The sequence below is a fragment of the Quercus suber genome, unplaced genomic scaffold (genome assembly GCF_002906115.3).
Source record: "Quercus suber isolate HL8 unplaced genomic scaffold, Cork oak 2.0 scaffold_810, whole genome shotgun sequence".
Taxonomy (NCBI): domain Eukaryota; kingdom Viridiplantae; phylum Streptophyta; class Magnoliopsida; order Fagales; family Fagaceae; genus Quercus; species Quercus suber.
This window is the reverse complement of record NW_027070243.1, coordinates 148,095-269,052: the sequence shown is the minus strand read 5'-3', so window position 1 is coordinate 269,052 and position 120,958 is coordinate 148,095. Positions and strand designations below refer to the sequence as shown.

The 120,958-nt window shown below is 35.4% G+C and overlaps 13 protein-coding genes and 1 pseudogene across 13 annotated transcripts; 4 read left to right on the top strand and 10 right to left on the bottom strand.

Annotated features, from left to right (window-relative positions):
- LOC112001749 (probable cyclic nucleotide-gated ion channel 10) lies at positions 1-4,287 on the bottom strand (the record flags this gene model as incomplete). The annotated part of the gene is given in 4 exon segments (XM_024033927.2): positions 1-297; positions 2,289-2,564; positions 3,445-3,573; positions 3,817-4,287. Coding segments are annotated over 2 exon segments (573 nt in total), but the record flags the coding sequence as incomplete, so codon positions are not given.
- A 3,528-nt stretch (positions 4,288-7,815) lies between these two features.
- LOC112040042 (cyclic nucleotide-gated ion channel 1) lies at positions 7,816-11,291 on the bottom strand. The gene is made up of 3 exons (XM_065767477.1): positions 11,161-11,291; positions 8,706-9,150; positions 7,816-8,049 (listed from the first exon to the last, which is right to left on the bottom strand). Exons 1-3 carry the CDS (start codon positions 11,196-11,198, stop codon positions 7,816-7,818), a joined length of 717 nt encoding a protein of 238 aa, XP_065623549.1. The 5' UTR covers positions 11,199-11,291.
- An 18,437-nt stretch (positions 11,292-29,728) lies between these two features.
- Positions 29,729-31,207, bottom strand: LOC136064959 (uncharacterized). Its single transcript, XM_065767476.1, has one exon. It carries the CDS (start codon positions 31,205-31,207, stop codon positions 29,729-29,731), a length of 1,479 nt encoding a protein of 492 aa, XP_065623548.1.
- Positions 31,208-31,288: 81 nt separating this feature from the next.
- Positions 31,289-32,149, bottom strand: LOC136064958 (uncharacterized). The gene has a single exon (XM_065767475.1). The coding sequence runs from the start codon at positions 32,147-32,149 to the stop codon at positions 31,289-31,291; it is 861 nt and encodes a 286-aa protein (XP_065623547.1).
- A 3,583-nt stretch (positions 32,150-35,732) lies between these two features.
- On the top strand, positions 35,733-36,899 carry LOC112038533 (RNA polymerase II C-terminal domain phosphatase-like 4). Its single transcript, XM_024071353.1, has one exon. It carries the CDS (start codon positions 35,733-35,735, stop codon positions 36,897-36,899), a length of 1,167 nt encoding a protein of 388 aa, XP_023927121.1.
- A 2,788-nt stretch (positions 36,900-39,687) lies between these two features.
- LOC136064957 (RNA polymerase II C-terminal domain phosphatase-like 4) lies at positions 39,688-40,215 on the top strand. The gene has a single exon (XM_065767474.1). It carries the CDS (start codon positions 39,688-39,690, stop codon positions 40,213-40,215), a length of 528 nt encoding a protein of 175 aa, XP_065623546.1.
- Positions 40,216-43,346: 3,131 nt separating this feature from the next.
- Positions 43,347-44,495, top strand: LOC111991959 (RNA polymerase II C-terminal domain phosphatase-like 4). Its single transcript, XM_024023766.2, has one exon. It carries the CDS (start codon positions 43,347-43,349, stop codon positions 44,493-44,495), a length of 1,149 nt encoding a protein of 382 aa, XP_023879534.1.
- Positions 44,496-49,130: 4,635 nt separating this feature from the next.
- On the top strand, positions 49,131-50,255 carry LOC111991958 (RNA polymerase II C-terminal domain phosphatase-like 4). The gene has a single exon (XM_024023765.1). It carries the CDS (start codon positions 49,131-49,133, stop codon positions 50,253-50,255), a length of 1,125 nt encoding a protein of 374 aa, XP_023879533.1.
- Positions 50,256-60,974: 10,719 nt separating this feature from the next.
- Positions 60,975-61,763, bottom strand: LOC111991955 ((+)-cis,trans-nepetalactol synthase NEPS1). Its single transcript, XM_024023763.1, has one exon. The coding sequence runs from the start codon at positions 61,761-61,763 to the stop codon at positions 60,975-60,977; it is 789 nt and encodes a 262-aa protein (XP_023879531.1).
- Positions 61,764-66,598: 4,835 nt separating this feature from the next.
- LOC112021188 ((+)-cis,trans-nepetalactol synthase NEPS1-like) lies at positions 66,599-74,468 on the bottom strand (annotated as a pseudogene).
- A 4,767-nt stretch (positions 74,469-79,235) lies between these two features.
- LOC111991968 ((+)-cis,trans-nepetalactol synthase NEPS1) lies at positions 79,236-80,120 on the bottom strand (the record flags this gene model as incomplete). Its single annotated transcript, XM_024023776.2, has 1 exon — positions 79,236-80,120. A coding segment is annotated over one exon (681 nt), but the record flags the coding sequence as incomplete, so codon positions are not given.
- Positions 80,121-81,864: 1,744 nt separating this feature from the next.
- Positions 81,865-94,812, bottom strand: LOC112026746 ((+)-cis,trans-nepetalactol synthase NEPS1). Its single transcript, XM_065767472.1, has 3 exons — positions 94,413-94,812; positions 84,866-84,993; positions 81,865-83,202 (listed from the first exon to the last, which is right to left on the bottom strand). The coding sequence occupies exons 1-3, from the start codon at positions 94,810-94,812 to the stop codon at positions 82,483-82,485; spliced, it is 1,248 nt and encodes a 415-aa protein (XP_065623544.1). The 3' UTR covers positions 81,865-82,482.
- An 18,280-nt stretch (positions 94,813-113,092) lies between these two features.
- LOC111991954 ((+)-cis,trans-nepetalactol synthase NEPS1) lies at positions 113,093-114,175 on the bottom strand. The gene has a single exon (XM_024023761.2). It carries the CDS (start codon positions 114,151-114,153, stop codon positions 113,356-113,358), a length of 798 nt encoding a protein of 265 aa, XP_023879529.1. The 5' UTR covers positions 114,154-114,175; the 3' UTR covers positions 113,093-113,355.
- A 1,981-nt stretch (positions 114,176-116,156) lies between these two features.
- Positions 116,157-116,802, bottom strand: LOC112002231 ((+)-cis,trans-nepetalactol synthase NEPS1). The gene has a single exon (XM_024034385.2). It carries the CDS (start codon positions 116,778-116,780, stop codon positions 116,157-116,159), a length of 624 nt encoding a protein of 207 aa, XP_023890153.2. The 5' UTR covers positions 116,781-116,802.
- Positions 116,803-120,958: the final 4,156 nt, after the last annotated feature.

Sequence of the window (120,958 nt, the reverse complement as noted above, 5' to 3'; positions counted from 1 at the left end):
GAGTTTTGATAGGTTGTACATGTCGTCAGAGGTAGGTGTCAAAACCCATTCAAGAAGTTTTCCTCCAAAGTACTGACCTTTTTCAAGACGCTCAGCATGTCGAGGGCCAGATCCTTCACCATTGTTGCTTGTACAAGTCCATACAATCCCTTCTGTAATCAAGAATACTGCATCAATTGGGTCTCCCTCCTTAACAATGTAGTGGTGCTCATTGAAGAACACTGGTTTTAGAGAGTCGCAGATTTTAAGCAATAGTGGTTCATGCTTAGCCAATCCACTGTCTTTCATGATAGTCAGCTGATCAAGAAAAACAAATATAAGTTGAAGTACAAATGTAGTTCATAACCATAAAAAGAGATGCTCAAGTTGAAAATACCATAAAACTAATTAACCTTTAATCATATTAGACTAGCAATATAAGCATTTAATGCATTAATTAATTAAAGAAACATATGTATATTAATTTAATAAATGATTTGAGTAATATAATATAATTCAAATATTAATTAAAGAAACATATGTAAATTAATTAAAGAAATGATTTTTTAATAAATAGTTTGATAGTTATAAGTTATAACGGGGGAGAATGAATTCAAATCCTTGATGTCTCTGTTGGAAGCATCAGGGATTAAAGAAATGATTTTTTAATAAATAGTTTGATAGTTATAAGTTATAACGGGGGAGAATGAATTCAAATCCTTGATGTCTCTGTTGGAAGCATCATGAGTTAAGTTACAAATCTCTTAACAATTAAAGAAATGTTTTAAATAATATCATTGATCTTAAAAAAAAAAATAGACAAGTACTTTTTTAGATTGCATGCGGAAACACATTATGTAACATCAAGTAATTTTTTTTAGGCATGTAACTAACTATATATCGATACCTACGATTACGGTAAATTAAAAATAAAAATAAAAAAAATAAAAAACTTTCTTCTAAGTTTCGTAGGAATTTTGGTAATAAAATTTTAGCTAGAGTATTATTTTAAACTTCTAGGTAAGTACTTTGGTAATACAGTTTCATGTACAGCAAATTATCTTAATAATTTTACTACATTTATAATAAATTACAAGATAAAAGCTTCTCATATGTAATATTTATATCCATTTGACATAAGCACAGTGTTTAAGACCCGAGTTTTATTATATTAGCTTAAACTTGTATTGTATCTATATATATAACAGAACTCACAAGCCATAGCCACCCACTGCCGTCTATGCTGCAAGCCCACTTTGTGGAAAATTGTTTGTACATAAATCTATAAATTTTTAAGAAATTGTGGATAATTGTAGAGAAATCATAGAAATTATGAAAATTTATAAAGATTTTAGGGAAATTGCTGCGTATATATATTTTTGTTCTGGTATTTGTACAAATAATCAAATTAAAAAAATATTTTTTTTTCATAGATCTAATTATATCGTCTTTAGTGTTTAACTTTTTTTTTTTTTTTGGGTTATTATTTACTAAAATTATTAGTTGTAGAATATTTTAATAATAAATTATTATTTGATGAAAAGTATATTCCCAAAAACATAATCGAATGCAATTCCAATCGGCATAATTATTTTTTCATAAAAATTCAACATAATTGAAAATTATATATCTCTAAACAATGTATTTTGCCAAAATTCATTTTGTTAGAATCTCTACTAGAATTCTATTTTCCAATAGTCTGACCACACGTAGCCACGACCGTTCTCATGTACACTTAATAAATTCTAAAATCTATCTATTTAACATTTTTATTTAATTCTCAAATGATATTTTATTACTCATTAGATGGATATATTAGTTTTTATTATTAATTTTATAAATATTTCATTCTATGAATAATACATTAAAGCTAATAAATACTTGTTTCCAACTGTTATTCAAGAATATATTTAATTACATAACAAGCATACAAATAACAAATTACATAAATAGTTGTATTGGGTATACATGCCTCTGTTTGTAAAGTCAAACATTAAATAATAAAGACAATAGTGAGTGTTTAATATAATTGGGCTTGAGCTTTCGTTTTGGGTTAAGTAATATTCTTTGTATATTATATTAACTAATTAATTAAAGCCTCTTCAAAATGTTTTCTATTTCATTCTAAAAAAGAAAAAGAAAAAAGAAGTATTCTCTATCTCAACAAGTTGGGTATTATTTACTACTCTTTTTTTTTTTTTTTCCTTTTTTTTTTAATGAAATTTAAAGTACATTTCTTAGTCATTAATTATGCATTGGAAAAAAAGTTACTTACCAAATTTATAAATTATAAAGGTAATGAAACTCACATTCTTTAGTAGATCTAAGCAGATATGGCGCTTGACCTCGCTTTGAAGTTCAGAAGGAAGATCAGGGATAAGGGTCTCGACATAAACGTCTTCGTCTGCTTCATATCTTTGACCTATGTAGTTATTAATATTGTCCTTTGTTGTACCACGAAATTCATGTTTGGATATCCACGACTTAAGGTTTTTTTGTTGCTTTTGTCGTTTACTCGACTTCATCTTCATGCGTTTCTTTTCCCAATTTTTTATTGATTTTGATGTTGTCCACTGCATGTACATCTGTCCCACTTCTACTCGTTAGTTCAACTCACCAAATCTTACCATCTATAGGCATTAAGATTAAGAGTTCGAATTCGGTAAGGGTAAGGTGTAAAATTTATATTTTACACCATTTAATAAGAAATGACATAATAACATCTCAATAAATTTACAGTTAAGTTAGATTCACTACAAAAAAAACGTCCTATGGCTGCAGTTCAAAAACATGGCTATAGGTCAAAAAAACGTGGCCATAGCCCCATTTGGCCTATAGCCGCGGTTTTTTTGGCCGCGTTTCTAAACATAGCCTAAAAGCCGTGACTATAGGCCCCAGAGGGTATGTGGCCGCGTTTTTAAACGCGGCCTAAGCTTTGGTCCTTAGGCTGCGTTTAAAACACGGCCTAAGGTCCAACCCTTAGGCTGCGTTGTAAACGCGGCCTAAAGACCAACCCTTAGGCTGCGTTTAAAACGCAGCCATAGGGCCTACCCTTAGGCCACGTTCTAAATGCGGCCCCAGGGCAGTTCCTTAGGCCGCGTTTTAAACACAGCCAAACACCTCCCTCCCAAAAAAAAAAATGGAAGGAAAGGATTAGACAATAAATCAGATAAGCAATTACTACATTTCAAATCAATGGATACAGATTCTAAGAAAAAAATTCATGTACGTTTAGCCTAATTGCCTAACCAAGCAATTAACTTTATAAAAAATACTAATAATAATTTGAATTATCCAGAAACTATCTGCATGGCAAGAGAATAACCAACACCTGGTCATTTCAATTACGTACACACCAAATCTCATGTTTATAGACAGAGACAGATGTTTGTAATTTCCATCTCCTCATATAATAATTCAAGTCTTTGGTTTTTATGTAAAACAGTAAAAGTTCTGCAGTGATACCTTCCAGGTAGCAACTTTGCTATTTCAGCCCACTTGTTTCCATACATTTGGTGGGCGTTAATGAGAATCGACTCCTCTTCTTTGGTCCATGCAGTCTTTTTTATATTCGGATTTAAATGGTTGTGCCACCTGAACAAAGAAAGAAAAAATAGTAGTTCACTTAGATTTATTTATATACTCTTTCCATAGTAAAGGGAAATATAAAGGGGTTTCCTTTCAATAGAAAAAAATAAAATAACCATAGGTGACGCCAAAGCTGTTACTGCAAATAAACACATGGGGTTTGCTATTAAATCCTAATAGTAAATGAATAGATAAAAGCAATCAAAGAGAAAATGGATAATTAGTACTTATTGACCAGATTGCACTTACCTTTCTCTACATTGCTTGCCTATCCGGCCTAGCAAGGATTTTGATATTTCACACCATTTCTTTTTCCCCTGCTTTGCTACCAGCTCACAAATAAGATCATCTTCCTGGAAATCCCAAATAAAAGTTATTAGAATCAAAGAAAACAAACACAAATAAGACACTCACATTGAATATGACTAGTAGGCACCACCTCAACATCATTAAATAAGAGGACTTGATGTCACCAACTTGAGTACAAGATTTAAAACAGAAAATGCAAGTAATTACATCTTCTAAACTCTCAATAAAGCAACTAAACTTAGAGATACCCATACCATAAAGAATGGAAGTGACAAAAAACTAAACAATGCTATAATTATTTAATCTTTGAAGTAATCAGAGATTTAGAATAGAAAATGCTTACCAATAATGAAGGTGAACCCCAGAGATTCATAAGAAATTTTTATTTAAACAAAAAAAGGAAAAGTAACCTAGAAATTTTTTATTTAAATTGAGTACTCAATTTGGTTCTTATATTTTGGTAGCTATTAATTTGATCCCTATTATTTTCAATTTGGAATCAATTTTAACTCTATCATTAACTTACTAACGAAAAATGTTTACATGACAAATGTGCGCGAACTTAGGTTCTGTTTAGGATCCACTTATTTTGTTGAATTTGAAAATTTTTTGTTGAAAGTATTGTTGATAAAAATAAAAGTTAGCTGAAATAGTACAATGAGACCATGAATAGTACCAAAAAGTGCAGTGGAATCCATAAATAGTAGCAAAAATAAGTTGAAAAGTAAAATAAGGGTGTGCTTGGATACCGCTTATTTTGCTGAAATTGAAAAATTATTGTTAAAAGTATTGTAGATAAAAGTAAAAGTTGGTTGAAATAGTACAATAGGGTTTATGAATAGTGCCAAAAAGTGCACTAGAACTCATGAATAATAACAAAAATAAGTTAAATAGTGAAATAATTTTAATTTTTCATCTATACCCAAACGCATACTAAGTTGGCAAAATTAATCATACCAAATGGACACTTAGTGCGCATTTGGCTCTAAATTAAAAAGCTAGTGTTTTACTATTCAACTTATTTTTGCTACTATTTATGCACTTTACTACACTTTTTGGTACTATTTATGGGTCTCACTTTACTATTTTAGCTAACTTTTACATTTATGATACTTTTATCAAAAGTTTTCAATTTTAACAAAATAAGCGGATCTCAAATAGACCTTTAGCACAACTGAGGCTAACGTTAATAATAAAATAATAATAAAAAACGCCACTGCATGTTCTTGTCAGCCAAACATTACAAACCCAAAAACGCAAACTTAGACGCAGCCCAAAAAATTCTCCATAACCAAATTCTATTTCAATTTCAAGCCGTGGATCTCTTATTAGACCCAACACCACTCCTCGAGTTTTTTTTTTTTTTTTAAGAATACTAAATATTTTTAACACACACATAGGAAAATGAGAGAATATTTTAGAGAATATTTTAAAGAAACTTACAGTAGTGTATATCCAAAAGGGCCTAACTCTAGCATATACAACACAAACTTTAAATCTTTTTAACTCACACTCATTTTCTAATGTGAGATTTACCCACTGTTCTTCTTCCTTCTTCTTGTGTGTGTTATAAATATTTAGTATAAAAACTAAGAGAAAATCTTTGTCCTAAAACAACCAGCTCATAGCATAGCAGAGAAAAACTAAGAGAGAGAAACAGTGACCAAAAGCAAATATAAAACGAAAAATAAGGTACGGAGCCACCAATATATATGAGAAAAACTTAATTTCTCCTCCACCAAAGGTGTGGTCCACATCCGCCAGGTCATTGCTGCAAAACCTTGTGGCTTGGGACGGAGCCACCAGGCTCTAATTCTGTGCCTCCATCGATCTCTTCAGATCTGCTACAAATGGGTGAAATTTTTTGGGTTTAGTTTAAGTTTGTATTTCTGGGCTGCTTGTGTTTGGCTGACAAGAAAATGCAAGAAAGCTGGGGAATTTCTTTTCAACTTATCACTCAAATTTTTTGTTTTATTTGTCTGATGTGGTGTTTTTTTTTTCTTTTTTTTAATTCTTAAAATTGCCGACTTGGTTTTCTCAAATAGCAATTAAATAATTTGTTTAGTGTGCTAATTATACACACCATTTACCATGTACGCATTTTTTGATAGTTAAATTGATTCTAAGTTGAAAATAACAAAGGCCATTACCAAATTGTAAAAATTATGACTCCAAAATGTAGGGACCGAAATTATATTTTTGCCTAATAGATATTCTAAACATTTTTAATAAAGGAAAAAAAATGACACTTCCTAGTATTTATAGCGAAAACATTCGATATTTAAATCTCCCACCTCATCAAAAGAAACAAAAAATTACTAATAAATTCATGAGTCATAGCTAAAGCATTTGCAGTGGCTAATGTAAAATAGCATAGAACTCAAAAAAAAAAAGAAAAAAAAAAGCTAATTAATTCCAAAAATCACTCACATCAAATTATGAACCAATTATGCAAAATGAGAATTTGCTATAGTACTTGTGCAAATATACAAGTCATTGTAACTTATGCAAAATATTTATTTATTTTTATTTATTTCTTTGAGTTTCCTGAAGGCTCAAAAAGAGAGTGAATAGTGGTTATTGTGTGTAAAGAGAGAGAAATAATTTTTAAAAATTGATATTTTGATGAAATAAAATATAGAATAAATAATAAAATATGAATATTTTGAAAAATTAATGGTTAGCTATAATAGAAAAATTAGGTCCTTATTCTAAAATAGATAAAAATTTTGCATGCTCTTAACTTAACTAAAAATAATTTTATTTTCAATTAAGGGACTTAAATTCAAATACGGCTTACTCCAAAATAAAATGTTATATTTTTATGAACCTATCGTATCTACTGTCTATCACTAAAAAAGGTTATTGTTTATAAATTCATCCTTTAATTCAGTTCATATCAAGTTTGGGACTTTGGAAAAAGAAAAGGAACTTTCATTTATTCAATTATGATAATGCTATTTTAAGGGAATCCAAGAGCTAGTGTGAAATTCCTACAATGAGGAAAAAAAAAAGAACAAAGAAAGGAAAACAAGCTCGTATGAAATTGATCAAACATGAGACTAGGTGGCCAACATGTTCCCCATTCCTTCACCATGTATTAAATTACCATGAAGGACTCACGTAATGTTCTAGTCAATGCTGACAACATCATGCTTAAATTACCACACATATTGCGTAGAAAAAATTGATAACTATCTTGAAAATAATTTTACTTTGTAGCTTGATAAACTGTCCTAGTTTTATTTTCCAAAAGAAAAAAGCACAACTCTTCAAGTACACCATACACCTCTTAAAAAAATTAAAAAAGCCACACCACATTCTCTCACACGCTCATTTGGGACATGAGTTTAAACATATGTTTTTAATTTTTAAACAATATTACACGTATTTTTACATACTTTTTTACATATACATATTTTCAAAAAAATTGAAAATTGTTGTTTAAACACATGTACCAAACGATATGTCCATAAATTTTTTCAATGATTTTATTTTTTAGTGTTTGTGTTGCTTCATATTCCCAAAAGATTTTGTAAACTTTTTAGATGAAAGTGTGAAACAAGCCGTAAAACACAAATTCACACATAGGGGTGTCCAATAGTCGGCCTGAGTCAAGTTTATGCCTAACTCGCGACTAACCCGTTGACATTGGGTTTCTAGTTGAAAGAGCTGCCGTTGACCATTAAAACCCACTGGTCGAGTTGGATCGAACTTGGTTGGACAACAGTCTGGTTGGTCGAAGCTGATGAAGACATTGGCGGAAGTTGTTCTTGTTGAAGATCTATATATTTGTTTTTTGCCAGATTTGAGTTAAAAACATCGAATCTTCTCTAGATTTGAGCAAAAACGACCGGATCTTAGCAGAAACCACCAAATCTTCACCGATTCGAGCGAAANACATCAAAACTTGCCAATATAAGTTTAATGATTACGAAGTTACTCCTTAACCAAACTTACATGACCAGCAAGGATGTATAGTATGAAATTCAATGACGCTTTGACCAGTATGATTCTATCAAACTTCTTGTCATTTCTTGTTAGTTTCTTCCAGGATAGGTAGATTTGAGATACCCTTGGTACATATTGGAAAAGAACAATAGTGTTCAAGAGTTTCATTTTATTTGAAGTTTTCGTGCTTCTCATTTCTGAAAAAATAGTCGGAATTACCACCTGCACAAATGATTAAAAGAAATTTCGTGTTAATTGGAAAAAAGTCCATGTGTATAGTACAATGATAATTTAAAGAAAATAGTGGTAATGGGTGTCTAGGAGTTACTTTATATCTTTTTTTGTTGCAAACCTACTTTTGACAATTTTTTGGTTATAAAGTCAAATATTATACTTGACTTTCTCTTAATATAAAAATAAAATAAATGTTACATGTTTATTACTTCATTTTACGTGCAATATTATGTTAACTAGAAAATTAATTAATGTTGCCCAAAAAAAAAAAGTTTATACATACAAAATGTTGGGGAGACTTAAAAATTCAAATTCTCCAATATATAAGAACACTATAAGCTTATGGGATTGGACTTAACTATATTGTATTAACTACTTTGATTTTGTCATTATTATTTAATATAAGACTTCACTCACATGTTTATACTCAACACAAAATTTTGAAACTACTCATCTTTAGCCGCATAGTATTATGTTCTATACTATATCCAACTTTCCTCTAGAGTATTGCCAAGTCTTTTTTTTTTTTTTTCAAAAAGAAAAAAAGCAAACGAATCATTAGATGGAGTCATGGAGCAAGACAATCGCATGCACAAAATCCAAAAAACAAGATTTAATTAACAATAAGCTAAGGTCTCCCTTACCTGTGGGATGGGAAGAATAGCTAGAATGTCGAATATTAAGCGTGGCCACAAATACTTCTTAGCTATTTTCCTAGCATTTGTATTTAACTCAGGTTTTCCACTTTTCAGAAGCTTTTTGTCTATAAAACCAGTGCGAAATTGCAAAATAATATGCACTAGATAAATGAAATCGAAGAAGGATCGCAAAACTAGAACTGTGATCCACAATCTATTGTCGAACCAAATGCACTTCTTGTCTTGAATGATCACAGGAAGGTAAAAGAACAATGGATCCAGTGCTACTGCAGTCACGCATGACAACACAAATACTACATTCCACCCTTGAAGGAACTTCTCCCTTGGGTCAAGAATATATGTCTTCGATGTTGTTGTTGTTGCTGCTTCTTGCACTGCTGCAACACCTCCACCATTCTTGGGTAATTGCCACTCGATGTCATGATTATTGCTGAATAAAACATAGCAAACATAAAATCAGTTATTGACTCTTAATCCTATGTAGGGTGCGAGTAAAACACAAAAAAAATGCAACCAACAGAACTACATAGTATCACACTCCCAAAATGTCATTCAAACATCAAATTATAAAGTTTTGCGTGAATAGGAAAGTTTATTATTTGATGTTTGGCTAATAGAGGAAATCAAAGGGAAATGTAAATTTGGATTAGTGTTGATTTTCGTGCTGACGTGGCTTATTGTAGCACAAAAATGGGTGACATGTCAGGAGAACAATCGACACTGATTAACTGGGTGACATGTTAGGGCCTATTTTGTACTTAATGGTGAGACTAATAATAGAGAATAGAGATTGACCATTTTGAAAATGGAACCAAACCTTAAGTGCCAAAATGAAACCCTTTTTTTTTTTTTTTTTTTGAGGAGGCCAAAATGAAACTTTTAAAACATCAAGGACCAAAATAAAAATAATCTGGTCTCAATACCTCAATAGTTTCATTTTTGCATTCAATACGTTAAAATAATATAAACAACATAATAAAATAAGGATCCAACTTCTGTCCAGTGAATTTCACTGGACACGTTCGGATTTGGACAAGTGTCCAAGAGTGGACACATGTCCATCATCTAACGTGTCCAGTGAAAACTTTCGCTAGACACTGCTCCCATAAAATAATACACCCAATACAATAAATATCAGCCACAATTGCCACCACCACTTCCACAGCCACAACCACTACCACACATAACAACCACTGCCACAGCCATGTAAACCACCGCACATCCACAACCACAACCAAAGCCACCTCCACCCACAATCGCAGCACCCAACTATCACAATCCCTCCAAACTGCAACCCATCAAACACAAAAAGACCACCACTGCCACCCACAAGGGCCACAACCCCTACAAATCAGAAACCCCACCACCGCAAATCAAATCACAAACCCACCAAAACCCAGCCACACCTGCCGGAACCCATCCACACTTGCCAAACCCCATCCACATCCACCGAACCGTTGCGAGACCCACAAATTGAGCTACCCACTCTATCGCCGATCTCAACCTCCACGACATGCCCACGTTGTCACTGATCTCAGCCGTCTTGATTTTGAGTTAGAGGAGTTAGGCAAGAGAGGAGAGAGAGAAAAAAAAAAAAAAAAAAGAAGAAGAAAGGGAGAGACGTGGAGATGTTGAACAGAAAAAGAGAGGCAAGAGAGGAGAGAAAAAAAGAGAAGAAAGGGAGACACGGACATACTGAAAAGAAAAAGAGGGGAAAAAAAATTAAAGGGAAGCGGAGAGAGGATGAAATAAATAATATTATATATATATATATATATATATTTTTTTTTATAATTTTGGAGCTATAGTAAAGTGCAAAAAATGGCCTTTTACTATTGCTGGATGTTAAAATTTTTAGCTTTAACACCATTAACATAGCTTCTTTTTTTATGGTTTCTAAAATAACTTTTAGTACTATCAATGTAAATGCTTTTATAGGCCAAAATTGAAATTTTGAAAAGTTAACCCTAAATATAAAGGGCCAAAAATATGTTAAATGAGAGAGAGAGAGAGAAAAAAAAAGAGAAGAAAGGGAGACACGGACATGCTGAAAAGAAAAAGAGAGGAAAAAAAAATTAAAGGGAAGAGGAGAGAGGATGAAATAAATAAATAAAATATATATTTTATAATTTTGGAGCTATAGTAAAGTGCAAAAAATGGCCTTTTACCTGGATGTTAAAATTTTGGAGCTATGGTAAAATTTTTAGTTTTAACACCATTAATGTAGCTTCTTTTTTTATGGTTGCTAAAATAACTTTTAGCACTATTTACATATGCTCTTATAGGCCAAAATAGAAATTTTGAAAAGTTAACCCTAAATAGAAAGGGCCAAAAATATATTAAATGAGAGAGAGAGAGAGAGAGAGAGAGAGAGAGTGAGTGAGTGTGTGTGTGTGTGTGTGTGTTAAATTAAATTATGTCAAGAGCAAAAGAAACCAACCTTGAACCATTCCCTTGTGGATGCTGAAGGTAACTCATAACTGAAGTTTATCAATGATACAACGTCTAGAAGAATGAATCAACCTCTAAATATGTATAGAGCCCACGAACAGTACCACAAAGTTTTGACTTTGGATCCCTGAAAAAAAGGGAAAAGAAATTAGTGAGTTACAACCTATTACCTAGCCACTATTGACACTATGCTTATAAGGGGAAGAGTCTCATTCGAGCTAGACATGAAAAGTAAGCAAATATCATTACATATAACATAATTTAATTTTAGCTGTTTAGAAATGTAAATATTAAAGCAAACTATAAGTAGTTTAAAATATGTATATATCTTAGAGAGACATGAATGTGTATTTACCAGAAGTAAATTGAACCTGCTTAACTCAATTAGGAAGCATTTTACAAGCCGGAGGCAAAGCAAAGAGAGGCAGAAATTGGCTTTGTCATAGGATTCTAAGAGTGCATAGATGCAAATGAAGATGCACATCCAACTATCCAAGTAATAAGCATAGCTAGCTCCATGGGCACTAGTCCACCTTAAGTCTTTCTTTAAATTTATCTTTCTAACCAACCACATGATAAAGTTTCAATTTAATTCAAATTCAACTCAGCCAACTAACCAAGTACTCTGGTAGTGTAAACATAAGAAAAAACAATTCAACCTCGCCACTTCCAAGCAAAATAAAATGATAAACAAATGAATAAAATAAGCTTATATTTGCAATTTGCACTTTAACTATAAGCTTAAAATTGCAATTCTACATGTGGTAGTACTGTAGAAAAAACAGTCCAACTTGGCGTCTTCCTAGCAATTAAAAATTGGTAAACAAATGATAAAAAAATAAGCTTAAATTTTCAGATTTCTAATTGACTACAAAGTAAAGACTAATCGTTCGTTTGGATTGAGAGGAAGGAATGGGGAGTAGATGAGAGTTGATTGAAAATTAGCCTATTTTTGGCCAACTCTACTCTACTTTTCCTCTCTCCCTCCTTAATCCAAACAGACCAAAGGAATATACTCTTAGAGAGACATGAATGTGTATTTACCAAAAGTAAATTGAACCTGCTTAACTCAATTAGGAAGCATTTTACAAGCCGGAGGCAAAGCAAAGAGAGGCAGAAATTGGCTTTGTCATAGGATTCTAAGAGCATTAGCATTGGAAAATTCCAATGCTACTCTATTTTACAATTCTTAAAAGTCACTTTATCATTATACCATACCATTTTACAATACTTCCACATCCCAAACTTCTACCTCCCTTTTTTACTCATTAAAATAATATATCTACATAATAAAATAATATATCTCAAAATTATATCTTTTCTCTCCCATCTCTCTCCTCTCTCTACATAATAAAATATTATTATTTTTTTACAATACTTGCTACAGTGCAATTCTATGTTTAGAATTGCATTGTAGCAGTATTACAAAAACATTTGCAATACTGCTGTTTAGCATTCTCCAATGCAGATAGTTTTAGGGCTTAAAATTTCAAATTTTCCTTAGATTTGGCATTAGCATTCTCCAATGCTAATGCTCTAAGAGTGCATAGATGCAAATAAAGATGCACATCCAACTATCCAAGTAATAAGCATAGCTAGCTCCATGGGCACTAGTCCACCTTAAGTCTTTCTTTAAATTTATCTTTCTAACTAACCACATGATAAAGTTTCAATTTAATACAAATTCAACTCAGCCAACTAACCAAGTACTCTGGTAGTGTAAACATAAGAAAAAACAATTCAACCTAGCCACTTCCAAGCAAAATAAAATGATAAACAAATGAATAAAATAAGCTTATATTTGCAATTTTCACTTTAACTATAAGCTTAAAATTGCAATTCTACATGTGGTAGTACTGTAGAAAAAACAGTCCAACTTGGCGTCTTCCTAGCAATTAAAAATTGGTAAACAAATGATAAAAAAAAATAAGCTTAAATTTTCAGATTGCTAATTGACTACAAAGTAAAGGCTAATGGTTAGTTTGGATTGAGAGGAAGGAACAGGGAGTAGATGAGAGTTGATTGAAAATTAGCCTATTTTTGACCAACTCTACTCTACTTTTCCTCTCTCCCTCTTTAATCCAAACAGAACAAAGGAATATATTCTTTTGCACCAATTCACATCTACTATTTATGAAAATACTGTGAAAATATTGTGAACATGACATTTTTTTTGTCCACAATTGAGGTGAAAGTGTTCACATGCTAACACATAAAAATAAATGCGAAATAGTGGAGTGTGAAAATCAAAACCCTAATCCTGGACTAAAACCTTGAATTAGCAATCGCATGCGGTAGTCTAAACAAAATATAGAAGAATTTATTATGAAAATACTGTGAAAATATTGTGAACATGACATTTCTCTATCCACAATTGTGGTGAAAATGTTCACATGTTAACACATAAAAATAAATGTTAAAGAGTGGAGTGTGAAAATCAAAACCCTAATCCTAGACTAAAACCTTGAATTAGCAATCGCATGCGGTAGTCTAAACAAAATATAGAAGAGTTCAAAGGAATATATTCTTTTGCACCAATTCACATCTACTATTTCATATACACATCCACAATATGAAATAATATGCTTACAACATTTACACAATAAATCATAGGTGATAAGTTGCTATTACTTTTAATTTGAATCCACAATTTAAATTATTTTCTTGCTCACTCATAACAATTAATAATAACCTACTATTTAGAATTTATTATGAAAATATTGTGAACATGACATTTCTCTGTCTATAATTGAGGTGAAAATGTTCACATGTTAACACATAAAAATAAATGTGAAATAGTGGAGTGTGAAAATCAAAACCCTAATTCTGGACTAAAACCTTGAATTAGCAATCGCAAGCGGTAGTCTAAACAAAATATAGAAGAGTTCAAATTACGTTGGGGAATTGACATTTCAGTATCTAACATCGAAATTTTTACATTAGATATAACTTGAACATATGTACGTGGGTTTTAGTTAACTTAACTAGTAAAGTCTCTTATGGTTAAATAAGATATCCGAAGTTCAATTCTTGCCTACACCAAAACCTATTGGTGTCTTGATCTAATGATAAAAAGTTATCATTATGAGCGGACGTCATAGTTTGAAACTCTCTTTAAAAAAAAATTAAAAAAAAAAAAAAAACTTGAGGAAAATGAACGAGTAGATCTTGTAGGATTCTCAAGAAATTCTTCAATTTCTTCCATCTTCCAACTTTTTAAAGAAAAAACCATTTAATACATTATCTCTTGAATAAAAATTTACAAGTTTGCACCTATGATCAAACTTATAAATTTTTATCCAAAAGATAATGTACAATTGCCCTCTCATGAGAGGGCAATTTTACCCCTAGACTTTTGGCTCCACCGTTGTTGAATGTCCAAAAGTGTTCTAGCATTTTTCATATATTATTTGGCTTTACAAAATTTAGCATGTAAGTGAATAAGTCCAAGCGGCCTCCGTTGCTCGTTTGGTGGCATGAGAGATCACGTCTGATCTTCTTAGGAAATGTTACTGCTTGAACAGTCCCAACAATGGCATCCTGCTAAAAAGATGAAAGCAGTTGGTCTTCATGCACTTGTTGCGCTTTGAACCACTTGCTGCACTCAAAGGAACACAAGGAAAAACGACAAGTAGCATAACCTCGCTTTTCAAATAAATAAAAAAAACCTTATTCCAAAATTCTCAATTAAATCCATGTTCAGAATATGATTAGAAGTGTATAATAAGATGAACCAATTGTTAATGCATCCAAACTCGAGTGGAAATTCTATATCTTTTTCGGTTCATATGCACAATTAATTTAAGTAATTTAACATGCAAATCAAAATGAGCTCAAATTCTGGACCAAAAAAAAAAAAATCATCAAAAATTATTAAACAGAAAAGCATAATCTAAACAAATCAAACAACTCAACGGAAATTCGAACCACATTGTTAATGAACCTCTCGAAACCATCTATTAAATAGTAATGCATAATGGGCTGGCTTAAGGCCTAGGCCTAAGGCTTTCTTTGCCCCCAAACATTTTGAATAAGTTCTTAAGCCCCCCCATTACATATGAAAAAGCCCGCCAAAATCGTATAACAATGCCCCCCCCCCCCCAAAAAAAAAAGATAATTGAATATTTTTAAAAAGAGAATAATATAGGTGGGTTTTGTATTCTTCCCCCACCTCCAAGTAGACATTCAAAATATTGAGTTAATAGAAATCCAACCCAATTAAAATGTCAAAGAATTTCACTAAAAAATGTTATTAGTCTGCCAAAGAAGTACAATATTTCTTTCTTTCTTTTTTAATAGTTTTTTGGCTCAACTTCATTTTTTATCCTGTTTTTGTTGTAATTTATACCTTTTTTTAATAGATTTTTTAACATGTATTTTATTTTTTTCACTCGATACGATACATATCATACAATATGAATTAACCCTCATTGTGCCAAATAAGGTGTGTCTGAGTTGCTAGCTGTGGTTCGCGCCATTGATGTAGCGAGTGAAAGACATTATGGTATATAAGATTGTTTTTAAAGGAACTCTTGCAGCTGGACTGCGACTTATGAACACCACCAATCCTATATTTTTATCTTCTGGTAAGGTATGGTTCTTGAAGACGCTACAGGCAAGTGCACAAAACATGCAAACTTGCAAAGTGAGTGGAGCTTTGTTAGTGTCCCATCTATTATAAAGCAAGTTGAAAGGGCTCTTGCCCATTATGCATGTAAATGTAATATTTATTCCACGCTTGAGTGGAATGGATCGATGTGGTCCATCCCTCTTATTGGAAGCGATCAATATAATCAAGATTTATACTCAAAGGATATAGTTTTATTATCAATAAAAATNATAAGTTCTTAAGCCCCCCCATTACATATGAAAAAGCCCGCCAAAATCGTATAACAATGCCCCCCCCCCCCCAAAAAAAAAAGATAATTGAATATTTTTAAAAAGAGAATAATATAGGTGGGTTTTGTATTCTTCCCCCACCTCCAAGTAGACATTCAAAATATTGAGTTAATAGAAATCCAACCCAATTAAAATGTCAAAGAATTTCACTAAAAAATGTTATTAGTCTGCCAAAGAAGTACAATATTTCTTTCTTTCTTTTTTAATAGTTTTTTGGCTCAACTTCATTTTTTATCCTGTTTTTGTTGTAATTTATACCTTTTTTTAATAGATTTTTTAACATGTATTTTATTTTTTTCACTCGATACGATACATATCATACAATATGAATTAACCCTCATTGTGCCAAATAAGGTGTGTCTGAGTTGCTAGCTGTGGTTCGCGCCATTGATGTAGCGAGTGAAAGACATTATGGTATATAAGATTGTTTTTAAAGGAACTCTTGCAGCTGGACTGCGACTTATGAACACCACCAATCCTATATTTTTATCTTCTGGTAAGGTATGGTTCTTGAAGACGCTACAGGCAAGTGCACAAAACATGCAAACTTGCAAAGTGAGTGGAGCTTTGTTAGTGTCCATCTATTATAAAGCAAGTTGAAAGGGCTCTTGCCCATTATGCATGTAAATGTAATATTTATTCCACGCTTGAGTGGAATGGATCGATGTGGTCCATCCCTCTTATTGGAAGCGATCAATATAATCAAGATTTATACTCAAAGGATATAGTTTTATTATCAATAAAAATTTCTACCATTTTTTTAAGCATTATTCAAAAAAAAAAAAAAAAAAAAAAAAAAAAAAAAAAGAAAACGTTACACCCAAATTCTGTGCATCCCATGAGTTACAAGCTATGTACTATAATTAAAAGAAATTCTTCTTTTACGGATCGGTTGAGATCCGCTTATTTTGCTGAAACTGAAAACTTTTTACATAAAGTACTGTAAATAAAAGTAGCTGAAATAGTAAAGTGATACCCATTAAAAGTATCAAAAAGTGCAGTGGAACCCATAAATAGTATTAAAAATAAACTAAATAGTAAAATAAGTTAGAAAAAAATAATCTTTACCAAACGGACATTACATAATACAGTATAGTACAAGACAATATAAATTCATACTATATACAAGTAAAAAGTAGTAAATATAATACATATTTACAAAAAGTGGTAAATATTGTACACTTTTTGCAAATTTGTACAACATTTGCTACATTTTGTGTAGAAGGGTAAACATATAGTTTGGCATCAAAACACTTTATCATTTCACATGCATATTCATCTTTTCCCGTTTCTCAAAAAAAAAAAAAAATTCATCTTTTCCTAATTTTACTATAATCACTTTGATTAAAAAAATTTACTATAATCACTCAAGTTTCTTATTTCACACTAACATTATTCTTTTCAAAATAAACTATTTCTTTCTTAATTCAAAAAAAAAAAAAAAAAAAAAAAAAAAAAAAAAAAAACCTATTGCTTTGCAACAACATTGTCAGGCGCTTCTGGAGCTATGATCAGTCTATGGATTAGCGGTAAGCCGGTAACAAGGTGGTAGTAAAATAGAAGCTGCCTTCTTGGATTTAACAACAGCATTACTCTGAAGTTTTGTTGAACCACCAACGCTATCCTCAGTCTTCGGGTGCTTGCGGCGCCAGATTCTTTGTACAACAGAAGCTGCCGCCGATGGCAATTGCTCAGGCCCAAACTAGACAACTTAGAATGCAATATTTGCTTCAAGTCCTGTGCCATTAGAGCAAAAACTTCCACTTTTGTGTGGGCTTTGAGAGTTCTTGATGAAACTGGGAGTTTGGATAGGCTGTTCCTGGAGGCTGTGGATTTCTGAAACCATTCCAAAAGTTCTTCTCCAAAGTACTCACCTTCTACAAGACGCTCAGCCTGTGTGAGGACAGTTCCTTCGCCATTATTATTGCTGGCTGTATTTGTATAGGTCCATGCAATGCCATCCGTAATGAAGAATATCGCGTCGATTGGGTCTCTCTCCCGAATAATATAGCTGTGCTCGCTGTGGAACATTGGTTTCAGACTGTGACACATCGTACGCAACATTTGCTCTTCCATTCCTCGAAGCACTTCTACCTAAATAATTTAGATGAATTTATTAAGGAGTTTGAATAGGTTTGTAACAATTAGTACTGATCGAATAAAAATGCTTATTAAAATTTACATTTTTGCTCACAGTATTATTCTACATGTATCAAATAGGACACACGATCGCACACTTGTCAAACACCTCTCAGATTAAATTATATATATTAATTTCAATACACGAGAGTATAGATTTAGATTACATAGAACTTTCTTGAATTTTCTTACATGATATAGAAAAGTTATTGTTTTACACTCCCTAATTTACACCAACTTCACACAATATCCTCAGTATTTGAAATTTGATATCCAAAATTTTCAAGAATGTCTGCGTGTATTTTTATACATGATATAAAATTGTGTGGACATTACTAAATTTAAAACAATCAAAACCTCAAAATATACATCTTAATATTACATACAAAACTCACATGTCACTATTTCGAAGGAACCTGAGACAAACTATTGTTTTACACTACCTTATGCCTAGAATAAAGCCGTAGGAGCTGCTTTTTTTATATGATAAAACCATTATTATATTAATCATGTTTACCTTTATTAATGTTTGGGATGAAATTTGTAATACCATTCCTTGTTATCATGTTAATAGGGCAATCAATTACATAAATATTTTTTATAATTCAATAGTTGGAGAATGAAGATTTGATTCTTAGATGTTTAATGGAAACACAAAAAAATATTAATTGTGTTATAGGCTCTTGATAGTTATATACCATATTTATAGAGGCAAAGAAACTCACAGTTTTTAGTCGCTTTAAGCCAATATGCTCCTTTACAATATTTTGAAGTTCCCCAGGAAGATTAGGAAGAAGGTTCTCCAAGTAAACATCTTCATCTTCTTTAAATCTCTGATTCATGTCATCTATAATCGGCTTTCTCATTTCACGGGGAGATGGTGTTTGGAAATCCACAATTCTATTTGTTCCTTTTGTTTTGTTCTTCTTTTCGATTCCATCTTCATGCGTACCTGTTCTGATCTTGAAGTTTCCAACTGCATATACATCTGCCAATTCTACTCGTAAGCTCAATTTGCCAAATAACAGAATGTAGCCATTTAGAGGAAAAAAAATTATAGCTTCTCATTGTACCAATAAATTATTGACCTAAAGTTGAGAAACATCTAAGATCAACCTTCAAGTTAAGTAATACTTCTCCCTTTTCGGAATGTAAAAAACAATAGCATTGGGACTTGGTTTGTGAACGATAATAGACAGTTGTATTGTAGTATCTATAAACTAACAAGCAAAAAAGCGCGTGAAATTCAATGGTGAGACTTGGAGGATGTGGAAAAAAATCTTCTACCACAAAAAAAAAAAAAAAAAAAACACCCACACACATTTTGTCATAACATTGTAATTAGTGGATAAAAAGTGGTGAGCTCATGTAAAAAAAAAAAAAAAAAAAAAAAAAAAAAAAAACATTTGCATGTACTTCTTGTCACTCTCGATAAATCAGCGTTGTTGTGATGAAATATGAATCAAATTGTGGTAGCTAGAAAGTTATTACACAGGAAGAATTTTAATCGATGGAAGTCTAGATCAACGTCTAGATGAAGGAAGAATATTAATTGTATGGAGTTTTTTTAATATTATAAGATGAGACATCATCAGTTTTTTTGTAAGATCAAAGATCAATAACTATATAATTAATTAAATTTTTGTAGTCTATAATTATGTATGCAATAAAAAATAATTTTATATTGAATATTAAATAACATTCAATTAGTTCGAAATTTGACATACATTTCAAGATAATAAAGAATAAACAATCCAATTGTTAAATTTTCAAAATATATAATCATATTAATTTTTTTTACTAAGAGATATAATCATTACAGGTGAATTTAAGCGAATATAAAGAACATACAATGGGTGTGAATTTGTGTGAATGCTCTTTTGGTAGCCTAATTACAACAAGAGGTGAAAATAATAATTCTCTATATAAATATTATAGTTAAACAGAAGTATACCTGTGGGATGGGAAGAATAACTAGAAGGTCTAACAGGAAGTACGGCCACAAATACCTCTGAGCTATTTTCCAAGAATCTGTAATTAACGCAGGTCTTCCAAGTTTCTGAAGTTTCTTGTCTATAAAACCAGTACGAAATTGTAATATGATATGCATTAGGTAAATCATATCGTTGAATGATCGCAAAAAGAGAGCTCTGGTCCACAACTTTTTGTCCAACTCAATGCACTTTTTGTCTCCATTGATCACGGGAAGGTAAAAGAACAAGGGATCCAATAATATTGCGATCACACACGACAATACAAATATTATATTCCACCTTTGTAAGAATTTTCCATGTGGGTCAATAATTGTCTTTGTCCTCGTTCTTTTTGACGCTGAATCACCACCACCATCCTTGACCTTGTGAGGTTGCCTCTCGATATCGTAATTACTGAACAAATACATGGCAAACATAAAATTTGGTCAGTGAAAGACCAAACTCAAAATGTTCTCAAACCTTCCCATTATCGAAATAATCCTTCTTCTTTTTTTTTGAACTCATTATCGAAATAATCTTTAATCCCATTATCAAAATAATCTTTAAACTTTCAAAATGATTAAAACACACTCAAAACCGACATTATGACTTAAATTCCAAGAGTTGGACATTATTTAAAATCTAAGGATTTTGGGTTTTAAATCCTTTGGTGGATTTGGCTCAAATCCAATCGTTACCTTCTCAAACTATGCAAATAGGTACCAGATTTAAACTGTTATACAAACATATCGATGACTTCATAATAGTAGTAACTAATTTAGAAGTAACTGAATAGTTTAAAATTCTGGCCAAAAAATTTAAAAAGGAAAAATTTAATTGTCAAGTGTCAACGCATAAACACAACCACACAAAAATGTTAAAGGTTCAAATTCCCCTCCCATTGTTGTAACCATAGTTTTGAATTCCATGTTGTTCTACGGCCGTTCCAGCTGGAACTTTTTGTTCCAGTGGGTGGGTAGATCGATCATCTGAAATTTGGGGTACGTCTCACTTCAAATTCCGACCTGCACCAGCTTGAACTGGTGTGCTAGCCGAAGTACTAGTTCCAGGTCGAAATAAAGAGATGGCCTTATTAGCTCGGCTCCTCTGTACTTGATCTTAGTTGATCATGGGAATGAGTAGGTATGGAGGTGATATGTTGCTTAGCCCTTGACTTGGAGAGAGAGATTTTGCTGTAGGGGAAAATCCTAATCCCCTCTATGTTTACGTGTGAATTAAAATTAATAACTATTAAGCAATAACAATATTATTGAAACAACCACATAAACACAACTATACAAAAATACTAAATTTTACGGGAAAAACCCTCTCATGTAGAGGAAAAAATCACGAGGCAACTCTAAAAAATATCCACTATAAAATAAAAATTACAACTATCAAATTTATACTAAACTGAAATACACAATAAATTAGATATACAATAAATAAATCTCAATGAGTAAATACAATCTCACCACAAAACTAGTAGCAAAATTTTCCTCTGAATACTCCAACTCTCCATAGTTGTAACACTCAAAATCTCAAAAAGTCTATAGTCAAACTAAAAAGATGGAGTGTGAGTTCTCTGTGCGAGAAAGGTCCCGTGAGGAGGATGTGGAACTTCAGCAGAGTACTAAGAAAGTTAAGGAATCCGCTACGGCGTTTGCTTCTAAACCACCTCTTTCCTATAAGGACAAGCTGGTGGGTGAGATCCCGGGGGCTTTTGCTCAGGCCTTTAATCTGGATCCTGGTGTTAAGGTGCTCCCTGGACCAGAGAAAGTTATTCGGGAACTTAGCAAAGGGCTGATGACTGTCAACTTGACACCGGAGACAAGGGACATTATTCGCGCCAAATGGGTACATGCCTTGATAGTTAAAGTTCATGGGAGATCAGTGGGGTTCCAGTTCCTTCATTCAAAGCTTATGAGCATGTGGAAACCAGCTGGTAGAATGGATTGTGTGGATTTAGAAAAGGATTTTTACCTTATAAGGTTTGGGTTGGTCGAAGACTATGATAATGTCCTCAAGGGAGGGCCCTGGTTTGTGGGTGGGCATTTTCTCAACATCAGAGTGTGGGAGCCAAACTTCAAGCCTTCAACGGCGGTATGCAATATGGTTGCTGTTTGGATTAGGTTTCCAGAGCTTCCCATTGAGTTCTATGCCTTGTGTGTCCTCAAGGAAATTGGAAATGCAATTGGTCCAGTTTTGCGGATTGACTCCCATACTGCCGCTGGAGCAAGGGGCTGTTATGCTAGGATTTGTGTCCAAATTGATCTCAACAAACCACTTGTTCGACAAATCCTCCTGGAGGGGCAAATTCAAGACATCCAGTATGAAGGGATTAATTCTCTCTGCTTCTCTTGTGGGCGAGTGGGCCATCGGCGAGAAAGTTGTCCTTACACGGTGAAGGTGGTCACATCTGAGACAAAAGCTGATGAGGTTGATATGTCAGTAGGTGAGGAGGAGCTAGAAACTAGAGAACCCTGTTCTCAAGAGGCGGGAAACACGGACGTTGATGTGAAGGAGGAGTATGGTGCATGGATGTTGGTTCGGCACAGGAAAGCAGGTGCAAATGTTAAGGGCGCTCGTGATCCTAGCCGTAGAGTAGGAAATGCGCTTGCTTCATGTCCCACTGTTTATTCGGAAGCCCATGAGCCTCGAGCCCAACACTCCCTTGAGAGGACTGATGGCAAGTCAAATCGTGGGTCAGCGGATGGTAAAAGGAAGACTGAGCTACAGGATGTCTCAGGAGTTGACGTGCATGCAGACGAAGTTATCTTGGAAAAGGGCGATTTTTTGAATCCCATCACGGCTTCCAGCTCACGAACCCAGACGCGGACTACCCTTAGTTCCCACATTTTGAACCCCCCTCCCAGGGAGTCTACTAGTGCAGTAACCCAAGTCTCTCCTCCGGTTAATAGGAAAATCTCAGGCAAAGGGCGTAAGGGCGCTGGCAGTGCTGGGTTAGTCACGCCCACCGTGTCTGGCAAAGCTCAAGGTAACACGCATGGAAGCAAGCAACGTTCAGCAGTGGGCAATACTGCGCAAAGGAAAAATTCTAGCTCTGTCAAAGGGAATGTTGGCACAGATAAAGTCCAGTCCCACGATGATTTGGGGATGGTTCGACAAAGACGAAATGAAGGCGTGGAGTCATATTTTTCCTTTAACGCCGAAGAGTCAGAAGTTGGGCTGTCTACCTCTGGCCAATCCAGCTTGGATGGAATGGGGAAACCCCTGGTGGATCTTCCCATCGGACTTACCAACAATAGCAGAGGCCCGAATCCTCAACTGGAGGGCTTTATCGCCGCGATTGTTGGAGCAAAGCTTGAGCGAATTAGGCCAGGAGGAAGAAATCGTGGAAAGGAAAATACTGAACTCCGAGGTAGCTGCGGTATGGTGCAAGCGGAATCGGATAACAATGAAACTAGTCTCGGTATGCGCCCCTCTCCCTTGCTTCAATCTGCTCATCTGTTCAAGCGAGAGAATGTTGGGGGTGTTGGATCATGCAATCTTTTGTGTGAAAGGGGAAAAGGTCCCCAGGGAGGCGTTGATGATGATGGGATGGAGGACACTGAGCAGGCTGGAAGCTCAGACCACCATTGATTGACCCTTGCCCTACCCTCAATCCCCATCGATGAATATCTTATTTTGGAACTGCAGAGGGGCTCTGAACCCCCGCTTTCGAAGTGTATTGGCTGACCTGATCAATGCCCACTCCCCGTCTATTGTCATCATTACTGAGACTAGGATTGGTGGAGCTAGAGCTAAGGAAATTACAGACAGGCTCCCATTTGATGGAGCAATCCACTCTGATACTATTGGCTACTCTGGTGGTATTTGGGTGCTATGGAATTCTGATGGTGTTGAGCTTACGCTTTTGGCAAAAACTGAACAGGAAGTGCATGTGGTTGTCAAGGTACGCTCTTCAAACTCTACCTGGCTTCTCTCTTCTATTTATGCAAGTCCTAGGCTAGAAGAAAGAAAATTACTTTGGAATAATTTATTGCTTCTCTTCATCAACTACCCTGGCTTATGGTGGGTGATTTTAATGAGCTTCTTTCCAGCTATGATAAACTTGGTGGAAACCCCCTTAATCATAGGAGAGTCCAATTATTTAAGGAGTGTCTAGATTCCTGTAGTATGGTTGATCTAGGGTTTCATGGGCCTAAGTATACCTGGGTTAACAAAAGAGAATTGGGTCAGTTTATTCAAGAGAGGCTGGACAAGGGCTTTGCCAACCCCCTTTGGAGAGACCTCTACCCGGAAGCTGCTATCCATCATTTAGCCCGTACTCATTCGGACCACTGTCCTGTCTTGTTGAAGCTTGAGAATACCCCTGACTCTAAGCTGACCAGACCTTTTAGATTTCAACCTATGTGGATGTCCCACCCCCTTTTCTCTGGTGTTGTGAGGGATTCATGGGCTGATAACCTTCGCCTTAAACCAAATGTGGAAAGTTTTACAGCGGATGTCAAGATATGGAACAAGGAAGTCTTTGGTAACCTTTTTCATAGGAAGAAGAGGGTGGAAGCAAGGTTGAGGGGTGTTCAAACTAGTTTAGCCACCTGTCCTAGTGATCATCTCCTGCTTCTTGAAGCCCAGTTAAGGAAGGAATATTTTGAGATTCTCCAACAGGAAGAAGAATTTTGGTCTGTGAAGGCTAGGTATAATTGGCTTATCCAAGGGGATAGGAACACCAAATTCTTCCATACGTCTGCAGTAATCAGAAGGAAGCGAAACCGGATTTCTTGCCTAATGGATAGCCTTGGTAATTGGGTGCATGGTGAAGAGGATATTGCTACCTTGATCAGAACCGGGTATCAGGATCTTTTTTCATCCAGTTCCATGAGTGCTCCTAGAGCAGTGTGGGATATCCCCACTTGGCCACGGTGTGTTCCACTTGATGCCAGAGAGCAGCTGGCATCTGAAATCAACATCCTCGAAGTGAAAGAGGCTCTTTGGAGTATGAAGCCTTTCAAAGCCCCTGGGCCCGATGGGCTCCATGCGGGCTTTTTCCAATCCTACTGGAGTATTGTGGGTGATACCGTATTTGGTGAAGTTAAGGAGATCTTTGAGAATCTTTCTATGCCCTCCCACCTCAATGAAACTCTCATTAACCTCATTCCTAAATGCCCAGGAGCTGATTCCCTGGGTTTGTTCAGGCCTATAAGCCTCTACAATACTGTTTATAAGGTGGTCACCAAAATGATCGTAAAAAGGTTTAGACCACTACTGCCTCAGCTGATTTCTCCCCTTCAAACTGCCTTCGTCCCTGGTAGATTAGGGGTTGATAATATGATTATTGCTCAGGAAATTATCCATACTATGAGCCTCAAAAGGGGCAAGGTAGGTTACATGGCAATTAAAATAGACTTGGAGAAAGCCTATGATAGGCTTGAGTGGCACTTCATCCGAGATATTCTACACATGTACAAATTTCCTCCTTCGCTTATCAAACTCATCATGAGTTGTGTGTCCTCCTCTTCCATTTCTGTGCTGTTTAACGGAGGAAAATTAGAGCCTTTCTTGCCCTCTCGTGGAATTAGGCAAGGAAACCCGATGTCTCCTTATCTCTTTATCTTATGTATGGAGATGTTGAGTGTTCTTATTTGGGAAAAATGTGAGGCTAAGCTTTGGGACCCAGTTAAAGCCTCAAGAAATGGCCCGGCCTTTTCTCACTTGTTCTTCGCGGACGATCTAGTTTTTTTTTTGCCAAAGCTGACTCTAAGAACTGCTGCCATATTAGAGAAGCACTTGACTCCTTTTGCGAACTGTCTGGGCAGAAAGTAAGTCTTCACAAGTCAAAGGTTTACTTCTCCCCAAATGTCAGCCAAGAATCTAGGGCCGAATTTTGTGAGGTCTTGGGTTTTAGCTCTACGCCTAACTTAGGGAAGTACTTGGGTTTCCCCTTAAAGCGTCCGGGTTCTTCTTCTCGTGATTTCAATTTCATTATTGAAAGGGTCCAGGCTAAACTACAAGGTTGAAAAGCCAACATGCTGTCAATGGCCAGGAGAGTCATATTGTCTCAATCAGTCATTTCGACTATCCCCTCTTATGTTATGCAAGGCTGTGTCTTACCAAGTAGGGTACTCAACCACCTTGATAAAATCAATAGAGACTTCTTATGGGGTGCAAGTGAAGTGGGGAAGAAAATGCACATGGTGAGCTGGTCTAAGATTGCTAAACCTAAGGATTGAGGTGGCTTGGGCGTTCAGGATGCCAAGGGAAGGAACCTTACTCTTGCAGCCAAACTGTACTGGAGAATGAATAGGTGCAAGGATGCTGGCTGGGCTAAAGTCCTTCACAAGAAGTATCAGTGTAGGAGGCAAACCAAGAGTAGCAGGCAGTCCCGTGTGTGGGCTGCTGTGGAAAAGGGCAAGGTTATTTGCGACAAAGGAGCTAAATGGATTATTGGTAGCCATAGTAGTCTCAGATTCTGGCATGATAAATGGCTTAATATAGGTACTTTGAGATCCTTAGTTGAAGGTCCCCTGACCAGTGGTGAGGACAACTTAATGATCACGGATGTTACTGCAAATGGTAGTTGGGATTTGCATTTGCTCTCTGTCCCGCTTAGTCCTTTTATCTTGAATGCTATTCATGCAACCACGCTTAGAAGATTCTCGGTGAAGGAGGACCAACTGAGTTGGATTTCGAGCACCAATGGTGATTTTAATTCTAGAAATGCCTATCTGTTGGCTAGTGGAGAAGACCTGACTGCTAGTGTCCTTTTCGGGAAGTGGGTTTGGAAGGTCAAGACTCTGCCTAAAATCCAAGTCTTTCTTTGGAAATGCATCCATAATAGCCTTCCTGTAAAAAGCATCCTTGCGCATAGAGGCATTGTGGGGTTAGGAGGTTGTGTTTTTTGCTCAGACAATGATGAAAGTATTTTGCATGTGTTAAGGGAGTGCCCAGTTGCACAGGAGTTTTGGCGCTTGGCTGGGTGCCCTCCTCAAGTTCAAGCTTCTTTCTCTGGTGGTCTCGTGGATTGGCTTCAGGTGAATGCCCATAGCCCACTTCGGGCTGTTCACAAGGACTATCCGTGGAAGTGTTTTTTTCTATTTGGGGTCTGGAATCTCTGGCTGCAATGCAACCGCAAGGCCTTTAAACAGCAAGAAGCTAGCCTCAATCTTGTTCAGGCGGTGGAGATGCAAGTAAGAGAGTTCTTTTACTGTGTGGCTAACCAGGATGAGATAAGGAACAAGGAAATCTTGCATGTGAGGTGGTCCAAACCAGGTGATGGGTGGCTCAAGCTAAATACGGATGGTTCCTTTGGGGGTGAAGGTGTCAATTCCGGATGTGGGGGTCTCATTAGGGACAGTAATGGGCTGTGGATTAGGGGTTTTGCAAAAACTATGGTGGTTAATTCGAGTCTTGCTTCTGAGATGTGGGCGTTGAGGGAGGGGCTCACCCTCTGTTTGGACCTGCAGCCACAGGCAGTGGAGATCGAACTTGATGCAACAGCAGCAATTTCTATTCTCTCTGGGAATAGCAATACTAATGGGGACCTCTCTGGCCTTGTTGATGATTGCAGGGACCTATTGCTGCAGTTGCCTCAAGTTAGGATGCTGCATTGCTACCGCGAGGCCAACTCTTGCGCTGACGCCTTGGCACGTTTGGGAGCTGCTGGCGATGGTGGAGATAGTTATTTTGTTACCCCTCCCCATAGTGTTATCCCCCTTTTAAATTTTGATTTTCTGGGCAAGCACCGAAGTAGGCTTGGCTCCCCTGTTTGTGAAACTTCTGTTGTTTATTAATGCAATTGCTCCCTCTTTACCAAAAAAAAAAACACTCAAAATCTCCATAAACTCTACCAATTTATCTTTCTTGTATGTAACTTGAGCAAAAAAAAAAATCTCATTTTTCTTTTTCCCTCTCTCACACTCTCACTGTGTTTCTCCCTATCTTCGGACTGCACCTCTCAGCTGAAACTCTCTCTTTTCTATGATTTGCTCTCTCTATAACTCACACACAAAATGGCCGAATTGCTCTGTGTTTCTGATTCAGCTCTGCTCACAAGGCCGAATGACCTTTTCTTCTTTCTTTTCTTTTTCTTTTCCTTCAGCGTGTCCAACACGCTTAAGCCACTGCCCAAGGAATGGCAGTCTGACCTTCCCATGCATGCTCAGCTTTGCATTAAACCAAAAAACTGATTTTGTGGGCTTAGGAGAACAAGCTCATTAATGAGCTTTGACAAGCTGGACCCACACGGTGCTTTGCACCCAACATTTGCTAGATGTGGCGAGAAGGTCAAAGAGGGCTAAACTAAAGAAGGTGAGAAAGATGAGAACGGAGAGTGCGAAAGGGTTCTGTGATAAGCTGATAATGAAATACTAATAAAAAGGGAAAAAATCTAGAATCACAAATTATTATACAACTTTTTGCTTCGTAAATTATAATAAAAGTGGTGGTATATATGTAAATGATAAACAATTATTTATAATTTGTTACATCAAAGTTAAAAATAAAAAAATAAAAAAATTTATCATACTAGAACCCTTAAATAAAAAGAAGACACAGAAGATAAGGTGCCTAGAAAATGAACAATCAACAAAGATAATTGAGAAAAGAAAAATGATAGTCACGAGAGTGGGAAGGGTCAATTTTTGAATAGTATTTAAGTTGAAAGGAAGTTTCTTGGAAGGTGGATGCTTGCTTATTTACAAGAGTACCAGCCTACCAAGTTTTATTTTTTATTTTTATATTTTCACTTTACAACTAACCATTTTGTCTTCTCAAAGAATGAGACATGGCTTCCGTACGTAGTTCAAGAATGTTAGGAGTATTTTATAACCAACAATTTTGTGACGGCAACGTTTACCACGTTTTTCTGCAACTATCCTACCTAGCTAATTGTAAACAGTGAAAAAGAAATTATGATTAACTAATTTGAAACGATTCAAAGGCTCAAATTGGCGACACAAAAGCTGAGCAAAAGAGACGAACCTTACACCTTTCCGAAGTTGACTCCAAAGGTTATGAATAACAAGTGATACAGTGGCGACAACCTTCCTACAATCCATACTTGTAGGGGCGTAGCCAGGAATAAATACATGGGGAGGCAGAGTTGTAACATAAATATACTAAATATAATTCTTAAGTCTATTGGATACAAAATTATCAACTTTCAAATATCATCATATACTTGAACATGTTGGGAATTCAACCGAAATTCCAAACCTGTGAAAAACAAAAAAATAGAGAAAACAAAATGCCAAAAGAAAAACAATCACACGCACAAGACAGTATTTACGTGGTTCGGCAATTTGCCTACGTCCACGGAGTTGCAGGGATTTCACTATTATAAAAAAAAATTACAATGTGCGGCTACATGGTTTTTCTTTCTCAAAAACAACAACAAGACAAAACCCTAATCAGAAAAAAAGGCTTTTATATCCTGCGCACAGGATTCACAATGGGCTACAAAACGGGCCAAAAAAATTTTGTCTGCCCAAGCCTCCGCTCCATGGACTAAGCCTCAGTAAATCTCCCATTAAAAACCACGCAACATTATTCAAGTCAGGTCGGGTCATCAACAGAATCAAATCATGCCTGACGACGATTTTTCATGGAATAAAATTCATCCATTATCATCTCCATAGTGAAATTCCTTGCAATTTCCTTCTCTATATAAACTATCATATTATCTGCCAAAAACTCATCCTCCATTCTATTGCGAAGTCTTGTTTTTAATAACTTCATAGCTGAGAAAGCTCGTTCTGTAGTTGTTGTAGAAACTGGAAGGGTCAACACAAGACGAATAAGTCTATCAATCAAAAAATAGATATTAGACTTTCCTGAAATTTTTAATCCCCTACATAGCTCGGAAATTGTACTCATATTCTGAAAATCTGGATGTTTTATCACATCAAGCTCATAATGTTGCAATTGAGACTCCAAAAGTTCTTGTTCATGTTCAGTAAAATCTTGAGGATAATATTTCTTAACTAAATTGCATATATGAACAATTTTGAATAATCTAAAAGCATCCTTGGGATTTAAAGCTGAACTAAGAATGACAAGTTCCGTTGTTAGCTCACAAAATCTACTTTTCAATTCTTGCAATTGCAAGTCTATTGCAACTGTAAATATGCAAATTTTAAAATGATGTTCTATTGTTACATCTTCATCTTGATGACGATATCTACCTCGACCTTTAGTGCAACGAGCATTTATATCAGGAATATTAATTTCATGTTGCTCACAAAATGCTATAACACTAGCAAGTAAAGGCTCCCATCCATCATCTCTCAACTTTTGAATAAGTGATTTTGTAGTTGAAACTAAATGCATGGCATTTAAAAGGTCTTGAGAACGTTGTTGCAAAGCTTGATGAAGAACATTAGTAATTCCCATTATCTCTTTCATCAAATGCAAGATTAAAATAAATCTAAATGATGTTAATACCTGATAAGCTCCCTCGGCATCATCGCGTTGTTTATAGTTAGCCCCTTCCTCAGAGATAGTGTTGATAACTTTGCAAGTAGCATCAAACATGTTAATCAAAATACAAATAGATTGAAAATGAGATCCCCACCTAGTATCTCCAGCTCGTTGCAAAGTACCAATTTGGTTTGCACCTCTTCCAGTCTCAATTTCATTAGAAGCAATCATATTCTCAACTTGTTCTGCTTGAGCATGTTGCAATTCATCATTACGCTTACTAGAACCAACAACAATATTGATAATATTAACCAAATGATCAAAGAACTGATGAACATCTTTTACTTCTCTAGATGCTGTAACTAGAGCTAATTGTAACCTATGAGCCATACAGTGTACATAATAAGCATATGGCCACTCTTTAAGAAAAAGAGCTTGTAATCCATTCCATTCACCACGCATGTTACTAGCCCCATCATATCCTTGGCCTCGAATATTTTCAATGTAGAGGTTGTAATGAGAAAGGACAACACATATCTCATTCTTTAAAGTTAACGCAGTAGTGTTTCTAATATGCACAACATGAAAGAAACGCTCTTTAATGAAACCTTCTTTATCAACAAACCTCAAAATGATGGCCATTTTTTCTCTTTTCGACTCATCCCGAGCTTCATCAACAAGAATGCAAAATTTTGCATTTCCAATTTCTTCACGAATAGCATTTCACACATTACTAGCAAGAATATGCAAAATCTCCTTTTGAATTGTGGGTGATGTATATTTGGCATTTCCTGGTGCATTTTCTAAGACAACACTAGCTACTTTGTCATTGAAAGTTGATGTGAATTTTATCAATTCAATAAAATTACCTCTATTTTTTGAATCAAGACTTTCATCATGACCTCTAAAAGCACAAGCTTGGAATGCTAGCCATCGAGCACACTCTACTGAGGTTTTGAGCCGCAACTGATTATTCTCTAATTCTTTTGACGTTTGTTTCTCAATCAGCTTGTCAATATGCCGTGAATGATTCTTTAAATCCTTGCAACATTTCATAGCAATTTTATGTGGGGAGTTTGGTTCTTTCCATTCATGACGAATTAAAGGACAATTCATTCCATCTTTCACATTTTTCCAATTATTAAAACCTCGTGAAATGAATACATCTGATCCGGGACGACCTATTGGTTTCTTACTAAAAAGGTAGCAAGGTAGACAATATATCGCATCCATTGAAGGTGAGTATTCCAACCAATCCTTATGTGAACCAAACCATGAAGGTTGAAATCGACGATGATGAGTATCATCATTGTATGGATAGTCTATATTTTCAAGTTGATATGGACCTTCTTTGAGATAAGCTCGTCGGATTTCATCTTGTTGGTTTATAGAAAATTCACATATTTGTTTACGTGATCCTGGATCATGATCTATCTCTTCAAATTGAAGTTTTGGACATTTGGAGGGGTATTCATCAGGTATTGAAGTATTAAGATTTGTTTCTACAGCCACAGGTGTCCTAATTTCTGAACTGCTAGCATCTTTTTTCTTAAAGAATGCATCAATTTTTTTTCGTTTGCTCATAATTCTTTTAGCTTTAAGAATATGACTCAAAAAATTAACCTGAAAAGAATTTTTTTAAAAAAAAAATTTAATTAGAAATTTTTACTTAATTATATGAATGTTATTCATACTTAAGAAAAAAACAAAATTTTCACTATAATTTAAATAGTCAGCCCATTTTTAATACAACTTTAATTAATAATAACCCCTAAAAAAATGATTTAATTAATTTGTCTTTTATGAATGATTTAATTAATTTGTCTTTTATAAAATTAATTCTATACATTAATTACACGCTCTTAATCAAACTTATATTCACGGGATAAGAAAATAAAAGAAAATTCTATTATTCTAGCCATATTATTTTTTATTTTTATGGGTTAAAAATTTCATAGTTTATTTTTGTTATAAATAAGTACTTTCTTTTTCTTTTTCAGAGGACATCTGGGCACTAATATTTTTTAAGAGAATCAATTTAAAATTTTGCAATAAGGTGACTTTGCGCCGGTTCCCTTTCTCTTTTCAATCTATGTACATATTCTTTTGAAACATCTTATTTTATTTGCTGGTGTTTTGGTTACTTTATAAACAAAAATAATAATATTCACCAAATACCAACACTGAGTCACTGACCAACAAAAAAAAAAAGAAGACAAAGCCACATTTAGAAAGACAAAAACAGAAAAAGAGAGTCACTGACCGGATAAGATAAAGCCACATTTAAAAAGATAAAAAATGGAAAAAAAAAAAAAAAAACCTAGCCAATGAGAGAGTCACAGTTCAAAAGAGAGAGAGGGACTTACCGAGATGTGGATCAGGCTATTAAAGACAAAGAGTAAAGAGCCTCCTTCAGCCTTCATAAAATTCATTTCATTTTTTTTTATTCAATGAGAGTGAGATAAAGAGAGAGTCAGAGAGAGACTGAGATGAGAGAGAGTCAAAGAGAAACCTTGAGGGCCGGACTGCCGGAGCGGAGGGAGCAACTGCCAACTATGACGACTCGATGACTCGATGAGGCGATCTGCTGGAGCGAAGGGATCTCCGATGACTCAATAAGGCGATCTGCCGGAGCGGAGGGCTCTCTGATGACTCGATGAGGCGATCTGCGATCTGCGGTGAGGGGCGACCGGGCGAGCATGACGACGACGACGAGCGAGCCATGGCAACGTGACTGTGGGTTACTGGGTTAGTGGGTTTGGTTTGCTGGGGTTCCGGGTTTGGTTTTGGTTTGTGTATTGGAGTTTTTTTTTTTTTTTTTTTGATAAACACTCTGTGTTTGGTTTGCTGAAGTTTGTGTTTGCTGGAGTTTGTGTGTGGTTTGCTGGAGTTTGATGTGCTTTAGTATTGGGGTTTGATTTCTCTGCCTTTGCCAGACTGCCAGCGACGTGATAGGTTTCAACTCTCTGCTAGCGACGTGATGGGTTCGTTTCTGATTTTCTATATTTTTTTTAGTTGAGAATCTGTGGGCTTGCTGTGAGCGAGCTTGGGCTCGCCGTGGGCTCTGTTACCATTTTTTTTTTTTTGCTTGAAAGTAGAACAGATATATATATATATATATATATTTTTTTTTTAATTTGAGGTGTTCCTAATTTTTGATTGAAGGCTGGGAAAATGGGTAGGGGGGGCCGACTGTGTGATGTTGGGGGGGCCTAGTTATTTTTTCTTCCTAGTCTAATGGGAAATTTTTTTTTTTTGCAAGGGCCACGGCCCCCCCAAGCCACTATGTGGCTCCGCCCCTGGTGATGAACATGCATGATTGGACCAAATTGGAATGGAATGGAATAATCCATGATTGCGCGCGCGGTATGCAAAGTACTTTCAAGACAAACATGATAATATGACGAACATGATTCTTGTTTATGAATGTTGAAGCTCTTTTTAATGATATGTTTGCGTAATGATGGCATAAAATAAATTGTATGTTTATTAGATCATTGCATGCTATGACCATTAAATTCTAGAAGTTTGACCTTCGGAAAAGGCAAAATGAGTGCGTAAACCATTCACATCTTGTAACCTAGGCTATAAGATTAGATTTTGGGTTATAGATTAGTGATTTTCCAAAGTAAATTTATGTTCTTAAAAATGAGTAAAAAAATTTTTTTTCTTTAAGTTAAAATTTATAAATAGGAAAATAAGCCATATACTTATTTGTTTTTATGTATTTTCATGAAAGACAATGTAGTTTTTACTCTTATTCAAATAAAATTGTATTTTTATTAATCTTCTTTTTTATTAAAATATTCCTTAAATAATCAAGTGGCAACTCCAAATATAAAATTCTTAATCTGGGGGGTAAAGTTTCTCACAATGATATGGAATTTTTTATAGAGTACAAGGAAGACCATTATTTACATTTGGAAATTAGCATTGCATAGAATTGTGTTTGTGAGTAGTTATTGGGCTTTGAAATATAAATCTTGTAGCCTCTATGAGATTTTTATACGTGATAGAACTAATGAATAAAACTTATGTACAGATTCTTAAGTTTTATACCTTAGATTTCTTAATTAAATCCAAACATATAATTCCTTTGAAACTAGTTCTACGTGAGAAAGATAATACAATTTATGTAGTATTGGTTTAAATTGTAGCCTATACACAAAAAGTTGAGCAAGGTCAACAGTTTAATTAAAAATGTTATTTACTATTGGGGAATTTTTTTTTTTTTTTTTCACTCTAATACATATTGACTATTATATTTCACATACATATTCATAATTGGTGTAGAAATGTCCACATTTTAACATATAGAAGTGGATTTGAAAAATAGAAGATGTGAAATGTCCACAATTGTGTACCCATACACTGTAAATCTAACCAACGGAAAGAATAACTAACTAATAACTCTGGGTCCGTTTGGATTGAGCTTATTGTTGCTGAAACTGAAAACTGAAAACTGAAAACACTGTAACAAAATAATTTTAAAATGTGTGAATAGTACCGTGGGACCCATTTTTAATGAAAAAGTTGATAAAAATTGAGAATTGTGAGACCCGTAAACAGTGCTCAGTGCACTGTTCCTGGCTGAAAAGTCAAATAACGCGGCTACTGTTCAATGAACAGTAGCCACACTACACCTGAAATGCTTGAAAACCAAAAAAAAAAAAAAAAAAAAAAGAAAGAAGAAACGCTCATTCATCAAATCACACTACACCTGAAATGCTTGAAAACCAAAAAAAAAAAAAAAAAAAAAGAAAGAAGAAACGCTCATTCATCAAAACGCAAACGCTGGACGCCGAATCCAAACGGCCTCAGAATTAATTAGATGGCTAACCTATAAGATGACTACAGCTAGACTAATCACCCACGTGCACTGCACGAGTCACAACAAACTTTGCTAACCAATATTACATAGGAAATACGACAAGTAGCACAAGTACACGGACTAACTAAATGATTGCAGCTTATGCAGTATAATTCAAACCGCATCTATATATGTTGATCTGTGTGTGCTTCCTTTAGCTTGTTTTTCTGAGAGAGCGTTCCCAAACAAAAGTGAACCCATTTTTCAGTTATTATTCGTTATACACAAGAGAGAGACAGAGAGAGAGAGAGGTCGTCTTGTCACGATCTTTTGCTAAAGAAACTTCCAAGATTCACCATGAAGATAATTTCCGAGAAAGATTTTCCACAAGATTCATCCATCAGCATGGAAGTCGATGACGACTATGATGATACACCAGAAGAAAATACAGGGGAGAATTGTGCACATCTACGTGTTTTTAGAGGAAAGTGTGTCAGCTGTAAGAGGCTGGCATTCAAGTACGTTCATGAGGGTATGCGGTTGTTGTGGGTTACCAAAGATGAAATGGAACGGATTCGGAAGGTAGAGTCTGCGAAATTGTTACAAGATAAGAAGATGGTCTTGGTTCTTGATCTAGATCAAACTCTGATTCATTCAACAACAAAAGAAAGATATCTGAGAACCCCTCAAGAACTCTTGCAAAATAACTTAAAGCATAGCCTATTCCGTCTGAGTCAACCTTGGGAAATGATAATGGTCAAGTTGAGACCTTCCGTTCACACTTTTCTGAAAGAAGCAAGTACTATGTTTGATATTTACATGTGTACAATGAGTACACGAAGTTATGCGTTGCAAGTTGCTGAGCTTCTTGACCCTGAAAGCGTTTACTTCAAGTCAATCATTACACGTGAAGATTTACTTGAAACAAGCGAAAAGAATCTTGATCATGTGCTAAGGGAGGAACGCATGGTTCTTATTATTGATGATACCATAAGCGTGTGGAGTGAGCATGAATTAAACTTGATTCATATTAAGAAGTATCATTACTTTGATTCAGATCATGACTGGAGTGTTGTATCTCTTTCTGCATTGGGCACTGATGAAGGTGAGACCACTGGTAAGCTCACCACCGTTCTTCAACAACTTAAACTAATACACACACTGTTTTTCAACCCAAAATTTGAAGGTGGACTACAGGATAGAGATGTTAGAGACATACTTGATCGCCTTAGTGTTCTCCAAGGGTGTACATTATCCTTCAAACATATTTTCCCTTCTGATTTTAGGCCCGAAAATTCACGTCTGTGGTTGATGGCAGAGGAGTTAGGGGCCAAAGTTTCTATGGATAATTTGATAAACCCCATCACACATGTGGTCACTTGGTTTGCCACCGCGGAGGAGTTTCAGGGGGCAGAGAGGGAAGAAATTATTTTAGTCCATCCAAAGTGGTTACGTGCTTGCTACATTGCATCAGAAAGGGTATCTGAAAAAAAGTATCTGATTAATCCGAAAGATTCAAGTTGAGATGATCTTTGTTCACTTCTATTAACAGAACAGGTATAATTCTGTTGGAAATTTAGACCCCTTAAACACACAGATAGCGTAGCCTAGATTAATTAGCCAAGTTGTTACTTAGTCAAATTATGCAATTCTAGGTTAAAGCAATCAAATAATCATATCAAGATATAAAGCAGCGGAATAATAAATAACACAAGATATGATCACCCAGGAAACCACTCGGTAAAAACCTGGGGAGGATTTGACCCACCGATCCTCAAGGCATAACAGAATTCACTATGAAAGAATTGAAGTTCTTACAGAAGGACTACAAGCTCCCCGCTCGACTTCCTTTCTAGGTTAAAGCAATCAAATAATCATATCAAGATATAAAGCAGCGGAATAATAAATAACACAAGATATGATCACCCAGGAAACCACTCGGTAAAAACCTGGGGAGGATTTGACCCACCGATCCTCAAGGCATAACAGAATTCACTATGAAAGAATTGAAGTTCTTACAGAAGGACTACAAGCTCCCCGCTCGACTTCCTAATGCTACCCACCAATAAAACTTCCTGACACGACCACGCGCAGGCTCCGAATCCACGGACTACTTCTTTCTTGAATTCTTCAATCAGCTATAAGCTCCCCGCTTGCTTTTTTTTTAAGTTCCAATGGTTGCAACTATAATGATCTTCAAGATGTTGAAATCATCTCTACGTTGAAAACCCTAAGTTTTGTGTAAAGGAAGTCTCCTCAAAGATCTCACACGAGATTCACACAAAACAGCAATATATGAGCAACAAAGCAATATGGACAACCCTCAAAAACGTGGCTAGGGTTTAGTTTATATACCTATGGTAAAAACACAAAACCCTAAACGTTTAATGAAGTAGGGCTGAATTGGAAAATCTGCAGAATATTCAACCTATGCGATTTTCGATCGATCGAGTCTATTCTTCGATCGATCGAGCCAGGCCGAAAGTCCCAAGTACTTCTGCAGCCATTCGATTCCAACTTTATAATATTAAACCAACTTTGAGCAATTCTAAATAAGACTAAATACACTATTTTGATCATGGTTTGCCAACATTACAAATTAGAGTTCTAAATACAAAAACTCCTAAGACCTTAGAACCTAACAAATTCCATTTTTTTTTTGGGTTAAAAGTTCTTTGCAGTTAGTGAAATAGGGTTTTTTTTTTTTAATTTTTTTTTTTATCCTAGACAAAGAAATTCAGGGTTCTTTAGTATTAATTTTTATAGCCTCATTCTAAGTCGTTAATGCTACGTGAGGAATTGAATTCTTCCTCAATTGTGATGAGGAGACATAGTTACAGTGATTTATCTCCTTGTTGATGTCTACAATTTCTTATGTGAATGTGGCCTTGGAAATTGAAACGATTCTGAATATATCCAAATTATGCTATTGTTACTATTTGTTAGATGAAAACTTATTTTGTATCTGCAATTACGTGAATTGTAGGAGCGGAAGAATATTTATCTATGTTAATCTAACATTAGGAGGTAAAACTGATCGATCTTGAATACTAAATGTGGCTCATAAAGCTTTTCAACTTGCTCGGCATCCATCGATCCAAAGCGCATGGCATGTCATAGACTTAGTAATCACATAATTAAGGTGATATGTAGTTCACTCTAATCCCATGCACCCCAACCCAAATTACTTGCTTGTTAATTGAACCAGCCCAAGCACTGTGTGCACACAAATTAATCCTAACGTGCCCTTTAACCATGGCACTCTCTGCATGCCCTACTCAATCTGATGTTGCTACAAGTGGATATCTATTTTCAGATGTTAGTTAACAACTTGCAAAATAATTTTTGCATAACCGGATTTCATACGCTTTGTGTAAAGTTGATGCTACAGTAACATTTAAAAATAGATAAAAGTACATTTTGCATTCTTTAAGTAGGAATGCTTAGCACTTCACGGACTTGAACTTGTGAGTGGTTAACGCCTTATTGGGCTTCCATGTATTTCTTAGGCTTTATGAGATTTTTTATGTAGCCAGGGGTGTAGGAATTACTTCGTAGCTCCCACGATGTCCTGTATACAAGGAGTTGTCCTCGGGCTGCTCAAAGGTAGCTAGGGTTACAATTCAGCCAAAAGGAGAGGGCGGGGGGTTATATAACATTAGTTCAAAAGATAAAAAGATCAATTTTGGCTTAATTGTAGTACTACATTATATACTTCAATTGAATTCAATAATTTTGTTGTCGATTCCAGTCAGCTCAATTGTTAAAATCTTTAATGGTTGAATAAGAGATTTGATGTTTAATTTCTGCTTATATAAAAAACTAATTGGTATTTTCAGCCATTTTATTTTTATACCTTATAAATCATAAACCTTTTTTCATAGTATAAAAAATTTATAATAATAAATAGGTCCATAAAACGTAATCCATAGGTCCTGCCAATTCCCAGTTAAAAAAAAAAAAAAAAAAAAAAAAAAAAAAAAAAAAAAAAAAAAAAAAAAAAGAAGAAGAAGAAAGAAAAGAAAAGAAAAATGGGTCACAATCATAATTACAAGATACAATCTGATTATCATTAACAATTTAACTTATCACTAATTAGGGTTAAGAATAGACTTCAACAAACATGAAACATATAGGATTTCTATTTGATGTGGCTGCCGGATATGTCCTTATCTCTATCTGTTTGTATTTGAATTCAAACTAGTTAGATGAATGCCATCAAGTGGAATGGCCCCAATTCTTGAGAGAGAGAGAGAGAGGGAGAGAGAGAGAGAGTCACAAGCTTGGGCTAAAGTAACTTAGAAGATTCACAATGAAGATCATTTCCGAGATGAGCTTCCTACAGGATTCATCAGATGACCCGGATTCCAGTTCATTTAGCAACATGGGTGTCCATGCTTGTATGGTTTGTGAGAGTCAAGCATTCAAGTGCATTGATAAGGATTTGTGGCTTAGCCATGATGAAATTGCTGGGATACGGACGGTAGACTCAGAGAAATTGTTGAATGATGAAAAGATTGTTTTAGTTCTTAATCTTGATAATACGTTGCTTCATGCAACGAAAGAAAATAGACATCTGAAAACCACTGAAGAAGTTATGAAACATACTAATAAGTACAATGATAGCCTAACCTCTCTGAAAAGTTTGGGGATGATGACCAAGTTGAGGCCTTACGTTCACACTTTTCTTGAAGAAGCAAGTACCATGTTTGAGATGTACATATACACAACAGGTGATCGACGTTATGCATCGATAATGGCTCAGTTTCTTGACCCTAAAGAAGTTTACTTCAAGTCGAGAATCATTGCACGTGACGATCTAGTTGACCAGAAAAAATGAGTCTTGATCTTGTGCTAAGGCACAAACGCCTGGTTCTTATTCTCGATGATAACGAGAATGTATGGAGATATGATGATGATGATGATAAATCAAACGTGTTTCATGTTCAGAAGTATCATTACTTTGATTCTAGACGTGATAGGAGTATTGTATCTTTTCAGCATTGAATAGTGATGAACGTGAGATCAATGGGTTCTTGCCACCCTTCTCAAGGACTCAAACGAATACACACAATGTTTTTTAACCCAAATTTGAAGCTGGTCTTGAGTATAGAGATGTTAGATTCATACTAGCTCGATCGTAGTAGGGTACTCCAAGGGTGTAAATTATCCTTCAAACATATATTCCCTCAAGATTTTAGGCCCGAAAATTCACGTCTCTGGTTGATGGCAGAGGAGTTAGGGGCAAATGTTCTACGGATATGTTAATAATCCCTTCACACGTGGTCACTTTGTTTGCCACAGCAGAGGAGTCTCAGGAAGCAGAGCTGGAAGAAATTATTTTGGTCCATCCAAAGTGGTTACATGTTTGCTACAATTCATTACAAAGGCTATCTGAAAAAGATTTTCCGTTTGAGCTGAAAAATTAGAAGTTGAGATCATCTTATTTCAATTTATATTAACAACAAAGGTAAAATTTCCAATTTTTTGTTGTTATGTGTTTTTGGCAAATCAATGAACTAGATATTAGGTTTTAACTTCTATGTTTTAGAGCTTGATTTCAAGTAGTTAATTGCTATGTCTAGGTATTGAATTCTTCCGCACTTGTGATGAGGAGAAATGATTACTATGGTTTTCGAAAATCTGATTCATATATCCTTTTTTTTTTTTTTTTGACGTCCACAAATATATATATTTTTTTCTGTAAATATGGCCATGGAAATCAAAATCAGTCTACCCTGTTAAATATATCCAATTTTGCCATTGTTAGATAGAAAACTTATTGTATTACAATTCAGCCCCCCCAAAAAAAAAAAAGTTACAATACCTTAGATCTATCAATTATAACACCTCAATTATAACATGTTGTACATATTATAAAGAAAAGGTAAGTTAAAAATATATATATTTTTGAGATATTAAAAATTATTTTAGTAGTTTCATTGCACATTTGTAACCTCTCAAGTTAATCTTACTTTAAAAAAAAAAAAAATGAAACGAAAAATAAGTACAAAAAAATAACAGGACTATGAAAATCAACTAATTTGTGTTTTTTTCATAGATTACATATTATGAAATGAAAGTATGCCCAACTCTCTCACCGTCTTCCACTCATTGACAATGCAACATTAAAATATGATGTGGGCAAATATGTATGTATGTGTCTAATAGATGATTGAAAATTATGGTAGAATATGACTTTACATTGCGCACTAAATATTTTCTCTACATATATACCTAAAATAAAAACTATTTAACCAAACTACATAAACCTAAATCATATTTAAGCCCCTAATTAAAAAAAAAAAATACTTAGGGATTCAACAGCTTGATGGGAGGCCAATGTGATAGAGGTGATGACCCCTCAGATTTTTCTGTCTTTCTTACAAATATTTTGTCAATCTTAGGTAATTTATTTTGGTAATAGTGAAAAAATGCGTTTCATTTAATAATTTTTAACATTTTTGGATCTCTCTATCTCTCCTCAAGCCTTATCTGGTTAGTTATTACTATTAATCTTTAATTATTATTGTGGGGGGAGAAAAACCCAACCCAACTTATTGGGCCCAAAGCCCTGAATGAGGAACACTCTTCGGCGAGGAGGTGTGACCTTCATCAGAGGCCCACGTCAAAAGGGGATGCCTTGAGACAAGCCCGCATACCATCCGAGGAGATACTCATATGTCCGATAGTCCTGCATCTTCGGATCCGAAGAGGCCAGACCCAACACGAGTATGGCAGGTTCAAGCGATTTATTTGCCAAGTGTCAAGAGGGAGAGGAACCTCGGACACACATAAAGATAACGGGAGCAGAGAAATACCAAGGAGGCATACTTCAACCACCACATTTAATGCACTGCACCTACCATCTTGGCCGCATTTATGTGGATAGGACCTCTGAACGTGCTTTCGCAGCTACCGCCACTCACATAAGGTTAAAAGTGGGGTGATGGGACTGGATGATAAACAAGTGGACGGAGGAGATGTAAGAAGACAATGCTATATAAGGGAAGGGTGCCTCTGATAGGGGGGGATCGGAAAGGAGGAGAGAAAAAGAGAGATATTTGATTATTGTAGCTCCAGGAATTGTAACCCTAGACTATCAATGAAAAGCATCTCTTCGGACAGAGCGCACAGATTAGTCCAAGAACACATTAATTCAAATCCTCCCTTTGGGGTTGCTGTTTAATACTGTTGTTTTCATTATTAGCCTAGCCCTTTCACCCATTTTCTACAAAATTTATTGTTTTGGGCTCGGTGGGCTCCTGATCCATACTTCCTTGGGCACGGGCCGCAAAAACTGACCCTACAATTATTATTATTATTATTGCTTTTGTTTTTAATACTAAAATGATGGGTATGATAAAAGACATAAAGAAGAGAGAAATGTGTGGTGTAAGATCAGACAATTAGTGCGAAATTAATGAGATAAAAATAAAAATAAGTTAATGTAAACTTTTAGATAACATTAAAAAAAAACTTAAGGAAAAGAGGTAAAAAAATGCTAAATACAAAATTAGAGCGCCATATGGCAGGCTCTCTGCTTATTGATGACTAATTAATGTGTATTTATTTTCTTATTAATATTAATTAATGCAATAGTGTTTGAATTTAAGTGAAAAAATGTTACAATTATAAATAAATAAAAAATATTGGAGAATCTAAAGTGTACTTAAGGTGTTTTAGTTAAGTTTAATCTAAAGGTTATATAGGTTTTTTATACTATAAACCATAAATCTTTTCATTCTAAAATAAAAATAAATAAATAAATAAAAGAAAGAAAAAGGGTCACTCATATACAAGATTAAAATTTCTTTAATTACAAGCTCTATACTTATTCAGCCTCATTTAGTTCACTTATACGGAAATTTAAGTAAAACCAATATGTTGCTATCCATTTCCAATAAAAAGCAAGAGTAATATAAGAGTGCCTTGTTTGTTGGTTCTCTAAATAAACATACAAGATTCATCATGAAGATCATTTCCGAGAAGGGCTTCCCACAAGATTTGTCAGACTTGGAGTCCAGTTCATCCAGCGACTTGGATGTTGATACTAAGACTTGTGCACATCTCAGGGTTGTAAAAGGAATGTGTTGGGTTTGTAAGAGTGAAGTATTCAAGTATATTGATAAGGATTTGTGGCTTAGCCCTGATGAAATTGCTGGGATACGGATGGTAGAATCAGATAAATTGTTAAAAGATAGAAAGATCGTTTTAGTTCTTGATTTGGATCATACTTTGCTTCATTCAACAAAAGCTAGCAAACATCTGAAAATCCGTCAAGAACTTTTGGAACATAATATCAACAAGGATGGCCTAATCTCTCTGAAACATTTGGGGATGATGACCAAGTTGAGGCCTTACGTCCACACTTTTCTTAAAGAAGCAAGTACCATGATTGAGATGTACATATATACAACTGCTGATCGACGCTATGCATCGTTAATGGCTGAGTTTCTTGACCCTGAAAATGTTTACTTCAAGTCAAGGATTATTGTACGTGAAGATTTATTTTCCCCAGATGAAAAGAATCTTCAACTGGTGCTGAGGCACCAACGCATGGTTCTTGTTCTTGATGATACAAAGCATGTGTGGAGATATCATGCAGATAACTTGATTCTTGTTAAGAGATATTATTTCTTTGATGCAAGAAATGACATTGTATCTCTTTCTGCAATGAACAATGATGAAGGTGAGACCACTGGCGTGCTTGCGACCATTCTCAAGAAACTCAAACTAATCCACAGACTGTTTTTCAACCCCAAATTCAAGGGTGGTCTTGCGCATAGAGATGTTAAATTGATACTTGATCGCCTTAAGGTACTCCAAGGATGTAAATTATCCTTTGAAGGTATTTTTCCTTCCGATTTCGAGCCCCAAAATTCACGTCTTTGGATGATGGCAGAGGAGTTAGGAGCCATTTGTTCTACGAGTGTTTTTACATCCAGGACACATGTGGTCACTTTGGTTGCCACGGAGGAGGAGTCTCGGCAGGCAGAGCTGGACGGAATAATTTTGGTCCATCCAGCTTGGTTACATAGTTGCTATGAGTTGGCCAAAAGGTTTCCTGAAGCGGATTATCCGATTAAGCTGAAAAATAAGAAATTGAGATCATCTTAGTTCACTTCTATTGACAGCACTGGTATGATTTCCAATTTTTTGTTGTTAAATGTTCTTTTCAATTAGTGAATAGAGTTTTTTTCCCCTTGGACAAAGACATTTAGGTTCCTAACTTCTATTTTTTAGGGCTTGATTTCTAGTAGTCAATTGCTATGTCTAGGAATTAAATTCTTCCTCAATTGTGATGAGGAGACGTGATTACTTTGGTTTTTGATAATCATATTCATATATTTCCTTTTTCGAGGCCCACATTTTTTTTTTTTGAATTTGGCCATGGCAATTGAAACAAGGCCCTATTGAATATATCCAATAATGCTACTGTTAAACTGATCTGCAATTGCATGAATTGTTGGGGTGGGAGAATATTAAGCCATGTTAGTCTAACATCAGGTGGTTAAACTGATCTTGAATCATAGTTTAACATGGATAGACAGAGAAAGGAAGCTGAAAGAGTTTTACTATTGCCAAGAAGTGTTTATAAGCACTTGCTGGATGCTTTACTCTAGCTGCCATGCCAGGAACAATAATTGCAAATAGGTGGTCAAATCTTGAAAACTTAAGATCAAGAATGGTCTAATTTGATCCTACAAAAAACAATCTAGCATTATTCAACATGAAGTCGAGCTGCCTGAACATGGTGATCTAGATATTATGGACTGTTTTGGAAGTCCAAGTTATGAAAAGGTGTCTAGGAAAATGACATAAGATCTATTTGAATATTGCTTATTGCTGAAAACTGCTGAAAATACTATAACAAAATAAATTTTAAATGTGTGAATAGTACCGTGAGATCCATTTTTAAAGTATTTTTTTGCTGAATAAAGTACTTGTGAGTTCCATGAATAATGCAAAGGACCCACAGAAAAATGCACAACGCAGCTGAAAACACTTTTCAGCTTTATCCAAACATTCACATAACCTATCCTAGATTTGCAGTTTGTGGGATGCTCCGCTCAATTAGACTATGAAGGCAGTAGGGTGAAGAGGATTAGCAACTACAAAATGAACATCAGTATGAGAATGCATAAATAGGCACATCTATTTCATAGTAAATGCAAAGTCTGGATATGTGAATGTTAAGTACTGTATGGCACCAACAATGCTACGAAATGGAGTGTGATCAGATAGAATGTTGCCCTTAGTTTTTTCAAGTCATGAGGTAGTAGTGTAAGGAGTAGTGCAAGGCATACAGTCAGCATATTATGTATGTGAAGAAGATCCGCAACATATTTTTCTTGATGAACAAAGAAGCCTTTAGAAGTATATTTTGAAAGGAATTCCTTTTAACCTAGAATATGTTATGTAGCAGATTTTTAGGTTAGTTTATGTATTTTTTATTGAACAATTTAGTTATAAAAATTAATACAATGGAATCCGCAATCACCATATTTTCAAGCAATAAATAGTAAAGCATATGACATATATAAGATAAGGCAACGAAGTGGAAAACCAATGGATCAACACTCCGGAAGAAAAATCACTATGAAAGAAACCCTCCCCAATAAAACAATCCATTATACTAAGGAATTTTTTACAATCTAGTATAAAAAATATTTATACCTACATGGTAGATGAACTTACAACTTATACACCTTCAACAAGTTCATTGCTTTAAAAAAAAAAACATAATAATAAGATGAATATGATTTTTCTTTATAATGTTAATTAAATTTCTTTTTAATGATATATTCAGTGTATGTTCACGTGATAGTGAAAATGAAAAAATTTGCATATTTGTTTGATTATAATATGATATGGTCTTTAAAACCAAGGAGATCATCTTTGAGTTGGGTAAGATGAATATCCAACAATATCCTATCTTGTGACTTAACGTTTAAGCTTAGATTTTGGTTTCTAAATTAGTGACGTTTCAATGTAATTTTTTCTTTTTAAATGTATTTAGGAGTCAAAATAATGTAATTTTTCTTTTAGATTGTAAGAAGATAAAATAATATATAGTTTTTACGTATTTTCATGGAATATAATGTAATTTTTAATTTTATTCTATTAAAGATGCATTTTTATTACCTCTTTTTTTCTTGATTTTATCATGAGAAAATCAAGTTTTTTTTCCAAACTTAAAACCCTCAATCTAAGGGGTAAAGTATAATCAATGAAGTTTTATAATTTTGAAAAGTCAAATTTAACTCCCACACAGTCCCACTTGGATCGTGGTTCTCAACACGATGATATGAAAATTTTTATTATAATATAATAGCAGGACCATTGTCTCCATAATAATCTACATTTGGAAACCTTAATTAGCATTTCACGTATTTTAGCTTGTGAGTAGTTATCGGACTTCTATATATTTCATAGGCTCTATGTGATTTTTGATGTGGCCAGTAGTGTTGGCATTATTTTTTTAGCTTCCATGATGTCCTATATAACTAATTAAGTCTCGGGTGTTTGTTTCTCTTAGGGACGAAAAAAGAAGAAGAAGTCTCTCGGGTGGCTCAAACTGATAAAGTGGGTTACAATATATTCAGGAAAAAAAAAAGTGTTATGTAATACGTAACATTAGCTTAAAAATGAAAAGGTTAATTTAGGCTTAAAAATTAGTTACAATACCTTAGATCTATCTGTTATAATACTTCAATTGAATTCAGATATTTGATTGCTATTTATTTTCTTATTAATGTTAATTAATGTAATTAGGTGTTAATTACCACCGTGTATCCTTGGTGCGGTAGTCATTTCACAAGTATAAGTGATTGTGAAGTGTGAAGGGTAAAAGTTAGAGTTTAAGTATCCAGGAGGGAATTTCACACACATATACACTTAGATTAGGTTAAAGTAAAAATTCTATCTTGTAAAAAAAAAAAAAAGTGTTAATTTAATTAGAAAATTTAATAATTATAAATTTCAAAAATTGAAGAATCTAATATAGTGTACTTGAAATCGTTCCCCGTAGCCCAAAGGTTATTTAGAGCATTCTCATCAAGGATTCTAAAATTTTTAGCATTTAACACTTCAAAAACCTACTTTATTCATTATACCATCCCACTTTAAGATTCATCAAACATCAAACCTTCTATATTTTTTACCATTTCATTTAAATAATATAAACTACTCATTAAAATAATAATAAAAAAACTGCACCAAAATCTATAACATCCAGCCAATGCCCTCCTCCACCACCCCTACCACTGCTCTACTTGCCATGACCACCATTGTAGCAACCACAACCCACCACAGTCACCACCACCACAAGTCACAGCACCATTGTCAACCACAAAACAATTCTGAAGGTGAAAAGCACAATAGATAGAACAAAAGCATTATATATTTTCCTTTCCTCCATTTTCTCAGTAAGTAAATAGAGATTCAAGGAAACTTTGAATGTGAAAAAGAACAAAAATTGAACGAACCCCATTATAATTGAACCCAAAAATCAATACATTAATATCTCAATTTCCAATTTTGATTTTTCTTTCCCTCCATTTTCTAGGAAACCAAACAAAGAGTAGTATTAATGAAAAAACAGAGTATGAAAGAAGAAACAATAGAACGAACCAGCGCCATTGGATCTAACAAGGAGGCAGCGATCACCAGAGTGAAGAGAGAGAGAAATCTTTGATTAAAGGCGTGGAACCCGGTGGAGGATGACCCATGAACAATTAGACCCATGCTCTAACCCATGAACAATTAGACCCACGCTTCGATCCATGCTCACGACTCCTTCGATCCACACTCCAAGCCAAAAACCCACACTCCGACCCACGACTCCTTCGACCCACGCAGACCCACGAAGAGAGAACAAAGAACAGAGAATAGAGGGAGAGAAGAGAGAACAGAGGGAGACCATCAGACCACATCGGACCCATGACTATTGGACCACCATTGCCGAACCAGAACCATTGTCGGACCAGAACCATCGCTGGATCACATCCATCGGGAGAGAGAAGAGAGAAGGGAGAGGAAAGAGATAGAGAGAATTGAAAACGGAAAGAGAGTTGTGAGAAACTGAGAATAAAAAATACAAGCCCACTGTAGCAGTATGCCAAAATTTTACAATTTAAAACCTTTGATGGAGGTGCTTTTTTGGGGTTCAGCTGCTAAAAAATAGGATTTTTAGCATTTAGAAGCCCTAATAAGAATGATTTAGTGTTTTGTATCCTAAACCATAAATCTTTTCATCATTAAGATAATTTTTTTTTAAAAAAGGAAAAAAAAGGGGTCACACTCATATACAAGAGTTGCTTTAATTACAGACTCTATATTCTGTTCAGCCTCATTTGATTCCATTGCACAGTAATATAGTTCTATCCATTTCCAATAAGAGGTAAGAGTAAAAAAAATATTTACAATATGGATAAAGCCGTTTCTCAAAAATAATAATAATACGGTTAAAATCTCAACAATAAAATAAATGATTTTTTAAAAAAAAAGTTAAATAAAGGAAGAAAAGGATGGTATAAGAATGCGTTCTTGGTTCTCTGAACTCCATAACACTACAGAGTACGGACGTTCACAAATCACAGGTGACGTTTTGGTTCTAATTTGTTATACACAAATATAAGAGAGAGAGAGAGAGAGAGAGAGAGAGCTGGCAACAATCTTGGGCTAAAGAAACATACAAGATTCATCATGAAGATCATTTCCGCGAAGGGCTTCCCACAAGATTTATCAGACATGGCTTCTAGTTCATCCAGCAACTTGAATCTTGATACACGTAAAGCAAATATTGGGATTGAAAGGGTAGAGTCTACGGAGACTTGTGCACATCCTAGTGTCGAAAGAGGAGCGTGTATGGTTTGTAACAGTCGAGTATTCATGTACATTGACAAGGATTTGTGGCTTAGCCCTGATGAAATTAATGGGATACGGAAGGAAGAGTCAGAGAGACTGTTAAACGATAGAAAGCTCGTTTTAGTTCTTGATTTGGATCATACTTTGCTTCATACAACAGGAGAACGCAAACATCTCAAAACCCGTCAAGAACTTTTGCAACATAATATCAAAGAGGATGGCCTAATCCCTCTGAAACATTACGGGATGATGCTCAAGTTGAGGCCTTTCGTCCACACTTTTCTTAAAGAAGCAAGTACCTTGTTTGAGATGTACATATATACAAGTGCTGATCGACGCTATGCATCGTTAATGGCTGAGTTTCTTGACCCTGAAAATGTTTACTTCAAGTCAAGAATTATTGCACGTGAAGATTTACTTGCCCCAGATGAAAAGAGTCTTCTACTGGTGATGAGACACCAACGCATGGTTCTTGTTCTTGATGATACCGAGTGTGTGTGGAGAAATCATCGACATAACTTGATTCTTGTTAAGAGATACGATTACTTTGTTGCAAGACATGACCTTGTGTCTCTTTCTGCAATGAACAATGATGAAGGTGAGACCACTGGCGAGCTTGCGTCCATTCTCAAGAAACTCAAACTAATCCACAGACTGTTTTTCAACCCAAAATTCAAGGGTAGTCTTGCGTATAGAGATGTTACAATGATACTTGATCGCCTTCGGGTACTCCGAGGATGTAAATTAACCTTTGAAGGTATTTTTCCTTCCGGTTTCAAGCCCCAAAATTCGCGTCTTTGGATGATGGCAGAGGAGTTAGGAGCCATTTGTTCTACGAGTGTTTTTACCTCCTGGACACACGTGATCACTTTGGCTGCCACAGAGGAGGAGTGTCAAGAGGCAGAGCTGGACGGAATGATTTTGGTTCATCCAGCTTGGTTACATTATTGCTACGAGAAAGTCATAAGGTATCCTGAAGCGAATTATCCGATTAGGCTGAAAAAATAGAAGTTGAGATCATCATCTTAGTTCACTTCTATTGACAGCACAGGTATAATTTCCATTTTTTTTTTTTTGTTAAATGTTCTTTGCAAATTAGTGAAGTAGAGTTTTTTTTTTTTTCCCCGGACAAAGACATTTAGGGTTTTTTACTTCTATTTGTTGGAGCTTGGTTTCAAGTAGTTAATTGCTATGTCTAGGAACTGATTTCTACCTCAATTGTGATGAGGAGACATGACTACTATGGTTTTTGATAATCTGATTCATATATCTCCTTTTTTTGAGGTCCACAATTTTTTTTTTCTGTGAATTTGGCCATGGAAATTGAAACAAGACCCTACTGAATATATCCAACTATGCTATTCTTAAATAGAAAACTTATTTTGTATCTGCAAGTGCATGAATTGTAGGAATGGGAGAATATTAAGCCATGTTAGTCTAACATCAGGTGGTTAAACTGATCTTGAATCATAGTTTAACATGCATAGACAGAGAATGTAAGCTGAATGAGTTTTACTATACCTGAAGTATTTATACAAAAAATGGGAAGCTACCATATATCCATTACTAGGGCGCTTGTTTTGTCAAGGCCACTTGTTTCGCTTTCAATACAACCTCTTTTAATACTGAGTGTGACTCATAAAGTTTTTCAACTTGCACGGATCCATTGATCCCAAGCACACTATTTAATCATTATAGTAGTTCACTCTAAACCGGCAAAATATTGTCTCATGCTTGGTTATTGAACACTATATATGCAATGTTCATAATCTCATGCGTGATGTACATATTTTTTATTTATTAATGTTCACATTTAAAATGTGAAATAAATAATGTGTATTGATGACGTACTTTGACAAGTGTGCGAGAATAAATGCTCTCTAATCACATGCACCCCACTCTAAACTGCTTGCTTGTTAATTGAACCGCAACCCAAGCACAGCATATATACTTTTGACATAAAATAATCAATGCACCCCTTCTCACATAACTAGCAGCCATATACACCATGGCAATTGCTGCATGCTTTACACAAGCTGCAATGCCGGAACAATGATTGCAAATATGTGGTTAAAGCTTGAAAAATGAATATCAAGAATCGCCTGATTTGACCTACTAAAAAAATTTAGAATTATTGAATTACACGCAGACAAGTTTCCTCTGATTTTGGACCATCCATTATGAAAGAGTTCTTACATGAAAAACTTGAATTTTTTATGCATATTCCTTCTCGAACTAATTGGGTTTTTATCTAAGCATAGTTTTGGTTAGAGGTGGCTACACACACTACTTACTGAGCAAATTTCGGAATTTTCGTAATAGGCTTTCAGTTGATTGAGAGTCAACCGAGATTTTCAATTTGAATTTTAATTTCGCACGGCTGAGCTTGCATTTTCACAACCGGGCATGCCATTCTTAAACAGCAAACAGAAGTTTCAACCTTTAACCTTCATTAATAGTATTACATTACAGTATCAAAACCCAACAATACAAATAAATTTTTCGTGAAATCTTTTAGTACATAAATTGAGTCACACAAGTGGGATTCAATTTGCTGGAACCGAAGAGTATCACCAAAAGAGCAGTGGAAGAAATCTTTTAGTACATACGTGTACATCGCCTACAAGCTTGTTCCATACAAAAGCAACGTCCCAAGAGAACTAATTTCCAAATCAAAGGCCATGTTTCAATTTGAGAATTTAACATGAAAGTTACTTGTTTAGACCCTAATGTGACTAGCTATTGAATTTAATCAATTTTAACCCAACCGAGTAATTAATTAATCCAAATTTAGTTTGCAAGATTATCGCGGGTAAGCAATGTCAATAAAAATTTATGACTCACATAAGGGACAAAATAGGAAAAAATGCTGTGATATTCTTAAACTTTAAGGTAATGGTTATCACACTCTATAAAAATTTTTATAGCCAATTTATTCTCTAAACTTTACACATGTACCAAATTAATACTTTTGTTTATTTTACTATTTAAGTTAACTAAGACCAGTCATTTGTTAAGTCTGGATTATTCCATTATCCAAAAAAAAGAAAAGAAAAGATTATTGCACTAATAAATTATGTTCATAAAACCTTATTATCTTATCAACAAATCAACTTAGCCATGAAAACCAAATTTCAGTAGCTTGACCTGTTGTATCCCTTGTTTTTTTTTTTTTTTTTTCACACAAGTGGGATTCAATTTGCTGGAACCGAAGAGTATCACCAAAAGAGCAGTGGAAGAAATCTTTTAGTACATACGTGTACATCGCCTACAAGCTTGTTCCATACAAAAGCAACGTCCCAAGAGAACTAATTTCCAAATCAAAGGCTATGTTTCAATTTGAGAATTTAACATGAAAGTTACTTGTTTAGACCCTAATGTGGCTAGCTATTGAATTTAATCAATTTTAACTCAACCGAGTAATTAATTAATCCAAATTTAGTTTGCAAGATTAACGCGGGTAAGCAATGTCAATAAAAATTTATGACTCACATAAGGGACAAAATAGGAAAAAATGCCGTGATATTCTTAAACATTAAGGTAATGGTCATCACACTCTATACAAATTTTTATAGCCAATTTATTCTCTAAACTTTACACATGTACCAAATTAATACTTTTGTTTATTTTACCATTTAAGTTAACTAAGACCAGTCTTTTGTTAAGTCTGGATTATTCCATTATCCAAAAAAAAGAAAAGAAAAGATTATTGCACTAATAAATTATGTTCATAAAACCTTATTATCTTATCAACAAATCAACTTAGCCATGAACCAAATTTCAGTAGCTTGACCTGTTGTATCCCTTTTTTTTTTTTTTTTTTTGGTTTTAAAGAAATGGCTTGAAGATAAAAATAAAAATTTAAAGAACAACATTCAAAATTCCATCCCTATGGTGTACAACATGGCCATGATTTCATCGGGTAGTAGTCTTCACTGCACTAGATTAGAGCGGGCTAGGTGGCTGTTTCTGTCAAATGGCTAGACATAGCAAAACGGGCGGGTCAAGTCAATCGGGTTGCAAGTCAAACGAGTTGCAGGTCAAAATGGGTCATTTTAAGTTGGTTAAAAGGGGCTCGGGTCAATTGGGTTGTGGGTCATGTCGGGTTGGGTCCGGTTGACCCATATTTTTCACATGAATATATATATATATATATATTTAATAAAGAAAATAATAAGTATTTGCCATTTAGAAAGTCATGCAATAAATCACTTGATGTAAAATTCATTACTTTGAATTCACCACTTAAATCAAGAATGAACTATGCTTATTAATACTTATTCAATAATTTTAAAATTATACAAATCCTAACATTGTTATTTAAAATAAAATAACACAAAGATAAGTAAAACAAATACACAAATTTTATTTCTACACAATATCAACATCCTAAAATATAAAATAAAATTACAAATGACTTATTGGATAATTCATTTGACAAAGAGTAAAAACACATAAGAAATTTACAATCTTGAAAAGTAATTTTATAATCTATTATAAATTGTGGTTGACACTCTATTTCAATTTGAAATATACATTAAAATTTGATTGTTTACTTATTTAGGCTTTATCTCTTTTATGAATATCATATCATTGTTAAGCAACGCACACTCTAGAAAATATCATAATTTATTTTGAAATGCCATTCATTTTGAATATAAATTATTAAAAATAGGTCTAGGCATTCTTAATTTATGTTAATTTGATACTTTAACTTCACTATTTTCATACTTGTGAATGTTTCTCACACATATCTACAATTTAAAATCTATATTTTTAACTATTTAGTAACCATATTATCTTGGCATATACTTTGCTATTTGATATCTAAAAATCTTTACTCATTACAAAATGCTTAATCATTCATCTTTCAATTAATTTACATGCAGTTATGTAAATATCTCAATTATTTCCTTAAAGCTCACAACAAACAATTAAACCAATATCGTCTTAATTTTTTTTTAACCAAGAAAAAAAGTTTTAAAAAATGGTTCGGGTTCAGTTCGGGTCACGGGTCGGGTCACAGGTCAATCCGTTTTTGCTTTGGGTTAAAAAAATCGGGTTTGGGTTAGGTATTTTTTGGGTCTGATTGGGTCGGGTCAGAAAATTCTGACCCGTTTTGCTATATTTACAAACGGCTCTCCACTAGATTTGTTGTGGTTCAATTGAAAGATCCTCTCTCTCTCTCTCTCTCTCTCTCTCTCTCTCTCTCTCATTGGTTTGGGTTTGGTTAATCTTGTCCACATGTGTGTCACGTGAGAAACTTAAATTTATTTAAATGGTAAACTTAACAAAAGTATCAATTTGGTACTTGTGTAAAATTAAGGGAGTAAATTGACTAAAATAAAAGTTCAGAAGTACGATAGCCACGGCTCTAAAGTTAAGGTACTGTTTGGGAACTTTTACAGACAAAAACTAGTAGTTTTTAAGGATATTTGACGAGGATTCATCTATGAAAGGAGCTTACCAAATGAGCGTCATGCTAAACTAATGCCTATGGTTGATGGTCCTCTTAAATTTCTTCAATGCACTGGTGAAAATGCATATACCATCGGACAAGTGTTTTAATGTTTCTATCATTCACCATCCAATGAAGAAAAAAGCAAGCAAAGACTTGAGGGAGAGTCTTTTCCAACTAGCCAGGGGAAAGGACTAGTGTTTTCCAACCAGGAGAGCTTGACACCGAATAAATGTGATGAGGCCTTCTCTGTACAGACTTATCAGATATGGAATAACCAATATGTCATTAATAGCTATATTATGTGATTGATCATGAGAGAATGATTTTATTTAAATGCATTATGAAGTTAAAGGCTCTCATGAAAAAGAAGTTATAATGAAACATTTTATAGTCTTTTTAAAAATAAGATAACGGAATTATGGTTATGTTCTTATTATGCCCTTTTATTATTATATGAAGGGGAAATGAAGTATTTTAATTGAAAGTTCATACGTTATTTTAAGAACAACGTGAATAATATGAATCTGTATTATCAAAGCTGGCATATCCATAAAATATTTAATTTACACGCATTCTTATCAAGGGCCCATGGAGCTTAAAACCCTTACTGGGCTTCGCAGCTCACCCTTTTATATTTCAGTGCACAGGTTCTTCCTGGAAGCAGCGAGGGTATTAGAGCTTGCAAGAATTCGGTGTTTTCTCGTTTCTTAGAATGTATAGTTAGCTTTTGTTGTACAGTAGTTAGCTCTTTTGTTCTATAGGATGAATCAAGATGTACTTGATTCTTGAGCACAGATATAATTCAGTATCTTAGTTTGTTTAAAACCCCGGTTGTATGTTTTTGGGGTTAGGTTTGTAATAAGAGTTTGCTAAACGTTTAGCTATGTAATATTTGCATGAATACCTGACATTTTAGCCAAGTGGTAATCTTTCCAAGTTCAAAGGAAATCAAATTTCAGGTTTTCATCATTTTTGTATATTATGGTTTTATGTTAGAAAATAAGCAGGAATTCAAGAAACAAATTCTTGATAAGCACTTTCAGGTCAGGTTGGTTCGTGTTAATGTTGAGGTAAACTTGATATTAACATGCCGGTCGTGCTCTAAATCCTGAAGTATAGGTTTGGGTCATGACAGTTTACTTATTTAGACTTTATCTCTTCTATGAATATCATATCATTGTTAAGCAACACACTCTAGAAAATCTCATAATTTATTTTGAAAAGCCATTTATTTTGAATATAAATTATTAAAAATAGGTCTAGGCATTCTTAATTTATGTTAATTTGATGCTTTAAATTCACTATTTTCATACTTGTAAATGTTTCTCACACATATCTACAATTTTAAATCTATATTTTTAACTGTTTAGTAACCATATTATCTTGGCATATATTTTGCTATTTGATATCTAAAAATCTTTACTCATTACAAAATGTTTAATCATTCATCTTTCAATTAATTTGCATGCAGTTATGTAAATATCTCAATTATTTCCTTAAAGCTCACAACAAACAATTAAACCAACATCGTCTTAATTTTTTTTTTAACAAAAAAAAAAGGGATAATTACAGTAAACCCACCGGGGGTATGGCCCGTTTTCACTTTGCCTACCCGTGGTTCAAAACTTATCACTTTGCCCACCTGAACTTCAATCCGTTACCCATCCGTTACCCACCTCACCCTCAAACGTTAGAAAAACACCATTTTACTAAAAATCAGACATAACACGGATCAAAAACAGGAACCATTGAATCTTTTCCTTATGAACACAACAACACAACATTTGTAAATATATTTCAAAATTTTCAGTTACACATCCAAAACCAATTAAATCCTCTGAATCCAGACAAAAAATCTCTCTCATTTTTCAAACCACTAGCAAGCCAAAATCAAATAAAACCATCTAACCATTAGTAGCGGACATGGCAGTGGAGCTAGTGGAAGCGGGGAAAATAGAGGCAGGAACAACGGAGGAGACAGAGGCAGGGACGGGGGTGGGGGCAACCCCAAAAGTGGAGGAAGAGAAACGAACACGAAACCCGCTTTCAAAAGTTCTAAGATATAGATATTGGATTTATTTGTACTGCGTTGGGTTTCATACTAATGGTAGCTATGTTGGTGCCATGGTATCTTGTTTTGATTGCCGTACTTCTTTTTGGTGTTATCTGCTTTATCTTCCTTCTGCACAAGTTTGTTTTTGTTCTTATCGGGCTTAAAGCCTTGTGGAACGAATTGAAAACCCGTGCGCAACAGAGGTATGAAATTACCTAAAAAATGCACGCAATCTATAAAGAATTGCATCGGGATGCTATTTGAGAGTGGGAATTGAAAATTTTTCTGATTCAATAATGGAAATTCAAAGTAAATTTGAACTCTCAATTCAGTGACCCTTTTTGTTCTTGGGGTCTTTGTTTTTTGCTTCTCTCATATGTATCAGAAGATGGCAGAGGTGGTCTTATATGAGAGGGATTTTTGGTCTGGATTCAGAGGATTTAATTGGTTTTGGATGTGTAACTAAAAATTTTGAAATATATTTACAAATATTGTGTTCTTGTGTTCATGAGGAAAAGATTCAATGGTTCTTGTTTTTGATCTGTGTTATGTCTGATTTTTAATAAAATGGTGTTTTTCTAACGTTTAAGGGTGAGGTGGGTAACGGATGGGTAACGGATTGAAGTTCAGGTGGGCAAAGTGATAAGTTTTGAACCACGGGTAGGCAAAGTGAAAACGGACCATACCCCAGGTGGGTTTACTGTAATTATCCCAAAAAAAAAGTTTTAAAAAATGGTTCGGGTTCAGTTCGGGTCACGGGTCAGGTCATAGGTCAATCCGTTTTTGCTTTGGGTTAAAAAAATCGGGTTTGGGTTAGGTATTTTTCGGGTCTGATTGGGTCGGGTCAGAAAATTCTGACCCGTTTTGCTATATCTACAAACGGCTCTCCACTGGATTTGTTTTGGTTCAATTGAAAGATCCTCTCTCTCTCCCTCTCTCTCTCTCTCTCTCTCTCTCATTGGTTTGGGTTTGGTTAATCTTGTCCACATGTGTGTCACGTGAGAGACTTAAATTTATTTAAATGGTAAACTTAACAAAAGTATCAATTTGGCACCTGTGTAAAATTAAGGGAGTAAATTGACTAAAATAAAAGTTCAGAAGTATGATAGCCACGGCTCTAAAGTTAAGGTAGTGTTTGGGAACTTTTACATACAAAAACTAGTAGTTTTTAAGGATATTTGACGAGGATTCATCTATGAAAGGAGCTTACCAAATGAGCGTCATGCTAAACTGATGCCTATGGTTGATGGTCCTCTTAAATTTCTTCAATGCACTGGTGAAAATGCATATACCATCGGACAAGTGTTTTAATGTTTCTATCATTCACCATCCAATGAAGAAAAAAGCAAGCAAAGACTTGAGGGAGAGTCTTTTCCAACTAGCCAGGGGAAAGGACAAGTGTTTTCCAACCAGGAGAGCTTGACACCGAAGTCGCTCATGACCAAGTGAATAACTTGCAAAAATAGAATGAATTAATCCAAAATAATTAATCCGCAAGCCATATACCATCGGAAAGATGTATGTTTCTAGTTTAGTAAACTAAGTTTACAAATGCATCAAACGGTATGCACTTTGAATAGTCTTTTTCAACTGAAAGAATGAATTCGGAAAACTATACAAATTTTAAATTATCTTGTTATTAGTTGTGTTTATTTTCTTTCCAAAGTATCCTTTTCAATTATAATGCATGTCTGGTTGGAGGGTTTTTTTTTTTTTTTTTTTTTTTAAATTTATTATTATTATTATTATTATTATATTTTATGAAAGCCTGGTTAGAGGGTATTTTAAGTTGTATTTTGTCAAGTTTTTTATTTTTATAAAATGTTTTTGTCTTGAAATGTAAGTTATTATTAGTCTAGAAGTCCTAGCGAATGTATGGAAGCATATCAGAAAATATTGATTGTTATTTCAACCCTTGCTTTTGAGAAGAATAGTTTCTTTTGTTAATATATATATATATATATCTCTCTCTCTCTCTCTCTCTCTCTCTCAATTAACAAAGGATAAAGGCTTAGGAGAAATCAAATAGATAGCTACATACTCATTAATACGTCCAAAGTACAAGTATAAACCAGGAGAACTTACATTCTTAAACTAAATAGGATACATGGTTATTGTCATCTTTCAAATGTAAAAGCCTTTTATTTTGGCCATGGATGGCTAAAAATAGGTCTAAGCATCCATAATTTATGTCAATTTTATAAATATACTTCAATTTTACTCTTTTCACACTTTTGAATATTTCTCATTCATATTTATAGTTTCAAATGTATGTTTTTAAGTCTACTGCAACCAAATTATCCTGGTATTTACTTTATCATTTCATATCTAAAAATCTTTACTTATTGCGTTATTCAAGTAAGAAGAATGTCTCAATATTTACTGCTTTTTTTGGTATTTACTTATTGCATGCAATCATCAATTCATTTGCATGCAACTAAATAAAAATCTCAATTTTTTTCTTGAGGCCATTGCATTTCAATGGTGTTAAAATATAAAAATGTGTTTTTTTTTAGTGGCATCATCCCAAAAAAAAAAAAAATTAAAATTTTGATGTTTTTTAGAAATAAAAAATAATGTGAATTATATTTGTTAATTGAGTTTGGATTTTGCAGTGTAAAGCCCAAAGTAAGCCAACTATGTTTTAATTTAAAAAAAAAAAAAAAAAAGGTTGAGTCACAGGTTAATTGGGTTGAGTGAAGGTTGATTGGCAAAAAATGAGTAGGGTCACAGGTCAACCTATTTTTTATTCGAGTCAATAAATTTAAGTACAAATCAAGTCAAAAAATACCAACTCATTTCGCCATGTCTAGTTGAGAGCTAGATGATTCATCTCCTGTATATACCCTCAATTCAACACCCTTAGAGTATTGGCACTAGGTTTGCTGTGTCAAACATCATTTTAACATACTTTATCAATTTTAGCATAGAGTTTTACAATACACTTTGCATCACATATTCTATTTTAAAATTACACCACATTAAAAAAAAATTAAAAAAAATCTTAGCTTTATTAAAAAATTTACAAAAAAAATAAAAAATAAAAAGGGCTCAAGCACCATTGTCCATCACCCCCCACATCCCACCACCATCCATCACCCCCACAACCCTCCACCATTGTCCATTGGAATCCACCAATAGAGAGAGCTTCAGTCCTAGATGAGAAAAACAAGTACCAATAAAATAAAATAAAATAAAATATGAAAAATAGATAAAAAAAAGACAAGACAGAGAGGCCGATTGCCATTGGTGGGGATTCGCCGATCTTAACCACCGATCTAAACCCACTAGTGGAGCAAAAACAAGACCCAGCCATCGATCTCAATCTCATAAACAAGACCCAGGCACCAATAGTCATTGATCTCAACCCCACCACCACCACAACAGCCAATCTCCACAAAAAAGAAGAAGAAGAAGAAGAAGAAAAAAAAAACCTACAACCACGGTGAGAGAGGGACAAGAGAGGAGAGATGGGGGCAAGAGAGAGGAGAGATTATTTGAGAGGGAGAAGATAGAAGATAGACGAAAGAAAAAGAAAAGAGAGAGGGGAATGAGAGAGAAGAGAACGAATTTGAGAGAGAGAAGAGATAATATATATATATATATATATTTACAACTTGTTACTTCTGTAGCATGTTGTAAAACAATTTGGGATTTGGCCAATGACAAGGCATAAGTTTTAGCATTTGGTGTGACAAATGCTAAAATTTCAGCATTTAGCATTTGGCACACCTGATACTAATGCTCTTATATCCCAATTTTAAATCTTCCCATAATAGTAAGCTCTAAGTCTCATGCCACACAACCTATAATGAATGACAACATAATCCCACTAAACTTTCAGAACCACTGCATTTCTTTGGAGGGAAGAGATGTAGCTAGAACCCACAATAAAATGAAAACGGATATGAGTACACTGGGATAATCATTAATCACAATCCTTAATAGTCTATTTTACATTATTCTAGTCAAAGTAGCATTGCTTATTGACTAGAAGGAAATTAACAAGAAAGAAAAGGGGAATAGGGACACTTATATTTATTTTCCAATTGCACAATCCATTTGCTCGAAAGAAATCACTAAACGATAGATATAGACTGGACACAATATTAAACCTAAACAAGTTTTCTAGATATATAGAGTTCAAAGCTTCTTAAATTATTCATTCTTTCTTTTTTAATTTTCTTATGAAACTCTGGGTTTTGGAAGTTGATTATTTAGCTAGGACACCACCATCCACCACTAGGTTATGCCCAGTGACACACTCAGAATCATCAGATGCAAGAAACAACACTGCATCGGCCACATGTTTTGCTTTCAATACAACCCCTTTAAATACTAACCGTTCCTCGAAGAGTTTTCCCACTTGCTCAGCATCCATCCCAAGCGCATGGCATGCCATTGGTGTAGCAACCACATAAGGTGATACACAGTTCACTCTGATCCCATGCTCCCCAAGCTGTTGGCTAGCCGATCGAACCAGCCCAAGCACTGCGTGCTTTGACATGAAATAATCAATGTGCTTCTTGTCACCACAACTAGCAGCTACACTAGCAGTGCACACAATGCTTCCCCTAACGTGCCCTTTGACCATAGCATTTGCTGCATGCTTTACACAAGCTGCCATGCCACGAACATTGGTTGCAAATAGGTGATCAAAGGCTGAAAAATCCAGATCAAGAATGGTCTGATTAGACCTACTGAAAATTCCAGCATTACTGAACATAATGTCTAGTTTCCCATAATTTTGGAGCGTCCATTCCACCATGGCTTCGACTTGCTCTTCATCTGTAACATCACAATGGATGTAGCTAGCAAGGTTCAAGCCAATGGATTCAACAACACTTTGGGCTAATTCATCTTGAACATCAGCGATCACCACCATACGTGCACCATGACTAGCAAAAAGATGTGCGGTTGTCTCTCCAATGCCACTTGCGCCACCGGTTACTATGGCCACCTTGCCCTCTAGTTTCTTTTTGCACAACACTGATTCAGCCATTGTTTACCACAGAATTGTAATGAGATGAAATAATTAAGCTGCAACTATAATTCTTCTAAAGATAACCAGTTAACCATTATATAACATTTTCCTTATTGAAAAGTCCAACATTAATTGTACAGATCTGTTTTTCACTGTTAAAAAATTTGTAGGGTAATGTAATTTGCCTTTTGTCCATTCATAACACAGTTGAGAGTTGAGACATATCCATGTGCAATAAATTTTTAGAGACTATTTCATCCATAATTGCGAACTCTTCAATTAATAATGCTTCTTTTGATCTTTCAGTTAATATGCGTCCAGAAGTCTTCGGATCATATAGAAGTGGATCCTGGTCCTAGCAAAACATAATTTAATAATGTATTAAATTAAATACATCTTAATCACTACCTCAAAACTTTTGTTAACAAAATCCTATTAAGAAACCTTAGTTTGTCTTTTTTAGGAAAACAATCTTCATTAATTGCAGAATCAGCGCCAGTTGCTACCAATTTCTTGAGATTTACACCCCGTTGCAGTTATTACAACACAAGGAAAATCATCTGGCTGAACTAATAATCATTAGAAATGTTTTAGACTTTTAGTTTAGTAGTACTTCTTTTCTCCGTGAAACATGTGTAAGAATTATTATTTTGCAACTTAAGAGAATAAGAATTAGTTCACTCCACTTGTAGAGTGAAAGCGAGAGTTTTGTAATGAGTGGCTATATATGATATCTTACAACTGAGGGTGAAGTCATAATGGTTTGCCCCCTCATGGGTTGCCAAGAAATTACTAGCTAGTTGATAGAAAATATCACTTCAATCAATGGCTAGTGAAAAATGAATAACTTGGCCGAAAAGTTAAGTTGGATGTTCATTTGTTGCATCCTACTATAGCATTAGCAGCCGACTCGACCTATCTTTTTTAATCAAATCACAGCAAATTACACACAAAATTGTTCTAAAAATCCAGCTACCTGTAACCCTTCTCTCTCTCTCTCTCTCTCTCTCTCTCTCTCTCTCTCTCTCTCTCTCTCCTTTTAATTGCCTTTCATTTTCTCTCAGCTCCTCTTGCTGTAGGAAAGCATCTCCGGATAGCACTCCCACCTTAAAAATATCATGACTATAGAAAGATCTCCAAGAATTAAACAATAGGAACAAAGCAAACCAAAATCAGAAAATAAACAAACGCACACAAACAAAAGAATACCAAGGATTTACATGGTTTGACTTTTGGCCTACGTCCATAGGCAACGACGAAGAATTTCCACTAATCAAATTTGAAGATATACAAGTTGGTGTATCAGTATTCTCATACACACTCAATTCCCAATACACTCAATAGCTTTCTCACAAATAACAAAGAATAGAGAAAACCTTGTATCCTATTCTAAACTAGAGAACTCTCACAAATATGCAGCGACCAATCTCTCTATTTCACTCTACAATACTCTCTTCAATTGCCGCAACTCCTATATCCTATATATACTAGAGTGAGCAGGCTAGGTGTGATTGCTTTGCACCAAAACTGCTATGAATACTAGTCCTAAAACTATTAGGAAATAGTGTTGCACATGAAATAGGAAATGATCAAGACTTGTACGAAAATAGTGATGGCAATGAAAGAGCCTTCAAGTCTTGTACGGCACTCCAAAACAATCATAGCTTAAGTTGAATTCAAGCCTTCGACTTTACAAATCTCTACCTTGGCTTGAATCCAATCAAACCACACAAACGAAACTTCTTCATCATCACCACCAAAGCCCCTAAGGGCTATCACAAACTACAAATGCCAGTCAAATCCAAGCAATGCTTGAACTTGTGCAAAGGAACTAGTTTAGTCATCATGTCAGCTAGATTATCTGCAATCCCAATCTTTTTAAGAAGAATATCTCCCTCATCAATAATTTCATAAACAAAGTGGAAGCGAACATCAATATGTTTCATTCGAGAGTGATGGACTTGGTTCTTTGCTAAATAAATAACACTTTGACTATCACAAAATACAGAGACATGCTCTTGATAAATTCCCAAGTCTTCAACAAAACCATGTAGCCATATAGCCTTCTTAATGGCTTCAGTCACAGCCATGTATTCAGCTTCAGTGGTTGACAATGCAACAATGGACTGCAATGTGGACCTCTAATTCACTGGTGCTTTAGCAAGTGTAAAGATGTAGCCCGTAGTAGAACAATGCTTATCTAGATCACCAGCAAAATTCGAGTCAACATAATCAATTAAGTGGCTTCCAACATAATCATCTCTCTCAAACTTCAAACCCAAATCAACAGTTCCCAAAATGTATCTCAAGATCCATTTAGCCGCTTGCCAATGACATTTCCCCAGATCATGCATATAATGACTAACCATACTGACAGCTTATGAAATGTCCAGCCGAGTACACACCATTGCATATATGAGGCTACCAACCAAACCCACATACAGGACATGAGCCATGTACTCACACTCCTCATCAGTGAGCGGTGACAGCAAAGCACTAAGCTTAAAATGAGGGGCCAAAGGAGTACTCACAGGCTTGGTATTGGAATTCATACCAAAATGTTGTAGTATTTTAGTCAAATATTGTTTTTGTGTCAAATGAATAGTGCCCTTCACTTTATCTTGTGCAATCTCCATTCCAAGTATCTTCTTTGCTTCACCAAGATCCTTCATCTCAAATTTTGAACTTAACTGAATCTTTAATCGTACAATTCTACCTTGTTTTTACATGACACCAACATGTCATCAACATATAAAAGCAAGTAGATAAAGGATCCATTAGAAAGCCTACGAAGATATACACAATGATCAAACTGGCTCCTAGTGTGCTTTTACCAAATCATGAAGTGGTCAAACCGCTTATACCACTGTCGGGGAAACTGTTTCAATCCATACAATGATTTCTTCAATTTGTAGACCCAATTCTCCTTACCAGCAACTTCAAATCCATGAGGTTGAGACATGTAAATCTCTTTCTCCAAATCTCCATGCAAGAAAGTTGTCTTCACATAAAGTTGTGCTAACTCAAGATCAAATTGTGCCACCAAAGCTAGCAAAATACGGATAGAGGAATGTTTAACAACAGGAGAGAACACCTCATTGTAGTCAATCCCTTCCTTTTGAGCATATCCTTTAGCAACCAATCTAACTTTGAGCCGCACACTATCTTTGACTGTAGGTCTCTCTTTCTTTGTGTAGACCCACTTGCACCCAATCTCTTTCTTGCCTTTAGGAAGTTATACCAAATCCCAAGTCTAATTCTTGTGAAGAGATTGCATCTCCTCTTCCATAGCCTTCTTCCATTCACCACTCTTAGATATGCACACAACGTTTTTATAGGTGGATAGAATGTCTTCTTCAACAATCAATGTAGTTAATTTCGGACCGTACCAGCCAGTACGGTTGATATTTTCCGTACCGGTCCCTGAAACGGTACAAAAAGGTCCTTATTTCGTACCGGTTAAAATACTGGTAGTACCAGGAGCGTTCCGGCTGTACATACCAGATTTCGGCTGGAAAATGTGTACCTGCTCGAAACAGAAGAAACAGAAATTTTTTTGTAATTTTTCACTCACCTGAGATAGTTTCTCAACAAATTTCACGATCTGATGCATCTTTCTCGTATCTCAGTCTCTTTTCTGCTTAGCTTTCCATTTTCCTTCGTAGTCTCTACAATGTCTGTGTGAATCTTCTTCTTCTTCTTTGTTTTTTTTTTGTCTTTACTGCTTGTCAAAGATTTTGAGTTTTGCTTTGGGAGCCCATGTGATGACTAATGTCTCTAACCAAAGGTAAGGAGATGACTAGCCTTTTGAAATTTGAAATGGGATAAGACACAGTAGATGTAAACATGTGGAGGGGATAAAACCAAGATAAAAAGATAAAAATAAAGAAAGATAAATTGTAAAAGTAAAAGAAGATGAGTGGAGGTAAAAAAAAAAGGTGGGTTATTAACAATTTGTTGGCAGGTGGTCCTTGAAAATTGAGACACGTGTACTAAAATAATAGTAAAACAATATTTTTACAACATTTTTATAACAGATTTTAAATTTTAGGTTGTTATTATTTTTTTAAAAATATTCTGTTTATCTATATATTAAATATATAAAATAATGGTAAATTCAAAACGGTACACCGGTATTGACCGGTACCGAAATATATCATTCTGCTGGCTAAACCGATACAACCTCTAGTACGAAATTGACTCCCTTGTCAATAATGGGAAGTGCAAAAGCTATAGCATTAACATATCTAGCTAATTTATGAATTTTCCGTTTGGATCTTCTCACTACAATGGACTTTGTCAACTGTGAAGGTGTCAAAACTAAAGCTTCACTCTCATCTAGATTATTTCTCTCATCAACCACAATATCATTGTCTATGTTAACAGAATTTGAAGAAACAACAGAAGTTTCAAACTCCACTTGCTGTAGATCACTCTCAACTATGCTCTCCTCCACCTGCTTAATAGGTTTGACAAACTCAGATTCATTAAATGTAATATCTCAGCTATGAATTACCTTCTTTGTCTCGGTACACCAAAGTCTATATCCTTTCACACCTAAATTAAAGCCCAAGAAAATAGCTTTCTTGGCTCTAGGATCCAATTTTGAATCCTTCACATGATAATATGCAAGACAACCAAATACGCGCAAGAAATCATAATTAGTAGTAGGAGATCCAAACCATACCTCTACGGGAGTTTTCCCCTTATTCACAGCTATAGGCAAAGGCCCATGCTTTTTCTTCAAAGGATTAAGGCTCATAGGCATAGCCTACATCGATCATTTCTGTCATCTCTCATCGAATGGATCTTCCCAATAATAAAAGAACATATTTATACAAAAATGAATCATGGGGAAAAAAAAATACCAAGATGGTCTAATTATTTGGGTCATTACAATCATTACGATCTATGCTGCAATAACCAACTGTGAAGCAAGAAACGAGTAATAGCCTAGGACACAACAGACAAAGATACAAACATATAGAGTAATATGGGGCTAGTCTGTCCTTAGCTAACTCTAAACTCTAAACCCAGCATCTACCACCAAATTATGGCCAGTGACAAATTGGGAATCTTCAGAAGCAAGAAACACGACAGCGTCTGCCACATTTTTGGGCCTCAACACCCCACCTTTCAAGTTCGAACTCAACTCTACCACCTTATCTACCTCCTCATCATTTTCAAACCCCAACATCTCCTTCAGCAATGGTGTTCCAACTGCCCCTGGTGAAACACAATTCACGCGTATCCCATATGAACCCACTTGCAAGCTCGCAGACCTCACCAACCCCAACACTGCATGCTTTGACATCACGTAATCGACAAACCTGTCCGTACCCATACTCGCCGCCATGCTCGCTGTGCAATTATGCTACCCTCACGCGCCCTTCCACCATCGCCTTCGCCGCGTGCTTCACGCACGCACCATCCCACGCGCGTTCACCGCCATGAGCTTGTCGTAAGCCGACAAGTCTACGTCCAACACTGTCTGATCGCACGTGTGGGTCGCTCGGGCCATGCCCACGTTGCTAAACATGATGTCGAGGCGTCCGTACGTATTGACTGTGGAGTCTACCAATGTTTTCACCTGTTCCTCGTCGCTGACATCGCAGTGGACATAGGTGCATATGTTGGGGCCGATTGATGCGGCGACGTTTGGCCCTTCTCGTCTTGGACGTCGGCGATGACGATGGCTCTTGCGCCGTGAGTGGCAAAGTGGCGCGCCGTGGCCTCACCCATGCCGCTAGCTCCGCCAGTGATTATAGCCACCTTGCCTTGGAGCTTGCTCTTTGGAGCTGTGCCTGTGGAGTCTGTCATCATTTTGTTTGTTTGCGTTAATCATGTGATTGAATATCTTTGTTATGTCAAAAGTTGCTAAGAACACGACTCATTACATTATATTTAATCTTTCATTTGTTAATTGTTATATAGTACTATTAACCAACTGCTCCCAAGAAAGGTTGCCCGACTCTGGTGTCCCATACATACAAAAGTATGGGCACGAGGATTGACTACTGTCATAAACTACTTAAAATAAAGAGCCGGGCAAAAGTATGGGCACGAGGATTGACTTGACTACTGTCATAAACTACTTAAAATAAAGAGCCGGGCAAAAGTATGGGCACGAGGATTGACTACTGTCAAATAAGCCAAGTGAGTTTTAATTTATTAGATAAGAAAATTGACATATCTGAAACACTTATTGCTGTTACGTATTAGTATAATTTGATCTAATTCAATATTGTATAGATTCCTTTGCATTCTTTACTAGAAAGAAATTATGGGTTAATTTATATTTTGCTGACCTTTCGAGCATGTGAAGATCCAGCTCGGTAACAGCATGGAATGCAGATATCACCCACAAAGGAAAGAATATATGGGAGATAGGTAATATTAATATTATATAGTTTGAATTTTTTTTTTTTTTTTTTTTTTGAGGAACTTGTATGGTTTGAATTCTAACCGGTCCTGTTTACACTCTCCAATAGCAGTGTGCCACTTCAGATTTTTAGTTCACTCTGCATATATGAGTGAAGACGAGAGTTTTGGTGGCTATGGTATTTTACAACCGAGGGTGAGGTCATAATGGTTTGCCCAATCATGAGTTGCCAAGAAATGAGTATATTTGATTAGGAAAATATAACTTCAATCATGGCTACTTGAAAAATGTAATACTTAATTAATTCCGAAAAGTTAAGCTAGATTTTCATTTGTTGCATCTTTGTATTAGCATTCCAGACACGGGTTGGGTTAAGCTCAATACTGATGGGCCTGCAGATGTTGCTTTAGGGTCTGCTGGAGGAGGAGGGCTGATTAGAGATGATCAGGGCAATTGGATCATGGCTTCAGTAGAAAAATCGGTAAAACTAACAGCTTCTTGGCTGAAATGTGGGCCCTGCGTGATGGTCTACTCTTTTGTATTCAACTAAACTTGAATGCTGTGATGGTGGAACTTGATGTCAAAGCTCTAGTTGATGCTCTAAAAAATCCTTCATATGCTAATACTATAGACTCCTCACTTTTTGACGACTGTAGACGTCTAGCTACTCAGATTCCCCACCTAAGCATTAAGTATATCTATCGTGAAGCTAATGTTGTGCAGATCGATTAGCTTATTTAGGTAGTTGTCAATCTTTAGATTTTATTTCCTTCTTTTGTCCGCGTACTTGGTGCCTCTTGTTTTGGCTGATTGCCAGGGGATGGTTGTCAACAGGTTTTGTCCTGAGCTGTTGTTTTCTCTTCAGTCTTTTTAATGAGAATTCCAGTTTACCAAAAAAAAAAAAAAAAAACATTCGACTCTTCTATTGACGGCCGATTTGCGTCGTGTCATTGTAATTGTTAGAAAATGGCTTGAATTGATTGTAACCACTTTATTTGACTATGGAATTGCTGATTGGAAAAGTACTATAAGCCAAATAGTACTTGCATGCGATCACTTCTCTCTTTTGTATGCTTTGTCACCACAAGTTAACATAGGCGTGGCTTTGGTGCACCGTGCACGCCAAAGATCAGATTTGTCTCCTGAAGTTTGTGATTTGGGTGCATTGTGAAGATTTGGTATCACATTTACCTAACCGATATGTTTAAATACAGCTTATTTTATTAAAATTAAAAATTTTATTATAAATAAATATAAAAGTTAATTGAAATAATATAATAAACTTATGAATAGTATCAAAAAGTGCAATTGGACCCATAAATAGTTATAAAAATAAGCTAAATAGTGAAATAATTTATAATTTTCATTACTTTCCAAACACACACATAGTATGACCATTTTATTTTGTTAATTTTGTATAATATTTTTGATTTTATGCAATTATGGTTATATATTTTTCATATTTTTTATAAAAATATTTTAAACTAAAACAAAACTCAACTTTATTTGCACGGTATAATTATTAACTCACACAATCACACTTATCCATACATAAATAATACACTGAGTTGTTTAATTAAATTAATATTTTTAAGAGTAAATTAATAAAGCAATACTTTATATATATAAATATTTTTTTTCAAGTCAAGGGGTTCATTTGAACCCCCTGAAGTGTTCGTGCAGCCGCCCTTGGGATGTGTAGAGAAGAGAACTTCTCTCTGTATTAGGTGCAACCCCAAACTTTGTATTGAGTCCCAACCTTTGTATTGAGAGAGAACTTTTGTATTTATGTGAGAGCATAGCATTGGGTGTACTGGGATGTGGGCATTGTGAGAGTGCTATTACACCATTTTGTATTCTCCATATTTATTAGTAAAATTTTCTTCTCGTTATCACCTGTGAATGTAGGCTAAAAGCCGAACCATGTAAATCATTGGTATTCTTTTTAATATGTATTTGTGTCTATTTTCTTTTTTACTTTGCTTCGTTCCTATCAATTATTTGGTGAGGTCTTTCAAAAGTCTATAGTATTTTGACAATCATCTTGCGTGGGAGTGCTATATGAAGGCATTTCCCATGAAAATTTGGTAATAGAGCTTCTGCTATTTGCAATAGTAATGGTGGATTGGTGCTGTTAGGACACTATCATAGAGGATGGGGCAATGTTAATCAGATCATGGGTGGTCGATTGCTGCAGTGACTGTGAAGGGGGGGGGGCCTAAAACAAGAAGATGCTGCCCTGACCCACCACAATAACAATAAAACAAATCCTATTACACCTAAAAAAAAAAGCCTTGAAGGCCAAACGTGAAACGTCCGCCACAGCCCAGCCCAGCCCAGCCCCAGTCTTACAAATCTAAGTAGAAAGCCAAGCCTTATAATTCTACTCAAAATTCAAAAGTCAAAACCCATTCTGCAGAATGCAGAAAACGCAATAGTGAAAAAAAAAAAAAAAAAAAAAAGGCAGTCAACTTAGCAAAGTTTTCAGATAAATGGTAGATGTTTTTTTATTTGTTTTGATTATTGATTGTTTTGTGGTTAATTTCTTAGACCGGATTTGTAGTTTATCTTGTTGAATTTTGGTTTGTCTAGAGGATAATAATGTTATTTTTGAGACAATTGATTTTATTTAGACCATTTTTTTTTTTTTTTTTGGTGCTACCAATGTTTAACTAGGTATAACATAAATTTTGTTTTTTGGTAAAAAGGATGTGCCAGACTTTTTTAGATTCATCTGAAACCAATTTTTTTTCCCTACTACCCCTTTTTTTCTAAATTTTGGAGCCCCCCCTTCCACTTGGGGACCTTATGTAATTGCCTAATTGACCTAGTAGAAGGGCAGCCCTGTGGATTCATTTGTTTAATTTTATGAAGATCTTATCAGCTGTATAACATTGATGTCAAGTTCAAAGGAGACCGATACATCGTCGCCTATATATATATATATATAATGATAAAAGTAAGAAAATTTTGATATTGTGATTCAATCATAATAAATTTTGAGTAATTTTAAATACAAAAATATTTGCATAAATATTTTTCATAATTGTTGATATAAAACTTTCACCTAGATCTAATATTGACATTATTTTTATTTTAATTTATTTTTATTTTTATAATTGGATAGTTATAAAATGTAAGAGTATGAATTAGATCATGGATCTCTTTAAGAATGAGATCAAGTAATGCCATTAAACTACAAAGACTTTGAAGGATTTTGAAGAGGGAACTATTTTGACTTGTGAAGCTAAGTGTATTGTTGCAACTTCAAGTGTTTGTCACAGTATTTGGCTTAGAAACTTATTGATGAGGAAGCTACATATAAGGTAAGAAGAAGCTAATAAGAAATTTGTGGACATAGTCTAGCATTCCATGACCGAAGTAATCATATTTATACATACAAGGTATATATCATTTTATTTCAAAATGTATGCTAAAAAGAAAGTTCAACTTGAGTTTGTGTAATTATATGATGAAGTAACAGTACTCATCATGCTACTCAAATACAACACCTTTTGTAAGTTACAAAGGCATCGTTGGGAGTGATTAGAAAAATTATATTATATTTGAGAGTTTACGAAGGAATTGGTGAATCGAATAGAATAGATATTATAGAATATAATGAAAAGAAAATAGATATCTATTTGTATACCATTTGGATGTTTGAAAGAAAAGATATGAAAAAGTAATTTTTTTTAAGAGTGGCATGAAAAGGAATTGAAAGTAAATTTTTATAATAACATTACTATTATTCCATTTCTTTAATAAAAATAGTGGAATGAAAAGAAATTGAAAGGAATGAACTACTATTTATGTGAGAAAGGAAGAATTGACCGAGTGTATTGAATAATTTTCCATGTGTGAGAGCCCACCTACTTCCAACACTCGTATCTCAGCGAAGAGGGTTGCACACTTGCACTTATAAATGCAAACTACTTTGTAAGATTCTTTTGTAAAAACAATTTAGAGAACTCATATCCAGTTCTCAAATTTGACCAAATTCTGAAATTAAAAGGCACTTTTTCTCTTTGAGTCTTCCACTTTTCCATTATACTAGACATCCCACTCTTCATATTGCAACAGATCCATTTACAATAATCTAAAACAATTATTTTTATATGTTTGTTTCTACAACACCTAACCCTCATGCTTAACTTANTTTTTTTTTTTTTTTTTTTTTTCACTATTGCGTTTTCTGGCATTCTGCAGAATGGGTTTTGACTTTTGAATTTTGAGGTAGAACTTATAAGGCTTGGCTTTCTACTTTAGATTTGTAAAGACTGGGGCTGGGCTGGGGCTGGGCTGTGGCTGGACGTTTCACGTTTGGGCCTTCAAGGCTTTTTTTTTTAGGTGTAATAGGATTTGTTTTATTGTTATTGTGGTGGGTCAGGGCAGGCATCTTCTTGTTTAGGCTAAGCTTGTTTTTGTTATGGATGTGCTTAATTTTTTTTTTTTTTTTTTAACTTTAATCTTGTGTTTTTATATATATATATTTTAGTTATTGGTAATATAATGAATAACTCTTTATTTATGCAGGTTGAGATTGCTAAAAACTTGTTATTATTCGGTGAAACTACAACAATACTTTTTATATAAATCAGGTTTTATTTCTCATTTGCTCTACACTTGAAAGTTATTTTTTATTTTAGTCTTTATAAATATATCGTTTGATTAGAAATGTCTACTAGAAAATATACATCTGGATATGAAAAACTTTAAAAAAAAAAAAAAAGAAAAAAGAAAAAGAAAAAAAGAAAAATTATTTGAGTCTCAAAAAGGATCAATGGATAAATTTGTTATTAGTAATAAACAAAATATAACACAAAATTTAGATGAAAATATAACAAATGAACAAGAAATTCACCAAAAAAAGTTAGAAGATAATGAAATGATACAATTGCAAAATAACAATGATGTTCAATTTTGCAATACAACAAATCTTGATAATAAACTTCAAAAGAATTTAGAAGAAAATGAAAATAATGATGAAAATGTCACAAATGAACAAGTTCACCATAATAGTGTTCAACTAGAAGAAAATGAAAATAATAATGACATGTTGAATTATATTCCTTCAAATATTTATGATCCAGGTAACTGGAAAAATATTGACACAAAATTAAGAGATTTATTAGTAGAAAGAGGTCTAAATAGAGATAATGATATAATTTTTCCTAAAGGTGATGACTCTAGACATTTTTCTACTATTCATTACACTTGAATATTATCAAATGGGGAGAAACATGATAGAAAATGGATAGTGTATTCAAAAAATACGGACCAACTATTTTGTTTAGCAACATATGAAATTGAAAGCTTTGAGTTATTATTGGGTATGACTATTTGGTATGACATATTATTTGCAAAATTTTTAGACCCAGACCGTTCATTGAACTGTAAAAGGGAGAGGTTCAAGGTTTTTGAGGTCGAACCGAAGTCAAACCGGGGTCGAACCGTGATAACGTCATAATTAATTAAAGCCTAAATATAGGTATTAAATTTATAAAAATAGCAAAATTGACTAATATGTCTCTATATGTGAGAGAAATTTAATGATTTTCAAACATATATTTAATAATTAAATAAGAAAGTTAATAAAATAAAATAATAACCATGAAAACTGATCGGTGCAAAACTGCAAGTGCACAGTATCGTAGTTTTATAGTAAAGTGATGAGAAGAGTATCGTCCTCAGGGATTGGTAACTTACTTTTGACAAATACCAAAGTTATGCTAATCTTGATTTTATCTAGAGAAGTCACTAAGATTGTTGTAATTGGAATTTAAAATAAAATCAAATTAAAGAAAATAAGTAGAGGAAAAACAATATGTTGTTCAAAGATCAAATTAATGGGAAGAAAACTTCTAGGAAATCGATTTCACCTAATCCCTCACTATGCTTTACTCATCTAGCTAATTTAATTTAATTCTCTCTTCATTTGCTGCATGCTTTACACAAGCTGCCATGCCACGAACATTGGTTGCAAATAGGTGATCAAAGGCTGAAAAATCCAGATCAAGAATGGTCTGATTAGACCTACTGAAAATTCCAGCATTACTGAACATAATGTCTAGTTTCCCATAATTTTGGAGCGTCCATTCCACCATGGCTTCGACTTGCTTTTCATCTGTAACATCACAATGGATGTAGCTAGCAAGGTTCAAGCCAATGGATTCAACAACACTTTGGGCTAATTCATCTTGAACATCAGCGATCACCACCATACGTGCACCATGACTAGCAAAAAGATGTGCGGTTGTCTCACCAATGCCACTTGCGCCACCGGTTACTATGACCACCTTGCCCTCTAGTTTCTTTTTGCACAACACTGATTCAGCCATTGTTTACCACAGAATTGTAATGAGATGAAATAATTAAGCTGCAACTATAATTCTTCTAAAGATAACCAGTTAACCATTATATAACATTTTCCTTATTGAAAAGTCCAACATTAATTGTACAGATCTGTTTTTCACTGTTAAAAAATTTGTAGGGTAATGTAATTTGCCTTTTGTCCATTCATAAAGGTACTACAATTAACACAGTTGAGAGTTGAGACATATCCATGTGCAATAAATTTTTAGAGACTATTTCATCCATAATTGCGAACTCTTCAATTAATAATGCTTCTTTTGATCTTTCAGTTAATATGCGTCCAGAAGTCTTCGGATCATATAGAAGTGGATCCTGGTCCTAGCAAAACATAATTTAATAATGTATTAAATTAAATACATCTTAATCACTACCTCAAAACATTTGTTAACAAAATCCTATTAAGAAACCTTAGTTTGTCTTTTTTAGGAAACAATCTTCATTAATTGCAGAATCAGCGCCAGTTGCTACCAATTTCTTGAGATTTACACCCCGTTGCAGTTATTACAACACAAGGAAAATCATCTGGCTGAACTAATAATCATTAGAAATGTTTTAGACTTTTAGTTTAGTAGTACTTCTTTTCTCCGTGAAACATGTGTAAGAATTATTATTTTGCAACTTTTTTTTTTTTTTTTTTTTTGAGAAACTATTATTTTGCAACTTAAGAGAATAAGAATTAGTTCACTCCACTTGTAGAGTGAAAGCGAGAGTTTTGTAATGAGTGGCTATATATGATATCTTACAACTGAGGGTGAAGTCATAATGGTTTGCCCCCTCATGGGTTGCCAAGAAATTACTAGCTAGTTGATAGAAAATATCATTTCAATCAATGGCTAGTGAAAAATGAATAACTTGGCCGAAAAGTTAAGTTGGATGTTCATTTGTTGCATCCTACTATAGCATTAGCAGCCGACTCGTCCTATCTTTTTTAATCAAATCACAGCAAATTACACACAAAATTGTTCTAAAAATCCAGCTACCTGTAACCCTTCTCTCTCTCTCTCTCTCTCTCTGAGAGAGAGAGAGAGAGAGAGAGAGAGAGAGCCCTTTTAATTGCCTTTCATTTTCTCTCAGCTCCTCTTGCTGTAGGAAAGCATCTCCAGATAGCACTCCTACCTTAGAATTGATTGTAAAAATATTATGACTATAGAAAGATCTCCAAGAATTAAACAATAGGAACGAAGCAAACCCAAAATCAGAAAATAAACACACGCACACAAACAAAAGAATACCAAGGATTTACATGGTTTGACTTTTAGCCTACGTCCATGGGCAACGATGAAGAATTTCCACTAATCAAATATGAAGATATACAAGTTGGTGTATCAGTATGCTCACACACACCCAATTCCCAATACACCCAATAGCTTTCTCACAAATAACAAAGAATAGAGAAAACCTTGTATCCTATTCTAAACTAGAGAACTCTCACAAATATGCAGCAACCAATCTCTCTATTTCACTCTACAATTCTCTCTTCAATTGCCGCAACTCCTATATCCTATATATACTAGAGTGAGCAGGCTAGGTGTGATTGCTTTGCACCAAAACTGCTATGAATACTAGTCCTAAAACTATTAGGAAATAGTGTTGCACATGAAATAGGAAATGATCAAGACTTGTACGAAAATAGTGATGGCAATGAAAGAGCCTTCAAGTCTTGTACGGCACTCCAAAACAATCATAGCTTAAGTTGAATTCAAGCCTTCGACTTTACAAATCTCTACCTTGGCTTGAATCCAATCAAACCACACAAACGAAACTTCTTCATCATCACCACCAAAGCCCCTAAGGGCTATCACAAACTACAAATGCCAGTCAAATCCAAGCAATGCTTGAACTTGTGCAAAGGAACTAGTTTAGTCATCATGTCAGCTAGATTATCTGCAATCCCAATCTTTTTAAGAAGAATATCTCCCTCATCAATAATTTCACAAATAAAGTGAAAGCGAACATCAATATGTTTCGTTTGAGAGTGATGGACTTGGTTCTTTGCTAAATAAATAACACTTTGACTATCACAAAATACAAAGACATGCTCTTGATAAATTCCCAAGTCTTCAACAAAACCATGTAGCCAAATAGCCTTCTTAATGGCTTCAGTCACAGCCGTGTATTCAGCTTCAGTGGTTGACAATGCAACAATGGACTGCAATGTGGACCTCCAATTCACCGGTGCTTTAGCAAGTGTAAAGATGTAGCCTATAGTAGAACAATGCTTATCTAGATCACCAGCAAAATTCAAGTCAACATAATCAATTAAGTGGCTTCCAACATAATCATCTCTCTCAAACTTCAAACCCAAATCAACAATTCCCAAAATGTATCTCAAGATCCATTTAGCCGCTTGCCAATGACATTTCCCCGGATCATGCATATAATGACTAACCATACTGACAGCTTATGAAATGTCCAGCCGAGTACACACCATTGCATATATGAGGCTACCAACCAAACCCACATACAGGACATGAGCCATGTACTCACACTCCTCATCAGTGAGCGGTGACAGCAAAGAACTAAGCTTAAAATGAGGGGCCAAAGGAGTACTCACAGACTTGGTATTGGAATTCATACCAAAACGTTGTAGTATTTTAGTCAAATATTGTTTTTGTGTCAAATGAATAGTGCCCTTCACTTTATCTTGTGCAATCTCCATTCCAAGTACCTTCTTTGCTTCACCGAGATCCTTCATCTCAAATTTTGAACTCAACTGAATCTTTAATTGTACAATTCTACCTTGTTTTTACATGACACCAACATGTCATCAACATATAAAAGCAAGTAGATAAAGGATCCATTAGAAAGCCTACAAAGATATACACAACGATCAAACTGGCTCCTAGTGTGCTTTTACCGAATCATGAAGTGGTCAAACCGCTTATACCACTGTCAAGGAAACTGTTTCAATCCATACAATGATTTCTTCAATTTGTAGACCCAATTCTCCTTACTAGCAACTTCAAAGCCATGAGGTTGAGACATGTAAATCTCTTTCTCCAAATCTCCATGCAAGAAAGTTGTCTTCACATCAAGTTGTGCTAACTCAAGATCAAATTGTGCCACCAAAGCTAGCAAAATACGGATAGAGGAATGTTTAACAACAAGAGAGACACCTCATTGTAGTCAATCCCTTCCTTTTGAGCATATCCTTTAGCAACCAATCTAACTTTGAGCCGCACACTATCTTTGACTGTAGGTCTCTCTTTCTTTGTGTAGACCCACTTGCACCCAATCTCTTTCTTGCCTTTAGGAAGTTATACCAAATCCCAAGTCTAATTCTTGTGAAGAGATTGCATCTTCTCTTCCATAGCCTTCTTCCATTCACCACTCTTAGATATGCACACAACTTTTTTATAGGTGGATAGAATGTCTTCTTCAACAATCAATGTAGTTAATTTCATACCGTACTAGCTGGTACGGTCGATATTTTCTGTACCGGTGCCTGAAAAGAAACAGAAATTTTTTTGTAATTTTTCACTCACCTGAGATAGTTTCTCAACAAATTTCACGATCTGATTCATCTTTCTCGTATCTCAGTCTCTTTTCTGCTTAGCTTTCCATTTTCCTTCGTAGTCTCTGCAATGTCTGTGTGAATCTTCTTCTTCTTCTTCGGTTTTTTTTGTCTTTACTGCTTGTCAAAGATTTTGAGTTTTGCTTTGGGAGCCCATGTGATGACTGACGTCTCTGACCAAAGGTAAGGAGATGACTGGCCTTTTGAAATTTGAAATGGGACAAGACTCAGTAGATGTAAACATGTGGAGGGGATAAAACCAAGATAAAAAGATAAAAATAAAGAAAGATAAATTGCAAAAGTAAAAGAAGATGAGTGGAGGTGAAAAAAAAAAGGTGGGTTATTAACAATTTGTTGGCAGGTGGTCCTTGAAAATTGAGATATGTGTACTAAAATAATAGTAAAAATATTATATTCACAATATTTTTACAATATTTTTATAACAGATTTTAAATTTTAGGTTGTTATTATTTTTTTAAAAATATTCTGTTTATCTATATATTAAATATATAAAATAACGGTAAATTCGAAACGGTACACCGGTATTGACCGGTACCGAAATATATCATTCCGCTGGTCAAACCGGTACAGCCTCTAGTACGAAATTGACTCCCTTGTCAACAATGGGAAGTGCACAGCATCAACATATCTAGCTAATTTATGAATTTTCCGTTTGGATCTTCTCACTACAATGGACTTTGTCAACTGTGAAGGTGTCAAAACTAGAGCTTCACTCTCATCTAGATTATTTCTCTCATCAACCACAATATCATTGTCTATGTTAATAGAATTTGAAGAAACAACAGAAGTTTCAAACTCCACTTGCTGCAGATCACTCTCAACTATGCTCTCCTCCACTTGCTTAATAGGTTTGACAAACTCAGATTCATTAAATGTAATATCTCAGCTATGAATTAGCTTCTTTGTCTCGGTACACCAAAGCCTATATCCTTTCACACCTAAATTAAAGCCCAAAAAAATAGCTTTCTTGGCTCTAGGATCCAATTTTAAATCCTTCACATGATAATATGCAAGACAACCAAATATGCTCAAGGAATCATAATTAGTAGTAAGAGATCCAGACCATACCTCTATAGGAGTTTTTCCCTTATTCACAGCTATAGGCAAAGGCCCATGCTTTTTCTTCAAAGGATTAAGGCTCATAGGCAAAGCCTACATCGATCATTTCTGTCATCTCTCATCGAATGGATCTTCCCAATAATAAAAGAACATATTTATACAAAAATGAATCATGGGGGAAAAAAAAATACCAAGATGGTCTAATTATTTGGGTCATTACAATCATTACGATCTATGCTGCAATAACCAACTGTGAAGCAAGAAACGAGTAATAGCCTAGGACACAACACACAAAGATACAAACATATAGAGTAATAGGGGGCTAGTCTGTCCTTAGCTAACTCTAAACTCTAAACCCAGCATCTACCGCCAAATTATGGCCAGTGACAAATTGGGAATCTTCAGAAGCAAGAAACACGACAGCGTCTGCCACATTTTTGGGCCTCAACACCCCACCTTTCAAGTTCGAACTCAACTCTACCACCTTATCTACCTCCTCATCATTTTCAAACCCCAACATCTCCTTCAGCAATGGTGTTCCAACTGCCCCTGGTGAAACACAATTCACGCGTATCCCATATGAACCCACTTGCAAGCTCGCAGACCTCACCAACCCCAACACTGCATGCTTTGACATCACGTAATCGACAAACCTGTCCGTACCCATACTCGCCGCCATGCTCGCTGTGCAAATTATGCTACCCCTCACGCGCCCTTCCACCATCGCCTTCGCCGCGTGCTTCACGCACGCCACCATCCCACGCGCGTTCACCGCCATGAGCTTGTCGTAAGCCGACAAGTCTACGTCCAACACTGTCTGATCGCACGTGTGGGTCGCTCGGGCCATGCCCACGTTGCTAAACATGATGTCGAGGCGTCCGTACGTATTGACTGTGGAGTCTACCAATGTTTTCACCTGTTCCTCGTCGCTGACATCGCAGTGGACATAGGTGCATATGTTGGGGCCGATTGATGCGGCGACGTTTTGGCCCTTCTCGTCTTGGACGTCNATGATTATTACATGAGAATAGGAATAAGTATTACAAAGAATACATTAAGTTGAAATGTAATAAATATTACTATTCATTGGTTTGGTGACCATTGAGGAATAGAATTCTGAATATGCATTCACAATTTAGTAGAGTATAAAAAGAATGTGTAATTAAATCATTTTTAAGTCAAATTTCCTAAAATAAGTATTTTAGAGTGTTCAAAATAGAGCTAATAATTAACAATAAGGAAAATTTATTTTCTTTCCTTTTGAAGATGTGGCAGCTAATGGTTTTTTAGGAAATTTTTTTAAAAAGTAATTATATAAGGTGAAGGAATAGATATTCAGTACTTTCGATAATGAATAGTTATTCCTCATTTTGAAGAATAGCTATTCATAAGGAATAACTAGTTATTGTAATAAAAACATAACCAAACAACTGAATAGTTATGTCATAGGAATATTTATTACATTACAGTGTTTATTACAATTTACCAAACGTGTCCTAAGTGAAGGTTCAATGCAGAGCACACCTTCATGATGTATAGTGACCCATCTTTGCCTAGTAATCTCTCTTTAGATAAAAATTTTAATATTAAAATGAGTGAGGAATTGTTGGAGCATTTTAATATTAAATAATTAAAATGAATAAATGTTACAATATAAATGTAAAGATGTGGGAGTGAATATGGGAGATGAGGAGTTAGTAAAAAAATGTTTAATCTCACTTTGAAAAGGAAAGAGACTATTTTATTCTTTTTAATTGTGGTGACTAATAAGTTAACACGAATTGTCTTAGATATTGAGTTAGATACGTGCGTAAGAAAAATGTGAAGAGTGGAGGTATCAAAAATGGAAATCACTGTGGGTGTTAAAATACTTAGTATTAAAAAAAAAAAAAAAAATTGAAAGGAACTAAAGTAACAACTAACAAAGGTATAAATGAAAAAATAAAAAATTTGAACAAAAAAGCTGTAGGACAGGTCTCTCGTACCCTTTGAAGAGCATGTTTTTGATATATGTTGAGCTCAGTGACCCACTTGGATCTTATTTTCCCTATTGGCACTTGAAAGTTTGGAACTTAATTTGTGCGTTTAGCCAATGAATGAAAAAAATAGGGGATGCATAATCATGAGCCGCAATTCCTTGTTCTATTTTTTTTTTTTTTTCAAGAAATAAAACCCATTGCCTCCAACGCTCAAAGCAAATCCTAAAACTAAATTTAATTTGCTAAACCAAGAACTAAAAACCAAATCCAAAATCTCTAGTATAAACACAACAAATTTTTTGTTGAAATAAATTGTTAAACCAACACGCAGTAACCCAAATCTATAGGACAAATTCAAGGAAAATGAATGAAAGATGTGTTTACTTGAGATTTGAAGGTAGACCCAGAGGCAAAGAACAACAAAAATTGAAGCAGAGGATCAGAGCTAGAGGTGAAGATAAGAAATCCAAGGGAGGAGCCCTTCTTTGGATATAAGACCTAGAGACAGAGATGAGATTTTTGATTTGTGTGTGGAATGAGCAAGGTAGAACTCTTCAGGAGTTAGTTTGTGTGTGTGGAGTGACGGGACTCAACTGATTTCTGTTGCCACTCAAAAAGAGTCGTTGGGGCTCTTAAGTTTGGTTTGACTTAATAGAAACAAGTCATAAGAGTGAATTCCGGCAGTTTGGTTTTTCTTACAAGTCTGTCATTATAACTAAATTCTTATAATATGAAAACTCACAAAATGAAACTTTAACTCAGTTTTTTGAGTGATGAATATACGAGAACTGAGAACAAAAACTAAACCAAATAAGCAAACTTGTGGTGGGACCTACGAGATTTGGGAATTGAGTGATAGTTTTGGCTAAAACAAACATGGCCTAACTAACTAGTAAGCCAATAACCTGTTGACATCTGTCCTCACTGAGTAAGTAATTAGAGATAGAGATGCACGACCTATAGTACAAAGGATCAAAGTAACGCACTACAGGTCGTTCTGTACAGTAACTAGACACAAAATGAACTTGCTCTTGGTGTCTTTGGCCTGGATGATTTTGATATCCCTCTCACAGTAGGTGGGCCTCACTACATGAGAGGGAGGCAACGTATGTATCCGCTACATAATATAATTTTTCCCAAACAAAATTAGTGGCCCCTTTCAATTCTATTTGCTCTATGGATTGCAAATTTGCAATTATGCAGATTACATTCTCATTCATAGTTTTCAGGCAGTTTATAGCAGCCTAATCTATCTATTCCTTAGCTGATAGTCCAGCTTTACAACCATTATTAGAAGATTTCGATTTTTACAACTTGAATCCTGCAACAGAGAGCCCATGCATAAAAACTTGGTGATGATGACACAACTCACACAATTGGGCCTTTCTAATGGATTCTTAGTCAACTCTAACCTCTATACCCAACATCCACCACCAAATCATGGCCAGTGACAAACTGGGAATCCTCAGAAGCAAGAAACACCACAGCGTCCGCCACATTTTTGGGCCTCATCGCCTCACCTTTCAAGGTGTAAGTCGACTCTACCACCTTATCCTCTTCCTCATTTTCATACCCCAACATGTCCTTCAACAATGGCGTCCCAACCATCCCTGGCGAAACACAATTCACGCGTATCCCATACGCACCCAGGTTCATGCTCGCGCACCTCACCAACCCCAGCACCGCGTGCTTTGACATCACGTAGTCGATGAACTTGTGGTAACCAGCACTAGTCGCTTTGCTCGCTGTACAAACAATGCTCCCCCTCACGCGCCCTTCCACCATTGCCTTCGCCGCGTGCTTCACGCACGCCGCCATTCCACGCGCGTTCACCGCCATGAGCTTGTCGTAAGCCGCCAAGTCCATGTCCAGCATGCTCTGATCGCACGCGTGGGTCGATCTCCCCATGCCCGCGTTGCTGAACATGATGTCCAAGCGTCCGTACGCTTTCACCGTGGACTCCACTAAGTTCTTGACCTGTTCCTCGTCGCTGACATCGCAGTGTACGTAGGTGCATAAGTTGGAGCCGATTGACACGGCGGTGTTTTGGCCCTTCTCGTCTTGGACGTCGGCGATGACTATGGCTCGTGCGCCGTGAGTGGCGAACTCGCGAGCCGTGGCCTCGCCCTAAAAATCTGCTTTAGCCTCCTTTCTGCTTCAGCCCTCTCTTTTTTTTCTGTTTCAGCTCTTTTTCTTTTCTGTTTCGGCGCTCCTTTTTCTTCTGCTTCAGCCCCCTTTTTTCCGTTTTCTTTTCAGCGCTTTCTTTTCTTCTGCTTCAGCTGTGGTGCCCTTTTCAGCCCAAAACGTTTGTCTTTTTCAGCTCACTGTTTCAGCCCAATACCTTGCTTTCTTCAGCCCAAAAACGTCCTCCTTTCAGCCCAAAAACGTTGCTCCTTTCAGCCCCTGTTTCAGCCCAAAACGTTCCTCTATTTCAGCCTCTGTTTCAGCCCAAAACGTTGCTCTGTTTCAGCGTTTTTCTGCCTTCTTTTCTTTCAGTTCCGCCTCTTTTATTTCTCAAACGTGGTGCCCTTTTCTGCTTTAGACGTGGTGCTCTTTTCAGCCCACAAACGAATTTCTTTTCAGCCCATTCACTTAATCAGCCCACTCTTCTTTCTCAAACATGTTGCACTTTTTCAGCCCAAAACCTTGCTTTCTTCAGCCCTCTTTTTTAGTTCTCTTTCATTTGGTTAAATCTTTATTTCCTTCAAATCTGAAATAAAATTTAAATAACAATAATGAAGTCTAAAATCAACAAAAAATAAATAAAATTAGACTAAAGCTTAAAGTTGAGAAGTGATAAATTATGCCAAATTATGCAAGTCATCAAAAACATTAAAATATATTATTAATTTTTGAAGTAAAGTTGAATATCTTTGAAGGATTTTAATTATAGTTTTTTTTTTTATTCATTGTAAGAGATGGATAATTTAATTAAGTAGAATAAAGTTGTGTTAAGTTGTTTTTATAAAAAATAAAAAATAAAAAATAAAAAAATTACTAAAGGGTTGGACCGTACAGTTCTTGCCACCGGTTTGTGTGGTCCATCCCCGGTTTTAGGGGTTCACGGAATTAACAAAAAATTCGGTTCTTTATGCTTAAAAAACCGACTTTCATCCCGGTTCCCAGTTTTCACAGTCGGACCTCCCGGTCCGGTCCAATTCTGAAAACCTTGATTATTTGCTATCAACTTTGTTAGTAAAAACTTACAATCAAAAGACATGCACATTGATGTTGCTATAGATCAATTAAAAGGTCACATTTCTTATTTTAAAGGATATAGAGAAAATGGGTTTACATCTGCAATGAATTCATCTAAAAAAATTGCATTGGAAATGGAAATAGAACTTGTATTTTGTGAGAACCATATAATTCATAGAAAGAAACAATTTAATGAAAATATTCATAATGAGACAACACGTTTTGCTGAAGAATTTTTTAGAATTGAATATTTCTTATATATAGTAGATAAAGCAATTAGATCAATTGAGAATATATTTGAACAATTTCAAATATATGAAGATATTTTTGGTTTTCTATTTAACTTCACAAAACTAAAATCACCAGATGATGATAGTTTACAAAAATACTATCTTAAACTTTAATCTTTTCTCAAACATGATGTTTATTATGATATTGATGGTTTAGATTTATTTTCAAAGTTAAAGGCTTTAAAAGAAATTTTACAAATAAAAGATTATACTCCAATTGACATACTAAATTATATTAAAAGATTAGATTCATTTCAAAATACATGCATTGCTTATAGGATTTTACTAATAATACCTATTACAGTAGCTTCTGCAGAAAGAAGTTTTTCAAAATTAAAATTAATAAAATCATATCTAAGATGGACAATGTCCCAAGAAAGATTAAGTGGATTAGCTATATTATCGATTGAAAATGAGATGTTAGAAGAACCTGAATACAAAAATTTAATTAGTCAATTTACATCTCAAAATGTAAGAAAAATATATTTTAAATAAAATATATTATAATATAAAAATATTAAATAAATATTAATTTAATTAATACATAAATATAAAAAAGCCCTATTTTAGTTCTCGCCTTAGGCCCCAAAATGTCTAGAGCCGGCCTTGTGAATCCATTATATGATTTGAAAGAAAAAGAAAATGTTAGGACCACAATTTTTGCCACAACTTGCTTATGTGGCAAATTATGAGAGGTAGAGTAAAAGTGGTAGTGCACAACTCCACCACTCGTGACTTGCCATATGAGTAAATTGTAATAAAAATTGTGATCCTAATATTACACTTTGGAAAAAATATATGAAACAAACTGTTCACAGGAAAAATACACACACACACATATATATATATATATATATTCCAACCACATAAATCAGGCTTGGCCTAAAATTACTCATACCTAATGTTTTGGATTTATAGCTCACATTTTTTGTCACTTTTGTTTTCCTGGGAACGGCTTAAAACAAACATTTCTTAAAAAAGAAATGTTAACGTCATGCTTTGAACTCATTTTAACTTGTCTTTTATTTCCATCAAGGAATGGGTCCATGGTCCATGTATCTCTTGCATCATAAATTGGGCTCAAGGTCAAGGCTCATGTTTTTCCTTCAAAGGGTTAGGGCTCATAACTTATGTCATTTCTCTCGTGTCTCATAAAATGGGTTTTCCCAATAATAAACCATATTTATAGAAAATGGGTATTGGAGGGAAAATACCAATTACAAAATAGTTAAATTATTTGGGCCAATACAATCACGAGGCTCATACATAAATCTTAAAAACTCAATTCTTGATGGGTAAAACATTGCATTTGGGCCACTAAAAACATGAGGTCCACGTATGTTTCTTGAAAAGCACAAGTTTTAAGTTTCTAGTAAAATTGGCTAAATCACAAATGTACCCTCTATTTTGCCCAAAATTCAATTTAGCTCTCTAACTTCACTTTTTTTTCAATTTAGTTCTCCCATTAATCTTCGTCAGAATTGCACTGTTAACTTTTAACTTTGTTTAATACAAATCTACATCATTAAGGGGGTAGTTAATGACTAAATTTTGATAGAGACTAACAAGAGGATTGGATTGAACAAAATTGAAAATTAGAAGACTAAATTGAATAAAAGTGAAATTAATGGACCAAAATGAATTTTAGGCAGAGTTAAATGGTACATTTTATAATTTAACCTAAATTCAACAAACTTCAAACTAAATACAATGTTAATACAATAGATAGGAAGTGTATATAAAATGTGTTTATAAGTAGCATATTTTGTTCCTCAAAAAAAAAAAAAAAAAAATGTATTTAATCTTTAGTATTCTCATATAGTAAAAAGGTAGGTAAACAACATCTTTTAATCACTTTAGAGGCCTCAAAGTGAATATTTTATTTCATTTTAATTAAATGAATGTTGTTGAAAACTTGGCATTAGTTTTCGTTTAGTGGAGCCCACTAGTCTGATTGCTTCAAAATGGCTATAGTCCTCTTTTATTTAGAACTTGTCTGAACTCTTCTCTCTCCCACATTCCTCTTTCATTTCTCCCTCCTCCAACTCTTCAGAAGAAAGAAGAAATATGTGTAGAGGCTCAAACTTGGCTTTAGTTCTCCTTGTATAGGTAAATTTAGTTAACAAGATAATTTCAGATACACAGCAAATTAGAATTAATAACATAAGTGGAAGCAAAAAAACATTGATTAAGAATGTTAACTGTTGGAGCATTTTAATATTAAATAATTAAAATGAATAAATATTACAATATAAATGTAAAAATGTGGGAGTGAATATGGAAGATGAGGAGTTAGTGAAAAAATGTTTAATCCCACATTGAAAATGAGAGAGACTATTTTATTCTTTTTCATTGTGATGATTAATAGATTAACATGAATTGTCTCAGATATTAGGGTAGATACGTGTGTAAGGGGGAGGTGAAGAGTGGAGATATCAAAAATAGAAATGAATCAGCCTCTTGGATCCTCCTACTTGATAGCCCATTCAAAATAATTACCATATCTGTTGGTGAGTAAATGACTCAGATTAATATTCCATTTTTGTTATAAAAAATGAAGAGCCATTAACCCACTTAATAGACTATCCGTTTGAGCCTTTTCATTCTTCAGAAACTCCTTATCTCACCATTAATTGTGTAACTCTAGTCCATCAGATTAATATCTAACAATTAATCTTGTAATACTCACTACATCAAAATAATGTACCTAATTAATTAGATTAATTTGGGTAGTAATTTCATGAGGCCCATTAAGCCTATAAATAGACTCATTTAGACTCAATCCATGTGACTGCAATATACACTAAAAAAAATAGAGAGGTCCTTGGCAAGGAAGGGTGTTCTTTTTGGTGGAATTTTGGGCTTGAACACTTTGTGCAGAGGTTGTTCTAACCATACGACACTTGTTGGGCTGTTGTATCTTGGAGGAGATAAGTCAAAGAAGGTCTGCACCGGTTACAAAATTTAGCCAACCAAGGGCTTGAATCTTCTTAAAGAGAGCAAGTGCCGCATCTCAGTTCAAATAGTGTTGTGTAATTCTTTTCTTTACATCAATAATATTCAGAAGTATTATTCAATTTCTCGTTGTGTTATTTCCATTATTATTGTGATTACACCAATAATTTTAAGGAGATTCAAACACATGGAGCCTACACAAGAGAAACCAAATGAGTCTGTTGGAGATCTTAACAAGCCCTTTCGCTTTAAAGGAGCTCACTTCAAGAGGTGGAAAGGAAAGGTTCTCTTTTACTTGAGTCTTCTCAAAGTTGTCTACATCCTCACTGACAAGAATCCATCAAAGGTTTCTATCGATGAGATGAGTGAGGAAGAACATAGTCTCTATCAAGAAAAAATAGATAAGTATAAAAAAGATGAATATAATTATTGCTCTTATCCTTTGAATTGTTTTACCAATCATTTCTATGATTATTATGATACAACTTATAATTCTGCTAAAAAAATTTGGAAAGCTTTACAAAGCAAGTATGATACTAAGGAGGCAGGTGCAAAGAAATATGCTACTAGTAAATTTTTTTGTTATCAAATGGTGAATGGAAAATTGGTGGCGGATCAAGCACAAGACTTCCAAATGATTACGGCAGAATTGAGATCCAAAGGCATAAAGATTGGAGACAATTTGGTGGTAGTTGACATAATTGACAAACTACTACAATCTTGGAGGGAGTTCCAAAAGATTTTGTGGCACAAACAAAAAGAGACATCCTTGGAGACTTTGATCACATGCATCCATGTGGAGGAGGCTAGAGGACAAGATGCACTCATGACACAAGAGAGCAATGGTAATTCCACCACAAAGGTAAACCTTATTTCAGCTAATAATAATACGCCCAAAAATCATTTTCCTAGAAATGGTCAATTGAAACCTAAAAAAAGAGCCTTTAAAAATAATAATAGACCTCAAGGAAGGGGAAACCCGAACAAAAATTACAATAAGAACCAAGAATCCCCTTCACAAGATCAATTTAATAGATCCTGTTTTGTCTATGGCAAGAGTGGGAATATTGCTCAATTTTGCAAATTTCAGAAATGTGAATTTGTCCCGCAGACTAACGTAACTGAATAGCCTTTAGTGGCTATGATTACAGACATCAATATAGTGCAATATGTTAAAGGGTGGTGGGTAGATTTTGGTGCTAATAGCCATGTCTACTATGATAAAAATTTGTTCAAGTTGTACACTCTTTTTGAAGAAGAAAAAACTGTTATACTTGATGACTCTAGCAAAACCAAGGTTCTTGGGAATGGTGAGGTTGAATTGAAATTCACTTATAGGCGTGTGTTAACATTGAAAGATGTACTTTACACTCCGTCCATGATGAAGAATTTGATGTCAAGTTTTTCGCTTAACAAAGCTGGTTTCAAGCAAACTATGGAATCTGATAATTATGTAATCACTAAAAAGGGATAATTTATGGGCAAGGGTTATTCTTGTGATGGAATGTTTAAATTGAATGTTGAGAATAATAAAGCATCTACCAGTTCAGTTTATATGATTTCTTTTATTAATTTTTGGCATGCTCATTTGTGTTATATAAATAGTAGATATGTGGGAATCATGAGTAGTTTAAGATTATTTCCAAGATTGTCAAAAGATTTTGAAAAATGTGAAACTTGTAGTCAAGCTAAGATTACAAAAAAAAAAAAAAAAAGCCTCATAAAAGTGTTGTAAGAAATACCGAATTACTTGAGTTAATTCACTCTGAGTTATGTGAATTTGAGGGAATTTTAACTCGTGGAGGAAATAAATATATTATCACTTTTATTGATGATTTCTCAAAATATACAACTATTTATTTGTTGAAAAATAAAAGTGATGCTTTTGAAAATTTTCAAGATTTTTTTAAAAGAAGTTGAAAATCAATTCGGTAGAAAAATAAAAAGAATAAGAAGTGATAGAGGCCATGAGTATGAATCAAGTGCATTCAACTTATTTGTTCAGTCTTTGGGAATTATCTATGAAACTACTACACCATATTCACCTGCTTCAAATGGTGTGGCTAAAAGAAAAAATAGAACTTTAATTGAGTTTACAAATGCCATATTAATTGAATCTGGTGCACCTTTACATTTTTGGGGTGAATATATTTTAACTGCATGTCATGTTTTGAATAGGGTGCCACATAAAAAGTCACACACCACACCTTTTGAGATGTGGATAGGATATAAGCCAAATTTGGGATATTTGAGAATATGGGGTTGTTTTGCTTATGCAAGACTTACTGACTTTAAAATGCTTAAATTAGGTATAAGAGCTACTACCTGCGCTTTTCTTGGTTATACGATTAATAGTGCAGCCTATAGAGTTTTTGATCTTAAAAACAAAATAATTTTTGAATCTGGTGATGCAATTTTTCATGAAGAAAAATTTCCTTTTAAATTGAAAAATTGGGGGTGAAGAAAATATTTTGTCACAACCTAGTTCTACTTCACATCTACAAAATCAAGAAAATTTTGAAATGGAACCTAGAAGAAGTAAAAGAGCTAGAGTTGAAAAGGATTTTGCTCTTGATTATTATGTTTTTAACATTGAGGAAAATCCCCAAAATTTAAAAGAGACTTTAACATCACTTGATGCTATATTTTGGAAAGAGTCTGTAAATGATGAGATGAAATCTCTAATTTCTAATAGAACTTGGAAATTGGTAGACCTTCCACCGAGTTGTAAGACCATAGGTTGTAAATAGGTCCTTAGAAAAAATTGAAATTTGATGGATCAATAGATAAGTATAAATCTAGACTTGTTGCAAAAAGCTTAAAACAAAAAGCTAATCTTGATTTCTTTGATACATTTTCTCCGGTAACAAGAATTACATCTATTAGATTGTTAATTGCTATTGCTGCAATTTTTTATTTGAAAATTCATCAAATGGATGAAAAAACTGCTTTTCTAAATGGGGACCTAGAGGAAGAGATTTATATTGATCAACTTGAAGGCTTTGTAGAGCCTGGACAAGAAAGCAAGGTATGACTAAATCCCTATATGGCTTAAAACAAGCACCTAAGCAGTGGAATGAAAAGTTTGATTCTTGCATGATTAAGAATGGTTATGAATCAAATGAATGTGATAAATGTATTTATTTTAAATCATGGAATAATTTACATGTTATTATTAGCATCTATGTAGATGATATGTTGATTTTTGGCTCAAATATGCATGTTATAAATGAGAAAAAAAAGATGCTTAAAAGCCATTTTGATATGAAAGATCTTGGTGAGGCTAATTTTATTTTGGGCATGAAAATTACAAAAACATGTGATGGAATATTTCTTGATCAATCACATTATGTTGAGAAAATATTGAAAAAATATAATTTTCATGATCACAAAAGTCTAGCTACTCCTTTTGATTCTAGTGTTCATTTATTTCCTGTGAATAATGATGATGAGATTTTTAATCAAAAGGATTATGCTAGTATCATTGGTAGTTTGCGTTATGCTACTGATTGTACTAGACCTGACATTGCACATGTAGTAGGAGTGCTAAACAGATTTACTAGCAAACCTAGTAAAGATCATTGGCTAGCTATTAAGCGAGTCATTAGATATTTAATTGGTACAAAAAACTATAGCTTATTTTATAAAAAGTACCCTGCTGATTGGACTACTTTGTCAGGTGATTCTCTTTCTACCACTGGTTATATTTTAACCTTAAGTAGTGATGCTATTTGTTGGAAATCTAAAAAGCAAATAATAATTGCTAATTCAACAATGGAAGTTGAATTAATAGCATTAGCTTCAACTAGTGAAGAGGCAAATTGGCTTAGAGATTTGTTATATAAAATTCCACTTTGGGAAATGCTTATTTGAATAGTGGCATCATAACTGTGGATTATATTAAATCTAATGATAATCTTGCAGATCCATTTACCAAGACCTTGGCAAAAGATAGTCTAAAATACATCAAGGGGGACGGGACTAAAGTCCATAGAATCATGAGCCATGTATGAGGATACCCAACCTAAGGACCAAAGATCTTAAAAATTGGGTTCAATGGGAAAAATGAATCATACGATGGTCGTAAGAAATGCACAATTTATTTTTTATAATTATTTATTTTGTAAATAATTTTTTAATTGTTTATCCCTATGATGTAAGTGCATTTATCCTGTAATGTGGAGAGGTTGAGTAAAAAACTCTTAATGAAATTTGTAGCTCGTATGAGTGGGGTGTCAGAATTACAGGAGCACCTTTGACAAAATTTCACCTATGTGAATGTGGGGGTGGGGCCGCTCCCTATGAGATTTGGACTTAATCTCAAATACACTCATGAAACCAGGATCAGCATACGGCCGTAAAGTGATAGCTATAAAAGCTCATGTCAACACCTTGGTTGTTATGTGTAAGCAGTGACGCTTAATTTTCTTAAAGCAGTTCTAATTCAAGTCAGAGACCACTACGACTTTGGAGTTAAGATCGTTGTTTTAATAAGGGCACGTTTGGTACACTGTAATGATTATTACATGAGAATAGGAATAAGTATTACAAAGAATACATTAAGTTGAAATGTAATAAATATTACTATTCATTGGTTTGGTGACCATTGAGGAATAGAATTCTGAATATGCATTCACAATTTAGTAGAGTATAAAAAGAATGTGTAATTAAATCATTTTTAAGTCAAATTTCCTAAAATAAGTATTTTAGAGTGTTCAAAATAGAGCTAATAATTAACAATAAGGAAAATTTATTTTCTTTCCTTTTGAAGATGTGGCAGCTAATGGTTTTTTAGGAAATTTTTTTAAAAAGTAATTATATAAGGTGAAGGAATAGATATTCAGTACTTTCGATAATGAATAGTTATTCCTCATTTTGAAGAATAGCTATTCATAAGGAATAACTAGTTATTGTAATAAAAACATAACCAAACAACTGAATAGTTATGTCATAGGAATATTTATTACATTACAGTGTTTATTACAATTTACCAAACGTGTCCTAAGTGAAGGTTCAATGCAGAGCACACCTTCATGATGTATAGTGACCCATCTTTGCCTAGTAATCTCTCTTTAGATAAAAATTTTAATATTAAAATGAGTGAGGAATTGTTGGAGCATTTTAATATTAAATAATTAAAATGAATAAATGTTACAATATAAATGTAAAGATGTGGGAGTGAATATGGGAGATGAGGAGTTAGTAAAAAAATGTTTAATCTCACTTTGAAAAGGAAAGAGACTATTTTATTCTTTTTAATTGTGGTGACTAATAAGTTAACACGAATTGTCTTAGATATTGAGTTAGATACGTGCGTAAGAAAAATGTGAAGAGTGGAGGTATCAAAAATGGAAATCACTGTGGGTGTTAAAATACTTAGTATTAAAAAAAAAAAAAAAAATTGAAAGGAACTAAAGTAACAACTAACAAAGGTATAAATGAAAAAATAAAAAATTTGAACAAAAAAGCTGTAGGACAGGTCTCTCGTACCCTTTGAAGAGCATGTTTTTGATATATGTTGAGCTCAGTGACCCACTTGGATCTTATTTTCCCTATTGGCACTTGAAAGTTTGGAACTTAATTTGTGCGTTTAGCCAATGAATGAAAAAAATAGGGGATGCATAATCATGAGCCGCAATTCCTTGTTCTATTTTTTTTTTTTTTTCAAGAAATAAAACCCATTGCCTCCAACGCTCAAAGCAAATCCTAAAACTAAATTTAATTTGCTAAACCAAGAACTAAAAACCAAATCCAAAATCTCTAGTATAAACACAACAAATTTTTTGTTGAAATAAATTGTTAAACCAACACGCAGAAACCCAAATCTATAGGACAAATTCAAGGAAAATGAATGAAAGATGTGTTTACTTGAGATTTGAAGGTAGACCCAGAGGCAAAGAACAACAAAAATTGAAGCAGAGGATCAGAGCTAGAGGTGAAGATAAGAAATCCAAGGGAGGAGCCCTTCTTTGGATATAAGACCAGAGACAGAGATGAGATTTTTGATGTGTGTGGGGAATGAGCAAGGTAGAACTCTTCAGGAGTTAGTTTGTGTGTGGAGTGACGGGACTCTACTGATTTCTGGTGCCACTCAAAAAGAGTCGTTGGGGCTCTTAAGTTTGGTTTGACTTAATAGAAACAAGTCATAAGAGTGAATTCCGGCAGTTTGGTTTTTCTTACAAGTCTGTCATTATAACTTAATTCTTATAATATGAAAACTCACAAAATGAAACTTTAACTCTGTTTTTTGAGTGATGAATATACGAGAATTGAGAACAAAAACTAAACCAAATAAACAAACTTGTGGTGGGACCTACGAGATTTGGGAATTGAGTGATAGTTTTGGCTAAAACAAACATGGCCTAGCTAACTAGTAAGCCCATAACCTGTTGACATCTGTCCTCACTGAGTAAGTAATTAGAGATAGAGATGCACGACCTATAGTACAAAGGATCAAAGTAACGCACTACACGTCGTTCTGTACGGTAACTAGACACAAAATGAACTTGCTCTTGGTGTCTTTGGCCTGGATGATTTTGGTATCCCTCTCACAGTAGGTGGGCCTCACTACATGAGAGGGAGGCAACGTATGTATCCGCTACATAATATAATTTTTCCCAAACAAAATTAGTGGCCCCTTCCAATTCTATTTGTCTCTATGGATTGCAAATTTGCAATTATGCAGATTACATTCTCATTCATAGTTTTCAGGCAGTTTATAGCAGCCTAATCTATCTATTCCTTAGCTGGTAGTCCAGCTTTACAACCATTATTAGAAGATTTCGATTATTACAACTTGAATCCTGCAACAGAGAGCCCATGCATAAAAACTTGGTGATGATGACACAACTCACACAATTGGGCCTTTCTAATGCATTCTTAGCCAACTCTAACCTCTATACCCACCATCCACCACCAAATCATGGCCAGTGACAAACTGGGAATCCTCAGAAGCAAGAAACACCACAGCGTCCGCCACATTTTTGGGCCTCATCGCCTCACCTTTCAAGGCGTAAGCCGCCAAGTCCATGTCCAGCACGCTCTGATCGCACGCGTGGGTCGATCTCCCCATGCCCGCGTTGCTGAACATGATGTCCAAGCGTCCGTACGCTTTCACCGTGGACTCCACTAAGTTCTTGACCTGTTCCTCGTCGCTGACATCGCAGTGTACGTAGGTGAATAAGTTGGAGCCGATTGACACGGCGGTGTTTTGGCCCTTCTCGTCTTGGACGTCGGCGATGACGATGGCTCGTGCGCCGTGAGTGGCGAACTCGCGAGCCGTGGCCTCGCCCATGCCGCTTGCGCCTCCGTGACTATGGCCACCTTGCCTTGGAGTTTGCTCTTTGGATCTGTGCCTGTGGAATCTGTCATTTCGTTTGTTTGCGTTAATCAGTTGATTGAATATCTTTGTTATGTCAAAAGTTGCTAAGAACACAACTCATTACATTATATTTAATCTTTCATTTGTTAATTGTTATATAGTACTATTATCCAAGTGCTCCTAAGAAAGGTTGTCCAACTCTGGTGTCCCAAATAAGTAGTTTTATGAGAGTAGTCAATCCTCGTGCCCATACTTTTGTATATAAGTTTTATGAGAGTAGTCAGTTTTATGAGAGTAGTCAATCCTGGTGCCTACACTTTTGTATATAAGTTTATGAGAGTAGTCAATCTTGGTGCCTATACTTTTGTATATCAGTTTTATGAGAGTAGTCAATCCTCGTGCTCGTGCTTTTGCTGCACATACAAAAGTATGGGCACGGGGATTGACTACTCTCATAAAACTATTTATAATAAAGAGCCGGGCAAATAAGCCAAGTGAGTTTTAATTTATCAGATAAGAAAAATGACATGTCTTTAACACTTATTGCTGTTACGTATTAGCATAATTTGATCTAATTCAATATTGTATAGATTCCTTTGCATACTTTACTAGAAAGAAATTATGGGTTAATATATATTTTGCTGACCTTTCGAGCTTGTGAAGATTCAGCTCGGTAATAGCATGGAATGCAGATATCACCCGCAAAGGACAGAATATATGGGAAATAGGTAAATATTAATATTATATAATTTGATTTTTTTTTTTTTTTTTTGGAACTTGTATGGTTTGAATTCTAACCGGTCCTGTTTACACTCTCCAATAACAGTGTGCCACTTCAAATTTTTAGTTCACGCTGGTGGCTATGATATTTTACAACCGAGGGTGAGGTCATAATGGTTTGCCCACTCATGAGTTGCCAAGAAATGAGTATAGTTGATTAGGAAAATGTAACTTCAATCTTGGTTTTGTGCATTTATGAGCTTAGCTTGTTCTTTTTGCACTTGTATCTTTGTGGGAAAAATATTGACATTTATGTGATTGTTGTAAATAGATTTTCAAACTTGTCATGAATGATTAGTCAATAGTTTTGTTGATCTTGAGATATGCATAGACTTGTACCTATATATCTTCTCACTCTTTTATATTTTTTTTGAATAAATAGCTCATCCAATGTCAAATCTCAAAAAGAGATAATGAGCTGCAAAAGTTATTGCACATACTAATATTTGACCAGTAAAAAGGGAAGACAACTTATATTAAAAGTGCATGATGCCCAAAAGCCAAATGGTTACTCTCAAAATTGAAATATCAAAAAGAGATGTAATGTTCTAAAAAGATCAAATGTTGTGAAATGTAAGAATCCAATGAAAAGCTTCAAAGTTATGTAATCAAGTTTTGTGGGAGGTCATATATACTCATTTCTATAATTGAGATTGGTCACTCTACTTAGTGCTAATTGTGTATGTTTTGGTTGAATTGATTATTGAAGCTTTATATTAGACTAAGGACTATCTCACATTTGATACCCACACACATCACACATGTTTATGTTCAATGAATACCTTAGTCATTTGTGTGATTGCATTTGATTAAATGTGTTGTACATACTCAATCATATGTTGATCAAATACAAAATATTTTTGAGTATTTTAGTTGTTTTTGGAAAGTGTTTTTGTTTTGGAAAATTTTAGAAAATCCAAAAATTTTCAACTCTGCTTTTTAGCGACTCACTTGTGAGTCATTCTAGTCATGAGACCCTAGTCGCGAGCTCAAGTGAGTCATTCTAGTCATGAGACCCTAGTTGCGAGCTTACTCAGAAGGTTTCGCAACTCCCTGGCAAGTGAGACCTCCAGTCATGAAAAACACTTAGAAAAATTTTCAAAATTTCTAGGTTTTGATCATTTTTGTGACTCATTTCGCAACTACTTCGCGAGTGGAAGTCTAGTCGCGAGCTTACACAGAGAGGTTCGCGACTCACTGGCCAGTGGATGCCTCAGTCACGAAAAAGACTTTGACAAAATTTTCAAATTTTTGTACAAGGGTTTTTGGTGACTCGTTTTGGCGACTTGCTCATGAGTCATATGAATTGTGAAAATCGCATGTTTTGCACAAATAGGGTTAAATCTCAAACAATTTTCAAAAACTTTTCATTTTTCCCTCGCATCACGTGCATAACCCTTTGTCTTCTCCGCCTCTCCCTCTCCGAAAACCACCATTTTCTTCTTCAATCCTTCATCAATCTTCAAGAAAAGGTATGGTTTTTCTCTTATTTTCATTCTATTTCAAGTTTCTAGCCCTAGTTTTCTTGGATTTTGTGTTTATGTTGAGATATTGAAATATGGTTGTTGAATAGGGGGTTTTGATGAGTTTGACATATGAGTTTTGTTGGTATAATGCTTGTTATACATGTTTTACATGTTTGCTCTTTATATTTATGCATTGTACTATGATTTGTGTTGTGTTGTGCATACCATATTCATGATAAAATGTCTCTTAGATGTTTTTGTGTGCTTCTTTGGACTTCATTGAGTACAAAGATTGTGGGGATAATCACATTTTCTTGATTTTAAAACATCAAATGATTATGTGTTTTCACACTTTGCCCTAATTTGCACACTTTTGCATATGATGCGCGCGCACACGCACACACACAAAACTTTTGACATGTTAAGTGATTAACGCTATGATTCTATCATGATGTGATATTTAGCATCCTCTCATGTCAATTTGTTTTTGAATTACTCTTTAAATTATAGTTTTTAGGGTTTTAATTCAAAGTTTATGTTTTGGTACTAACTTGTTACTAATCAAGTTTATTACCAAATTTTGTGCTCTGTTTTGTGGTATTTTTTGCTCTGTTTTGTAGATGGCTCCACGAAAAACCACTGCTTAGCGTGGTGACAAGAGGAAACGCATGGATGAAAGCCGGTTTCGCTCCACTCAACATTTTGAGCGATACAACCATCACTTTGAGAAGGCTCCAATCATTTAGGAGGGATTTGTGGATCATGTTGACCTCAAGGAATCCTTCATCCCTGACTATTTTGAAGGAAGAGATTGGGAAAAGCTCCTTGGTGATCTCCCCAAGGTTTGTGAACCACTGATTAAGGAATTCTATGCCAATCCCATACTCAGAAACGATTACCTTGACTGTTGGGTTAGAAGCCATGAATTCACTCTTGATGTGGGGCACATTAATGGTGTTCTTAGACATGGAGACCTAGATCATGATGACTTCCCTCCTTTCAAGGACAGGATGATTTCTATAGAAACGATACAATCCTGTATTGGTGGTGCTAGGGAAGGAAAATGCCTTAACACAACCACCTTCCCTCCAAATTTGAGATGCCTTACATACATCATATTGTTCAACCTGTATCCGGCAAGAAGTTGACCACCATCAACAATGCTAAAGCCATCTTCCTAATGGAGCTTCGTGAGAGAGTCTACATCGACATTGGTGCTTATGCATTCACCATCATTGCCGAAGCAACAAGGACAACCTCAGGGGCAAAGCTGTTCTCTGTAGTTTGATTATGAGGATCCTTCATGACAAAAGGTGTGGAAACTCCACAGGATATAAGCCTAATGAGTGTGCCTCCTTCCATTAACCCTTAAATAATCCTAAGGATCATAGTTCATCTTCCGGGTGATGAGGAAGCGGATGAACCTAAACAAGCACCTCCTACGGACAACCATCTTCTTCAAGAAAAGGTGGTGGTCAAGGAAGGAGTAAAGCTTCATCATCTTCATCAATGACTCTAGACGCTTTTCAGATTATTCTTGAAAGGATTGATGGCCTAAGAGATGTCCAAACTAAGCACTCCAACAAACTTACAACCATCAAGGACCAAATCAACTTGTTCACCGCCAAGTTTGATAGCTTCACGAACCAGCCATAACCTTTTGGCCATTTCGGTCAAAAAGGGGGAGTGCCAAGTTTGATAGCTTCACGAACCAACCATAACTCTTTGGCCATTCCAGTAAAAAAGGGGGTCTATAATGGAGTAGCTCTTGAGGGGGGGGGGGGGGTGGGGGGGGGGGGGACTTTTATAAGTTTTTATAGCTATTATGGTTTTTCATAATTTTTATGGTTTATCATAGCACTTATTCTAGTACTCTATGGTTTTAGTACTTTGGTTTTTAAGTACTCTGTGACTAATACTTTGGTTTTAAAATAATCGGATATTGTGTTATGGATACTTGAATGTTTTAGCTATTTAATCTATATTTATTTTGTACCTTTTCTTTTGCAACTATTTAGTACTTTTAGATTATGTTTTGCATTCTCTTTAGTACTCTTGTGCCCTTGTTGAATCTTGTATCCTTGATGCAATTACCTTAGTTTTCTTGTATCGGTTTAGTGTTGGACATGCAAATGATACTTTGCATTAAACTTATTAGCTTGCATGTCTGGATGTTCATTCACCGTGTGAGTGTTCATTGTGGTCACTATTTATAGTGACTGTTTTTGTTTGGTCAAGCCATGTTTAATTCTCATATCCATACTTGCTTAATCGCATTGTGCTTGCTCCATATGCATTTCAAGATTTCTACTTATAATGAACTTCTTGTGATATTGTTTTCAAGAAAACTTGTCTGTATGGTTCAAGAGCTTCACAGAATTTAAAGTTAGGTGTGAGTGAGTTTTGGCAACTACTCCTAGCTCACATTTTAAGTCTAGAGTCTATTTTAGGGTTTTGTCATGGAATAGCCAAACGAGGAGATTGTAAGGTTGAATTTATTCAACCATGTGTTGGCTATATTTCGTGCCAAATTTGCTTGTAATTCAGCAATTAGATACCCTGTATTTAGGTGGGAATCATGTAAGGGTTGTGTGTGAGAGAGTGTGAAGAATTCAAGTGTGTGTACAATTAAGAGCATTCTCGCGACTGGAACTCGCAAGTGACTCGCGACTGATGACTCGCCAAAGTACCACACGTGTGAAGAATATAGGAAGTTGAAGAGTCATGACAGCTAGAGCATTACAAGACAAAAAAGGCAATCTGGACAGTCAGTTATTTCGTGACTAAAACTTGTGACTTATCCTAGTCGCGAGTGAGTCACTAAAACCCCCCCTTTTTGCAAAAAAAATGACTTTTCACATTCCTCACATACACTACTATAAATACCCTTATACCCATGAAATGTAGAGAGCTTTTATAGAGAATTTTGAGAGAGGAACCCCAGAGAACAACAAGATTGATTCATCCACAATCTTATACATTTAACTCTTCAAATTCCTCTACTCTCACCCTCTCTATTGTCATACCCTTGAGAGGATACTTAGCCAAATCATTACCTTACCATACCTATATCAGTGAGAAGGTTATTTGGTACTTGGGAAGCAGTTCAAAGAGGACCAATTCATTTGGTTGATGCAATGGACTTATTGCGGGATCCGAAAAGTTAGAGAAGACACGGTTAAGCTTAACCTTGTTGGAGCAAGAAACTTTGAGGGCTTAGGTGCATCGGGTAGATTAGGCTTGGAGGGTCTATTGCTATTCATGTATCCTAACTAATTTTCTAGTGGATCATTTTATCGCTTGGAGGGTGGCAGAAAGGTTTTTCACCGAGTTCTTTGGGTTCCTCTTCAATACACATGCCCGTGTTATCTTTGTGTTTACATCTTTTTAACCCTTACTCTTACATTATAATTGTTGTTGTAGATGTGATTAATTATGGTTTGGAGTAGTTTGTTTATTTGGGTATAGCTTGTACTTATCATTCCGCACATATATTGTTTGGGTATAAGCTTGTGTTGGTTATTTTGAAATTGAGGGGTCTAAATATTTACTAGTGTTTTACACACCAAGTGAACTTTCAGGCAAAGTGTAATTTCTCTCTCTCTCTCTTTTATTATTATTTTTTTTTTCTGTTTTTAACATGATGTGTTGGACTCATAATTTGTCTTTTATCTATATCAAGGAATGGGTTTTTGTCCCATGTATCTCTTGCATTGTGGATTGAGCTCAAGGCCCATGCTTCTTCGTTAGAGGATCAAGGCTCTTAGTGGACATCATTTCAATCATCTTTCATTGAATAGATTTTCCCAATAATAAATCATATATTTATACGAAATGGATCATGGGGAAAATTCCAATTGCAAAACTATCATGATGGCTCATACATAAATCTTAGAAAGTCAACTCTTGATGGGTAAAAAATTTCATTTTGGGTTGGCCACTAAAAACACAATGCGCATATATGTTTCTTGAATGGCTTAAACTTTAGGGCCCATTTGGTAATATTGTTCTAGTAATGTTGTTTAAGTTTTTTGAAAATACGTGTTTGGTGAAAAAGTATTGAAGAAATATGTGTTGTATTATTTAAACAACAAAAACTCTTGCTTAAATACCCCTACCAAACACCTCCTAAGTTGTTAGGAATCTAACTTTGTATATATAAAAGCTGAAGAGTAGTATTTATTATTGGTACTGTAATGTCCAAGTCACAAAAAGAAAAAAAAAATCAGATTTTTTGAGACACACGTGCCTCCCAACTACCCCACCCATTCCCACCACACATTTCACTCCACCTTATCTCCCTTCTTTGGCCGGCTCACTCACTCCCCTTCTTTTCTTTTCATTTTTTTTTTCATTTTTTCTCATACACTCTTTTCTACTCTTATATCCTCTCTCGCCAGTACTTCCACACCACCACCACTACCACCACCATTTCCACCATCATTTTCCGACAAGAACATCGAAAAATTCTTGAGAACCTATAAGCACCTTCACATCCTTTTTTGAGGTAAAAATTTTTACTCTTTTTGGTGAGTTTTACACTTTTTGTTAGGTTCTAAAGACTTAGGATTTAATGTATTTAGAACTCTAAATTGTAATGTTGGTAAACCATGATCAAAGCAATATGTTTAGTTTTGTTTAGGCTTGCTCAAAGTTATTTATTTTATGTAAATTTGGAATCGAGAGGCTACAGATGCATTGGTGCATTTCGGCCTAGCTCGATCGATCAAAAGTTAGACTCAATCGATCGAATCTCAGGCAGAACGTTTTTCTACAGAATTTTCCAACTCAGCCCTACCTCATTAAACGTTTTGGGTTTTCTATTTTTACCCTAGGTATAAAAGGCAAAACCCTAGCCACGTTTTTAAGAGTTGCTCTGGGTGTATTGTTGCTCATACTTTGCGGTTTGTGTGAATCTCTTATGAGATCCTTGAGGAGCTTTCCTTCACATAAATTTAGGGTTTTCTAGGTAGAGATATTTTCAATACCTTGATGATCAACTCGGTTGTTGCCATTGGAGCTTAAAGAAACTCGGTTGGTGGAGAATCCAAGAAAGAAAGAGTCCGTGGATTCGGAGCTTGCACGTGATCATATTAGTAAGTTCTACTAGTGGGTAGTATTAGGAAGTCAAGCGGGGAGCTTGTAAGTCCTTTTGTATGAACTTCGATTCTTTCGCATAGTGGATTCAGGTTTATCTTGAGGATAGCTAGGTCAAATCCTCCCCAGGTTTTTACCGTGTAGTTTCCTGGGTCATCATATCATTGTGTTATTTACTTTTCCGCTGCTTTATATTCTTGATATGATTGTTTAATTGTGATAACCTAAAATTACATAAATTGACTAAGTTAATCACTTGGCTAATTAACTAGGTTAATCTGGTTGATTTAAGGGGTCTAAAACGATTCACTTTTGCTTGAGATTATTTTTATCTAAGCTTTAATAATGATACCCATGTAATTTGTGAGCATTAGAAGTGATATTTATATGGTTGTATGTATGGGTTTTGTATTGGTGGAACTATTTGATGAGTGGGTATATGGTTTGTGCTAATGATAACTACTTAAGGTTTATGTATGGTGAAAAATTTAGGGGTTTTGAGTTATAACATGTGATGGTTGATAAATCTAATTTTTCCATTGCCATTGGGTTTATTTGAAGTCAGTTGAAGTTCTAAATTTCTTGTCTTGGAGGATCTTTTGATTTTGCTTTCATAGGTCTCTCAATGATGTAGTGTAAATTTTATGGAAACTAGTCATGATGTTGGAGATGATATTAAATGGGTTAACTTCATAAATTGGAGTTTATGTCTTATGAATCAATTTGTTGAGAAACTTTGGAAGTGAAATATATTATTATTGATGAAGTTAAATACTAGGCTTGCCTAATTAAGTGCTCATTTGGCAATTCCTAAATTGTAGCTAGATACAATTTCAAGCTCTATCCTTATTGTGATAGGTTTACTTGATATTGTTTAGGTTCTAGCTAATCTCCTTGGAGCTTGGAGAATTAGGCTTTTGAGGTTGCGAGGTAAGTAGCTTTTAATGGGATTTTTTGAGAATAACCATGTTGTATACGTTATTTTTGGGTCAAACACATTTTGAAAAACTAATGGTGGAACTATTTTTTTCTAAGAAGTGTTGTGTTGTGACCGTACTATTTATGATTATATATGAAAGTGCGTATTCTTATTGCACATGGGGAATTGCATGATTTGTTAGAATGGAAAAGACTAGCATCTTGATTAAATTCTTGAGAATAAATTTTATGGATTTATTGCATTATTTGCAAAATATAAAGATGCTTTGTCTTGACCTGTGTTATTTGGGAAGTTAATACAAAATCATTTTGACAAGAAATGAGTTGAGGGCTTTGAGAACCTTGTGAATATCTTGGGAATTCAAATATTTTATGAAACTACTTGGAAATGAATTATGTATTTTGAATTAAAGGCAATTTGTAAGCTCTTTATGTTCTGCCCATGTGTTGTGACATGTGATTACCTGGTGATTAGCTAGCTAGATACTATAGTCTGTGTGACATTGGTATCTTAGCACCCCTCTTTGTGATGGTTATTGAGTTCCGTCTTTGTGATGGAGATGAGTTCCATCTTTGTAACGGCATATTAGTTTCATCTTTGTGACGGCGATGAGTTTTGTCTTTGTGACAACATATTTAGTTCCGGCTGATTGTCGGCGATGAGTTTCGTCTTTGTGATGGCAGATTAGTTCCATTTTTGTGATGGCATTGTCATGTGGCTTTGGGTTCAGAATTGTATTGTTATTGCTCACAAATTATAGTATGTAGTTTCATGAGAGCATTTTGAGAAGTTTTGTGCCATGTCATTTTATACATTCTTGTCATATTATTTTTGGAAATGGTTTTGTAGAAATTATTTGGAAATTCCCAAATTAAAACATGATTTGTAAATTGTTATCATCATGAAACTTGCATTTCTCCCACCCCCATTAATTATGCTACTTACTGAGCTCTGTCTCATTTCATTATTTTACAAACTTTTTCAGAATAGGCAACTATCGTTTTGTGACAGCTTTTTGGTGGCTAGCAGTAGTTAAACTAACTGCTGATAGAGGCTGACTTTTGTGATGGAGATAATTGATGATGTATAACTTAGAGTAGGCTTGACCCAATTCTTTTGTATCTAATAGTGGTTATGCCTTTATTTGCACTAATAGGACAAGTTGATGATATGTCATTATTTATTCAGACCTCCATTCTTTTGTGACCAATGATTATTGTATTTATTGTATAGAACTCTGACTTACTTTGGGAGTATAATTTAATGGAATTATTATGATAATTCTAAATGTTGGTACTTGATATGATCTTATTTGGATTGAATTGTCGAAAGGAACAAAATCTACAAGTACCTTTGAGATGTTTTCCTCTTGCTATGGACCTTTTCGGGTTTAGGGCGTGACAATTATGGTATCAGATTTTAGGTTATGATTCTATAGACTTTGAAAATAGGAATTGATTTTGATACAAGTCAGAGCATTAGGGTTTGATGAATTCTTTATTTTGTACATCTATTTTGACTTCCACTTGCTATTCCTTTATTTTTATCTATCTTTCTATGCTAACCTTCTATGTTGCCTTGTGATTTACTTGCTTTGTTTCTTAGGTATAGGTATAAGTACCTTTGTACACTATGCCTCTTAAAAAGAAAGCACGTAAAGTAAGGCATGTAGATGAGGTTATAGATCTAAAGCATGGCCATAGGCAATGCCAAGAGCGGGATAGATCTCCTGATGGTGGTGAGGTTGATGAGGTGGTAGACAGGATTTATGTTAGGATTGCTAGAGTAGTCTAGGGTGGTGAACGTAGGAAGGAGGGTTGCTCTTTTGGGGAGTTCCATAAGCAAAACCCTCCAACATTTGATGGGGAGCCTGATCTTATGGTAGCAGAAAATTGGCTACTAAAGATGGAAAAATTATTGAAAGCCCTTGAATGCACTGATACTCAGAAGGTGGTGTATGCCACTTTTGCTCTTCAGGGTTTTGCTAAAAGATGGTGGTTAGGAACTGAGCAATTGTTGAGGATGGAGTTGAGAGAGAGCACTCCTATTACTTTGAAGAAGTTTAATGAAGTTTTTAGTGAGACATATTTCCCTGATGTAGTGAGAGATCGAAAGGAAAAATAATTTTCTAATTTGGTTCAGGGGACTATGACTGTAGAAGAATATGCTATAAAGTTTGTGGAGCTTTCTTGCCTTTCTCCTTGCTTGATTCTGGATGAGCCCAAGAAAGTAAGTAAATTTCAGAAAGGTCTTAATGATAGGATTTGCCCCCATATTATAGCTTCTGGAGTGGGCACTTTTACTGAAATTGTGAAGTGGGCAATGAGTCTTGAAGAGAACTTTAAGTGCAACCCCAATTCCAAGGAGGATGAAAAGAAGCCAGAACCCTCTAATTATCAGCATGTAGATGGTCGGGGGCAAAATTCCAAGAAGGGGCTCTTTAAGAGGTCCAGTAATTGGGGTCATTATAATGGGCAAGGCAAGGGTAGCTCTCCTCAGTTTGGTAAGAAGTGGTCTTGCACTCATTGTGGTAAGACCCATGAGGGTCAAACTTGTATGGATGGAGTTAGGTTGTGCTACACTTGTAACCAACCTGGACACTTTGCTAGGCAATGCCCAACTACCAAGGGCTCAGGTTCCTATTCCACACCCCAATTTGTTAAGGGTAGTGATGATGGGAAAAGGGTGCAGGGTAGACTGTACACCTTGACTACTCAGGATGCTAAAGCCACGGATGCAGTGATGACAGGTATACTTACTCCATTCTCCATACATGCTAGAGTTCTTTTGATCTTGGTTCCATGCATTATTTTGTTTCTAGTGCCTTAATAAAAGTTGTAGTAAGAGTTTGGAACTACTTGATTTTAAGTTATTAGCTTCTACCCTAATTGGTGATATTATATGGAATAGTTTGTGCTCAAGTGTTGTATTTTTTTGGGGTAGAGAGTTATTGGCAAAAATGGTGTTGTTAGATGTGTGTGATTTTGATGTTATTGTAGGCATGTATCGGTTGGCTTCTTGTCATGCTTGTATGCATATTTAGGGAGAAAGATGGGTCTATGAGGTTATGTACCAACCACCATGATCTAAATTGAGTTACCATTAAGAGTACATGTCCCTTGCTTTGCTTTGATGACTTGTTGCGCTAGTTGCAAAGAGCACAAGTATTTTCTAAGATTGATCATGTTTTGGTTACCGCTAGTCAAAAATTTGGGAAATTCTAACTGAATACAGGAAGAAATTTGGGAAATATCAAAGATAGCCTTCTGGGCTAGGTATGGTCATTATGAGTTCTTATTGATGCTATTTGGATTAATTAATGCCCCTACTACCTCTAAGGATTTGATGAATGTGGCATTTCATGATTAGCTAGATCATCTTATCATTGTATTCATTGATGATATTTTGACTTATTTTAAGAGTTTGGAAGAGATGAGGAACACTTGAGGATTATTAAAAGAAAATAATAATACCAAGAGAAAGTAAGTGGTTTGTTAAATTGAGGAAGTGTGAATTTTGGTTGGATCAAGTAATGTTGTTCGGTTATGTGATCTCTAGGGATGGAATTATATTGGATCTTAGTAGGATGTAAGAATCATGAGGAAGATTTCCCCACATGACTTGGAGTAGACTGCAGTTGTGTTTGCTTGAAAATTTGGAGACATGATTTGTATGAGAAACATGATATTTTTATGGATCATAAAAGTTTAGAGTATTTATTTCACCATAATGAGCTAAATATGAGACAACAGAGATGGCTTGAATTGTTTAAGGGCTATGATTTCTCTACAAGCTATCATCCTCATAAGGTTAATGTCATGGTTGATGCACTCAGTAGAAAGTCCTCGAGTTCTTCAAATGCTTTTCATACTACTTAAGGAAAAATATTATTGATTTGGAAAAGGTTGGGAGTTGAGGTCGTATAGGTCGTTTAAAGGCCTACTTGGCTAGTTAAGAGTTCAACCAACTCTAGTAAAGAGAATGAAATTGTTGCAAGGCAATGACTCTCAATTGATATGGATAGGATGCATACAGGAAAGGAACCTAAGTTTAATAAGTACAATTTCGAGAATGAAATATTTATACGAGGGGAAGAATGTAATGTCTCAATCAGCCCAAAAAAACAATTAGATTTTTTTGAGACATGTGCCTCCCAACTACCCCACCTACCCCACCCATTCCCACCACACATTTCACTCCACCTTATCTCCCCTCTTTGGTCAGCTCACTCACTCCCCTTTTTTTTTTTTTCATACACTCTTCTCCACTCTTATATCCTCTATCACCGGTACTTCCACACCACCACCACCACCACCATCATTTTCCAGCAAGATCACCAAAAAATTCTTGAAAACCTATAAGCACCTTCACATCCTTTTTTGAGGTAAAAATTTCTAATCTTTTTGGTGGGTTTTACACTTTTGCTTGAGGTTATTTTTATCTAAGCTTTAATAATGATACCCATGTGATTGTGAGCATTGGAAATGATATTTATGTGTTTATATGTATGCGTTTTGTATTGGTGGAACTATTTGATGAGTGGGTATATGGTTTGTGCTAATGATGACTATTTAAGGTTTATGTATGGTAGAAAATTTAGGGGTTTTGAGTTATAACATATGATGGTTGGTAAATCTAATTTTTTTCCATTGCCATTGGGTTTATTTGGAGTTAGTTGAAGTTCTAAATTTCTTGTCTTGGTGTAGTGTAAATTTTATGGAAGCTAATCATAATGTTGGAGATGATATTAAATGGGTTAACTTCATAAATTGGAGTTTATGTCTTGTGAATCAATTTGTTGAGAAACTTTGGAAGTGGAATATATTATTATTGATGAGGTTAAATACTAGGTACAATTTAACTAGATACAATTTCAAGCTCTATGCGTATTGTGATAGGTTTACTTGATATTGTTTAGGTTCTAGCTAATCTCCTTAGAGCTTGGAGAATTAGGCTTTTGTGGTTGCGTGGTAAGTAGCTTTTAATGGGATTTTTGGAAAATAAAGATGTTGAATAAACGTTATTTTTGGGCCAAACACATTTCGAAAATTAATGGTGGAACTATTTTTTTTTAAGAGGTGTTGTGTTGTGACCCTACTATTTATGATTATATATGAAAGTGCGTATTCTGATTGCACATGGGGAATTGCATGATTTGTTAGAATGGAAAAGACTAGCATCTTGATTAAATTCATGAGAATGAATTTTATGGATTTATTGCATTATTTGCAAAGTATAAAGATGTTTTATCTTGACTTGTGTTATTTGGGAAGTTAATACAAAATCATTTTGACAAGAAATGAGTTGAGGGCTTTGAGAACCTTGTGAATATCTTGGTCATTCAAATATTTTATGAAACTACTTGGAAGTGAATTATGTAATTTGAATTAAAGGTAATTTGTGAGATCTTTATGTTTTGCCCATGTGTCGTGACATGTGATTACCCGGTGATTACCTAGCTAGATACTATAGTCTATGTGACATTGGTATCTTAGCACCCCTCTTTGTGATGGTTATTGAGTTCTGTCTTTGTGATAGCAATGAGTTCTATCTTTGTGATGGCAAATTAGCTCCGTCTTTGTGACAGCATTGTCATGTGGCCTTGGGTTTGGAATTGTATTGTTATTGCTCACAAATTATAGTATGTAGTTTCATGAGGGCATTTTGAGAAGCTTTGTGCCATGTCATTTTATTCATTCTTGTCATATTATTTTTGGAAATGGTTTTGTAGAAATTATTTGGAAATTCCCAAATTAAAACATGATTTGTAAATTGTTATTATCATGAAACTTGCATTTCTCCCACCCCCATTAATTATGCTATTTATTGGGCTCTGTCTCATTCCATTATTTTACAAACTTTTTTTAGAATAGGCAACTATTGTTTTGTGACAGCTTTTTGGTGGCTAGCAGTAGTTAGATTAATTGCTAATGGAGGCTGACTTTTGTGATAGAGATAATTGATGATGCATAACTTAGAGTAGGCTTGACCCAATTCTTTTGTATCTAATAGTGGTTATGCATTTATTTCCACTAATGGGACAAGTTGATGATATGTAATTATTTATTTAGACTTTTATTCTTTTGTGACCAATGGTCATTGTATTTATTGCATAGAGTTCTAACTTACTTTGGGAGTATATTTAATGGAATTATTATGATAATTCTGAATGTTGGTACTTGATATGATTTTATTTTGATTGAATTGTCGAAAGGAACAAAATCTACAGGTACCTTTGAGATGTTTTCCTCATGCTTTTGACCCTTTCAAGTTTGGAGTGTGACAGGTACGCTCCTATTAAATCACATCATCCACCTATTTCCAACATTCTCTCTCTATTTTCCTCTATTCCTTTATTTTTTACTTTTCTTAATCCCTCCACTTATTATCAATTTACAATTCTCTATTTCATTCTATACATAGTTTTCCCACACACAAAAGGTTATCTCTCTCTCTCTCTCTCTCTCTCTCTCTCTCTCAATTTCTTTTTCACTTTTCAGTGCATTTTTTTTATCTTACATCTCTACTTTAGGTTGATGTGATTAAGTTGTGTTTTTAATTTTTTATCTTTTTTTCTTCTCTTTGATTTCATGGATGTTATCCTATTGCATTATATATATAAATATAGTATACAAGAAAATATGTCATTTTATTACATGACTTGGATAATTTGGTGTTTATTACATTATTTTTTATTTTTACTTTTTTTTTATTATCGTTTTATTTTCTATAAATTTCTTATTATTCTCTCTCACATTCCCTCTTGAAAAGTGGTTATTCTCTCTCTCTCTCTCGCTTCATTTTTTATTCTTTCTTTCAACTCTACTTTATATTGATGAATCATTGTGATTTTTAAATTCTATTTTAGGTTCATACATTTTGGTGTTGTATTTTTTAGTTCTCCATTACAAGTAGCATATCTCTCTCTATTATAGTTTTGGTTGGTTTAATTTTGTTTGAGTTAATACTTGATTATTTTGGAAGTAAGAATTTGAGTTTATATCAAAACACAATCTTGACTATGCTAATAACAAATCGGCATTTGGTCCATTTCAGTCTATTTTGGTCAACTACGTCAATTCGGTCCGGTTCAATCCACTTCAGTCAATTTTGGTCCAATTCAGTCTACTTAGGTCCACTTCAGTTCAATTAGGTCCATTCAATCTGTCAATTCAGTCCATTCTTTCTACTTCAATCCAATTTGACCCATTCAGTTAATTTAGTCCATTTCGATCTATTTAGTCCAATTTGACCCATACGGTCCACTTAGGTCTATTTAATCCAATTGGGTCCATAAGGTCCACTTTGGTTTGTTCGGCCCATTTCAAATTACTTCACTCCAATTCAGTGTACCTACTTAGAACATTCTCATCAAGTATCTCAAAAGCCAAAAATGCTATTTTTTAGCATCTTATTCCAAAAAAGCATACTACAACAAAGATGTTATTCTTAAAATTATTAATATATGAGCTATAGTGGACTACTATCTATGACAGTCTACTGTAGCTCAATTATTATAAATATAATAATATTATAATACTACTTTAATTAAAATATCTTTTCTCTCTCTTACTATTCATCTTTTCTTCTCACCTTCTTTCTCATTTTCTTCCCTCTTTCACCGGTCTCCCTCTTCTCTCTCTTTTTTCTTTCTTTCTCACCAGTTCTCTCTCTTTCTTCCTCTATCCAGCCCTCTCACCCTTGCCTTCTCTTGCTCGTCCCTCTCTCTCTCACCAGTTTCTTGTGGGTGAGTCACAGTGCACTAGCAGCACTATGGGTCGCCTGGTCATGATGGGTCATGGTCACATTTTGGTGGTGGATCAGATTTGGTGGTGGTTGAAATTTTATGATTGCTGGCTTTTGTGTTTGTGATGGTAGTTGTTTTGTGATTTGGAGGAGGAAGGCTGAAGGTGGTGGCTAGGTTGTGGTTTTGTTTTGTTTAGTTGTGGGTGGGTATGGTTTGTCGTGGTGGTGGCTAGTGGTGGGTTGATTTTGGGTTGGGGTTTATGGTGCTAGTAGGTGGGTGGGTGAGTGGGTTTTGGTTTTTGGTGGTTAATGGTGGGTGGATACGGTTTGTAGTGGTGGTGACTAGTGGTGGGCTAATTTTGGGTTGGGGTTTATGGTGCTGGAAGGTGGGTGGGTGATGGTGGTTAGTGGTGACTATGCGTTTGCTGGGTTAGGTTTCTTGTGGGTTGGGTTGGCTGGTGGTGACTGTGGGTTTGCTGTGGGTTTATTTTTGTTTGTGATTTTGGCGGTTAGGGGTTGGGTGGTGGTGGCGGTGGGTGGTGGGTGGTCCGAGAGCACCTTAATTCAACTTCTCGCATTGGTGTTGTTGTTTAATACTGTTATTTTCATTATTTGCCTAGCCCTTTCGCCCACTCTCTACAAAATTTATTGTTTTGGGCTCAGTGGGTTCCGAATCCATACCTCCTTGGGCTTGGGCCGCAAAAACTGACCCTACAATAATAATATTATAATACTACTTTAATTAAAATATATTTTCTCTCTCTTACTATTCATCTTTTCTTCTCACCTTCTTTCTCATTTTCTTCCCTCTTTCACCGGTCTCCCTCTTCTCTCTCTTTTTTCTTTCTTTCTCACTAGTTCTCTCTCTTTCTTCCTCTATCCAGCCCTCTCACCCTTGCCCTCTCTTGCTTGTCCCTCCCTCTCTCACCAGTTTCTTGTGGGTGAGTCATAGTGCGCTAGCGGCACTATGGGTCGCCTGGTCATGATGGGTCATGGGTCACATTTTGGTGGTGGATCAGATTTGGTGGTGGTTGAAATTTTATGATTGCTGGCTTTTGTGTTTGTGATGGTAGTTGTTTTGTGATTTGGAGGAGGAAGGTTGAAGGTGGTGGCTAGGTTGTGGTTTTGTTTTGTTTAGTTGTGGGTGGGTATGGTTTGTGGTGGTGGTGGCTAGTGGTGGGTTGATTTTGGGTTGGGGTTTATGGTGCTAGCAGGTGGGTGGGTGAGTGGGTTTTGGTTTTTGGTGGTTAATGGTGGGTGGATGCGGTTTGTAGTGGTGGTGACTAGTGGTGGGCTAATTTTGGATTGGGGTTTATGGTGCTGGTAGGTGGGTGGGTGATGGTGGTTGGTGGTGACTATGCGTTTGCTGGGTTAGGTTTCTTGTGGGTTAGGTTGGTTGGTGGTGACTGTGGGTTTGCTGTGGGTTTATTTTTGTTTGTGATTTTGGTGGTTAGGGGTTGGGTGGTGGTGGCGGTGGCTGGTGGCTAGTAGCAGTGGGTGTGGGCAGTGGCTATGGATTTGTGGGTAGCAAAAAAAATGAGATTGAGAATAAAAATAATTATAAAATAATAGAATTATTAATATTTTAATGAAGTGGTAAAAAATATAAAACTTTGATGTTGGGTGTATTGTAAAGTGAGTTGTTAAAATAAATAAAGTAGATTTTTAAGATACTAATTTTTTTGAAATTCTTAATGAAAATGCTCTTAAAAATGACAAAATACAAATTTGGGTTAATAGTACTATCAATTATTTAAGTAATATCAGCGCACAAAAACAACAATACAATCCCAATAATTAAGGCGACTTTTAGAGCACTAGGATAGAAACAAAGAGTCTGAAATAGTTAAATCTTCTTGGTTAAAAAAAAAGATAAAAGAGGGCCCGGACAATCACTATTTACTCCCCACCGGCCATTTGGTTTTGCTTAAAGCTTACTGCATGTGTATTTTTTCACGTGATTTCCTCCTATTTTTAAAGTGTTTGTGCATATTCACATAGCCAATATTACTTATCTAAAAAATTCACATTTGAATGGGAAAAATAGCTCATTGGTCATGACTTATTTTTCCAGTCGTATGCAACAGCATAAGCCATGCATGACTTACCTTAAAAATTCACATTTAAATGTGAGAAATAGCACCACTAGGAAATTCCTAGTTTGGAACAAAAACTGCTAAAACTTTATGATAGTTTTTCAAACAAAATAACACCAGAACACACTTTTTATTCTCTTTCGATAATCAACTCCAGAACACTTTATTACAGACTTTAAAATAGTTCAGGTTAATTCATAAACCAATCTAATACAGTCTATTTTGCAATAACCAACTGAAGCAACAAACTAGCCCCGCACCACACCAGGTAATAAATTTTTAGCATGCGTCCAGCGTATAAGACTTAAGACCCCCTAACATATGGGCCCCACAAATACTCCCAGCGTAAAAGATATTATTGTTGAAGGATTACTAGCCAACTCTTAAATCGTTAAGATTTAAACCCAGCATCTACCACCAAATTATGGCCAGTGACAAATTGGGAATCCTCAGAAGCTAGAAACACCACAGCATCTGCCACATTTTTTGGCATAAGCACCCCACCTTTCAAGTTTGAACTCGACTCTAACACCTTATCTACCTCCTCATCATTGTCAAACCCGAACATGTCCTTCAGCAGTGGCGTCCCAACTGCCCCTGGTGAAACACAATTCACGCGTATCCCATATGAACCCACCTGCAAGCTCGCTGACCTCACCAACCCTAACACTGCGTGCTTCGACATGGCATAGTCGACAAACCTGTCAGTACCAATACTCGCCGCCATGCTCGCTGTGCAAATTATGCTCCCCCTCACACGCCCTTCCACCATCGCCTTCGCCGCGTGCTTCACGCACCCCACCATCCCACGTGCGTTCACCGCCATGAGCTTGTCGTAAGCCGACAAGTCTATGTCCAACACGGTCTGTTCGCACGTGTGGATCGCTCGAGCCATGCCCACGTTGCTGAACATGATGTCGAGTTGTCCATACGTATTGACTGTGGAGTGTACCAACGTTTTCACCTGTTCCTCGTCGCTGACATCGCAGTGGACATAGGTGCATATGTTGGGGCCGATAGATGTGGCGACGTTTTGGCCCTTCTCGTCCTGGACGTCGGCGATGACGATGGCTCTTGCACCGTGTGTGGCGAATTGGCGAGCCGTGGCCTCACCCATGCCGCTTGCTCCGCCAGTGATTATGGCCACCTTGCCTTGGAGCTTGTTCTTTGGAGTTGTGGAGTCTGCCATTTCGTTTGTTCCTGTTAATCAGGTGAGTGAATATCTTTGTTATGTCAAAAATGCTAAGACCGCAGCTAGTTATATTAATCTTTTATTAGATATATACGTACTACTTTTAACCAACTACTCCCAAGAAAAGTTGTTCCAAGTGTAAGGGTTTACAACCTCCAATTGTGCTGCGTCAAATTCTTAGTTCACTCCAAATATAGAGTAATAAAGACGAGAGTTTTGCAATGAGTTGCTATGTTATCTTATAACTGAGGGTGAAATCATAATTGTTTGCCCCCTCATGAGTTGCCAAGAAATGACTAATTGATAGGAAAATATCACTTTAATCAATGGCCAGCCACTAATGTAATATATAATGCCGAAAAATTAAGTTCGATGTTCATTTGTTGCATCTTACAACTATTAGCATTTTTTTCAGCAAAAAATATTATTAGCATTTACATCCGACTCTTCCTATCATTTTTTAATCAAATTATAACAAATTACGCACAAATTGGTTCTAAATCTGGCTAGCTATAACATTTCAATTTTTTTTTTTAATGTTAAGTTTATCTAACCGTGGGTGGCTGATTGTTGTGGTGGCCGTGGTGGGGCTAGGCGTGGGTTGATCTAGCCCAGTTTGGCATGGGCTAAGATAGGTATAAGGGTGAGATGCTATGAAAACAAATATATATATTAGATTATTTTAAAAGGATCTATTGTAATATGAGGGTTGGGATGAAAGGTGGATTGGAAAAGTAGATGACTAAAATAGTCACTCTTAATTTCAAATTTTTTGCAAAAATTTACAAAACTGGATGTAAGTGATCAAAATTGTTTTCACAATAGAATCCAGCAAAGTTGTTTGCAATTTCAAGTTTTATCCTCTTGGTTAAGAAATACGTGTTGAAAGTAGGTGGGTTCTCACACATGGAAAATTATTCAATACCCGAGAGTCAATTCTTCTTCCTCTCACATATAGGTAGATCACTCATTTCAATTTCTTTTCATTCCATTGTTTGTATTAGAGAAACAAGAATAATAGTAATTTAAAAAAAAAATTATTTCAATTCCCTTTCATTCCACTCCAAGAAAAAGTTACTTTTTCATTTCTTTCTTTCAAACATCCAAATACAAGAAAGATAGATATCTATTTCCTTTTCATTCCGTTCAATCATATCCATTATATTCTATCCAATTCCTTTATAAACTCTCAAATAAAATATTTTTTTTCTAATCACTCATAGAAATTCCTTTATAACTTATAAAAAGTGTCGTATTTGAGTGGCTTAATGAATATATCTGTCAGTTAATCGTTACCTTGCCAAATAAAATTATACCTTGTATCAATTTGCTTACTTCGATCATTAAATATTGGATTATTTGCTATTTTCAATGTTGACATACTATCCACAATATCTACTTAGCTTCTCTTCTTACACTAGACGTAGGTTCTTCAATAAGTTTCTAAGCCAAATCCCATGACAGACACTTGAAGTTGCAAGATACTTAGCTTCATTAGTAGAAAGTCTCAAAATTTGTTGCTTCTTTGAAATTCTTGTAACTGCGCAATATCATCCATATAGACTACAAGTGATAATAATAGTCTTGCAGATGTAGTTCAATGATAGTACATGCTCTCATTCTTAAAAAGATCTATAGTCCAAATCTCTCTCTCTCTCTCTCTCTCTCTCTCTCTCTCTCTCTCTCTCTCTCTCTCTCTCATTTTTATAACTATCAAATTATAAAATTTTTAAAAATAACTTTAAAAATACAAACAATGTAAATGTTGTGTCCTAAGTGAAAATATTGTTACTTCAATCACAATAAATAATATCAACAATTATAAAAAAAAATTATAAAAATATCGTACATGTAACATTACTTAAATTTTATTACTATTCAATCATAATATCAATGTTTTATTATTTTTATAAATACATTTATATAATGTTAATGTAGACGATGATCATGCTTTGGTCTCCTTTGAACGTCCCATCAGTATTGTATGGCTGGTCAGATTTTCATACAGCTAAACATGGCGTCCCAACTGCCCCTGGTGAAACACAATTCACGCGTATCCCATATGAACCCACCTGCAAGCTCGCTGACCTCACCAACCCTAACACTGCGTGCTTCGACATGGCATAGTCGACAAACCTGTCAGTACCAATACTCGCCGCCATGCTCGCTGTGCAAATTATGCTCCCCCTCACACGCCCTTCCACCATCGCCTTCGCCGCGTGCTTCACGCACGCCACCATCCCACGTGCGTTCACCGCCATGAGCTTGTCGTAAGCCGACAAGTCTATGTCCAACACGGTCTGTTCGCACGTGTGGATCGCTCGAGCCATGCCCACGTTGCTGAACATGATGTCGAGTTGTCCATACGTATTGACTGTGGAGTGTACCAACGTTTTCACCTGTTCCTCGTCGCTGACATCGCAGTGGACATAGGTGCATATGTTGGGGCCGATAGATGTGGCGACGTTTTGGCCCTTCTCGTCCTGGACGTCGGCGATGACGATGGCTCTTGCACCGTGTGTGGCGAATTGGCGAGCCGTGGCCTCACCCATGCCGCTTGCTCCGCCAGTGATTATGGCCACCTTGCCTTGGAGCTTGTTCTTTGGAGTTGTGGAGTCTGCCATTTCGTTTGTTCCTGTTAATCAGGTGAGTGAATATCTTTGTTATGTCAAAAATGCTAAGACCGCAGCTAATTATATTAATCTTTTATTAGATATATACGTACTACTTTTAACCAACTACTCCCAAGAAAAGTTGTTCCAAGTGTAAGGGTTTACACCCTCCAATTGTGCTGCGTCAAATTCTTAGTTCACTCCAAATATAGAGTACTAAAGACGAGAGTTTTGCAATGAGTTGCTATGTTATCTTATAACTGAGGGTGAAATCATAATTGTTTGCCCCCTCATGAGTTGCCAAGAAATGACTCATTGATAGGAAAATATCACTTTAATCAATGGCCAGCTACTAATGTAATATATAATGCCGAAAAATTAAGTTCGATGTTCATTTGTTGCATCTTAATTATAACTATTAGCATTTTTTCAGTAAAAAATATTATTAGCATTTACATCCGACTCTTCCTATCATTTTTTAATCAAATTATAACAAATTACGCACAAATTGGTTCTAAATCTGGCTAGCTATAACATTTCAATTTTTTTTAATGTTAAGTTTATCTAACCGTGGGTGGCTGATTGTTGTGGTGGCTGTGGTGGGGCTAGGCGTGGGTTGATCTAGCCCCAGTTTGGCATGGGCTAAGATAGGTATAAGGGTGAGATGCTATGAAAACAAATATATATATTAGATTATTTTAAAAGGATCTATTGTAATATGAGGGTTGGGATGAAAGGTGGATTGGAAAAGTAGATGACTAAAATAGTCACTCTTAATTTCAAATTTTTTGCAAAAATTTACAAAACTGGATGTAAGTGATCAAAATTGTTTTCACAATAGAATCCAGCAAAGTTGTTTGCAATTTCAAGTTTTATCCTCTTGGTTAAGAAATACGTGTTGGAAGTAGGTGGGTTCTCACACATGGAAAATTATTCAATACCCGAGAGTCAATTCTTCTTTCTCTCACATATAGGTAGATCACTCATTTCAATTTCTTTTCATTCCATTGTTTGTATTAGAGAAACAAGAATAATAGTAATTTTAAAAAAAAATTATTTCAATTCCCTTTCATTCCACTCCAAGAAAAAGTTACTTTTTCATTTCTTTCTTTCAAACATCCAAATACAAGAAAGATAGATATCTATTTCCTTTTCATTCTGTACAATCATATCCATTATATTCTATCCAATTCCTTTATAAACTCTCAAATAAAATATTTGACAGGACTGATGCAATCACTTTACATGGACGAAGCTAATTATAATGACGAACCTATCCGGACGAGCAAAGACTGCCACGTCACGGATGAGGACAAGATCCGCTGTTCAATGCAAGACGGTTACGGAGCCAACTGTACGAGCCGTTGGAACACATTAAGGGCCATTACACAGCATCAAGCGTTACTCCAAAAATAAGTATTTAGACCTCCATAACTACTCAAACGGCTAGGAGCTTTAAAGAGTGTATATATAAAGGCCACACATCACAAGGCAGAAGGTACGAAAAAAACCAATAGCAATTCTTTTTATCTTGGGACACTGCATTTTTATCTATAAACTGACTTTGGCATTGGAGGTACTGTGGCAGGCACTACACAGGTGACCACCTTTAGAAAGCATTCTCGCGCAGACAGAAGGGTATCTCCATTTGATCATTTCGACTGACGAACACACGCTTCATCAATTTGGCGCCGTCTGTGGGGACACTATTTTCGTGTTCAAATTCAAAAAAATAGTTTCCAATCACTTGCTACCTTCAGATGGAGTCCCATCAAGATTCTGCGACCTTGGCTCAACAAGTTCAGACCCTCACAGCTACTGTTGAAGAGCTCACTAGGCAAAATCAGGAAATGAGGCTGCGACTTCAACAAGAGGAGAATCGGTCCAAAAACAACACTGAGGACGAGGGAAATAGCCATAGGAGGAGTGACCACCCAAGGCCCACTACCCCAGCAAAACAGAATTCCGACCTCCTTCAAGAAATGAGGAAGGAGATGGATGAATTGAGAAACGCCATCAGAGAAAAGACGGACCAGAGTGTAGGTAGGTTGGTCAGGGCAACAGACTTGCCTTTCATAACAGCAGTCTTAGAATGCCCAGTACCGTCGAAATTTCGGTTGCTACAACTGAGCCATTTGACGAGCTCAGAGATCCTCAGGATCACCTCAACACATTCAAAACGACATTAGGGCTTCAGCAGCCCCCCGATGAGATACTGTGTCGTTCCTTTGCTACCACCTTTAAAGGAGCTGCGAGGGAATGATTCACCAAACTGCCTACCTCGTACATTGACAACTTTGAGCAGTTGAGTAACGCTTTCTTGCGTCACTTCATTGGAGGACAATGCCCAAAAGAGACCAGCTGACCATTTACTCACCATCAAACAAGGAGAAAAAGAAACCCTGAGGTCTTATGTGAAGCGCTTCATTAGGGAAACGCTGGAAGTGGACAAAGCTGACGACAAGGTATAGCTGACAACTTTCAAGGCGGGACTCAGATCCAGGGAGTTCGTCACATCATTGGCAAAGAAGCCCCCAAAGACGATGACCGAGATGCTCCTGAAGGCACAGAAGTACATGGATGCATAGGATGCCTTAGCAATTGGGGACACAGAAAGAACAGGAGACAAAAGGAGGAAGGATGACGAGCGCAGGGGATAAAAGAGGGATCATCAAGACCGTCGGATCAGTGACGGGAGCAAGAGAAGAGACGATAAAGCCCCAATAATGGTAAAATTTACCCTTCTTGTTATGCCTGTTGACAAAATCTTAATGCAGATTAAGGATGAATACTACCTTAAATGGCCGAGGCTGTTGCACTTGTCCCCTAACGTCCGTGACAAGAACAAGTATTGTCGATTCCACAAAGATCATGGCCATTACACGGAAGACTGTCGGGACCTAAAAGAACAAATAGAAGAGTTGATACGAAAGGGGAAGTTACAGAAGTTTGTGAAGAAGGGAGAATACGTTAAGTTTCGAGACGAGAATAAGAGCAGGCAAGAACCCTCGTCCAAAGGCGACAACCATTAATCTCAGCCTCCGCAGAATGTGGTTGGGGAAATTCAAATGATCACAGGAGGACTCATCACCGGAGGATCATTCAAGTCCCTGAAGAAAACATATCAACAACAGGTGAACAGTGTCTACATGACACCCCTGTTGCAACATAGACGAACTGAACATGACATGACATTCAATGAAGGGGATGCCAGGGGAGTGAAGTAACCTCACAATGACCCCTTGGTCATAATGCTCACTATAGAAAAATTCAACACCAAAAGGGTCCTCGTGGATAACGGTAGCTCTGCTGACATCATCTACTTCTCTGCATTCCAGCAGTTGAAACTTGATCCAAAAAGGCTGTGTCCATTCGATTCCCCCCTCGTCAGTTTCAGTGGTGACAAGGTATATCCCAAGGGCGTGGTGACTTTGACAGTAACTGTGGGGGCCTACCCGAAGCAATTGACATGTCAATTGAATTTTTTGGTGGTAGATTGCCCCTCCTCCTACAATGTAATCATAGGAAGGCCATCACTCAATAGGTGGAAGGTGTCCACATCAACTTACTGCCTGAAGCTAAAATTCCTGACGGAGAACGGTGTCGGAGAAGTTAGGGGGGACCAAATATTAGCCCGAGAGTGCTACCAGGCCATCCTGGCCGCAAAGGAGAATCATACATGGACAATCGAAGAGAAGGAAGAAGAAAAGATGGAAACCCTGGAAATGGTAGAACTGGCCGGCGAGAAAGCAAATAAGACGATCAAAATAGGGACTACCCTAAGTCTTGAGATGAAAAAGAAGCTCGTCCAGCTCCTCAAAGAGAATATGGACATATTTGCCTGGAGTCACGAGGATATGCCAGGCATATCTCCAGATGTCATTCAACACAAATTAAACGTAGACCCAGAAAAAAAAAAAAACCCGTTAAGCAAAGCCGAAGAGTCTTCGCACCAAAAAGAGACAGAGCAATCACTGACGAAGTCACCAAACTCCTAATCGCAGGCTTCATCCGTGAAGTATACTATCCATACTAGCTCGCAAATGTCGTCTTAGTGAAGAAGTCAAATGGGAAGTGGAGAATGTGCGTGGACTTCACAGACTTGAACAAGACCTACCAGAAAGACAGTTTCCCTCTTCCAAGAGTAAACCAGCTTGTAACTTCCACCGCAGGGCATAAACTTCTAACAT

Excerpts from the sequence above, each read along its gene's own strand:
- LOC136064959 (XM_065767476.1), bottom strand. The coding sequence starts at position 31,207 with ATGGCCATCATTTTGAGGTTTGTTGATAAAGAAGGTTTCATTAAAGAG.
- LOC112038533 (XM_024071353.1), top strand. The coding sequence starts at position 35,733 with ATGAAGATAATTTCCGAGAAAGATTTTCCACAAGATTCATCCATCAGC.
- LOC112002231 (XM_024034385.2), bottom strand. The coding sequence starts at position 116,780 with ATGGCAGACTCCACAACTCCAAAGAACAAGCTCCAAGGCAAGGTGGCC.
- LOC111991959 (XM_024023766.2), top strand. The coding sequence starts at position 43,347 with ATGAAGATCATTTCCGAGAAGGGCTTCCCACAAGATTTGTCAGACTTG.
- LOC111991954 (XM_024023761.2), bottom strand. The coding sequence starts at position 114,153 with ATGGCAGACTCCACAACTCCAAAGAACAAGCTCCAAGGCAAGGTGGCC.
- LOC111991958 (XM_024023765.1), top strand. The coding sequence starts at position 49,131 with ATGGCTTCTAGTTCATCCAGCAACTTGAATCTTGATACACGTAAAGCA.
- LOC112026746 (XM_065767472.1), bottom strand. The coding sequence starts at position 94,812 with ATGGGCGAGGCCACGGCTCGCGAGTTCGCCACTCACGGCGCACGAGCC. Across the intron at positions 84,994-94,412 it reads GGTGGATGGTGGGTATAGAG|GTTCTTCTAACATCTCATTT; the intron begins GTTAGAGTTGGC and ends TTTTGTATTCAG. Across the intron at positions 83,203-84,865 it reads TTCTTTCTGCAGAAGCTACT|GGCGAGGCCACGGCTCGCGA; the intron begins GTAATAGGTATT and ends GCAGATTTTTAG.
- LOC136064958 (XM_065767475.1), bottom strand. The coding sequence starts at position 32,149 with ATGAGCAAACGAAAAAAAATTGATGCATTCTTTAAGAAAAAAGATGCT.
- LOC112040042 (XM_065767477.1), bottom strand. The coding sequence starts at position 11,198 with ATGAGTTACCTTCAGCATCCACAAGGGAATGGTTCAAG. Across the intron at positions 9,151-11,160 it reads CCACAAGGGAATGGTTCAAG|CAATAATCATGACATCGAGT; the intron begins GTTGGTTTCTTT and ends TGTTTTATTCAG. Across the intron at positions 8,050-8,705 it reads CTATTCTTCCCATCCCACAG|GTGGTAATTCCGACTATTTT; the intron begins GTAAGGGAGACC and ends TCATTTGTGCAG.
- LOC136064957 (XM_065767474.1), top strand. The coding sequence starts at position 39,688 with ATGAAGATCATTTCCGAGATGAGCTTCCTACAGGATTCATCAGATGAC.
- LOC111991955 (XM_024023763.1), bottom strand. The coding sequence starts at position 61,763 with ATGGCTGAATCAGTGTTGTGCAAAAAGAAACTAGAGGGCAAGGTGGCC.